Source organism: Carya illinoinensis, chromosome 5, assembly GCF_018687715.1.
Source record: "Carya illinoinensis cultivar Pawnee chromosome 5, C.illinoinensisPawnee_v1, whole genome shotgun sequence".
Classification (NCBI taxonomy): Eukaryota; Viridiplantae; Streptophyta; class Magnoliopsida; order Fagales; family Juglandaceae; genus Carya; species Carya illinoinensis.
In genome coordinates, this window is record NC_056756.1 from 14,863,318 (window position 1) to 15,007,496 (window position 144,179).

The 144,179-nt window shown below is 35.4% G+C and overlaps 8 protein-coding genes and 1 pseudogene across 12 annotated transcripts; 5 read left to right on the plus strand and 4 right to left on the minus strand.

The window, feature by feature from the left end:
- The first annotated feature begins 2,334 nt into the window (after nt 1-2,334).
- On the plus strand, nt 2,335-6,971 carry LOC122311659 (probable WRKY transcription factor 4). The gene is made up of 4 exons (XM_043126290.1): nt 2,335-3,012; nt 4,494-5,215; nt 5,317-5,475; nt 6,354-6,971. The coding sequence occupies exons 1-4, from the start codon at nt 2,554-2,556 to the stop codon at nt 6,631-6,633; spliced, it is 1,620 nt and encodes a 539-aa protein (XP_042982224.1). The 5' UTR covers nt 2,335-2,553; the 3' UTR covers nt 6,634-6,971.
- A 1,846-nt stretch (nt 6,972-8,817) lies between these two features.
- Nucleotides 8,818-14,594, minus strand: LOC122311661. 4 transcript variants are annotated; one of them, XM_043126291.1, is made up of 11 exons: nt 14,335-14,591; nt 13,258-13,406; nt 12,320-12,720; nt 11,888-11,971; nt 11,485-11,799; nt 11,018-11,153; nt 10,745-10,907; nt 10,352-10,480; nt 10,041-10,235; nt 9,707-9,829; nt 8,818-9,206 (listed from the first exon to the last, which is right to left on the minus strand). In XM_043126291.1, exons 3-11 carry the CDS (start codon nt 12,600-12,602, stop codon nt 9,093-9,095), a joined length of 1,542 nt encoding a protein of 513 aa, XP_042982225.1. In that variant the 5' UTR covers nt 12,603-12,720; nt 13,258-13,406; nt 14,335-14,591; the 3' UTR covers nt 8,818-9,092. The 4 variants fall into 4 exon arrangements, with proteins under 4 accessions (XP_042982225.1, XP_042982226.1, XP_042982227.1 ...); XM_043126292.1 differs by having other exon boundaries at nt 13,258-13,418; XM_043126293.1 differs by lacking the exon at nt 14,335-14,591 and adding an exon at nt 13,624-13,764.
- A 10,710-nt stretch (nt 14,595-25,304) lies between these two features.
- LOC122310118 lies at nt 25,305-26,564 on the minus strand (annotated as a pseudogene).
- Nucleotides 26,565-35,036: 8,472 nt separating this feature from the next.
- Nucleotides 35,037-42,527, plus strand: LOC122311662 (probable protein S-acyltransferase 22). Its single transcript, XM_043126296.1, has 9 exons — nt 35,037-35,683; nt 35,789-35,902; nt 37,554-37,955; nt 38,273-38,341; nt 38,432-38,503; nt 39,145-39,273; nt 39,482-39,562; nt 39,812-40,000; nt 41,309-42,527. The coding sequence occupies exons 1-9, from the start codon at nt 35,642-35,644 to the stop codon at nt 42,083-42,085; spliced, it is 1,875 nt and encodes a 624-aa protein (XP_042982230.1). The 5' UTR covers nt 35,037-35,641; the 3' UTR covers nt 42,086-42,527.
- Nucleotides 42,528-46,147: 3,620 nt separating this feature from the next.
- LOC122311665 lies at nt 46,148-47,561 on the minus strand. Its single transcript, XM_043126299.1, has one exon. It carries the CDS (start codon nt 47,341-47,343, stop codon nt 46,315-46,317), a length of 1,029 nt encoding a protein of 342 aa, XP_042982233.1. The 5' UTR covers nt 47,344-47,561; the 3' UTR covers nt 46,148-46,314.
- A 15,018-nt stretch (nt 47,562-62,579) lies between these two features.
- Nucleotides 62,580-63,143, plus strand: LOC122310120. The gene has a single exon (XM_043124004.1). The coding sequence runs from the start codon at nt 62,580-62,582 to the stop codon at nt 63,141-63,143; it is 564 nt and encodes a 187-aa protein (XP_042979938.1).
- A 9,307-nt stretch (nt 63,144-72,450) lies between these two features.
- Nucleotides 72,451-74,369, plus strand: LOC122308934. 2 transcript variants are annotated; one of them, XM_043122212.1, is made up of 2 exons: nt 72,451-72,658; nt 72,771-74,369. In XM_043122212.1, the coding sequence occupies exon 2, from the start codon at nt 72,944-72,946 to the stop codon at nt 73,868-73,870; it is 927 nt and encodes a 308-aa protein (XP_042978146.1). In that variant the 5' UTR covers nt 72,451-72,658; nt 72,771-72,943; the 3' UTR covers nt 73,871-74,369. The 2 variants fall into 2 exon arrangements, with proteins under 2 accessions (XP_042978146.1, XP_042978147.1); XM_043122213.1 differs by having other exon boundaries at nt 72,453-72,658; nt 73,126-74,369.
- A 19,836-nt stretch (nt 74,370-94,205) lies between these two features.
- On the plus strand, nt 94,206-105,304 carry LOC122310778 (LL-diaminopimelate aminotransferase, chloroplastic). The gene is made up of 10 exons (XM_043124914.1): nt 94,206-94,648; nt 94,904-94,983; nt 95,255-95,322; nt 101,035-101,151; nt 101,652-101,714; nt 102,447-102,551; nt 102,992-103,042; nt 103,938-104,258; nt 104,353-104,559; nt 104,780-105,304. The coding sequence occupies exons 1-10, from the start codon at nt 94,569-94,571 to the stop codon at nt 105,071-105,073; spliced, it is 1,386 nt and encodes a 461-aa protein (XP_042980848.1). The 5' UTR covers nt 94,206-94,568; the 3' UTR covers nt 105,074-105,304.
- A 9,636-nt stretch (nt 105,305-114,940) lies between these two features.
- On the minus strand, nt 114,941-119,079 carry LOC122311249 (protein argonaute 7). Its single transcript, XM_043125719.1, has 3 exons — nt 118,463-119,079; nt 116,729-117,965; nt 114,941-116,588 (listed from the first exon to the last, which is right to left on the minus strand). The coding sequence occupies exons 1-3, from the start codon at nt 118,800-118,802 to the stop codon at nt 115,130-115,132; spliced, it is 3,036 nt and encodes a 1,011-aa protein (XP_042981653.1). The 5' UTR covers nt 118,803-119,079; the 3' UTR covers nt 114,941-115,129.
- Between the last annotated feature and the right edge of the window lie 25,100 nt (nt 119,080-144,179).

Sequence of the window (144,179 nt, forward strand, 5' to 3'; positions counted from 1 at the left end):
CATAAATCAAATAACAAAATCAAATAATAACAAAATTTATAAAACGTCGTTGTTGAGCATTTAACTAATTCACATAAAGCTTTTAACTAATTAAAAGCAAGCTTTAATCCTGATTAATGTTAGTTGATATCACATTCTATGTTATTTACTTAATGCCTGCTGATTAATTAATTTTTGCTGCTGCCAATATTGTCCAAATTAAAACATTTATATTATCCACGTCATGTGTCACAGTTATTTATGACTAGTTTGGACGCTATAGTATTTTTAGATATTTTAATTTTAAATATCGTTTAAATACAAAATATTTTTTAATTTTAATTTTTCATCTAATTATGATCTAAACACAAAACTCAATACAATTTTTTTAAATTTTTAAACAAAATAAAAAAGATAATACAACATTTTTAAATTTTAAAATAAAAATAATATCAAAAAATTAGATTTAAGTAGTTTTTTTAATTTTAAAAATTTTATATTTAATTTTTTCTCTCTCATTTTTTAAAATTTAATAAAATATTTTAATTCAAATTATTTCATTATTATTAATAAATTATTTTATTATTAATCACAGATATTATAAAATATTTTAAGTGAGTCTTGTACAAATTAGAAAATTTATATTATATAATTGTTGACATTATATTCCACAAAAAAAGTTTTATTCTTCTTGGTTTTTTTAACGGAATTAATGTGCCATTATAGTAATTCCCGCCAATGTCAGTTAAGGAATATAATGTTCCAAAATGGATAGAGATTCGAACGAATGATAAGAGTAAAGAAGAAAATAAATTATTGTTAAATTTTTTAAATATAAATAAAAATATATACCCCATGCATTGCATTAATGTGGGCCCACGTGCTCAGCACAAACCCTATGCAGTATGCAGGAGGGCAGCTTCAAGTCAGACGGGTAGATCATCGTTATATGACCACTTATGCTCATTATTTCTTCACTGATTTTGGAAAACCATCACAGCCCTCGATTTCCCACTTTTGTCCTTCCACTACTTTCCAACTTTCCATCCATTATTATACATTTAGGTCTAGTTCGATAGGATAGTGTTTTGAAAATATTATTATTTTTATCTATTTTTTAATATTGTATATTATTATTTATTATTATCATGTATATAATATCTGTAATCACCTCACTGTTCAAACACAACTATAATATTTATTCATGATTTCATTAATTTAAATTATTTTTGTTTTTATAATAAGTAATGTTACACACTATATTTTTTTAAAGTTTATTCATATTAAATTAATTAAAATCTCCTATTCATTGTTCATATATTAAATATTTAATAAAAGAAAAATAATAATAAAATTAAATAAGTGTACATAATGTGTGGAAGTTATGTGAATAGTAAAAAGTTTTTTTCTTATTTTATATATCATTTATAAAACTTATTTATTTTAGTGGATGACTCTGGAATTTTGACAAGGATAGTCGGTTCCATATGACAAGGATTCATTCCCACGATTAAAAATTTATTAATGGAAGACCCATTTTTTAAATTGAATTTTTGTTTCTGTATTTTTTAATTTTAATATTTTATTATATAAAAATAATATTTATAATTTTAAGATAAGAAAATTTCGCACACTTATTATATCACCCTATTACTTAAGTTATTGATAATAATACATGCATGATGCATTGCAATTAATACAACTAAATAAAATTTTAAGATTTACATTTTGTTATTTTAGACAGTTTGGATTAAAAAATATTCTTATTTTATCTTATTATTATAAAATTTTTAATTTTTTATATAAAATATAACAAATAATTCAAAATTTTTTTAATTTTAATTCAACTTTTTAAAATAATAATAATTTAAAAAATATTTTAATAATATTTTATTTAATTTTTATCTAAAATCATCTTATTTAATTTTACTATCCAAATAAACTCTTAACACGTGGGCCACACGCAGCGATATAGACTTTTATGTCTCTTGAAATCACGAACTAGTTCCACAATAACTTAGATTTTTTTTTTGTAATATCATAGATACGAGGGTGGTTTTGTCAGTTGTCACCATCAATACACTATTTTTTCCAAAAAAATAAAAACAAACTCTAGATTTCAATATAATTTTTCTTAAAAAAAATATATTTATTATTTACATTTCAAATAAGTAATTTTAAAATTTACATTAAAAAAATTATTATTTTAATAATAAATTTTTATATTTAAAAAAATAAATTATCTAGCGTTATTCGAAGTAGTTAAAAAAGAGAGGGACGTTTGGAGGGACTTAAAAGGTAAAATACTCATTTCACGATTGCATGATTTGCCTCGATAGACAGTTAGCTTTAGCTTTGTCCAAACGAAGACAAATGAAACAGAAAGAAGTGAATTAAAAAAAAGAAAAAAAATAAAAAGGAAAGAAGAGTGAGGAAAGAAAGAAAGAAATGGTGAAAAGGGGTTTTTTGGGCTGAATTTCAGATCCGCAGAGGCAGAAAACGAAAACAGATGCAAAACAAACCTTACAGACAAACAACAAATCAGATTTTCACCTTTTCCTTTTCCTGAAATCAATGGCTGATAACCAACACCCGGCGCCGCCACTCCCCCCGTCAATTTCGTCACCACCGCCCTCTTCATCCCTTCCTTCACGCCCTACCATCACTCTCCCACCCCGTTCCTCCATGGAAACGATCTTCAATGCTGCTGGTGGCGGGCTGGCCGGGCTTGGCTTCAGTCCGGGACCCATGACCCTCGTCTCTAGCTTCTTCTCCGACAACGACGAGTGCAGGTCCTTCTCTCAGCTGCTTGCTGGCGCCATGGCTTCCCCCGCGGCTATTCCCTCACAACTCCATCGCCAGAGCTTCCCAGCGCCGGATGAATTAAATTCCACTGGCCGAGATGACGATTTTCGGTTCAAGCAGAATCGGCCTCCGGGTTTGGCGATTGCTCAGCCACAGTTTTTTACGGTTCCGCCGGGGATGAGCCCCGCCAGCTTGCTGGATTCGCCGGGGCTGTTCTCACCGGGTCAGGTAATTCTCAGTGCTTTTTACATGTTCTGTGGCACTTGTACGTTTCATAAACATACTTGTTTTGGTTTTGTAGAACATTTTCTTATACGTTTCTCGATGTTCTGTTTTGTTGTCGAGAGACAAAAACTTTGACAAGTTAAATTTCATTTGTTTCCGTAGAGACTGGAGATATATCTGGAACCTTGGGAAATGGTTCAAAATTTGTTACTTTAGTGGGATCTTGTGAAATGATTCGAGTTCTGTGATGACCGATTCTTTCATCCTACCTTCAAATGCGTTTTAAATGTGACAGCTCCTTAAGACATCCAGGTTGTTGGCAACAAAAATGTGATTGAATAGTTCAGATGATCTATTGTTTTGTTGGTTACAAGCTTACTATGAATACCCAAATTGCGTATGTTGCTAGTTTTTTCTTGATTTTAGGCTGAGACTTTGAGGAAGATAATCTCGCTTGCACGTTAATACTTCGTAAGAAAATTTTGATGCACTTAATTTATTTTAATTAATCTGCCCCGGGGCAGAATGGTGACGGAGGATGCATGTGCTAATACTTGATATCTTCTCTCCTTGTTTATATTTTAAGGAAGTCATTTCAACTCCCAATCATATAGCATGTACCATGATGTTGAGTATCTAAATGATGGTACTTGTTAAAAAAAAGTGTCTAAATTATATTGAGGTTTAAAGATTAGAGATAGGAGTGCCCGAGATTTGAGCTTCCAGCTTAATGGTTACTGAATCCCATACAGGATTCCCATCCAATCTACTATTTTGATCTTGAGAGCTGGAGTACTGCTGTGCTTGTGAGGATTATGCTTTCTAAGGATTAAAGTCTCTTCTTGTGAATGATCTATGCCCAACCTCTTACCAAGCCGAGGCACTTAATAGAAATAAATATTTATGACTTGGATTAATGCTGCTTGAACAAGGATAACTCCTTTTTCTGGTTAGATTTTTCTTGTGATGAAGCTGAATCCTTTAACCTAGGAAGTCCTATACAGATATAGGATATAGGTATGAAACAATATGGACATGACCGTATGAAACAATATGGGAGGAATATTTTGATTGTTAATACATAAAATATTTATATGCCTATATTATGCTAATTTTGGTTTCAAAGATAAATAAATGAACATCCAACTAATGTTATAACATAATTGTATAAATCACCAGATCTCTTGCTCTGCATTTGCATCACTTTTTCTTCCTTGAGAAATTTCAATTTTTAGCCCCCAAACTTAACCACCCCAGATCCATGCTGTACCAAAGTCTCATCCCATGTTGTAGCTGTGAAAACAAGTTAATCTTCTTATATGTATATGATACACATCTATGTCAGATTAAAGATGAGTGTGGCGGTCATGACATGCTTCCGAGATTGCACACTGTGTTCTCTCATCATCCATGCTATATAACTGTTTAACTTTCAAATCCATATTGTGTTGGCTTCTTATTGTTGTGATGCATGAAACATGTAGGGGTCCTTTGGAATGACACACCAGCAGGCTCTGGCCCAGGTCACAGCTCAGGCTGCACAAGCCCATTCCCATTTGCATGTCCAAACCGATCATCCATCTTCATTATCAACAGCACCTACTACATCATCAACACAGCTTTCAACCTTTATCACCAATACAACTGCACATCAGCAGGGCCCCTCAATACCAGACTCTGGTGTCGCAGTGAATGAATCGTCTGATTTCTCCCATTCTGAACTGAGATCCCAACCTTCTTCATTTGCTGCTGATAAACCTGCTGAGGATGGCTACAACTGGCGGAAATATGGGCAGAAGCAGGTGAAAGGTAGTGAATTTCCTCGTAGTTACTACAAATGCTCACATCCTAATTGTCCTGTCAAGAAAAAGGTTGAGCGCTCTCTTGATGGCCAAGTAACTGAAATAATTTACAAGGGCCAGCACAACCATCAACGGCCCCAAAACAATAAGCGTGCAAAGGACACTGGAAATCCCAGTGGAAATTCAACTATTCAGGGGAATCCTGTCTTAGCCTCTCAAGTTCAAAGTGGAACTTTAAACAAATTGAAAGAAGGTATAGCTCCTTGTTCAACGTCAAAGAAGGACCAGGAATCTAGCCAAGCTACACCTGAACACTTATCTGGGACAAGTGACAGCGAGGAAGTGGGTGATGCTGAAACTGGAGTAGATGAAAAGGATGAAGATGAACCCGACCCAAAGAGACGGTAGCTTTTTTGTATTATCTCAATATTGATCTGCTCATGACTAAGGGGTGATTATTTGTTTGTTTGTTTTGGTTTCTAACAGATCTCTTTCTGTTGTGCAGAAGTACAGAGCTCAAGGTTTCAGAGCCAGCTTCTTCACATAGGACTGTTACGGAGCCTAGAATCATTGTGCAGACAACTAGTGAAGTGGATCTTTTAGATGATGGGTATAGATGGCGAAAATATGGACAGAAGGTTGTCAAAGGAAATCCCTATCCAAGGTAACTACTGCTTTTCCTATCTCTTGATCCAATTCACTAATGTGTTTAAGAGTTTATTTATTAATCTTTATTTTATAAGTAATTTATTTATTAATCTACACAACTTATTTTTAACTAATCAAAACTATGTCCACGGAATTATCTCTGACAGAAGTCCAGTGTTTGATAATTCTAAGAATTTTTTTTTTTGGCATACCATTTACTGAAAGAGGTTGGTAATATAGATGTTCTTATAAAAATTATAAATGAGAAGGCGGGTTTAACTTATTCAAACTTTCATTTAAATCCTCAACTCCCTGAGACTTAAGAATCCACTTGAGAAAGTGGCTGGGTGATACGTGGTATCACCAACTCCATTATGCATTCAAGAGGTGAGTAAAATTTCATTAGGCGCATTTAGTTGTTGAATTGCTACTGCTAGCAGTGTTAAGTCTTCAGTTAAAGTAGAAGGCAGCAGCTTTTAAAATCCTGGGAGCTTCATTCTTAGTGTCCTCAATCAATTGTATACATTCTGCATTCAGAAAGAAGCCACAGATAAAAAAGGTGTAGGGTTTATCCTTGGTTGTCACTAATATAGGTCTATGATCAATTCTTCCAAGTAGTGGAAGTAAGATTCATTCTGTCTTTGGACCATGTATTTATATAGCTGTGCCTTTCTTTTCATCAACTCTTATCATTCCTCTCTTTAACACCTCCATCAGCTCTATCATAGTTTGCCGGACTACAACCGTCATGACCACCTTCATGCTTGTTTTATGTCTATCGGTGTGATGTCTCTCTCTCTCTCTATTTATTTTTTAACTGCTAAAGGGTATTTATTCCTGGCCCATTTGAGGTGAGTCCCATGATAACTGATGCATCTTTTTTCTGATCTGCAGGAGCTATTACAAATGCACAACCCCAGGATGTAATGTCCGTAAGCACGTCGAGAGGGCTTCAACAGATCCAAAAGCTGTCATTACAACATATGAGGGCAAACATAATCATAACGTACCAACTGCTAAAACTAGCAGCCATAACACAGCAAACAGCATAGCATCACAGCGAAAACCAGACAATGTGGAAGTCAAGAAGCATGCCGTAACTAGCAAGATGGGTCTGAAGAATGATCAACAGCCGATAGCACGATTACGTTTGAAAGAAGAGCAGATAACATAGTTTCTGCGTTGTGAATGTGAAGAGCAGTGGGTGACAGATAGCATGAAATTTTTCCATTACCAGGCAAACGTTGCAAGTTAACTTTCATTAGATCTGTTTCTACGCTTGAGGCCATGGTTTAGATGAAGGCCCTCCTATCCAAACAACCATATACAAAAGAATGGAACTAGGAAAGAAGACGGAGAAGTAAGTTCAAGACAAAACTTGCTTAGATGAATACGGTAACTCTTGTTGTATGTAAACTAGTGTAAGAAGCAATATCTTGTTGAAATTCTAACTTTCTGTGCATTCTTTTGTACATGGAAATACAAGTAATTTTATTCTATATTGTTGCTCAACTGTTGCATTTTTTTCTCTGGCAGCTCAACTGTTGCATTTATTACTGTTATTGTTGCTTAAGGATTTTTTCCTTAATTTTAAGAATTTATTATTGGCTTTTATACTCAAACTGATTTTTTCGCTTTGTCAAAAGTTTGTAGTAAGAGTGCTGCTAGAGTCATCGAAAGACTTCTCCCAAATATCAACCGAATTAGTGTATTTTTTTTTTTTTGTGATTTTTGATTTATTTTTTTATATTTTTAAATAAATTCACAACATCACTAAAAAAAAATTACTTAATCACTAAGTATAAAAAGAAAAAAAAATCAATTCGGGACACTTTTGGGTTTCGAATTCAGGACCCAAATCATTTTCCTTGTAGTAATTTAGTAAATGACAAATGTCAACCCTTTGTTACTGCTGAGAATCATTCCTTCTCTAATCTTTTCGAGCAATTCTCTCCAATTGTTTGGGTATTGGAAGAAAAAGGCCATTGTTTCATTAATGGTTTTTGAAGTTTTAAATGAACATCCCATAGCATGGGGCCTGACAGGTGAACCTAACCCAGTGGTTGCAAGCATTAATAAATGTAGATACATGTTGTATGGTGTGTCATCAAAAAACGTTCACGAAGTGAACTCCACATGAGGAGAATCTAAATAATTCCCATATTCTAAGTAGATTGAATCCCTAAGCTGACATCAATAACTATGCCCACATGGTCTTTAATGAACCATTTTTACTTATTCAAAAAGCCGACTTGCATGGCTTAACAAGTCCTCATTCGGATAACATTACTCTAGGAACTAGGAAGAGCTCGTTTTTTTTTCTCTCCAAGTAAAATCAGTCAGAATTTCGTTCTATTCACTAAGCAGAGCTGCAGAGGGGGTTTGGAGCTTTGGCTCCACCCACCTCCCCCCTCGCCGGCCACTATCTCTATTTAGGCCTATATTTTCCAATTTTTTTTTAGCCAATAACATCGAAATATGCTGATCTACTGCTTATCGATGATCTCGAACTGACATGCGTCTCTCCAATAACATATACAGATGCTGATATACATGGTAGCAGAAGAAATCCGCTCATACATGCGACGTGTGCGCCTCAGGCGCGGCTTAAATCAGCACGCTGCTGCACCTTGGCGAGGCTTCTACCACCACGCGTGACATTTTTTGGTCCAGCAGCATCGGATCTTCTAAATTCAACTGCACTTTTCTCTCCTCATGTGGCGTCTGGCATGCACGCGCCACCATCTCCAGTGATAGTCCCTCGTCAGTGATTCGACATAGTTCCTAGTTGCTATCTTATGTTTGTGTTTTTCCTAATCAATGATTAAGTGAAAAGTGGATGTGATAGTTTCTTTCAACCAGTCTAGACCAATAAGTTGCAACACACAACCCTTTACTGAGGCTTCTAGTTCTAGCTGCAGTTATATAGTTTGTTTATCAAATTATATTAAAACCATCACCAAACAGTATTTTTTATGAAAAATGGATGGGAGCCAATTTTTCAGCTTCAAAATGCACTTTTTCTTTTTCATTTTCTTGTTGTAACAAGTTGATTTTGATAAAATTGTAGAGACTCTCAACCTATTAAAACTTATATCTTGTAATAATTAATTAATCTATGAAAATTTTTACTTTGCTGAGGAAAAAATAAAAAAAAAAGGCCTCTTTCAGATCATCTTCCAATAAATATACTAACGAAGAATAACAAAAATAGATATTTTTATATCATTATTAGATAAAATAATGTTAAATATATTTTTAGATTATCCAAAATTTACGTAGTTTTTAAATAAAAAATATAATTTATTATTAAAAATTAAATTTTTTTTATTTAAATCTTAAATTTATAATCTTTTAAAAAAGAGTACAACAAATTTCATTATCGGCGGTAAGATCAACTCAATTTTTGCATCCGAAAAATTGGATTTTCTTCCATTTTACACCCACACACTCTCTCTCTCTCGCTTTCATTTAAATCGGGCATGCTCATCTAACTTTTGCGGAAGATGCCTCTTGACTATTTTGGTGCCGGAGTGATTTCGCTATAATTGCATCGGAAGATGCCTCTTGACTATTTTGGTGCCGGAGTTATTTCGCTATAAATGCATCACCCTGCAGGTGTGCCGGTCCACATCAATCATCTTTCAGAACTACAATGGTAGGTATTTGGCCACGATTCACGAAATCAATCTTGTTCAAGCGCACGCAGCACAGGACTTGCTCTGGCAGTTCTTCTGGTTTTTGTGCCTGCCATCAGCATTTAATAGAAAAACTCAGTTATTATTTTGAAGAGAAATTCACTTCAACATGTATGTATGCCGTATCAATAACAGAGAAATGATTCGCAAAACATTTTAATATTTTTTTTATAAAAATAAATAAATTTGATATTAAAAAATTAAAAAAAAAAATTTATATCAAAATGATTATTATTATTTTTTATATAAAGAACTTGTATTAAAAGTGTCTATTTAAAACTTGTATATAATATTATTATAAATAATAACATTTTTCTTTTCGTTAATTTAAAATAAGATATAATTCTATATAATATCATATTAAAATAAGATATAATTCTATTTAAAATAAGATATAATATCATGTAGATATAGTTCTCTACATTTTATTTAATTAATTAAATATTATGCATGTTAAACCTACTTATTATATGTTATAGCAGAAATAGTATGTCCATTGATGTTCTACCAATAGGGTTATTTTGTTCAATGATATGGTAAGTGGTATACCTGGATTGTTAAACCCAGATCAAGTATGCCATACTGCAAACGATCTCGGAATGATTCTAATCCTTTCCTGGATATATAGCTGAATCGATGGATATCCAGGTCAATTTCTAAGTAATTGGTTCCCTGGATAATAAAAAGTCATATGGGAAAAGTTAGTTTAATGCCATGTCAAGAGGTCGATGGCCGTATCTCATAAGAACAGTCCGTTGAAAGTTGAAAAGCATCGGCACAGGTTAGGCCACCCCACTTCACTATTTTATATAATCTTCTTTCTCCATCAATTTATCAAGTATTTAATATTGTCTGGAAAATTAATGAAAATAATCTTCTTTACCTTGAAGAAATTGTGTTGAGGGCGTGACAGTACTGGCTTATCATTATAAGCATGCAAAAGCTTCCTTTCGGTAGAACTCAATTGGAGGTCCTCTGGATTAACCATCCCAGCCAAAATTTTTAGCCTTTCCCTGAAAGGAACCATGGACTCCTTCGTAAACCCTTTAACCTTTTCCATCTCATCCTCGATGAATCTCTGAGGATCAAAACCAATTGCACAAGGTTGAATGAAAATGAAGTTGTAGTATTTGATGTTGTATTCACCAGAACCATACATTATGGAGACAATAAAAGATAAAGGGGCAATAATACCTTGATACTGTCCTGAAAACGAGGAGAGATATCTTTGTCAAAATGATCGGATACTTTGAAATATAACACGAGGCTCATGCCTTCCCCATCGCACTCACCAAGGAACATGGTAGCAGGATAAGTGGGCAGCTGGAACAACAGCAGAACCGATTCATCATAAACAATTTAGATCTGCCAAGTGACAATTTCTAGAGCAGTATATGCAAGGAAAATCTAACATTTCATCTAAGGTATCTTTGTGACTTTTCTTGCTCCGCTGCTGTGGATGGCAAGCATGGCCAATGTCATTGTTGGTGGAACAAAACAAACTAGAGAACAATATAGTTGATAAAGACCCTCTCCAGCAGAGGAATATAAATTAAGCATACAGCAAGCTATTGAGAGAGAGGGAACCTGTATATTGACAATCAGCAATGAAGGCACTTTCTCGTGTGCTTTGGCAGAAGGCAATTCAAGGTGTTGAGCAATATGATTTATCTTTCGAGGGCAGACAAATAAATCAACTCCGATTGGTACATATGGGCTGCACTCTGGAGCAGGGAACTTCTGTTTATCTCTGCACAACAGAGGGTTGATATTTAAACCTTCAAGCCTTCGATTTTCATAAATCAAATCACCAAATGCTAGTGGTGTATCACAGTGGACAGAAGCAATTCATTGACATGCCTGAAGTAATTCTCGCCACGGAGTTTAAAGACAGAAGGTGAAACAGCAGACCAGCATCCCGCAGTCAGCTTCTCTCCTGGTGAACATGGAATCTGCAGTCCGGCTCTGGGATGATACAAATATTTCTCAGATGCACCTGACAATCCATTTTATATGTTTAGTGTTGTATTAGTGACCAGTCCATACATATAAATACTAACCATCTATATATTCAACAAACAAGACTTCCAAATACATTTTCTCACTTCTATATATACAAATTTACCAAAATATATTTGAAGGTCGAGAAATATCTTCAAAATCTAACGTCAAATGGGGAGTAAATTACTTCAAAAACAACTCCGACATGACATAGTACAAATATATAACACAGGAAATGACATCTGCAATAGTTCTGAAATCTAACAAATATGTCAACTTTCAAGAAAAACTGGATTATGTGAACTCTAAAAGCTATATGTACTTACGATATTCAGTCTTTTCATTGCCATCGACAGATTTCCTCTTATAAGAATACATAATAACTGCAGCTTGCTTTCTTTGAGGTGGAGGGGAACTTGACATAGGTTGACTCTTGTCATTCACAATGACTGGAGGAAGCAAACCAGGTAAGCAAGACTTCAAGTTGTTTTCTTGTGTTTTCTCCAAAGGGTTATGAATACCTCCATCTATTTTGAGGTAGCTACCATAAAATTCCTCATATTTACACCCAGTGTCTACAAAGCAGGAGGCACTTTCATACTGCAGCAATTGAGTTGCATTACCTACCGTAGGAATACAATCTGGCAGCCAAAAACATCAACATTAATTAACAAGTACTACTACAACGATAAAAAAATACTTTGTTCTGATGAAATGCAGATTTATTACCTCCATGTACGCTGCTAAAGTCATCATCAGAATCAGATTCTAGAATACTAACCGAGTCAAACCAGGCTTCTTCTTGGCATATTCCTGCAATTTTTTGGTTGTTTGTGGTCAGCAATGGAAGGCATTTGTGTCCACCACAAGTATAAGGGGTAGCCCCAACAAGTTCCAAACCAACTTAGAATTACCATAAAAATGATGTAATTTAACTTTACAAGAAAGAGAGAGAAATATCATACAATTCCTGTTGTAAAGAGAAAAATCTATTTGTTTCTGTCCTTCCTGCTTAAACCAACTCCAAGTACCTCCTTACTAAAGTTTACATTGGTTTAGGTACCCTTTTGTGGTATCTTATGTTTCTTTTCTTTTCTTTTCTTTTCTTTTCATTTTTAATGTTGTACCTAATTACCCGAATAAGAGAGGGAAAGAAGATACCATTTGCATCAAGTTGACTGTGGCTCCATTGGAGCTGGGTGAGATGAAACGTCATATTAGAAACTTCAGATCTCTTGCGGGTGGTGGCAGAACCCTTCTCAAAATCTAGATGAACAAATTCACTGACACCCAAGTCTCTTGTGCAAATTCCAGCATCGTCAATCCCTTGCAAAGGTAGATCAGGAAAGCAAGCGCAGATCTTTCCACGGCCTTTACCACATCTGGGAAAGTACTTCCTCCGGGTATTAGCTCTTCTATTTGTTTTGGAGCCACAGCCACCCATTGTGACAACTATCTTGCTGAATAGGAAAAATCACCCCGTTTACGAATTTCTGCCTCGATTATTTCATACAAGGTGTTAACTTCACAGATAGATCAGGTACATTTGATATTAACATCGTCTGAAAAAACAAAAACAAAAAGTTTCTGTCATGCATTCCAGTGATAGAATCACAAGAATAAGTGAATCATAAACAAAGAAATGCAGGAGATTTGGCCAATTCTATATCCAAGCAAGCGTCATCTTCAGAATTCTCAAAAACTGATAAAGCATGGAAAATATCAAACATGCATATCTGAAGCGTGAATGAAGATGGCAGAAATAGTGAAATAGCAAAAGATTAATAAGTTCCTTGCTCTCTTTTACTATAGAAGATAAGGAATAGGCATGGATGTTTCATGCGACGAAATATATTTTCGAACAGTTTACACACTTTTGACATTCCATTGAAGGATTGCAGACTGCACAGCTGAAACTCTATGCAAGGTAAACCTTGATCTACACAAGCTCGGAATTTGCACAAGGGAAGCAAAATGGCCAACATATGAAGTAAGATTTCCCATATCTTAGACCTTTATAGTTTTCCATTAACCAAAACCACTCCATTTTGTTTTTCTTATAATAAATTAACTTCCCTATTCTTAAATCAAGCACATACCTTCAACAAATTCCAAAGAGAGCCGTTTGACTTTCTAGTTGGCTTCCGGGCACAAGAGTTTACAGTTTGGATGAATTTGAAATTCTAGGATGAGTATCACATCGATGCCCCTCTCGATCACGTGGTCCTACTCCGATAGAGAAGAAAACCTGAAAGCCAAACTAGAAAATTAAATTTAAATTTAGTGTAATCATTGTCAAATGAAACTTCATGAATGACGAGATCATTTCAAAACCATCAGCATTTGAATGCAAAATTCTGACCGAAAACAATATGAATACCAGCTAACATATCAGGAAGCATATGCAAACAGAGTTTTTCAGAAATTAACATCAAGTGTTTGCAAGAAAGAGAACGAAAAGATACCGGAAAAACAAATTGGAGGAATGACTGCCATAGTCTCCCCATCATGTAAAATAACAAAGAGACAAATAGAACCTGCTAATTGAAGAACCAAGTTTACATGTATCCAAAATATGACCAAATACATGATGTGTAAATATAGTTGAATATATAAATAGATACATATCATGTATATGTATATTAGTGAGCAGACTTTGAACTTTTGCCATTATGTTGTAAGGCGAAAGTTGCAATGTACGAGAAAACATAAAAATAATAAACATTAAATGCATGTCATGTGAAAATCAAAGTAACAAAAGGAATCCACCAATGGGATATTACATTGGGAACATACATTATTCGTATAATAAATACTTGCACCAATAAGAGATGAAAATTATGAGAAGCGAGAAATCCTGTAATTAATCTAGAATTGGTTTTTAACGTGAAAAATGATAGATAGATCAGAAACAACAAAAAATGTCAAAGTTTTCATCACTGTGGTGGAACACGAATTATCAGCCAACGCTGAGAAATAATGCAACTAAGAACAGCAAGAACTCAGGATGAAATGCAACGATAAAAACCAGGCCAGTTACATATGGTAAACAAAAGAAAAGGACGGGGTTAAAGCTCATGAGTAAGCAACCAAAGTGTGAAATGCCAAGAATCAATATACCATAGATCAAACAGACAGAGAGAGAGAGAGAGAGAGAGAGAGAGAGAGAGAGAGACCTGAAGATAAGAAAGCAGGAAATATATAATTCCGGCTTGAATGGACGGAGAATCGTCTTCGTTCCAGGAGCGGAACTCCGATACCTCCCGATCAGTATCTAATATTCCTTTGTATTTTATACATCTATCTGGAAGTCCAAAGAGCAACAACGTACAACAGCTGTGACCTCCAGATAGAAAAGGAAGAGACACACACAATGTCCGTTGTATTCGGATCCTATTCCCAACTAATTCCCCGCCGCTTTTAAAATATAATCTCCGAAAGTCCAACGTCGGTATTTTGTTTTGCTCCCTTTGTTTTTGGTGACGTGAGCTATATAGTTCGCGTCCAAATCACACATTCAGACACACAACACGCATCCATTTATATTCACACACTATTCTTTTTATTATTTTTTTAATTTTTTTCTTATTAAATGTGTAATATATACATAATTAATAGAAGAATTTAATTATTTTAATAAGAATAAAACTAAATAAATTTTAAAAAAAATTAAAAATAAAAAAAAAATTAAAAATTATGTGGTATGTGGTGTAAGGACTTATAAATAGCAAAAATGATATATTGTTAGCTCTTTCCCCACCGCCCTCCCCGCTTCCTCTTCCTTTCCCCTTCTGTTCACCCACCTTCGTATCAGCCCTGATTTTAGTGAACCTTTTATTTTATTTTTCATATTCTTCTCTTAATTAAGAATTAAGATAATCTACTTTTGCCCAAAATTTATTTTTTCAGATAATTTGAAGGGCTTGATGATTCAGAATTGCAGAGAATTAAATATGATATATATGCATGGTAGTCATAATATATTTAGGTACCATTACCAAGTTATCTAAAACTTATAGCTCATATGACTATCTTGACGTGATAACATTATGTAGTATCGCGGAGTTTATTAAAAATAAAAAATATATTCCAAATACAAGAACGTTAAAAAAAAAAAAAAAAAAAACTCTAAGTTCCCTCTATCATTTTTGTGTTTGTGTTTTACATTTTTTTTAATAAACCATGTGGCATAACATGATGGTGCAACGTCAAGAGGGTCATTTGAGTAGTAAGTTTTAGATGGTCAAATAACATTATTCATATATTTATGAAGTATTTACTATTTAATACTAGATTTTTGGAGTCTATGCTGTCTATTTTGCACCAAAACTATAAAAAGGATCATGGTCTGAATTTATAAATACGTACTTATGGAGAATATTTGGAGTACACTAAAGTCTCATATGTCTTAAAGAGTTATAAAAACTAAGATAAGATAATTTGTGTATCGATTTGGTCTCATATAACAAATGTAAAGCAATAAGATTAACAGGTATAAAAACATAGTTTTAGAATTAAGTCTATATATCAGTGATATATCATATATGAAGTTTTAACAGAGTTATTAATATCTTGCAAATTAATATTATAAATGAAAAAATCTTTACAACGCCCCAACGCCCCAACACCCCAACACCCCACCTTTTTTTTAATTTTTATTATTTTATCTTTTATCAAATATTTAATATATAAATAATGAATAAAATAATTAAATTAATTTAAAAAGAATAAATTCAAAAAAAAATTAAAAAAAGGTGGAGTATTGAAGTGTTGGAAGGTTGTGTAGCAAAACCCTTTATAATATATTCTCTCTCTTGAAGGTTTAAGATTTGAACACTGGGGAGGCAAGGATTTATAAGATTATATGAGATATTTATAAGATTAGAAAAAAGAAAAATATACAAATGCGGCAATTACATATTTTTGATTAAGGTGATGTTTGGATAGTAAGTTGAGATGATAGTTGAAAGTTGAATAAAATATTATTAAAATATTAGTTTTTAATATTATTAATGTTTTGAGAGTTAAAAAGTTGAATTATTTAATATATAATGTGTGAAAATTTGAAAGAACTATAATAATAAGATGAGATGGAATAAAATATATATGTTAGTATTTTGTAGAGCATATATGCATTAAAACCTCTCCCTTCTCTCTAAACAACCACCAAAGTTCTCAGCTAGAGGGGGTGGGAGCTTCGGCTCCCTCCCTCCTCCCTCCATCTCCCTGCCTCCCTCCCCCTCCCCCTTCTGATTTTGCATTTTTGTTTTTAGGCCAAATAAGGGAGAATCGTAGATTTGGAAGAATTCGGCGATCACTGACCAACACGCGCCCCTCTATGGCATTGCCCAACTACCGACCTTCAAAACCACCGAATACGGTGCCAAACGGAGCGGAGAGTGGCCCGCACAAGCAGGTTAAAGTTTCCCAGTGTTCCGGCGCGTGGCTCTTACGCGACACCGAGAATCCATCTGCCGATGTCACCAGCGGCGTTTTTGGGGCCTGTGGCCAGGGACTTCCAAGATCTGCCGTTGGTTCTCTCCTAGCGTGGCACGTGTTCTACATGCGCTACAGTACCTACTGGTTACACTGATTTTGCGTGTACAATATTTCTATTGTAGTTTATTTTATGTCTTGTCTTTTCTTTTCAAAAATAAAAATTCAAAAAAATAGTACCTTTGGACTTTAGTCCGAATGGAGTGGTCCCCCCTCCACTTGGCGGTGCTTGGTAGGGTTGGTGTCCTATATCCCGCTTAGTCAGATATGAGGATTTGGTAACTCTATCATGGATAGAGTTGTGTTGTCTTTTAAACTTAGGTCTTTAGAGGTTAGTCGTTTGGACTAGACCATGTCAACCATGTTAATGTGTTGAGAAGCTATTAATGTTTGTAATTGACTTGTTGTTTAAATTAAAGTTATATGTTCTCTTTAATAAATGGATGTGATCTATTATTAAAAAAAAAAAACATACATCAAAATTCCAAGTTCTTAGATATCATGCTTCAGAAAAAGAGAAAAAAAAAAAAAGAGTTTTTGAGATTAGGAGATGGCACAAAAGCAAACATATACATGAAGCGCAGAAGATCAGCATCATGGCAGTGTAGCAAGTGAAAATTTTGGGGTCTTTGTGCGCGTCAGTGTGCGACAGTTTGCAGACACTGACTCTTTCTAAAGGAGCCATTTGGTATCTTTCCAAGAAATATTAAGCAAAAAGCAATCTTCATTAGCTGGCATGAGTTTATTAAACCGCATTTGTCTTAGTTTGTGGCGCCCTTTATGGATTAGAAACTTTCCCATTCATTCCCCCTTTGCCAACTTTTAAATAAAAAGAATTGTATTTACATGCTTATTTATTCACGGACTTAACACATGATTGATATGAAAGTTTTTCACATCATTTAGTATAATAATACTCTTTTATCTGCCATGTTTTCATATCTCCATGAACATAAGATAACACTTTGCATGATTGAAGGCTGAAAATGTAACTCAAAATAAGACAAATTAAATTTTCCACCCATCAAAATGTTTTAGCATGAAAAGCATGGTCAGTATTTATAAAGAAAACTGATATATATATATATATATACAAAAAGATTACGTAAAAATTAACTTACAAATTGATATAGTTTTATGTGATCTATTAGATTTACTTCTCAATAAAAATAACTTTACAATCTGATGTACCACATCAAACTATATCAGTTTGTGAGTTTATTTTTATGTAATCCTTTTGTATCTAAAATATTTTCTTTCATAAAAGGGATGTACACTAAAATATAAAAAACTATAGGCAAAATATAACATTAAATAGCATTGATGCAATGCACCCAAAGTGGGGGTCCTTGGAATGGGATGCTTACCCCCACCATATGTACTGAAAACAATGATTAATTAAGGAGTTTAGGCCGTGATTAAAAAATCCGTGTGCTTGAAGTGGTTGGGACCCTGAGGGAGAACTGGAGAAGGTTGATTTTGGTCGAGCTTTGTCGCTATCACACCTACCTCTTGAAAGACAATCAAATCATGAAGAGTTCTCTCGTGTTTCATAACAACTAGATTAGGTAAATCAAACTGACTTGAGTTCAATCAAACAATCGGGTCAAGAAAAAGAAACCAACCAAATATTTGAGAAGGATGTGCATCTGATTGCAACTTTTCAACATGATTATTCATTAATTAAGAAATTATATTATCAAGTTGGTGTCTGGAGTAGACCGAATAAAATGCGTAGATGATATAATTTAAATTAAAAGATAAATCTTAAAATTTGAATATTGTAAATCAAACTTATTATTTAAATAACGTGAGTGATATACTTTACACACAAGCTTGAAATTTGATAATAGAATAACTCAACAACCATTTTATTTTATTTTTCATTACAATTGGTATTTCATTGATTGGTTTAGACCTTTTCAACATACTTAATTAGGTGCAAACACACTAAGGGAGTGGAGTACATCTAAGAAAGTCTAACTAAACCAAAAATCAGGCAGAGAATCTAAAAATATTTCTTTAATCATCTTCTTTTTGCAACAAGTTATCAGGGTTATAGACCAAAGATAACTTGGCTTTTCCCGAATTTAATATGTTTTTTTTTTTAAAATAAAAAATAAAGAAAGTGGAGGGTCATGATATTAGAACTCGTTGCATGCTTGCAACAATATTGTCGCTTAAACGTGATTAGGAATCACAAAGCGAGCCAAAACCAAACACGACTGGACACATTGTTTTATGGTTACCCTAATTATTGTGTTTTGGCACACAACGACAAGAACACTACCATATATATATATATATATATATATATAGTTCGGCATGCACCCATTGGAGCTCACATACACTACAACCACTTTTGTTCAAAATGTTAAAATAATAGGGGCAGTAGACTGTAGAGTGATTGTTATGCTATGCATTGTTAGGGCAAATAGGCCTAAACTTGTTTAGGAAGTGAGGCATTTCGTCTCAAATCTTTTTATAATTTTTTTCATAAATATCACTCAAATACAAATATTTTTTAACATCAAATTTTCAATACCTTTATTTAATCATTACAAATTTTTCAAGCTTCCAAACAAAATATTAAAAAACAATACAACTTTTTCAAATTTTAAAAATAATTTATAATATTTTTATTCAATTTTTTCTCTTTAATTTTCTAAAAATCTAATTAAGCATCTTAACTTAAACAATTTTACTACTACTCGCAAATCATTTCACTGATATTTATAAAATTCTTATCTCATCTCATTACCCAAACATTCTCTTATTGTAAGGAGTTGTGGCCATTGAGTGTGAGTGAGATAATTAGTGCTCTACCCTTGCACTCTTATAGGAGTATTTAGCTTGAGCGTGAACTTTGTTCAAAAGATAACACAACTTAAGAGTGCTAAGTCTAAAGTTTGGCTAGAATTTCAAGTTTTGGCTATGGGGTTAAATTTTGGCTAGGTGAATCAACATTGGACTAGCCATCTTAAAGCCAAAATAGTAATATAATATTATACATTTTAATAATATTTTATAATTTTTTTATATTTTACAAATACACTCCATATATTAAATAATAAATATAATGCATATAAATCAAAACCAAAAAGAGAAAAAATATATATATATATATATATAATAATTATCTCCTTACTCATTTTTTCCTACATATTACAACTTTATAATATGAATGCAGTACTACTTCATGCATGACAACTTTCATTTGAGCTAATGAAACCCTATAAATAATAAGGAAAAATCAAGGGTCCGAGCACTAGATCATACATAAAATGCACATCATCCAACTTCTTCTTCTTTAGTTCGAATTCTACACATCTTCGGTATATGAAATAGAACAACATATACTCTTTGGTATATGAAACAGAACAACCACCATTGCCAATAGAAATAGACTCTACAGACACAACCACCCTTGCCACAGTCCCCATTACAATATGTATTCTTCTCCAGCTCAACAGCCAAAACAATTGAATCTCTTTAGCCATTCTGATCCAAAACAGGCCAAATGATCACCTGAGATTGAATTTTCTTTTTCAATTCATCAATATATTCTCCAGATACATACTCCATTGAAGACATTGATGACTTATCACCTGTGAATGAGACCAACTGGTCAAGGCTATTCACTCTTTCTAGTAATTCCTTGTTCTCTGAATACTGAAAATAACCAGATAATTAAGCTTGATAAGTTGGACTCAACTTACTAAAAAGATTAGCAGCATCTTCAAACAAAGGAAAATAAAGCTGCTAAAGATTGTGATGAATTGAAAATAAATTAACTTATGTAGAAATGCTAGAGAATATTGAGTGGTGCTTTCTCAGAAACCTTATGCAGGAAGCTAATATTGAGCCTACGAGTTTCTAAATAAGAAGCCAATAATATTCATGTTTATATTGGTGCTATGTACTTCAAGTTGAATGAAGTCTAGCTTGTAATATTTGTAATATTGAATGAAAAGTCTAGCTTGCTGCTCTGTACTTCTAGTTTCGTTTAAAGAGATCGCAAAAACAAAAAAGCATTAGAAAAACCTCCACATAATTCTATTAATTCACAAGTGCACATGGAGTACTTGAAGTGGAGGAATGAATCTATCTTACTGCACTGAAGATTAAATAGAGCAACATCATATAAAATGTAAAGAAGTACAAGTTGAGCATATCAAATGTAAAGAAGTACAAGTGGACCAAAACAATACTCCTTTCTCCACAAACTTTAGTCCCTAAAACTCATTGATTCCTCGTTTCAAAACAAGAAAGGGGAAAAAAATAACTGGTAAATACCTAGCTAAGCACCTGTTGTTTCGCCTCCACTACCCTCCCAAACTCCAAAAGTGTATTATGCATTGCAAAACAATAACAAAAGTTCAACAAAGAAAATTGCCACCAAAGCTTCGTGCATATAATCAAGGTTGAAAAAATAACTCCATCAAGCTCGTTTCCATTGATCTCAAATCCAAATTATACACTAAAATAAAAAAGACAAATTTATCTGGAAATGAGGCCTAAGATTTCTACAACTGATTCCATCATAGAATCCATCAACTCAACTAAACTTGTATCGTGCAAAATCTTAAACCCAATAAACGTTAATTTGATAAATCTCGAATAATCTAAATTAAAATTACTCATCATAACTCAAGAAATCAGAGGTGCTAATTTGCAAGGAAATATAGAGCATCTTGATCAGTTTGAATTTAATGTGCGTATCCGAGAAGGGAAAATGGAAGAGCAACTACGTACCAAGAGAGGAAGGATGGATTTGGCAGAGCTCAGTCGTGTCACTAGGGTTTTCTGAGAGAAGCCACTGCGGGAGTTGCAGAACCACCATGACAACTCCGTTTAATCGCTTATTGAAGAGAAACATGAGAGAAATGAGAGTACATCAAAATTGGATCAAAAAATGAGAGAAGAGGGAGAGGAGAAACTCATAGCAAAATGAACAGAGAAGAGGATCTGAAAGAGACTTACCAGTTGGCCCGAAAGAAGATGGGGAAGAAGACGATCGATGAAGATGCAGAATGATGAATGAGGAAGCTTGCGGGTTGAAGAAGAGCAAGGGAGAGAAGAGCGCGAGGTTGCTTACGGCTTGAAGAAAGAGAAAAGAACAAGAGAAAGAGCTGGTGGGGGATTGATGAAATAATAAAATATCCTTATCCAGAGCAAACAGTGGCTCGCTATGTATGGTGAGAGACTAAGAGCATCCTCATTCGGTTCCCCATCCCCCCGTTTCCCTATTATTTGTTGAAAGTTTTAGGATTTTCTCTAAAACCCTCCCTCCATCCGATTCCCTAAAATGGGTTTCTAATTTTAGGGATGTACAGGAAATCTCCATCTTTGGGGACCTACTGTACATCCCCAAATCCCATTTCCCCATCCTGTTTCGCGTTCATCCCTCCCGACGGTTGGTGCTCCCGATTTTGCCTCTCCTGCTAGGAAATCGGTACAACTTTCTTCTCATTTTTCGGTTTAATTTCTTGCGTGTTTCTTGATGATGAAAGTGGAAATGCTTTGTGCGAAATGTTTGATCGGTGTGAAAACTCATAGGGTTTTCTTGTGGCTATTTCCCTGGGTTATCCATTTGGTTGATGTGAAAATTTATGGAAGGGTTGATTTCGTTTTTTCCTGAGTTACCCGTGTGGTAGCTGTGAAAATAGACGATGGTTTCCTTTGATTTCTTCCTGAGCAACCCGTTTGGTTGCTGTGAAAATTATACGATGGTTTCCTTTGATTTTTTCCTGAGCAATCCGTTTGGTTGCTGTGAAATTTGCTACGGTTTGGTTGCATTTTTTCTTGAGTAACCCGTTTGGTTGCTGGGAAATGAGATGAGTTTGGCTTGTGTTTTGATGAATGGTGCCCCTGTTTGGTTGGTGTGAATTTCAGAAAATTCTTGCTGCCCTGTTTTTCCTTCTGTGATTGTTTGGGAACCCCGAAAATTCTCCATGATGTTTCTGTCATATTTTCCTTTGGCTATTGTTTGGTTGCTGCGAAAATGTATATAGAGGAAATGTGATGATTATCTAGCTCACATGTATTGTTTGGTGGGCCAGAATAGATTATTGTTATTTTGAATCTTTGGTGATCCAAGTTTGGTTTTCAGTTGCTGTGAACATCTTTGCTTGAGAGAACTTGGGATCTACATTTTTTTCCATATCTTTTTCCTTCAAAGCATGCTTCTTGGGCTGCTGTTTCTTGGTCTTTCATATCCAATGTTGAATTTGCCCCTGAATGTTGTGATCTCTCTTCTAAATTCTGTTTTCATTATGCAATTTAAAATCATAGGGAATTGATGGATTTTTATTGGTGCTCCAATAACATGCTGCTATTAAAATGTTGCTCTTGGTCCTTTAACATGCTGTATTCGGCCCCTTAATTTTAGTCTCTTGCTCTTGTTTGTTATTATTTCCTTGTGTTTGGAAAATACATTTTTTGGGCTTTCGGACTCCTATTTTTTAATATAATTAGAGAGTGGAATTTCTCTCCACATAACTCTATATTATGGAAGGTATTAATAGCCCAACATGCTAATAACTTTATGCTTGAATTATGATGGAATATTGCAACTGTCCTTGGAATAAAATAGTTTGCTCATTTTGATATTTGGTGTTGGGTCATTTGCAGTGTTGCGTATCTATCAGGGGAGAGGGTTTATATTAGGTTGTGATGATGGTGTTATAGTGCGGGTTATGTCAGAAGTGTGTATGGGGCCCCATCGATATGGCGGGGTAATTCTCACCCGAATTGCCATATTGCAGTTTGTGGTACTTTCCACAAAAGGCAATCGGGGTTCGGGTGAGATTTTGCAGCCATTCGAATGTTGGGCTCCTTGCTTACACATGGTGTCAATATTTACACCATTCTGAGCCTTTTTAATTATTTATATATTCGATATGGATGTAGAACCGGATGAGGATGCTCATATTTAGGATTATTTTGTTTTGCATGTTGTTTGGTATTATTGATTAATTGAGTTATATTATGTGTAAACTAAACCACAAGGCTGTGATGATGACAACTGTTTGTGGGGATATGGGAAATTTAATGGTCATTTCCCCGATGGCTAGGTAATCAGGACGGCCAATAAGTATTGGCAACCGGTTGTTTTGGCCATCAATGAGTTGCCAACTTTCCAAGATCATACCAAACGGTTTCTGAGCCATCCACCCAGACTAACACCCCAAACTTTCCGAAACTAGTTTCTAACATTTTCAATGCGTTTTTAGCAATGGATTCACAAGACTCTGGACATATGTACTTCACAAACCTCCTAAGTCAAGATCCTCAACTCGAGCCCACTTATGGTGGGCAATGTGGAGCATCTCCAGTGACCCTTGATGACTCTCCACCTCAACTCCCTAACGACCCTATCGGTGTTAGGAAATCAGTGAGGGGTGCGAACTTCACCCCCGAGGAAGACAAGTTACTTGTCTCCGCATGGCTAAATTGTAGCCTTGATGCCGTCCAGGGAACAGATCAAAAAGACTCACAGCTTTGGGAAAAAATATTTGAGTACTTTCAACAATTTAAAGAAACCACAAATGAGCGGACAATAAAGTCTTTAATTCACCGGTGGTCAGTGATCCAAAAGGCCACAAACAAATTTTGTGCGAAACTAGCCCAAGTTGAAGGGTTAAATCAAAGTGGCATGACCGAGCAAGATAAGGTAACATTATCAAATCCCAATGTCCTTTACTCAAACAATTTCTGTTTACAATTATTGATTTAACATTTGTTTATTTTTCTCTTACAAGTTTGACAAAGCGAAGGTTATGTACCAATCGCTAGAGAAATGCTCATTCCAGTTCGAGCATTGTTGGCAGCTGTTGAAGGACCAACCTAAGTGGATTTGGCGCTCGACAAAGGAGGATCCAAAGAGAAGGAAGATGATGTCCCCATCCCCGACCCCAACTCGATGTTCTGGAGCTACAGTTGATTCCGTTTTTGATCTCGAGGCGGACCATGTGATGGAGAATGAAGTTATGGAGCCCGACCGACCAATTGGAAGGAAAGCTGAGAAAGGAAAACGAAAGGCCCAAGGCCAGCAAGCAGAGGAGAACTTCCAACTCAGGAAGATGAAATATACTCTGTTGGAGGAGTCACGCGCTCAGGAGAAATAGTTTTTTCGTCTTAAAGCCGAAACGATGGCGTATGACAAGGAGATGGAGGACAGAAAATTACGTCAAGAGGACGAACGGCTGCGGTTGGAGGCTGAGAAAGTGGAGCTCGCGAAGAAGGAATCAGATCAGCGCATTATGATGATGGATGTGAGTGTCATGCCAGAATTGCAGCGGCAGTTTTTCCAGCAACTCCAGAGGGAGGTCATGGCGAGACGCAGTCGGTCCGACGATTTGGATTGATTATTTTGTATTTGATTTCTTATTTTATGTTTGACACAATTATATATGTGTAAAAATACATGTAATTAATCTTTTTTGTATTTATATAAATTTTTTATGGGAAGTATGATGATGGTTGTGCAATTAATGACTCAACGACATTTTCAGAAACAAACTCGATTACCATTAATATAGAGGAATTTTGATAACAACTGCAACGAAATACAAATGTAAATCCGATTAACTTAAACATAGGAGCCCAATTACCATTAATAAAATAATAAAAGGTAAAGCAACCCTTACTAATGTTGTGAATGTAAAAGCCATTGATGTTCAATTAGATCTTCTTGAAGCTGATGATGTGCCGAGCTGTCTCTAATATCATGATGACGCTGGATGAAGTCTGTAAGCTCAGTTGTATGATTGCGCGACAATTCGGGGAGATTATCATCAAGTTGATCATATTCAATGTTCAGACACTCACTATCATCACGCTCGTCTTCAATTATCATATTATGTAGAATAACACATGTTTTCATTATATTCGTTAGTTCCTTCACTTTAAACATTCGGGAAGGTCCACGAATGATAGCAAATCATTGTTGAAGTACCCCGAATGCACACTCGACATCTTTCCTTGCGGATTCTTGTGCTTTCACAAAATTTTTCTTCTTATTTCCACGTGGTGATGGAATCGTCTTCACAAAAGTTCGCCACTTGGGATAAATACCGTCCGCAAGGTAATAGGCCATAGTATAGTCGTTGCCATTGATAGTGTAATTGACTGGAGGAGCACGCCCTTGGGCAAGTTCCGTAAAAATAAAAGATCTCTCTAGCACATTAATATCGTTATGTGAACCGGGCATACCAAAAAAGGCATGCCATATCCAGAGATCATATGAAGCAACTGCTTCTAAAATAATAGTTGGTTCATGGATGTGGCCAGAGTACATACCTTTCTAAGCTGCGGGACAATTTTTCCACTTCCAATGCATGCAATCAATGCTTCACAGCATTCCTGGGAATCCTCGTTGTTCACCAACTGCAAGCAATCGGGCTATATCATTAGCAGTTGGAGACCTTAGATATTCTTCTGAGAAAACAGTTACTACTGTCTCAGAAAATTTTTTTAGGCTCTCCATTGCGGCGCTTTCACCAATACGTATGTATTCATCCATAAAATCTCCTGTAACCCCATACGCCAGCATTCTAAGTGCTGCGGTGACTTTTTGCATACAAGATAAACCAAGTCGGTCGGCATTATCTTTTCTCTGGACGAAGTACGGGTCGTTAGACTCTACTTCATTTAGAATACGAAGAAATAGGGGACGACTCATCCGAAATCTCCTTCGAAATAGATTCGAGGGATATACTGGATTTTCAGCAAAGTAATCACGAAATAGACTCTCGTGTCCCTGAACATGATCACGTCGAATAAACTTACGACGTTGACTATTGCCACGTCGCCTCGATGACTGACCATCCGCCTCTATGTTTTGAACATCGCTCTCATCTTCAGATGATATGTATGTCAATAATTTGCGAAAGAAAGTACGAGCCATATGATGAAAGGAGTAGGAGATGAAAGGATGCAATAGAAGTTTGGTTTGTATAGAGGAAATGAGGCTTGAGTTTGCATATTTATAGAGGAATTACTGCTATCGTCTGACATAGGAGTAAAAATGTTACCGTTTGAGAGAAGACAAAAAAAGTTACCGTTGCAGAAAAAACAAAAAATATTACCGTTGGAGAAAAAACAAAAAATATTACCGTTTGTAGTTAAGACAGAAAATATTACCGTTGAATAAAAGTTGCTGAAATATTACCGTTGCATCCAATTAAAAAATTTTATCATCAATACGTGACTTTCAGTTTTTCATTAGAGATATTGAGTCCGGATCTAATTAAATTTGTCATCACGTTAGAAAATGCACTAATTAATAAAAACATTTTATTTTATTCCTACGAATTTCAATTTAAAAAAAAATACTGTATTGGATAGTCTTAATCTCCAATAAATATTTAGTAGAAAGTGATATTTTAAAAAGTTGATAATAAGACAAAACAGTTAGTAGTTAAGATTGTAAATGGAAGAGAGAGAAAAAAGTAATAAAAAAAGAATAGAGAAATATTATTTAAAAGAATAGAGATAGGGATGGGGAATGAGATGTAGGAGGTTTTTAGAAGATAAACAAATTTTAAGGATAAATTTGAGGAAATGAGTATTTGAGTTAAATTATAGGGATGAGGAAGTAAAACCGGATGGGGATGCTCTAAAGACTTTACTGTAATTGAAGTCTGAAACTTTTGTTATATACCCAATTCGATGTAGGGGCAAAATATCCACAAGAGTCTAAATTTTAGACTTGCATTAGGCAATGGCCAATGCTCTAATATAAGACATCAAAACCCAAATTAGGGAATAGATAAATCATATAAAAAACTACAAGGGATCATTGGTAAATATGGCACATTGAAGTAGGGTCAATGGCTTCAACACCAACAGGCAATAGAAAAAACGAAAAAAAAAAAAAAAAAAAAGACAACCAAGCCTGGAAGACAGGAAAATTTAAAGCACAGCAGCCTCATTGATGGCAAGCATTAAAACAACCATGTTCTTCAAATTTATAACTGGTGACATGTCGGATTGGAAGCTGGGAGTCCCATTTCAAATTAATTGGGATCTGCAATTACTGATACAAATCTTTCATATTCCTCGGTGCATTGAGGAAGTTTGACATCCCAAACACCTCAGTTAAATGCTACGTTGACCCAAATATAAGCCTGCCAACAAATATAAAATAGTCCAAAATAATGGAGGAGATTGTTCGACCAGGCCCAGCCCAAATATATGACTTCCATCTGCTGGATCACTCCGGGCCCATGTATTGTTTTGCTAGGCCACGAGTCCCAGCTCCTGATCCCCCAACCATATCGAGGCCCATCTTCAGAGTATTTTCTTCCTCCTCTACTTGGACTGAAGCCTAGCTGCCCATGTATTGGACCAAATTCTTTGTTTCAATTTTCAAATGCCTGTCTTGGAAGGCCAGCTAATTGCCACGAGAGCTGTTACAGTTATAAAAAAAAATTATATAAATTAATTTCATAAATTAATATAATTTTATAAAATTTTTTAGATCTATTTTATAATAAAAATAATTTTATAATTTCACGTATTATATCAAGTTACATCAGTTTTAAATTTATTTTTGTTTAATCCTTTTCTAACTAAAATATTTTTCAATTCTCAATGGTATTAAAAAAAAAAAAAAGTTAAAAAAGAAATGATGGGACCGTGGGAGTGGGAGGGACTTTAGGTATAATTAAATGCATCACATGTTTGTCTAAAGTAGCATAATGAATGACACCCACCCTCATCCCTTTTTACTTCCCATCAATAAAAGGTCGAAGGATGACCCTAGGCCTTTAATTCCTCATGGCCCCCACTCCTTATGATAGATAGATAGATAGAGAGAGACACCATGTAGTCTATACGATTCTAATTTGTAATGTAACAAACATGTCCACCGTTGAGAAGATTTGTTCGGTCCTACCTGTATTTTTATATTTTTTTGAGTAATACTATGTACCATATCCATTATAAATAAGATACTTTTGAGTAATATTACGTACCATATAAAGATTATATAGTACGTAGAAATCTTGAATATTTTTTTGAGTAATACTTTTTACCATATTCATCATTTAATGATGATGTAGTACGTAAAAATTTTGAATATTTTTTTCGAGTCATTCTACGTACCATATTCATTATAAATAAGATACTTTCAAGTAATACTACGTACCATATAATGATGATGTAATACGTAGAATTGTCAAAATTTATGGTATTTCAAATCTTTTTTTATCTATCTCTACAAATATGGATAAGGATTCTTAAACTGGACCCATGACTCTACAACTTTACACTATAATTGGTGGGTAATAAGTTGAGTGGGTTTATGAGTCATGACAAATCCAAGTTTTGATCCCACTCTTGTTGGATGTGAAACAAAAAAAGGTTCGTTTCTTTATTTAATCAACTTTGGAGGCTCAACAAATGACAAAGCTGAGTTCATGAGTTGAAGGGACAATAAAAAATTCACAAACAAAGCCACAAAACCACACTTTCGAGGCAATTGCATGCTTATAAGTATTCATCAGACCGGACAGTGCTTAATGTTTGCTTATTATACTGCTATTTAAAGGTGAGACCTGAAATTCGGGGGAAATTGGATTCCCCCCATCATGTTGTGTAGAAAATCTAATTTTCTTTAATATAATACACACACATCTCTGTATATTTAAGCAAATTGGACATTTCAAGAAAAACTGTTTTTTTTTTTTTTTTTTTTTTTGGGGGGAATGGAGTACAGAATAAGAGATTATCCTCTTTTATTTCATTAAATTATCCTATCAAGATATCATTTTTTAACTTTTTTTCATTGAATTTAAAAATCTTTTTTTACTTATTGATTAAAAAAATATTGGTATATTTATATTTTTTTAAAAAACATTTAAATATGTTTAAAAAATATTTTAAATAAAAAGTGAAAAAGAGAAAGAAAAGTACACTTTGGGGGCACACCTAGTGGGCAAAATTGAGGAGCTTGATTGACTCATGCATATATGTATTTTCTCAGCATTCATATGATAATTGGTGCACAAATTACTCACCTAAAATTGAGGCCCCAAGTGCCTAACCTCTCTCTTGCTTCTTCTTACCCAGCAAATTCCCATCTAGATCAATTGAGATATTGACATTAAATGTGCATGCCGACGTGGATCCCACGCCATCGAAAAATTATATAATAAGATTCACATTATCTGTTATGTCACTCTCTCCTGATAATTTAATTTGATTCAAAATTTAAAAATTATATTCATTTATTAAAGAGAATCTGGACTCCCAAATTCTTCATAGAAAATCAACTTGCCTGGTTAAAAGTAATTTTGTGGATGAAAAGGTCACAAAAAGTTGCTTAGTTAGGTGGTGTGAGCTAACTTGTAGAGTGGGAAAACATCTTTTTAAGATTCTTATTAATCCTATAATTCGCTTTATTCTGTGCCTCCTCCCCCCCATTTAACAACACCAACATTTTGTGAGAAAGGCTTGGGACAAAATTAGGAAACATTGGGCCAAACACAAGTGAAATCCAACTAAAAACATAAATGTGACGTGAATTGTCCCTGTTTTTGCTCCCAACGAAAGCAACTGCATCTTAAATTTGTAATGATTTTGGTCCTATTTACCGTTTTGGTTAAAACCATTTCCTTCCTTGTATTATTTCTTATTTCTGGGTCCACCTTATCCCATCTACATACGTGTGAACCGGAGGTTGGTTACCTCAGCGCTACATCGACAAACATGTACAGAGAAATGGCGTCTATACGCTTTTTCTTGCTTTGAATTTTCTCACTCGATCGATGTTTACATGAAAAAAGAAAATAAAGACAGGAAAATGAATTATTAGCGTCGCAAATAAACATTTATAAATTCACATGATTTTATATAATAAATTGAATAAAATTTATAATAAAATTATTATCATATTAAATTATATTAATTTATAAAAAAATTTATGGGATATCTTTAAATATTTCTCTTTATATAAACCTGATAGGGACAGGACCACGAAAATGGGTCACGGGTAGGAATATGATGCCGCCAAAGAGGTGTAAAGACGAAGAAAAAGCTGGGGGGTGAGGAGTGTTCAAACTTCACGGGCCAGATCTCCATATCCATGACTATGTATGGAGAGATGATGTGTTGTGTAGGTAGACTCTCTGACCTATATACAAATGCAACACAAGTCTGTCCAAATTACATAACAACATAAATCACGTTTTGTTCAAAGTTCAAACCTCATGCGAATTAAACAATTGATCGTTTTATTAATTTCATCATCATCCCCCTCATCTCTCTAGGAAACTCACCCATCCTCTTTATTTATTTATTTATTTATTCTGTTTTCTTCTCTCGTGTTCCTACATGCAATCATGATATTCCTCCTCTATTTAATTGATTAATATTTTTTATTGAAAAAAAAAAACAAGAATTTTGTAAGCAATGACATGCACGTTTGACCGTGACTTTATCTTTAAAGTTTAACACTTCTCTTAAAATTATATAATGTAAGTCATTACATAGTGGGATTTTATGGACTTTTTTTATGATTTAAAACCACAAAAAGTTTGCATTAATATCGGCACTTAGGATCTACCCAATACTGCAACTGTTTCTTAGGGAGCGTGGATGATATTTTGATATTTAAAAAAAAAAAAAAAAAAAAACCTTTTATGAAATGTAAGTAATATTTTGAGGATAATGTATTTTTCTCAAATTTTTATGAAGAGATTGATTGCCGTACTATCACTTTTGCATATTTTTTATACACTTTATTGATATAATTAACCAAATCAATTATTCAGCATTTCTTCTACCATTCCGTTTGGTCTATTTAGCATTTTTTTAAAATTTTAAATACCCGATAAATATTAAAAATCTCATTAGAATTTAGATGTGTTTATATTTATAGATTTTTTTATATCTTTTTTTTTAGTGTAACTGAATGAATATGTTATTTAATAGTTGAAGGTGAAATATTTATCAATCTTGATTATTCTCAAAATAGGTGAAAATATATATTTCTTTCATTTCCATTGGTCTGAAATTTGTTACAACGCTTTTAATCAGTTTAATTCAAGATTTTCATCATATATAGTGCATCTGTCAATAGTTATTAAAACAGCTCCATCATTTGATTCTTAATAATTTAGGGATATGATTACAATTTTAAAATATTATTAAATTAAATATTTTTTTTTTTACAATTTGAAGAAAGATAATGAATTTCTCTATATAAAATATTATCTATAAATACTGTAAATTTCGATATTTAAGTTTGATTTGGATAATGAGTTAAGATAAGATAAAAATTGAAAGTTGAATAAAATATTATTAAAATATAATTTTTTAATATTATTTTTATTTTAAATTTTGAAAATTTAGATTATTTATTGTATTTTATTTAAAAATTTAAAAAAATTATAATAATAAAATAAAATGAGATAAAATTATTTTACTTAAAAAAATCGGGGTTTAATATATTGGATATAGTATACAGTTTATTCCTATTTATTTTAAAATCAGTAAAAATACTTCGATAAAAATTATATAAATAATTATAGGATGAAAACTTTCCCAATTTTTTATTTTTTATTTTTTTATTTCAAAGGAAGACAAAGGTTCAAAATAGCTTCAAATGGAACAGAAAAATATAAAGTGGTACAACAGAATGTGCGTTGGTTATGACCGTCGGATTGGATCATGAAACCTAACAACAGTACCGTCCTTTGGAGATCGACGGTTGTACGATGATATGGGGTCAACGTAATAAGAAAATAGGTGGGGTTGGCATGCGTGATAAAATAGGAGCAGGAGCATTTGAATCCATTAATTACTGTGAAGAAACGACACGGAGAGAGCTCCAAAATATTAATAAATGCAATTCAACCACCTGCCAGACCTCTATTCATTAATTAATGGATAATGTCAGAGTTCCTATTAAATATACACACGAATATAAATAAATTTTATTTATTTATTTTTAATATTTTTTAAACATCTTCAATTATTAAAAATATTTAAAATTTTATTATTAGTCATTTTGTTTAATTATTAAAAATATAAAAAGTATAAAAAATAAAATAAACAAATTTGATAAACATATTTAATAATCTTACTATTTTTTTAAAAACTAATTTAAGTACCATCTCAATTATATATATATTTTTATATATATTTTAATTTCATTTTATCATTTTATAAGTTAGACAAAGTAAAATATGATGTTATTATAAAATTAGTTAAGTGTTTTTTCTTCAATTCTTTTTATAATTTGCAAAAAATAGAGTAGACACTCGTATTTGTTTGGATTCGAAAAGTATTTCATTTCATTTAATTATTATAATTTTTTTAAAATTTTACATAAAATATAATAAATAATTTATTATTTTCAAATCTTAAAATAATAATAATATTCAAAAATAATATTTTATTTAACTTTAATCTTTCATATAAAACCATCTCATCTAATTTTTGAATCTAAACCAGCCCTCAATAACGTTAAATTTAATATGTGAATAATGTAGACTCAAACACTAAATACAATAGAATCTACTTATTGGATCTAGAAAATTATTAAAAAAACACCCACAAGTTCTTAAATTAAGAAAATATTTAGCTTTGCTACAAAGTTTATTATTCAAGTGTTATCATTTTCTTCTTAAAAATATATTTAACTGAATTTCTATTCTCATACACTCTTGTAATCTCCAAAATTGCGGATCTCCAGGAGAATCTCTGCTAGAAAATAAACACTAGAGTCCAGTTTCTTTCTGACAAGAAAATGCTAAAATGCAGGTTCACAAGGTTTCAGAAACCCTATACGGTCCCTACACTACACACACCAGACACCATGGATAGCCAACTCACCACTTCGTTATGTCACTCTCTCTGAGCAATTTGTTAAAGAGGGGGGTCGGGGACCCCACATTGCCAACAGGTCAGATGGCTCGAGAGCCTCTTTTGCTGGCCATTTACCTATTGGAATTTGGGTTTTACTTGAGGAATTTCTTCCCACCATGGATTTTAGCTTTAGGAAAATGATCAACTATGTGTATGGCAACTTTGTTTATGAGCTATTTCTTCGTATTTTAAACATGGCTATGTTAGACATTGTGACCTCAATATACTGAGTTTCGACCAAAAAAAACAAGAGAAAAGATGTATCATTTTGCTTTTAGTCGGACGAGGCAACACCTTTTTGACTTTTAATATAATTGTATCTTAAAATTTCTTCTAAGAAATAATTAATCAATTCATGGTCTTTCGCTTTGATGCCAAGTTAGTACCCACTAATACATATTCTAAATCATGTTTACCTCTGTCTTACTGCACAAATTTCAGTACATAAAAGTGCAAACAAGGGGAGAAGACTCACTGAAAATAAAGGTTTATCCTTGCTAGATGTCTTTTTAAGCAAGTCTCCGAGGACCCATTTTCTTTTTCCCTTCTCAACCAGATGAAAGAGTGATTTCGCCCAAAAGTGAGTGCTATGCATTTCATACATAAAAAAGGTATGGAGCTCGTTTAGATTTAGATAATATTTTATCTCATCTTATCATTTTAATTTTATTTTAAATTTTTATATAAAATATAATAAATAATTTAATTTTTTTTTTAAATCTCAATTCAATATTTTTAAATATTAAAAATAATAATATTATGATATTTTATTTAATTTTAAATTTTTTTTTCTTATCTTAATCAATTATCCAAACCGTATTAAAAAGTAAGAAATTAAACCAATATCAACCTATTTAATGGGACATATAGGCATAGAGCCTGAGCCCGATGACCAGGCATCAGCCACCCCAACCTTTAATTGAAAGAGCATCTATTTCCCACAGAACAACATTTTTTTTCCCAATGGTGAGAGAAATATTTGCTAAATTTTAATATTAAGGTAATTTTAGATGATTTGAATTGATAAATAAATAGTTTTTGTGAATTTCATTAATACATGTATGAATATAAATAAGTTAGTGTATGTATATCATTAATACACGTGACTCATCAATTATTGTTTTGAGATAGTTTAAGATGATTTATCTTCCAAACATAACCTTAAAAAAAATCTGGTTTTTTTGTCCAAAACTTTCGAAGGGAATTTCAGATTGAACAGCAGGCTTATCAGGTAATGATAGATACAGGAGCTCAAATGGAAAAACGGCAGTATGGCTGAGGGGTCGTAATTCGCAAAGTTAGAATTGCCATGTATGGTTCCTCACTGTTTTTTTTTCTTTCCATTGGCTAAGTGCCAACCGTGTTATTCCTTTCTACATTAAGAATTTAAGACAGTTCAGTTATATTTTAAATCGTAAAGCGTAACCTCCTCTAATACCAAGGATAAGTACAAGCGTATACACACAGAGACGAGAGAGAGAGAGACAGAGCAAAGGGTTTGAAAAAGCTTTTAAAGGAAGGGTTGTTGGCAAATGGCAATGACAAAAGGAGAACCAAACAACTGTCTGTTGCACTGGCCTGTGTGACACATGATTTGCCCATGGAAAAAGGTAACGCTAGAAACAAGGAAAAAGTAAAAGGAGGCTTGCAAGGGTGTAATTATAGGCATGAAAAGAAAACCAGGGTCTCTCTCTCTCTTGCATCCACAGATCTCTGCCCAAGTAAAAAGTTTGCAAGAACCAACAAAAACCCAAACCAAGCGAATTTTTTCTCCCCTCCCATGGCCTGAGGCTATGATTGAGTGAACCAGACAAAGTTTCCTCACTGTCCCATTCCCCCCTTCACACCCACTACTACCCCATACCAGTTATGTCTCTAAGCTCAAGCTTCTCTATTTTGATGCCTTTTCTCCTACATTTTTATCTCTGATTACGGCCCTCGCCCCCAACATCGTTTGATCAGTTTCCACAGTGAATCATTGATCTTCATCTTTACTGGAAAATGGGGGAAGTGAAAGAAAATAAGTAAAAAGCCAAACAAGAAAGGGAGAAACCCAGGTCCTTCTTTTTCTTGCATTATTTTTCTCGTCCGCTGTCTGCTGAGTGTAAAATGAGGAAGCATGGATGGCAACTTCCCTACCACCCTCTCCAGGTTTGATTTAAAAATTTTAACTTTTTTCCTATGTGAGTGGTGGGAGTGTTTTTTCCCTTTCGTTCAGAATTTTGATTTCAGTGTGCTTATTTTATATTTGCGAAGGTGGTAGCTGTTGCTGTGTTTTTGGCATTGGGGTTTGCTTTCTATGTGTTCTTTGCTCCTTTTGTTGGGAAGAAACTGTTGCAGTATATTGTGATGGGTCTCTACACGCCTCTTGTAAGCCATTTTATCTATATCCCTGCCTTTAATGTGTTATTCTTTTTTACACTTTTGGATGGTTGAAAAAAATGAGATCTGTGATTCATCTGCTTGTTAGCTTCTCACTCATGTATTTGTTTATCAAGGAGATTATTCTTTCTCCCAGCTCGGTTTCTTTTCCTTTCTAATTTTGTTCCCAGTGTAGTCTTTGTCCAATCTCTCCGTTCATACTCTAAAGTATGTATCTTGCTCGACTTCTATTTGATCAGAGTAAATATCTTGCTCGACTTTTACCATTGTACCGTACCTTTGAGGAGCTAGTACATAATCTCAAATTTGATCAAATAGAGGAATAGAACTCTAACTCGAGCATAATTTTGAGTTCGTTCTGTTACGTCTTATTGTATTCTTGATGCGAGAACCTATAGAATGGAGCGGAACGTATTCACTTACAAACATTTTGAGGTAGAATCGTAAACATGCTCAAATATTTAACAATTCATGATATTTTTATTGCATTAATATTTCATTTAGAAGTAGAATTCTCGTTATTCTGTGTTTTTTTTTTCCGAAATCCCCTTTCAAATCCCAATTAACATTCCAGATGTTATTGTTGTAATCCGAGTGGTAAAATTCGAAAAATAAACCACATTATGCCTAGTGAATGCCATATGGAAGCTAAAAAGCTTTTATTCAGGAAACATAAGATTATATGATAATTTTTTTTTTTTTTTGATAAGTAAAACGGTAGTATTAATAATAATAGGTATAGCCCAAGTACACAAGATGGTATACAAGAGATAAGACCTATCTTATATGATAAGTAAGCCGTCAAACAACCTTTCATAATTGAGTAATGCTACATACATTCATTTTTGCGTACTCCCTGCGCACTCCACTGATATGATTGGTTGGATTAATTTTTTTTTAATACAAAACCAATCATATCACTGGAGTGCACAAAGGAGTCCGCAAAAATGACTGCATATAGAATTTTCCTTCATAATTATACAGATACTTGCCAGAGGTTTCCAATTGTAATTGACTTATAGGATGAACTGCAGCTTCAAACAACCACATGTCCCAGCAATTAAACGTACAACGAGTTGTCATTATAGCAATTTGGTCCAGTCTATTCCTACAAATTGTTGATACTAACAAATAATTTATCAACTTCTAATATCACAGAGCCTAGAACTGTACAATTTGGCTCACAATTCGGGTAGCAAGGCAATTCTTTGAACTCATGTGTCTCTATCTTATGCATGTTTCTTTTTTTGTTCAAGGTGGTACGTGTTTTTCATGAAATATTATGGGAAGTCAAGTGAGTTTTATCCTTTTGAGTGGTTTTGAAGTGGTAGTAGATATACCTACTGATAGGTGGTTTACCGGACACAAGTAAAAATAGCAAGTAAATGCATTAATATTCAATAACAGAAAGTTAGGTAACTCCAAGTGGTGCTGAATTCTGAAGTGCATTTGTTGGATATCATGTTGTATATGCTTGCTATTTCCAAGTACAAATATCCAGGGTTTAATCTTTCCACAAGTTGGACTAAATGTGAATCCGTGAGATAAGTGCTGTTGTAAGTAGTATTTTTTTTTCTTTTAGATCATTTGACACTCAATGCTCTCTCAAAGAAATTTCAGTGACATCTTTAATTTTTAGATCACATGTGTCTTCGGCCTATATATTTGGTGTGCGGCAGCCGATCCTGCAGACCCTGGGGTTTTTAAGTCCAAAAAATACCTAAATATCCGAGACCATGAAAAGCATTCAAGACCAAGGGATTCTAAAGTAGGTGGTGAATCAACTTCTTCCATAGTTGATGCTAATGCTGCAACAGATGGGGGAAAACCTCTGGATAAGGATGTGGTGGACAAAGATGCTACTTCAAAAGAGCATATTACTGAAATTGAGAAGAATGCATCCTCAAAGCATTCATCTTGTTTCTTATTGGCTTGCTTTCCCTGTGCTTTTATCTGCAACCGCTGCAGCTCGAGTGAGGAGTCTTCTGAACAACAAATGAGTGAAGAAGGCATGTTCTACTGCAGTTTGTGTGAAGTTGAGGTGAGTAGATGCATTTGAAGTGAGAAAAAGCTTAAAACTTCCATTCAAAAATATTTTTTAAACTAATCCATAATGAAAAAATGATAGTTATCATTTCAATGGCAAGACACATGCAAGTCGGCCATGCTATTTACAGATTCCACCATGTACATCTCTTGCTTTGAAAAGTGAAATGTTTTGCAATCATTCCACAGTAAACATGCCATCGAATGCAAGTTGATTGTATACATCTGATAATTTCTTTTAAGATTTACTGTTGGAATTTTCCTTTGATACTTGATGAATTTCATGAGATTCAAATTGTTTTTTGGATGTAGGTTTTCAAGTACAGTAAGCACTGTCGAGTTTGTGATAAATGTGTTGACCGCTTTGATCATCATTGCAGGGTATAAAAAGTCTTGAATTGTTAAAATTTTTCTCCCTTGTTCTTTGATAATTCTCCTAATTCCTCTTATTTTTAATCTTGTTTTTTGTAGTGGCTTAACAACTGTATAGGCAGAAAGAACTATCGACAATTTTTCACCCTAATGGTTACCTCTCTTCTCTTGGTAAGCATGAGCTTCCATGCATTTTCTTTTAACCCTATTGAACCTTTACCAACCACTTTGGATTATTTCCACAGCTCATCAAGGTCCAAGAATGCTCTTAGCCTCGCTTCTGGCCTTGTGCAAGCATCCCTTATCCTCACTAATTTTTTTGAGTAAAAACTTTTAGGGGCAAAACCCTATATTTATCAAGGAAACCAGGCATCAAGGGGCCATCCTCACTATTGTAAAGCTCTGAGTAATATGAAATGTTTTCGGTCAACATCCTGACATGCTATATTGCCTATCTGGTTTTATCAACCTTTCATGGAAGAAATTTAGAACTCCATTTGTATTGAAAAGACCAATAAACAGTGAACATTTCTTTTCATTCCTAGAATTCATCACTCACTCAGCTAAGTGCTTGTTGCCAAAGCTGCTTAGCTTCCATAAATATTTAGTCTTTGTATCAATCGTTGTGTTCTTGAACCATCTTATGCCATCTCTTTCACCCTTCCTGAATTTGCTATTACAATTCCCTCAAGCTATGTGCCAGGACCTGAAGATCACCCCAGAGTAAGCATTTTATTTTCATGTCATTTTCATTTTAATTGATTATTGACAGGTATATACATGGTTTGTCCACCTTGGGCTTGAGATTGCAGCTTATTTTACAATGGACGACTGGAATCCTTGTGCTTATCTGCTGTTTTCTTGAGAGGAAGCGGTTCTCTGCAGATATCTCTGCCAAGTTGGGGAGCAGTTTCTCTTTGGTGCCTTTTGTTATTGTAGTGGTGAGTGCTCTGCTAACTTTCTATATATATTTTAGCAATTTATCTTTCTATTACAGTTTTTGTCTACTTGTCCCTTTTGGTACTCCATTTTTATTTTTTATTTTTGTGGACTCAAATGAGTGATTGGGACAAGAAAATTCGTTGATGGCTTGTTTCTATAGATGGTTGTTTCTGTCCTCAAATTAACTCTTAAGTTAACTTTTCGCAGGCAGTCTGCACCATTTTGGCCATGATCGCTACATTACCACTTGCTCAGCTTTTCTTCTTTCACATCCTGCTCATAAAGAAGGTACAATTGCAACCTGTCTTACACATCATTATGAGATATACAGTTTCAACACTAGCCCTATCTTACTTTATTGGGGCTTGAGAAATCCATTTATCGACTAGCGTTTATTCTTATTTACTTGTTTTAGTCATGCATTTGATTGTTGTACATGAATCAAACAGTCTCTTTTTCATTTGGCATCTCACTCCCTTGGGCAGTATCCACCAATTTGGAAGTTAAATCGGTTAATTTAATTCCTGCATTGGACAGGGAATCACCACATATGATTACATCATAGCTCTGAGGGAGCAGGAGCAAGAGCAACAAGGAGTTGGAGTTCAGCAGAGTCCTCAAATGTCTCCTGCCAGCTCACTTACTGGATTAAGCAGTGCAAGCTCCTTTACAACTTTCCACCGTGGCGCATGGTGCACACCTCCGCGCCTATTTCTTGAAGACCAGGTAATTTTGACCGATCTTTGGTTTTTTGGAGATAGTAGTTCATTGGAGATAACTCTTTGCTTCTCTAGTTTGGTGTATCTGATGTACAACCCTGGTATACTTGGATAGTGCCTTTTCAATCATTAATAAAATTAATCTTACTCATAAAAGGGTAGTTACTTGGAGAGTGTGCCTAATAGATTAGCAGCACTGCCCTGGCAATTGGCTTTTCATCTCCCAAATGATGAATCTGTCCTGTTCGTGCATATATTTGTATTTCTTTCATATCTGATTGCCTTGGTAATGTCGCTAATGGGAACAAGAATGTGAGAAGGCAGTCTGGGTTGCTTACAATTTATCTCACCAGCTAAAATGTAGCATACTAGAACTTCTTGGGTGGTATATTGCCTATAATTATACATCAACATTCTTTGTGTATGCCTCGGGGATTAAATAATTTATATGCATCTATGAAGCAAGTACTACGAAATCCCTAGATTATCGGTGTTGGATAAAGCTCAGACACAGTTGGATCCATGTCTGGCAAGTAAAGTTTTTTTTTTTTTGAATGTGGACTCGCTGTTGACTTTGTTGAAGTTTGTGTAATGGAATTATGCTGGGGTGGAAGGATGTTTTTTGTCATTATACATGGCTACGTTGATGCCTGTTTATTTGTGCTCTAAATGTCATTTTGTGAGTATGAATGTATATCGTTACCATATATTATTTTATTTAAATTACCTTATTTCTTATTTATTTTTTTAAATCTAACGATATTCTAGAACAGATCTTGAAATGCATATTTATTATTTAATTAATTCATGCAGCTGTTGTATTGTGATCTAGTTTTCAGAATAATTGTATTTTCATATCTGTAGCTTATCTTATCTGGTACCATGCTGCCTAGATGCACATTTCTGTAGCATTTGAATGAACCTGTGTCTGTTAGAAATTTGGAATGCTCTTTTCCCAAATCGGTAAATTTGTATGGCGCCATTTTTTTTTTTTTTCATTTGAAGAGTGGGAATCTTAAGGGGCTTTATGTAGAAAGTTGTAATGGAATGAACTGCACCACCCTTCGGATTATGGGTCAAAGTTGTCAGAATGCTGAGTTATATATGATTTCCGAAGTCACTTTAATCTTCTAGTTGTGGGTTATGCATTATGCACTTTGTTAGCTGTCATCTTTTGGGCACTGCGTAAGTATATGCAGTGCTTTAACTGGGAACACACTGGTGATCTTGTGACTTTTGGGAAATTTATTATCTGGTCACACAAATCATATGGTTCTGTTTGTCAATGCTGCCATTATTTCTATATATTTTGCAGTTCGACGTTGTTCCTCCAGAAACTGGATCTGTGAGTTCGTTGGGGAAAAAGATGGTGGGAGAGGAACCAATGAAGAAAAAAAACCCTGGGGCTGTAAAGATCAGTCCTTGGACATTAGCACGATTAAATGGAGAAGAGGTTTCAAAGGCAGCTGCTGAGGCAAGAAAAAAATCCAAAATCTTGCAGCCTGTACTCAGACGGGATGCCCCTTTTGGACTAGAACCTGAAAGTAGCTTTGGCAGCAGTGGCCGTCGAATGGTCCCACGGCCTGAGAGTAATAGAAAGCGAGCAAATAAGCGGGTGCGCCTCCCAGCTGACTTACCCCATGGGCCCCTGCCAACAGTTTCTGTTAAAGCAGTTGAGAAAGGTTTCAATGAGACATCGACTAGTCTGGCCCCTCTTCAGCTTGAAGCACGCAGTGCTTTCCAAACAAGCAGAGCAATGTCAAGCTCGGCTGGGATAGTTTCTTCTTCTCCTGAGAGTAGTTTAGACTCACCTGACATTCATCCATTCCGTTCTTCATCGGGAGCTGAAGAGGTGAGGCGGCTCACAGGTCTGCCTACCATTGGTGCAGTTGCTCAGGGGGTAATCCCGCTGTCAAGGTCTACCAGTGATGGTTATGAAGCTTCTGGTGGGGAAGATAGTGACCGAGTTCCTTCCAGAATTGTGCAGAGGTCAACAAACTGGAGTAACCTTCTCTTCGGCTCTGGTCATGATGAGAGGGTTATTAAAATGAATGCTTCATCTTCTACCCAGGCTTACAATAGAAAGCTTTGACCAATTATGAATTTATGAAGTTCCAATCATTTTGATTCCTTGAAGGGGAATAGTTCAACATTCTTTCATTTATTGGCCAAGGTGTTTCAAGCTCCAAGTGACGGACTGCTTTGCCAAAGTGAATTGGTAATGTGCTTTGAGATCTCCGAATCAGGGCGCTTCATGGGGAGGACATCGATGAGGCTGTACAGAAATATTAAAATTTGAGTTCTACCAAGATGAATATGCTTTGTATTTTGCTTGAGCTTCATTGCTTTGTCTGGTGGGTTTCAGGGATTGACAACATCGTGAGTTTGCTGTATACTGCTTGCGGTACTCCATTTGTCATCCTTGTGTGGTTTTTGTTAGAAATCAATTCCTCTTGGATGGCTTTTGTTCAACTTTTTACTGTTACTAACAATTCTCTTGACAGACTAAAAAATTTCGTGTTTACATTGTCATATATCTCGATCTCTTCGCGCTTTCTGCAATTGCTTATCTTTTCAGGCTGCAATCAAAGTCTGCTTGTTTTAAATGTCGTAGAGTCTGTGTAATCTCTGGATCTGTTATCAATGATGAATCACTTCATATGCATGTATATACAGACATGCATAGAATCATGTCAAGTCACCGCATATTGGCAAAACAGATCTCCAACATCTCCTATCGTGAATGCAACATAAAAGCAAGTTAGAAACCAAGAGTATGGTAGAAAAGTAGGGCTACCCGGTTATTCATAATCAAAGCCTGTTGGAGAAAAGCCTGGATCCGGAAAGAGGTTGTGGACTTGGAGAAAAGCCTGCAAATCTCTTAGAACTTTTAAGACTAACCTGGAACCAAACAACTATTCTACCATTGAGTAATGCTAGGTATAAACTTTAAATAAACAAGTTGTATATAAGTTTTTCGTAAAAAAGTGGATCTCACTAATAAATAATAGTTTTTCTTCTACTTTTTTTTAGGTGGGGTCTACTTTTTTACAAGGACTTGTACAGGATTTGTCTATTTGGTGCTTTTACAAATTATTTCTTGTAATAATATTCTTGATTTTAGCATTTTCACACTTCTAATAGTCTAATAAGGTTTTGGTTTTCCTGTTCATGCAATTTTGAATGGAGAGTTTAGTAGCTTTCTTTTTTCCCTGCCTGAATGTGCATGATGAGAACACATTCTAGACAGCTTATTTTGTAGGGTTTCTCACGAGTAAAAGACCTCATTTCTATGCATTTTAGCCTCATCATAAAGTCGACGCATTTCCCGGCGCTCTGTAATTTTCTCTCATATTTCTCCAAATGAACTCATTTTTCTCTACTATCATATGATTTATTTTTCAGTCAGCCACGCACTCGAACCATTTACTTTGCCTCTTCTATGCATTACATTTGGCCCCATTTCAAGACAACTTATTCAAGGCAGATTTATTTCACTTTGTGTAATGCAATTCGGTCATTCATATTTAACTTGCTTGTGAAGACCTGTAGTGCTTTACAATCTGATATACTACGTCAAGTCATATCAATTTATATATTTATTTTTACAAGATCCCTGTATAGATCAAACTTTTCTCTTTCAAGAACTCTGTTTTGTTTCAAGGACGAAAAATATCGATAGGCCATAAGACACAGCTCACTCATCAGTATTCAAACGAGTTCAAAGATGCCAAAAACAAAAACAAAAACAAAAAACAAAAATAAAAACTAAAACAAAGGACGAGTAAAACTAGAAAATGGGAAACTCAACAAGACTGCTTTGTGGTGGTAAGATGTATTAAACTGATGCTGTTTCCTAGCATGGTTATTTTCAAATTTCAACCAGGTTGTAAAAGGGCATCATAACCCTGTTGAATTTTTAGCCTGGTGACACCAAAATCAATATCTAAACAGGATATGGAAGGCTCAGGTTGCGTTTAGGCATTGAGTTGATCGTAGATATTCTTCTGTAAATGGTAAAAAAAAAAAAAAAAGTAAAAAAAAGTAATAAAATATTAAATAATAATAAATAGTAATATAAAATAATAAAATATAAATAATAAATAATAATAAAATAATAAATAATAATAAAATATGCTGAGAATACTCACACATGTGACAACTTCTCATGTCCAATATCCAGTACCTAATTTGTCTGAAATAACAATTTTGTGTCCATTCTCGAAAACTAAAATGAAACTCCAAATCTTGTCTAATGGGATAATATAATAGTCATCCATCATGATGAGAGTATTGTTATCGGATTATACATATGTAAATGATATTTTTGATAAATGTAAGATGAATTGATATTAGCTATTCCATTCACATAAATCTCCATATTAGAATAACTATTTTTTTATTATATAATAATAAAATAATATAAGATGAATTTAATTTTAATTATTCTATTCACATCAAATAATTACATTAGATTATTTATTTATTCATTATATAGTAATAAAATAATATTAACTTAAAAAAATATTTAATTTAGATATTTTTAAATTTATTTAATTTTTTAATTAATTTAACTCATAAATTAAAGCTGCAAGACGAAATTAAACCTACTAGGATATATTTATGCGAGAGAAAAGATAGACAGCTATAATAGATTAATAAAATAAGAATTTGATGATTTTACAGTTGTAATCATTTAATATTTTCTTTTCAATTATTATAGATAAAAGTTATAAAATTTGTGGTTGCGTAATTCGATATCGGCGATTTTGAGGTCTGATAAGTACAAAGTGACTTTAATTTTAAATTTGTATATTCGATGAGACTGGCCTGAGGCGCCCATAGATGAAATTGATTTCAAACCTTTATTTTCTTTTTTTTTTAATGTTGAAAGGTGACCTTATGGATCATGCTCTCCAACACCAGAGGTGAAGCTCGATTAAGTAGTCCACATCATTGCTTACTCTGAACTGCAACATCCTTCCTTTCATTATATACTAAAAAGATCGAAAATCCAACACGTCTCTGAAGACAGGAGAGATCTTCTCGAATTCTCTACTCAATCCGACGGTCTAATTTATAGAGAGAGATAAATATAATAAATAGATATTACGGATCCAAAGGGGAGAAAACTATGAATTTACATCTGTTGCATTCCAAACTTCACACACGCGCTCTGCAAATTGCAAGAAAGGATGTCCCAACTGCACCTTTTTCGAAAAGGAATTGTACACGTCATTTTATTTTATATATTTTAATATTATTTTTTATTTTATTTTTATTAAATTAATTAAATTATTTTATTTATCATTCATATATTATATATTTATTATAAAAAAATAAAAAAATAAAAATAAATATAATATATAAAGTGTAAAGATATTAAATAAAATTTTCCTTCCTGTAGACGTAACATCTTATCACAAACTCAGTGCTGATCTGCAGGCCTCAACGGGAGCTGAATAATAAACGTTCAGAAATGTTAGGACAATGTTGCTGAAGCAGGGCCATTTCAGTGCAGTTCAGGAGGCCTTTTATCTTGGGTTGTCAGTTCTGTCACATTATTTCAGCAAGTAGTTAAGTGAACACTTGAGCTAGTTCCACTCACCCCTTTGTATACCCACAAAATAAACTGCAAGCTGATTTTGATATAGTATCATAAAATCTGATAGATTTAATTTATAATAAAAATAATTTTATAATATAATGTATCAAATCAAATTCTACCAATTTGTATATTTACTTTTGTGTAATCTATAACTAAAATACTTTCCTTTATGATATTATATAGGCTAATACAGGATTACGAAATTCGAAAGACCATCAATGCACACGAGTCAATCAAAGCCTTCTTTTCAGAGGATCCCAATGTCCTTACTCCTCAGAAGCATGTAATCAGTAAATTTAATACTGCTACTAAATGGATGAGTGCTTATTGACACTGAGATATCGCGATTATTACTATACTGAATTGGAACAAAGTCATTCAATATTATACCTGATCTTGCTTTAAATAAGTATCATGAATGATAATGCGAGCACAATAAGATCCAACACAAATCCCACTTTTATCGGGAACATGAGAATTAAAACAAACCATAATGCTTAACAAAACAGAACCGCACTGTTGTCGATCAAAAACAACAAGACCAAATTCAGAATTGAGATATCATCTAAGGGTATTCATTCATTCACATGGAAAGCTTCACATACTACAAACCAGAAACGAATGTAGCAAGGAAAAGACAGCCCAAAAGAGAAAAAGTAATTGAAATAAAAGTTTGGAGCATCCATTACAGTGGTCACTAGCCTCATCCTAAATCAACTTATCACAACTGAAACTATATGAGGGACCTTCCCATCATCAGAGGGCAAGCTAACATACTCCCTAGCAAACTCCTCAGCAATCTCGATGGCTAGCTCCCCATGAATTGCCTTGCAATACATATACAACACCGTGTTCGCTGCGGCATTGTAAAGCAGAAGTAGCATAAGCAAAGTGGAGGTCACCACAATCTGCACAACAAACCCCCAACTTTTCCACCCTTCACTTGCTCCATCCGATCCGACCGCCGAAACCGCACCCGTCCAAACCACAACCCCCGCAAAAGTTCCAAAAAACAACAACAACGACAGCGCCACCCCTCTCATACCCTTGATCAAACTCGCACTCCGCCTCAGCGGCTCGAAACCCCAGCTAGATTCTACCACCACAACCACATATGCGAGGGTCCAATTCACTTGCAAATATACAAATACCATAGCCAAAAGAAGCAACACAACCCCGTAAAGCGTTACAAAATAAGGTGAAGAATACTCGACGTCAATCCCAAACAGCTCGATTACTCTCGTAACGAGGAACAAGAAAAGCCCAAAAGCAATGGCAAACAGAGAGAGAATGACCTGGGAAATTATGAGAGTCGCCAAGAGGGGAAAGAAAGAAGTGAAAATTGATTTGATGGCGGAGACAAACTTGACGGGTCGGCCATAGAAGCCGTGGAAGACGCTGAAGGTGATAGAGCCGACGGCGAAGAGAGAGAAGGCGCAGACGAAGAGGGAGTAGAGGAGAGAGAGGATAAGGGTGTTGGAGGAGATGGGTGGTTTCTGTTGATGATAGTGGTCATGGAAATTAAAAGGGGGAGATCTGAGGAGGACTTGGGAGTTGTTAGGCGTTGGATCGGCAAGGAGTTGTATAAGCGTCGGGTAGACAACGAGGGAGAAGGAGAGAGGGAGGAGAAAGAGGACAGAGAGGGCGAGGAAGTGACGAGAGTGGGCATTGAGGATGCGCTTCGATTCAGAGAGAACGGTGCAGATGCCCAGACGCGGTGCTGGTCCTGCTGGCGTTGCCATGCTGGAATCGAATTAATTGTCCAAGTGTCAAAAATTAGCGAGCTTGGAGATGAATGAAAAAGCGTGATGATGGAGGAGGAAGAAGAAGCAGACGGAGGAGGCGGAGGCGGCGGGATTCTTTTGTAGTTTGCTTTCTTTCTTCTCGAGAAAGGTAGATTGGATTGATTTCAGTGATCAGCTTGTTAAGTTGTGATGGGGGAAATGGCCTGTCTCTCGGATAAAATAAAAGAAAAGAAAAAGAAGACCGACAAGCAAAGACACAGACAACGACAGCCTCGTTTCCGTCACTCAACCCGGTATGCTGAGTATATTCTGGTTGATTTATGAATAAAAATTATATAATTTATAATTAATAATAAATAATTTATAAGTGTAGTAAATATATGAATGTAGTACAATACATTCTATATTCAATGGATGACTATTATAATTTTTATTTATTCATATATTCCTATTTCTCATGTTTATGTATCATCTTAATTTATAATTTATCATTTTTTCAAGGTCATGCATCTATTTTAAATCATGTATTTTCTCATGTCTATAAAAGGGAATTTTAAGGAACATTTGTGGTAAGACACAACAAAAAAGTTAGGAGAAATAATATTGAGTTCATGAAGAACTAATTTCATATAGTGTGATCCCTCAATTCTTTTGTTACTATTCTTTAGTTTTACAAAACGTTATTAGTAAGAGACTCTATCCAACCGTTGTGTTCTTTTGATATTTGCATAATATTTCTTAAACCACGGTAAGTTTCTATTCTATAAATATTGATATTTGCTTATTACAATATAAATCATTTTATAAAATTTTGATATGATCTATATAATATTATACAATATAATATTATCATATCAATGCGATAAATATTCTTATCTTTTATATGTTAGTTTGATTTTAAATATTTTTTTTTCATTCAATACTCTAGTAATAAAAGAAATGAATTTTCTCTTAGTTATCTTGCCTGCATTTAGGGTTTGTTTGGTTACTTGGCTGCACTCAGTGCGGTTCATCTTCTCAATCCCGTTCAAAATTGAGTTTTCGTAACTGACACAGTTTTCCATCTCTCTCATGGAGCCCACATAGCTGAGGTCATGTTTATTACTTTGAGTTCATCTTGTTTATTACTTTGCTATAGTTTATTATTTTTGTCAATACACGTTATTTTTTTTGTCTTTTGCGCCTGTAGCCTTTATGAATGGAAGGTGAACATATGATTTAATGGTGGGATCCATTCATTTTTTATAATTTATTATAAATATATCTAAATTCATTTTAATATCTAAACACACTTAAACTCATTTCAAATAAATTTCATAAAACTCATTCAACCATCTCAACTTACTACTATTTATAAAAAACTCAACTCAACTCAACTTAACTCAATATCCAAATACAGTCTTACTTTCAGATAAAAAAAACTGTCCCAGAAAGGTCCTTCACCAAAAGGTGAAACTTACGAACCGTCTGAGAATTTGAGAGTTCCCAAACTCTTGACAGTTCCAATTTATGAGTTTTATGGTAATTGGCAGAACTACTTAACAGCCTCTAGCATTTCATTTTTCTTTGTACTGCCCAAACATTGGTGAGGTTTGAGTCTTTTCATGATCACTTCTGCATTCACATTACTCATTTTTCATGTTAAAACAATTGAGTCCAAAGTCATAATAATAACAGCAACCTCATTATCTTTCATAGAGGGCTCAACTCAAGCTCTTCTTTTCCAACTAGATAAACTTTTGGATCCACTCTTAGCAATTCTTTTATCACTAGTAGAGTTAGAGGGAACGCTAACCTGGATATGAAGGACTTCTTGGGAACTTCCACATTAGGATCTTGAATTTTCTTATCGACTATCAATTTCATCCTTGCAATCATGGGTTGATTATTATCCATTACTTCCATTTGGGAGATGCTGTTGAGTACTGTGGAATTTGGTCCACACCACTCGAGTGGAGGTATTGGCCGTTCGAGTGAATTCAGACAGATTCGAACGCTCAATGTTAGCTCGACAATGAGCTCGAGCAGGAAGTCTTTCGCTCGAGCGAATTCAGGCAGAGTTGAACGCTCGATGTCAGCTCGACAGTGAACTCAAGCATATGCGGGAAGGAAGTTCGCTCGACACGCCGCTCGAGCGAACATGCATTTTTAGGATTTTTCAGCCGTTTAACTATATATATGATGTTTACATCATATGGCCGTACGAAAGAGAACACAGTGGACGTACTGTGTTGAAATCCATCATTGTAGTGTGATATTCCTCAATAATAAAATCCTTTGCAGCTCCCGTGGACGTAGACAATTTGCTGAACCACGTAAATCTTGTGTCGTGTATGATTGTTTTATTTTTCTCGTTCCATATTGTTTTTCAATTCATTGTCATCGTTTTTCACAACAATTGGTATCAAGAATCAGGGTTCAGGTATGAGGAAAAACGATGGCTGGAGATGAATTGAAGCCATCGAGGATCGAGAAGTTTGATAGCACGAATTTCGAATACTGGAGGATGCAGATAGAGGACTACCTTTATGGGAAGAAACTTCATCTTTCACTATTGGGAAAGCAACCGAAAAAGATGGATGATGCTAATTGGAACCTGTTGGATCGACAGGTTCTGGGAGTTATTCGATTAACCCTGTCGAGATCCGTTGCACACAACGTCATCAAGGAGAAGACGACTGCGGATCTCATGGCGGATTTGTCAGGTATGTATGAAAATTCGTCAGCGAATAACAAGGTACATTTGATGAAAAAGTTATTCAATTTGAAGATGGCAGATGGTATGTCTGTTGCACAACATCTGAATGATTTTAATACTATCACAAATCAATTGTCGTCTGTTGAAATTGAATTTGATGATGAGATACGTGCACTGATCCTATTGACTTCACTGCAAGCCATGAGAATGGCTATTAGTAATTCTGCTGGTAAATCTAAATTGAAATATGATGATATTCGTGATTTGATTTTGGCTGAGGAGGTGTGCAGGAAAGATTCAGGCGAGACCTCGGGTTTGAGTTCAACTCTAAATGTTGATTCTTGAAGGAGATCACACGACATGAACTCAAACAGAGGAAGATCAAAATCAAAGTACAGGGGCAAGAGCAAGTCGAGGCCTGGTCAGCAAGCAATTTGCTAGAATTGTGGCAAAACTGGCCACATAAAGAAGAATTGTAAAACCCTAAGAAAATCAAGAATGATAGTGTTAATGTGGTAACTGAAGAAGTACAGGATGCACTATTGCTTGCAGTTCATAGTCCAGTTGATGACTGGATATTGGATTCAGGGGCTTCCTTCCATACATCTTCCCATCGGGAGCTAATGCGGAACTATGTTGCAGGTGATTTTGGAAAAGTGTATTTGGCTGATGGAGAGGCTTTGAATGTAGTGGGAATGGGAGACATTGACATTGCATTCCCTTGCAAGAACAAATGGACCTTGCAAAAGGTCAGGCACATTCCTGAGTTGAAAAAGAACCTCATTTCTCTTGGGCAGCTCAATGAGTGTGGTCATTCAGTGATGTTCTCAGATAGCACCTGGAAGGTCACAAAAGGAGCATTGGTACTGGCTCAGGGTAAGAAAACTGGTACACTATATATGACTACTGGTTTGATTGACACTATTGCTACTACCGTTTAGAGAGCACAGCAGATTTGTGGCATTGCAGGTTTGGCCATATGAGTCAGAAGGGTATGAAAGAACTTTTGTCTAGAGGCAAGCTACCAGAACTGAAGTCAGTTGATCTCAGTATGTGTGAGAGTTGTGTTATGGGGAAACAAAAGAAGGTCAGCTTCTTGAAAAGTGGTAGGATGCCTAAGACAGGAAGACTTGATCTTGTGCACACAGATGTGTGGAGTCCTTCCCCAGTGGCATCTCTTAAAGGTTATCACTACTATGTCACGTTCATTGATGATCATAGTAGGAAGGTATGGGTTTATTTTTTGAAGCATAAATCTGATGTATTTAATGTGTTCAAAATTTGCAAAGCCATGGTTGAGACAGAGACAACCTTGAAACTGAAATGTTTGAGGTCTGACAATGGTGATGAGTATGTTGATGGCGGGTTCAAGGAGTATCAACTTTGGGTATCAAAATGGAGAAGACCATTCCAGGGACACCACAGCAAAATGGAGTTGCTGAGCGTATGAACAGAACCATTAATGAGCGTGCTAGAAGCATGAGGTTGCAAGCTAGACTAACACCCACTTTCTGGGCAGATGCAGTCAACACTACCGTTTATTTGATAAACATAGGGGTGTCAAATCGTGTTAACGGGTCGTGTTCGTGTCGTGTCGAGACATGTGTATTACAGCTAATGAGTCAACCCGAACACGACCCGTTAAGGATTTCATGTCAAAATTCTAAACCCTAACACGACCCATTAAGATAACGGGTTGACACGACACGACCCGTTAATGGATTTTAAGAAAATGTTAACACGACACGACACGACACGTTATGACCCGTTTAACCCGTATAGACACGAACACGACCCATTAACCCGTTTAACCTGATTAATTTTATATAAATATTAAAATCACAGTGTCTCTAAAAAAATATAAAGTTAACTATAACTACAAATTACAATCCAAATAATAAATATATCAAAATTAAAGTCCCAACAAAATAACAAACTAATAGTGCTGCAGTGCATAATTAGAACACTTATAGTCCTACACAAGTCCAACTATTCTTGTTACATTACAATTGAATTAAATTTAAGGTTGAAAACTTGAAAAAGGAAAAAAAAAAAAACAATTTAAGCTTAACGGGTCAAAACGGGTTAACCCGTTAGTGACCCGTTAAGCAATCGTATCTTAACGGGTCAACCAGTTTTGACCCGAACCCGATAAGACTAAACCTGAACCCGCTTTTATCGTGTTGTGTTCGTGTTGGGTTAACGGGTCGTGTCACAAATTGCCACCCCTAGATAAACAAAGGGCCATCAGTTCCACTGGATTGTGGATTGCCTGAGGAGGTTTGGAGCGGGAAAGAGGTCAAATTTTCTCACCTTAAAACTTTTGGTTGTCTTTCTTATGTGCTTATTGATTCTGATGCTCATAGTAAACTTGATGCTAAGTCAAAGAAATACTATTTCATTGGCTATGGAGACGAGGCATTTGGCTATCGTTTCTGGGATGATCAGGGTCGGAAAATCATAAGAAGCATGAATGTGATCTTCAATGAGAAAATTATGTACAAGGATAAGTCTAGTACAACTTCTGTAGTAGCTCCTCAGGAGTCCGAATTTGTAAGATTGGATGACCTACCAGAGGTCACAGTGCAGTGTAGAGATGTGAGTGACGGAGAGAGTGGGTCCAGTGCACCCATTCCTATTATTCCGCAGGCAGTTTAAGAACCGTCCACTCCTACAGTTGCAGTTCGCAGGTCAATTAGGACTATACGTCCTCCACAGTGTTTCTCACCTACTTTGAATTACATTCTGTTGACAGATGGTGGAGAACCGTAGAGTTACGAAGAAACCTTACAAGATGAAAATTCTAGCAAGTGGGAGCTGGCCATGAAAGATGAGATGGATTCCCTAACAGGGAATCAAACATGGGAGTTGACAGAATTTCCATCAGGGAAGAAGGCATTACACAACAAGTGGGTGTACCGAGTGAAAACTAAGCATGATGGCAGTAAGAGGCACAAGGCTAGACTTGTTGTAAAAGGCTTTTAGCAAAAGCAGGGTATTGATTACTCTGAGATCTTTTCTCCTGTGGTAAAGATCACAACCATCAGGATGGTACTAGCTATGGTTGCTATTGAAGATTTATTTCTTGAGCAGTTAGATGTGAAAACAGCTTTTCTTCATGGAAACCTTGAAGAAGACATCAACATGCACTGGCCTGAGGTGTTTGTGGTACAAGGAAAGGAAGGTTCAGTTTGCAGATTGAAGAAAAGCTTGTATGGCCTGAAGCAAGCTCCTAGACAGTGGTACAAGAAATTTGATAACTTCATGCACAGTGCAAGGTACATTAGATGTCAGGCAGATCATTGTTGCTATGTCAGGCACTTTGACAATTCTTATATTATTCTGCTGTTGTATGTGGATGACATGCTTATTGCAAGAGCTAGTATTGATGAGATCAACAATCTGAAGAAGCAGATGTCAGAGTACTTTGCAATGAAGGATTTGGGAGCTGCAAAACAAATCCTTGGCATAAGAATTGTCAGAGATAGAGTCAGAGGTACGTTGAGACTCTCACAGGCTGAGTATGTGAAAAAGGTACTCAGCAGGTTCAATATGGACAAAGCCAAACCAGTTGGCACACCCTTGGGCAGTCACTTCAGACTCAGCAAGAATCAGTCACCTGAGTCAGAGGAGGAACAAGATTACATGAGTAAAGTTCCTTATGCCTCAGCTATTGGTTCACTTATGTATGCTATGGTTTGCACAAGACCGGATATTGCCCATGCAATGGGAGTTATGAGTAGATACATGAGTAACCCAGGAAAGCAATATTGGGAAGGAGTGAAATGGATTTTGAGGAACCTAAAGGGTTCCTCAGAAACCTGTTTGTGTTTCTCTGGAGAGAGCTTGGAGGTGCAGGGCTATGTTGATGCTGATCTAACTGGAGATATTGATAGCAGAAAGAGTAACACGGGCTTTGTTTATACAATTGGTGGTACTGCAGTGTCATGGGGTTTTAATCTACAGAAAACAGTTTCTTTGTCCGCTACAGAAGCTGAGTATAATGCAGTGTCAGAGGCTGCAAAGGAAATGGTATGGCTACAGGGCTTCTTGGAGGAATTGGGTAAGAAGAATCAGAAAGGCACTCTCTACAGTGATAGTCAGAGTGCCATATTCCTTGCCAAGAATCCAGCATTTCATTCCAGGACCAAGCACATTCAGATCATGTAACAGCCCGCTAGAAATTCAATTGTGGAATTTCTATTGACTTTAGGAATCTTGTGAAGACTCCTACAGTGATAGTCAGAGTGCCATATTCCTTGCCAAGAATCCAGAATTTCATTCCAAGACCAAGCACATTCAGATTGTGTAACAGCCCGCTAGAAATTCAATTGTGGAATTTCTATTGACTTTAGAAATCTCGTGAAGACTCTATAAGTTTTCACGAATCCATTAATCATATAGGTTTTAGTCTAACTATATAGTTTGTATTATTACTCATTATGATATCAGAAGTGTGTTTTTGATTATTGGAGATAGTTATAAGTGTCTAAACATATTATGGTTTGTGCCATTAGACTCGGTGGGTTTTTAAGATCTTATGGCGCAATAACTCTTTTTCATATTTTCGGATGAAACGTCTGTTCTGTAGATATTATTGGATAAAAATATCTTGAACTAATTTTTGTGGATATTATTGGATAAAAATATCTTAAACGAATTTTGTGAATATTATTAGATAAAAATATTTTAAACTAATTTCGTGGATATTATTGGGTAAAAATATCTTGAGTTGATTTTTGTAGATATTATTGGATAAGAGAGTCCTACACTTAACTCTCACTCCGGGTATGAGAGACCTACACTTAACTCTCACTCCGGGTAAGAGAGACTTACACTCAACTCTCACTCCAGTCTCATCTCTTCCATATCTCATCCATAAGTATCTCTAGCCACCCCCCCACGAAATTATCTTCATTTACACTTTCCATTAAAAGAATATCAAACACTCTCTCTCAAACAGCTTTTAGGTGTTCTTTTGCACGCCCATTTCAAAACTTTTGTATGCATTTTATCATAAAATCTCCTTCATATAAGTTATTCTTTTTTGAGTCTAGTTTACGTAAATATCTTATTTGTCCCATTTGAAAATCATTTGGTCAGTCAAATATTGTGTAAATTATAGAAAGGTAATTCTGGGAGATAAACTGGAGAATATGTTATAGTTTGAAATTTTTAACCAAGCTAATGGATAGATATTGGTTCGAAATTTTTATGGAGTATTGTTAACATGTGTATATGATTATGGGTTGAGGATTTTTGCATGATTAAAGGTTTTGATGAAAGATTTTCTTAGATTTAGAAACTTAGAAACTGGAAGAGGAAAAACAGTTTCTATTTTGAGAAAGTTTAACTCTTTGGTGGTCTAAACCTATTCCAATGACTTTGATAATTTTATTGGAGGATCCTTAGCATCTTATATACATGTTATATTATTATTTTGAAGATATTTGATGTTAGTTTCAAAAATATAAAATTTTATACAAAGAGATATTCAGATAAGCCAAAGTGTGGATGTTCTTGGCTAAATTTATGTTTTGGTTAATTTTTAACCATGTGATATTGAATTATGAGCTTATATATGTTTTAGGACATCTTTTTAAACCATGTGATAGTTTGGTTTGAAGATCACGTCTTTATAAGTCATAGATCAAAATGTTAATCAAAACAAGTTAGAAACAAAAATCAATGGAAATAGTATATGAGAATTTCGGTCCTATGGAGTTTTTAATAGTTGTGATTAGTTTTAAATTTTTCTAAATTGATATTTGAGTTGAGGATAAAATTTACATGAGGCATGTAAATTTTGGTGACTTTTGGAATTAGTATGCAGAATCCTTAAGTTATGAGTAAAATGGTCATTTTCCTACATATAGAGAGTAAAATGAAAATTTTACTCTTTAAGTTAGTATTTTCCATATTTCAAATTATTAGTGATTTAGTGCTAACTTTTAGAATCACTAATTACAATTTTTCGTGATCGCGCTTGAGATTTTATAAGAAACGTGGAGATCGAGATATGTTAGCTTTTAACTTACTAGCAGTCTACTGTGTATGTGTGCTAAGTAAAGGAACTATAGTGTAGTATGTGTGTTATCATATACGTCTATGGGAAGTAAATCTACATGTCCTTAGGAAATGCACCAAATATTAAGTTTGAAATTTTAGTCGTCATTAGACTTGGATTTTTTAAAGGTATGAACGGTAGTATGTGGTTTTAATACGTGTACTCGTGTGTTTTAAGAAGGGACAAATGACTCATGGTAGAATACCTCGGAATCCTAAGGGAGATAACAATCAAGACAATCATAATTTCCCGGTGGATGAAAGATTAGCTGAGGTAGTAAGTTTGCTAACCAACGTGCTTAGATATCAACAACTACGGCAAGTGCACATACCCATTAGAGTGTATGCTGTCACTTAGAGAGACGTAGATGCTGGCGCCCCAGGAACTGCAGGAGTTTGCATCGTCACTGGTATTTTACTAGGACCTATGTGTGGTTAAACGTAGTTAAGGTTAATTTGATTACAATTGATGGTAGTATTGTATTATTATTATTTTGAAATAGATCAAGTCATTAGGGTTGATAAATTGTACACTATTTGATTCAAACGAGTCCCTATTTCTAGTAATTGTGGTAGTGTTTGAGAATTCAGCTTGGAAGCTGAATTGTTACCCTAGTAGTAAGAGTAACAATTCTCATTAGAAATATTATTGTTCATACCAATGTAGATATAGAATACCTTTTAGTAATATGAGAAAGGATATTTAGGATTGATGAATGGTATTTCATATATTTGGAGAATTGTTTTGATTCTGAGAATACGATAGAAATTATGTTTGGAAGAGTAATTTGATTAGGAGAAGCTTTAACCTTAGTAGGATTCATTTATGATTATAGTATTACCACGCCGCCAGTAAATGATTTCTGACAAAGCACTATCTTTATGGATACATAGATCGATATTCTTTTGGAGACTATTATATGGGGAGTAAAATCTTGATCTTGAGGATTTATGTAAACATTAGGAACAAATCATTTAAAGTTAGAATAAGTGATAGTTCATGATGGATAGAAGAGTTATGACAATCATAAGAGAGAAAGTCTCAAGTTTAAGTTATTAACTGGTCAGTTATCGAAGTACTACCTAGGAAGAGGACTGATTGTTGCGATTATAAAGAAGTAAGTTAGTCCTAGACCGGTTAAACTCCTTGATATTTTTATTAACTTGAAGATTACCGAGAGTTTGGATATGCATGATTAAATGCATATTTATATGAGTAATTGGATCATGTCAGATATATGAAAATCTCTGAAAGATATAAAATGCCTAAAACTTCTAATCTAAATACATCCAGGAATATGTATTCTATGAAGTTTAAAAAAAAATCCTCATATGATCTAAAAAATCCTTATAGTTTGTATTTATATGATCTTAAATACAATTAGTATTTCAGATTCATATTACGATTTTGTAAGAAATGTGCATTATTATAAGGAGAGATAAAATAGAGCATATAGAACATCTACCAGAAGATAGAAACACAAATATGAATATTTGTGAAGTATTATTATCTCGAAGCAAAATTACAGAAATTTGAGACTCTTCGCCTCAATCTTTAAACTTTCTTGCTCTTCAAAAATCTGCATGTCTTTCCTATTTAAAGGAGTAGCCACTTGAAAAGAAGATTTAAGCAAGAAGAAACAAAAAATGATTCTTCTCTCTCTTTTCCGTTAGTGGAAAGAGAGGAGAAGTGGGTCGTACTGGCCCCAAGGAGGAATATTCTAACAGAAAGGTGGCTTGTACGGTGTGGAGTCAGGCGGTGAGTGGAGGTTTTTTTGTCAGTTATTGGCAGAAGGGGGCGGAGCTGGGTGTTTTGGTGTGAGTTTTCGTCAAGAGAAGGCTCAGGGAAGTGCAGACAGACTAGAGGCTGGAGGTGACGATGGATAATTTGGAGGCAGAATGGGAGAAGCTTACGCTTACAGAGGAAGAAAAGATTAATGTTGATCTGGATAATGATACTCCTGAGGAACTGAAGAGTAAAGGAGAAAGGAGTTAGTTGGTAGGATATGGCTTGAGAGGAGAATAAGTTCCAGAGTAGTTGAAGCTACAATGGCAAAGTTTTGGATTCTCAGCAAAGTTCCAAAGTTTGTAGAGGTAGGTAAGAATACTTTTGTTATCACCTTTGCAAATCATGCAGACAAACAGAAAGTCTGGGGAGGCAAACCATGGTTGTTTGATAATCAGGTGATGGTGCTTAAAGAGTACGATGGATTGAATCCATCGATGAAAATGTGCTTTGATCATGAGGTGCTATGGGTGCATATGTACAATCTGCCCCTAGCTATGATGACACAAAAGAAGGGAGAGCAGGTGGGGAATACGGTGGGAAAGGTAAGAGATGTCGATGTTCAAGGCGATGGGAGTGGTTGGGGGAGTTACTTGAGGGTCAAAATCGAACTAGATTTAACAAGACCATTGGCGAGGGGCAGAACAGTTTCTGTCCAAGGAAAAAGCCTGTGGATATCATTCAGGTATGAGAAGCTACCTTTCCTTTGTTTCTCTTGTGGTAGAATCCTTCATGGAACTAATGGTTGTCCAGGGAAGATAGATATGAGTGAAGGCGGTAGTGAGACTAAGGAGCAATTTGGGGCCTGGTTAAGAGTAAGTTCAGTTGGAAAAAAATGGAGAGGTCCAAAAGCAAAGGGAGAAGTCAGAAGAGAAAGTTCTTGGAGAAGAGATGGAGGAGAAGAAGTAGAATCTAGTCATGAAGGAGGAAAGGCACTTCTGAGAGATATAGAAACAAGAGAGCAAGAGGAGAGTCAAGAGACAGTGGGGAGTGAAGAAAAAGTAAGTGGAGGGGAAGAAGAACTTATAGTAAGGGGAGGGATGGAGTTTGGCTTAAAAGAAGTTGATGTACGGGTAGATGAGGAAGAAGGGGTGGAGGGGGAGGAGATTAGTGCTCCTAATGAAGAGTTAGAAGTTGAAGGGGAGGGAGAGGTACTTAAGGATTTGGTCAAGGGAAGGAAAACATGGAAAAGAATGGCTCGATTTATGGGAAACAAGAGTAGTTTGCCATCACCATCAGAGCCTCTAAAAAGGTCAGTGGAAGGAGTGCAGGTTGGGATAAAAGAAGTGAAGAATTTAAAGAAACAAAGGAGACAATTAGAAGTGAAGGAACCTATTGCACAGGTAGAATTGGCGGTGGCTGTTAAGCAGCCCCACCAAGTATTATGAAACTACTAAGTTGGAACTGCTGAGGGCTTGGCAACCCTCGGATAGTTCAAGACCTCTGCTCCTTAGTAGAGGAAAAGCTGCCAAGTGTGGTCTTTGTAATGGAAACTAAGGTACAGACAAGCAAGTTGGAAGGAATCAGAAAAAGGATGAGAATGGAAGGGTGTTTTGGGGTGGAATTGAATAGGAGAGGGGGTGGTCTGGCTTTGTTTTGGAGAAATGAAGGTATGGTGAAGATTTTGAACTTCACTCAGAGGCATATTAGTGCATGGATTTGTGATAATTAGGGGCGACACTTATGGCTTCTAACAGGCTTCTATGGCCATCCTGAGGCTAGTAAGAGGCAAGAGGCTTGGCAACTACTATCATCCATTAAACCTGACAGCAACAAAGGGTGGTGTGTTATGGGAGACTTTAATGAGATCCTTACACATGATGAGAAGGTGGGCGGCAGGCCTAGAGGAGACTATTTAATGAACAACTTCAGAAATGCTTTGGAGGAGGGAGGATGATCTGATCTAGGATGGGAAGGGGACAAGTATACTTGGAGCAATAGACATGATGATGAGACTTTTATAAAGGAAATGTTGGATAGGGTGGTGGCCAATCAGGCTTGAATTGAAGCTCAAAAAGAGATTAAGGTGGAAGTTCTAGTGGCTAGGAGGTCTGACCATAGGCCTCTTCTGCTAACTTTTTCTCAATCCACCTTTTTTCAGGTTTACAAAAATTTCAAATATGAGGCTTGGTGGGCTATTGAAACAGATTGTGAGAAGATTATTAAGGAAGGGTGGCAACAAATAAGAAGTGGAGGAGGACCAGTTGGGAAACTACAAGGCTTGATCAATAGATGTATTGGTTTTCTGAAAAAATGGAGTAGAGGTCTAAGGAGAAATAAGGCCCCAGAAATCCATCAAAAAACTGAGCTTCTAAAGCTCTTACAGAGAGAGGAAGGGAGCCACAATGTAAAGGAAATTCAAAGCCTTCAGAAAGAATTGGAATGCTTGCTTGAACAAGAGGATTTGAAGTGGAGGCAGAGATCTAAAAGAAACTGGTATAAGCATGGGGATAGGAACACCAAATTTTTCCATGCTTGTGCTAGTCAGAGGAAGAGGAAAAACATGATTAATCAGATTATTAATGAGCAAGGGAACAAAGTGACTAATATGGAGGAGATTGAAGGGGCTTTCAATGGATGTTTCAAGGAACTGTTTCAGTCGACCAACCCAACTCAGGAGGAGCTTACTGAGTGTTTAAAGGCAGTAGAGCCAAGAGTAACTGAAGAAATGAATGAAATGCTATCAAAAAAATTTACAAGACCAGAAATAGAAGAAGCTATTAAACATATGGGGCCTTTAAATCCCCTGGACCAGATGGACTAGGAGCTAGCTTCTACCAAAATCATTGGATGGTAGTGGGGGATAATGTTAGTGAAGCAGTACTAGCTGTTTTGAATAGTGGGGAAATGGAAGAATGGATGAATTACACTCACATAGCTCTTATCCCTAAAGTTAAAAACCCTTCAAAAGTGAGTGAATACAGGCCTATTAGCCTGTGTAATGTAGTGTACAAGATAGTTTCAAAAGCTATTGCTAACAGATTCAAGAAGGTATTGGAAGTGATTATTTCTCCCAATCAAAGTGCATTCATCCCAGGTAGACTGATTTCTAACAACATAATGATTGCCTATGATGCCCTCCATGCTATGAAGACTAGACATAAGGGAGAGGTGGGGTCAATGGCTGTTAAGTTGGATATGTCCAAGGCATATGATCGTATTGAATGGAATTTCCTCAAGACAATCATGAAACAGTTGGGATTTTGTGAAAAATGGATTAGGTTAATCATGTGATGTGTTTCTTCTGTCTCTTATTAAGTGCTTTTAAATGGTAGACCTGGGAGGAGTTTTTGTCCAGCAAGGGGTTTAAGGCAAGGGGATCCTATATCCCCTTACTTGTTTATTGTCTGTGCAGAAGGGTTAAGCTCCTTGCTTAATTTTTCTGATGCAAGGGGTTTGACAAAAGGGGTGACAATGGCAAGAGGGGGGACTAGGATCAATCACCTGCTCTTTGCAGATGATTATGTCCTTTTTGGAAGGGCCAAGTGTGAGGAATGGAAGAAGCTTATGGACTTGCTAAAAGTCTATGAGAGGGCCTCAGGGCAATTTTTGAATAAAGAGAAAACTTCTATTTTCTTTAGTTCAAACGCGAAGGCTATGGATAGAGACTGTATTATGAGGGAGGGTGTATCAGTGGCTTGTGGCAGCTATGAGAAATACCTTGGCCTCCCATCTCTAGTGGGGAGATCAAGATACAATACCTTCTCAGTTATAAAAGACAGAATTTGGAAAAAAATCAGTAGCTGGCAGAACAGGTTCTTGTCCCAAGCAGGAAGAGAAATAATGATTAAAGCAGTTTTGCAAGCAGTACCCACGTATACCATGAGTGTATTCAAGCTACCTAAGAACTTATGTTCAGAAATCAATGGTATGCTGTCAAGATTGTGGTGGGGAAGTGTTAAGGGTGAGAAGAAAATTCAGTGCCAAAGTTGGGATAGAGTGGGAACACAAAAGCTGAAGGGAGGGATGGGATTCAGAGATTTGGACAGTTTTAACTCAGCTTTACTAGCAAAGCAAGCTTGGAGGTTTTTACAAAAGCCAAACTCTCTTGTTTCTTCTATTTTCAGAGAGAAGTACCTAAAGTCTAAGCACCTGTTGGAAGCCAAGTTGGGATCAAATCCTTCTTTAATCTGGAGGAGTATATGGGGCTCACTGAATTTACTGAAGGAGGGACTGAGATGGAGGGTAGGGAATGGCAAGGATATTGGTGTGTGGGGCTTTAAGTGGCTTAACTCCCCATCTTTCTTTAAGGTTCAATCTCCAGTCAATCATCTGGATAGCAAGGCAAAGGTGTGTGAGTTGCTGAAGCAGGATGGGAAAGAATGGAATGAGGAGTTAGTGAGGAAGGTGTTTGTTAAAGAGGAAGCTGATTAGATCATAAGCATCCCTTTAAGTAAACTTGGCTCGAGGGATAAGCTAATTTGGGGCCCTTCTAATAGAGGTCTCTTCTCTGTTAGAAGTGCTTACTTTGTGGAACAAGAAAGAAAAAGAGCTTTAAAGGGGGAAACCTCTAGGGAGCTTAAAAAAGATTTGAACATCTGGAGTCTACAAGTGCCAGGAGGTTACAAAGCTTTTCTCTAGAAATTGGGCAATGAGGTGCTTGCAACAAAGGTGAATTTGCTCAAGAGGAAGGTGACAGAGGATGCTTTATGTCCAATATGTGGCACTGAGGAGGAAACTACCATGCATGCTATGTGGCAATGTCCTGCTGCCAGGGATGTGTGGACAGGTTCAATTCGAGTAGTGCAGAAGTGGTCCAGTGCAGAAGACAACTTTCTGGTTCTATGGGAGAAGTTTATGGATAAACTGTCTGAAAAAGAGCTAGAATTAGTGGCTGTATTGATGAGGCTTCTGTGGCTTAGAAGAAATTCTTTTATATTTGAAAAGAAGTTCAAAGATCCTAATTCTGTAGTTTGCACAACTAGAGCAGTTATTGAGGACTTTCAAGAAGCTCGAACACATGAAGTAAAGATAACAAGTGCAGCTAATATGGGAAGTGGCAGTCAGAGATGGATAAAGCCTATACAGGGGTTCATTAAAGCAAACTGGGATGCCTCTACAAATACAAGAAATCTGGGACTAGGAATTGTCTTGAGGGATGAGGTTGGGGAAGTTCTGGCTTGTGCTTGCTTTAAAAAGCCACCAGTTTCGGATTCAAGCTTAGCTGAAACTATGGCATTATGGCAGGCTGTTGAACTGAGCCATGAGTTGGGTTTCAATAGAGTCATCCTTGAAGGAGATGCTTAAGTGGTGATATCTGCTGTTAACAGTGTGGATGAGGATCTATCTTCTGGTGGGCATATAGTAGAGGATGTCAAAGCTGTGTTAAGAGAAAGAAGATCATGGAAGATTCAGTTTACAAGAAGAGAAGGAAATGAAGTTGCACATTTGTTAGCAAAAAAAGCTTTATTAGTTGAGCAGGACCAGATTTGGATTGATGAGTGTCCAGACTTTATTTCTTTACAAGTTTGTAAGGAGTCATATTGTACTGGTGATTCTTAGTTGTGATGAATATACGAGGTTCCTTTCAAAAAAAGAAAAAGCAAGAATTTTAAATCTCTGTTCTCTTGCTTTAGTGCTTCTATCTTCATGTTGGATTCTAGAAGAAGTCGCTGAAGGATAGAAATATTCTCGTGAAGTTTGTCAACCCCACCAGTCCTGGATTGTAGTCGCTGAGAATATGCGACAATGGTTGATGAGTATCGGGTACCGAGACTCACAAGCTCGTAGATAATTTCATTATCTAACTTATTAGTCAGATCATTATTGGATTGCATTATAGCACCTACGGAAGAAGCAGAAACAACTGGTTAATGAGGTGCAGAATACCTCATATATTGGTAATGAGAAGATTGCTGAGCCATTGCAAAGTGAGAAAGCAGAAAGAGATTGCAGAGTAAGAATGCAGACTAATTTCAGAAAAGTGAAGAAGATGAGATGTGAGAGAAGATGAACTGAATAATTCTTTTATAGAGAAAATTATAACGAATCATCTCTCGTGAAGCATTTCTCTACAAGAGACAAGAGCGATGTAATATCATAGCTATGCGGCACCTGACAGCTACAGAAGAGCAATGTAGTATCATAGCTGCGACGCCTGATAACTACAGAAGAGCAAATAGTGTCATAGCTATGCGGCGCCTGACAGCTATAGAAAACTTGTAAAAATCCTACGGATCAGAATTGTCTGGTCTAAAACAGAGAGCCACCGCTTTTGTTAAAGGTTAACGTCTTAATTTTGATGAATTCTCTACTAACTATGGTATTTACAGTAACACTTAAAATATATCGCCTACGATTTTCTAAAGAAGAGTTTTGGAAAATTATTTACTTGAAGTTTTAGGTTTGGAGAGTATGTCGTTAGAACTTGACCAACCTTGTGATAAGAAGTATAATATAATTGTTGATTAAACTAAGAGAGTTAAGGAATGACATAATCTCAAAGGCAAATATATAAGGGATAGACAGCAGGTTGGTAAGCAACACCTCTTCATTAAATTGCTATTTCTTATTTATTTCGATTTCGAAGACGAAATCTTTTTTTTTTAAATGGGAGATTGTAACAGCCCGCTAAAAATTCAATTGTGGAATTTCTATTGACTTTAGGAATCTCGTGAAGACTCTATAAGTTTTCACGAATCCATTAATCATATAGGTTTTAGCCTAACTATATAGTTTGTGTTATTACTCATTATGATATCAGAAGTGTGTTTTTGATTATTGGAGATAGTTATAAGTGTCTCAGTATATTATGGTTTGTGCCATTAGACTCGGTGGGTTATTTAAAGTCTTATGGCGCAATAACTATTTTTCATATTTTCGGATGAAACGTCTGTTCAAAACTGTAGATATTATTGGATAAAAATATCTTGAACTAATTTTTGTGGATATTATTGGATAAAAATATCTTAAACTAATTTTGTGGATACTATTAGATAAAAATATTTTAAGCTAATTTCGTGGATATTATTGGGTAAAAATATCTTGAGTTGATTTTTGTAAATATTATTGGATAAGAGAGTCCTACACTTAACTCTCATTCTGGGTAGGAGAGACCTACACTCAACTCTCACTCCGGGTAAGAGAGACTTACACTCAACTCTCACTCCAGCCTTATCTCTTCCATATCTCATCCATAAGTATCTCCAGCCACCCCCTACGAAATTATCTTCATTTACACTTTCCATTGAAAGAATATCAAACACTCTCTCTCGGATAGCTTTTAGGTATTCTTTTGCACGCCCATTTTGAAGCTTTTGTATGTATTTTATCATAAAGTCTCATTCATATAAGTTGTTCATTTTTTAGTCTAATTTACGTGAATATCTTATTTGTCCCATTTGAAGATCATTTGATCAGTCAAATATTATGTAAATTATAGAAAAGTCATTCTGGGAGATAAACTGGAGAATATGTTATAGTTTGGAGTTTTTGACAAAGCTAATGGATAGATATTGGTCAGAAATTTTTATGGAGTATTGTTAACATGTGTATATGATTATTGGTTGAGGATTTTTTCATGATTAAAGGTTTTGATGAAAGATTTTCTTAGATTTAGAAACTTAGAAACTGGAAGAGGAAAAACAGTTTCTGTTTTGAGAAAGTTTAACTCTTTGGTGGTCTAAACCTATTCCAATGACTTTGATAATTTTATTGGAGGATCCTAAGCATCTTATATACATGTTATATTATTATTTTGAAGATATTTGATGTTAGTTTCAAAGATATGAAATTTTATGCAAAAAAATATTCAGATAAGCCAAAGTGTGAATGTTCTTGGCTAAATTTATGTTTTGGTTAATTTTTAACCATGTGATCTTGAATTATGAGCTTATATATATTTTAGGACATCTTTTTAAACCATGTGATGGTTTGGTTTGAAGATCACATCTTTATAAGTTATAGATCAAAAGGTTAATCAAAACAAGTTAGAAACAAAAATCAATGGGAATAGCATATGGGAATTTCGGTCCTATGGAGTTTTTAATAGTTGTGATTAGTTTTAAATTTTTCTAAATTGATATTTGAGTTGAGGATAAAATTTACATGAGGCATGTAAATTTTGGTGACTTTTGGAGTTAGTATGCAAAATCCTTAATTTATGGGTAAAACGGTCATTTTCCTACATGTAGAGAGTAAAATGGAAATTTTACTCTTTAAGTTAGTATTTTTCATATTTCAAATTTTTAGTGATTTAGTGCTAACTTTTAGAATCACTAATTACAGTTCCTCGTGATCGCGCTTGAGGTTTTATAAAAAATGTGAAGATCGAGGTAAGTTAGCTTTTAACTTACTAGCAGTCTACTGTGTATGTGTGCTAAGTAAAGGAACTATAGTGTATGTATATGTGTTATCATATATGTCATGTCATACCAAGTTATCACGTAATAGTCTGTTATACAAAATTTATTCTGTCATCAGTTTTTATCTGTTACATAATATATTCTGTCATGTATTGCTGTACATTACAAGTACGTCATGTTAAGTATGACATCTATTCCATGTATGTCAAGTTATGTAATATTCACTGTTACAAGTATGTTATGTTAAATATGTTGTCTATTATATGTTATGTCATGTTACGAAATGTTTCTATCTAAAGTTAGTCATGTATTTCAAGTTATGTTCAAGTCACGTTATATTACGTCAGGACTTCTGTTCTTTTATATTTCAGTCACGTTTCATCTTGAGTTACATTCAGTTTCGTCGGGTCCACAACAACTGTGGCACACGAAGTATAGGGTCATACCAATTGTGATGCATACACTACGTGAGACACAGCAATTGTGACGGGTAGAATATATGGGGCCACAACAAATGTGGAGTATGTATTTAACTGCATTGTGACGCGTAGAATACATGGGGCCACAACAACTGTGGAGTATGTATTTAACTGCATTGTGATGTGTAGAATACATGGGGCCACAACAACTATGGAGTATGTATTTACACGTAGAATATATGGGGCCACAACAACTGTAAAATATGTATTTTTCATGTTAAGTCAAGTTTCAGAGCAAGTTCATGATAAGTCAAGTTTCAAATCAAGTTCATGTCAAGTCAAGTTCAGTTTACGTTTCAATTTAAGTTATGTCAATTATGTTATGTTATACGTCAAGTTATGCTTTAATTACTTATGAATTTGATTATACTTTCATGTCTTTACTGTCATCCATGCATCATTAGCCTGTGTGGAAGTTTTTTTTTGTTAACTTACTGAGATTTGTAATCAAATCTCACTTTGGTAGTCCCAACTACCATTCCCCCTGAATGGTAGATCTTGTTACAGGACCTGAAGGAGAATCAGGAGCTGACCAACTAGACACAGTTGACTAAGCGACGGTGCGACATCAATGTTAATATAGTAGTTAACGTAAATTACTACTTGTACGATAGAGTTGCATCTCCAGTACTTTTTGAATCATAAGCATTTTGGACTAGTGTCATGATCTTAGTTGTTCAATGGGTCTTTATATATGAAGTATATTTTAAGCATTTGAGATATTTTCAATTTGGTGTATAGTATTGCTAAAGAAAAAATTTATCCACTGCGAATATTGCATAATGTTTGATGCATGTTAGGAACATTGCATCTTATATGTCATGAACAGGGGCAGGTAACCTTGTGTTGCATGTCTCGACGCTTCAAATGTCCGTCCAATCCCAAATGGAATTGGGGGCGTCACAGATCAGGTATCACTTCATACGATCATTGTTAGATGACGGACAGTTGTTACTTGAGAAGATTTGTAGAAGCAAAAACGCTGCTGATATGTTGACAAAGGGTGTTACACTTGAGAAACTGAAGTTGTGCGCAATTTCAGTTGGTCTTCTAGCATGAAGACAGGTGCAATGAGTTGCAAAGGTGGAGGATATCATGTTTAAGGAAGACGACGATGCAGCGAGTGTACCAGTCTCCAAGTGAGAGAATTGTTGAGTACTGTGGAGGATGGTCCACACCGCTCTAGCAGAGGCATTGACCGCTCGAGCGAATTCAGACAGATTCGAACGCTCGATGTTAGCTTGACAATGTGCTCGAGCATGAAGTCTTTCGCTCGAGCGAAGACATTGGCCGCTCGAGCGAATTCAGACAGATTCGAACGCTCGATGTTAGCTCGACAATGTGCTCGAGCATGAAGTCTTTCGCTCGAGCGAAGGCATTGGCCGCTCGAGCGAAGGCATTGGCCGCTCGAGCGAATTTAGACAGAATTAAATGCTCGATATCAACTCGACAGTGAGCTCGAGCAGATGCGAGAAGGAAGTTCGCTCGACGCGTGCTCGACACACCGCTCGAGCGAACATGCATTTTTAGGGTTTTTCAACCGTTTAACTATATATATAATGTTTACATCATATGGTCGTACGAAAGAGAACACAGTGGATGTACTGTGTTGAGATCCATCATTATAGTGTGATATTCCTCAATAATAAAATCCTATGCAGCTCCCATGAACGTAGGCAATTTGCCGAACCACGTAAATCTTGTGTCGTGTGTGATTGTTTTATTTTTCTCGTTCCATATTATTTTTTAATTCATTGTCATCGTTTTTCACAACAGATGCGACTAGAACCTTACACATTTGAATCAAATACAACAGATTCCTAGTCCACTTTGCTTTGACATGCACAATTTGAATTGTTACCAAAGCCATCATCTAATAGCTGATCACTCCCTGAAGTTAAGGGATTTAGCTAAGAATCCCTCCAAAATTTCGTTGCCTGTGACGTCTTTCCTTTTTGGGTTGGTTCAATGAAACCTTCGTCGGAATGCTTCCACTGGTTAACTTTTAATAATGCCCTTGGAGCTTCTTCATCCTTCTTCTTTTGTGAACCTTTTAGAGTGGATTGATTGCTGGCCCTCAACGAGTTTCCATACTGAGCTTGGGAACCTTTAACTACACTTTTGCCTAATACCATTTTGGAGCATCTTCTAGTAATGTGTTTGATCATACCACAGTGATAACAAAAGTTTGGTAACCTCTCATATTTGAAAGGACCCGACCTCTGGCAAGGGATTTAGTAATATCAACAAGCACTTCTACATGTAAAAACTTACCTAGTTTGTGCTACTGCCATCTATATCAACCATAAGAACCTCCCCTACTAACTTCCCTAGTCTCTCCCTCGTGCTATAATTCTTACCTACAAGAGGCATGCCATGGCATTGGATCCAGAAAGGTTCAAATTCAACAAAATCAAATTGCGTATCCTTCATAGAAGACTCTCCTTCACATTTTTTCAAACAAACCAATGACTTATCAAAGGACTATGGACGTATTGAGAAGTCCCACACGGTTTAGGAACAAACTCATCATGGGCTTTATAGGGAGTTACCATACTCCTCTTATTAGGCCTTTTAAGGAGAGAAATTGGTATTTCTATAAAATGTCCTTGCATGATCCTCCTCTTATTCTTATCTTCATGGAATTCAATCAGGAACTTATTCCTTCCTTGAAGATTGTCTTGCCTTCAGGTTGCCATATTTTAGTGAAAGTCGTTCTGAAAGCACATTTGTTTTATCTCCTTATCTGCAATCACGTAAGCCATAATACATTTCTTACTTTTAGCAGTCGACCACAAAATGTCTTTTTCACCAACATTAATTTCATGTCGTTCCTCTTCCATTAATTTAAGCCCCACACAGAGCTTAGAGATTTCATTCTCCATCCTCTTAATCTCTTCTAACATTCTGCTTAAGAGATAACATTCTTAGTCTACTAGGAAACCAAGAGAGAAAAAACCCCACCTTCATGAAATTGAAAGAAGGACTCCGACATTTACAATTTTAGTGCACAAGCAACTTAAATGATTTGATAATTACTTATTCTTTATTATTTGTTTGATAATTGATATAGATTAAAAAAGAAATAGTGGATAAAAAGTAACTTTGAATTAGGTCATTCACTATTATTTAATATTTTATTATTATTTTTATATTAATTTTCACTACAATTTACTATTATTTTTTTACTACTATTTATAAATTATTTGAGGTCACCTCAATATCCAAACGAACCCTTAATCACACATTTTTTATATAATTAAAGAGAATGGTTTTACATATATTATTAAATGTAAAGGCATTTTAGTGTTTTTTTTTTTCCCTTTTTCTTTATTTTCCTTTCTCTTGACTACTGCAATCACGTAGTTACATGAAATTTATGATTCCGATGAACATGGAGATTAAGGAGATATTTGCGTAATGAGATGGGATAAAAATTCTGTAAATAATAGTGAAATTATTTATGAATAATAGTGAAATAGTTTGAGTTAAAAAATTAGAGATAAAAAGTTGAATAAAAATATTATCTAGTTTTAATATATATTTTTAATATAATTTTTATTTTAAAATTTGAAAAAAATGTATTTTTTTTTTTTTTTGTTTCATTTGAAAGTTTAGGAAATTGTAATAAGTATGTAATAATTAGATGAAAATGTTAAAGATTTGAAATTAAAAAATAATTATGTTTAAATGATATTTGACATAAAAATTATAAAAAAATTTGATATGAGATGAGATCGTCTCACTTCTCAAATAAGCCATAACTTTTAGGTGCTTGAATTGAATCATAATTTGCACTAAACTATTCTTTTTGTCTCCGGTTAATTTTTCTAATAGGAGATTGACAAATACACATAATTTTTAAAATGTGATTTTATTGTAAATCAAATATTGTCGTTTCATATAAAATATGTCTTCTTCCCTAATTTGTAAATGGAAAAACTCATTCAGTAAATAAATAAAAGAACTCATATATATGCCAATAAGCCACGTAAACAGTAACAAGACAATGCTATTCCTTTAGTTCTTAACAAATTGTGCGTATTCATGATCCTAAAACCTCACCGCTGTTAAGAATTCATATTACAATTTTTTTTTTCAATTTTCAGGTAAAATATAATAAAAAACTTAACTTTTTCAGATATTAAAATAATAATAATATTAAAAAATAATATTATAATAATATTTTATTTAATTTTTAATTTTTATTTAAAATTATTTTATCTTATCTCACTATTCAAACGTATCTATAGTTTGACATTATTTTCCCTTAATGGCAAAAGAAATATCTCAATATTAAATCACCAAATCTAATCATTTATTTTAAAAATATAAGGATACGCAAGAAATATTTTTTACAATTTTATTCATATATATTTTTAAAAGTGAAGTGATTGGATAGAAGAATGTTACTCTTCATTTTTTTTTTTTTTTAATTCTTCTATGGACAATTGGCATGCGTAGCCGCGGTGCAATCTGCGTGCCACGTCAGCCTTCTTTTTTTTTTTTTTTTAATAACTAGATTTTGAAATGAGAAAATACGGAAAGATGAAAACAATATAGGCAGACGGAGCTGCTCTACATCTTCGTGGAGCTCCTCTTCATGCGTAACAGAGCTTCTCTTCGTGCCGAGCTTCCCTTCGTGGGTTGGCAAAAATTGATCTGTTTACCATGGATTTTTCTATAGATCGGCGAAGATTTTTTACATCTGGGTCCACAACCTTCACTTTCTATCCTCCCCCTTCGTTTTTGTCCTCCCCCTGTATCTGGGTTCATAACTCATGGCGTGGTACTTGTTAATCTATTTAGTCAAAACAAGAAACCCAGATTGAATTTTCTCCTACAAAAGCTTTCTTGCTTCCTGACTATGTGTGACCTTACTTTGGCTGTTACTCGTTAGGGGCTATGGCTACCTTATGATCTCAATTATGAAGTTTTTTCTGAATCTCAAAGTTTCATTTTCTTTGTCTCGGTTATCTTTCAGGATAACTATTTCTTATTCTTCTCTGAAAACCCAATTGAATCAACAAACTATTTCTCATAAGACTTTCTTTAAGTCCAATAACAAAGACTTTCTCACATCCCGCTTATGCAAAAACAAAAATTTCAAAGAAGCCATTGACATTCTCTGCAAACAAAAGCGCTTAAGGGAAGCAGTGTAGTTGCTTGACCAGATTGATTGACCCTCTGTTTCGGTCTACTTAAACCTCATTCAGCTTTGTCTTCAGCATCGTGCTCTTGAAGAGGGTAAAAAGGTCCAGGCTCATACCAAAGCCTCTAGGTTCGTGCCTAGGGTCTATATTTGTAATCATTTTTTAGATATGTATGTGAAATGTGAGAGGATGGAAACACGAATGAGCATAATCAGGAGTGAGATGGAAAAGATTTGAAAAAGAAAAAAAAAAGGAGGAGAAGAGAATTCAAAGAAAGGGAAAACGAATGGAAAGATGGAGAAGAAGAAACGAAGGGAAATGTTTTGGAAAAGGAAAACGAAAGAGAGGAGGAAGTCGAAAACAAATGAAACGAACTGTTTCAGTTTTACATGTGGGCACCGACTACAAGGCACTTTCTCCATCTGAGTGCAACAAGTATTTTTGTTTTCTTATCATTTCATTATATAATATTAAATGATTGAACATCATTTATTGTGTTTTATTTATAAGTCTATTATTTAATGATAAGCCTGCAAATTTTGGAAAGACTATAATAAAAATAATAATAAGTAGTTTTCTTAAAAAAAATTGAATGATAAATATTTAATTTATTTTTATTATTGTTAAAAAAACAAGTCACCGACTCACCGACATCTCCTGCCAGAACCCAAAGCCACCCCACAGGCCCTTACTCTCGACTTCCTCACACAAATCATACCGATTTTCCCCTCCTTTAACACCCCTTGACGCATTCACTACCCCGGCCCGACCATACCTTCCCATGTGAACTGCTCTCCATGATCATCACCGCGAACCCACATGTTCAGGTATTGTACCGTTATCGATTGCGTAATACTTACTTTCTTTAACTGGTTTTGCCTTCTCAGATCTTATTCGCATTGTATGTACTTTTCCTGCATCCTTGATTTTCGGTTACAGAGCCACATCTAGCTCTGTTTTGTGTTCCTGGAAGTTGTTGAGTTTGTAAAGAATAAATTGATGAAAATAGATTGGATCATTTGAAAAAAGACGGATCCGAAGAGACCCATTTGCAAAAATTGGAGTTCGGATCCTCTGATAACGTCACTGTGCATAATTCCCAGTTTCGTTCAATGAATGCCTTAGACATCTTAAGAGAATCAGTTAAGATTCTCCGCTACAATCTGTCGGGGTTTATGATGATTACTGCATTGCTCATTTGCCCCGTAGCTGCCGTTTTTCTACCCAATGTGTTAGCAAATCATTCGATTGTGAAGAGACTGATTATTGAGCTTTTGTTGGTGGCCAAGTCCAGTGGACTGCCTCTCACGCCTCTTGTGAAACAGTCATGCCAGCATTTCGCCGAGATGGTTGTTTCATCAGCAATGCGCTTCCCCTTGTACATCACGATGTCGTTGTTATCAAAAGCTGCAGTGGTTTATTTGGTAGATTGTAGTTATTCGAGGAAAAAGTTCTCTGTGTCTAAATTTTACATGATCATTGCCAAGATTTGGACGCGGCTAGTTTCGACCTATGCGTGGGTCTGCATTTTGGTCGTTAGCTGTGTCACATTGTTCTGTGTTATACTTGTTGCCCTGTGCAATGCATTTGCTGTAATTGGGTTGTCTCCGGATATGATAGTCTATGCTGCAGTAATGGCAGGGCTAGTTTTCTCGGTCATTTTTGCCAATGCAATCATTATTTGCAACATTGCTATTGTAATTTCAGTATTGGAGGATGTTTCAGGACATCATGCAATGCTGCGGTCCAGTGTGTTGATTAAGGGCCAGACTCAAGTGGGTCTTCTGATATTTCTAGGATCCACTATTGGGATGGCTTTTATTGAGGGTTTGTTTGAGCATAGAGTGAAGACACTGAGCTATGGAGATGGGTCTTCAAGGATATGGGAAGGGCCTCTTTTGGTGGTCATGTATTCGTTTGTGTTGCTAATTGATTCTATGATGAGTGCGGTTTTCTACTTCAGTTGTATATCTTCCAATGTAGAAGCTGACACACTAGAAACAATGGCTATTTCTGCTGAAAGGATGGGCATTGAATGATATTACCTTGTAAATATGATATATCAGTTAAGAGTTTTATTTTGAATGTCATGAAAATTGGAGCACCCAGAGATAATTGTGATCTTGATGGCTGATGCCATGCACTTTATCACCGTTAATGAGGATCAGTATGATGGCATGGAAGTGTATCTTCACAAGCAAATTTGTAGCAGGTGGTAGCCACAAATGGCTCATGATTCTTGGATGGATATTTGACTTGAGTACATAAAGTTGCTTCCTGCTGATCACAAGGATGGGGATTGAACGAAGGTCGAAGGTACCAAAGGCTCTGTATTGCTACATCGTTGGAGGTATATTATGTTAGGAAAATCTTTGGAAATTACAATCTTTATTACTTTTAATGTATAATGCATATATTTCTGTCATTATACATCATACAGAGTAATCTTCAAAATCATTTTAAGCTGTGTCTCTTTGTTTTTCTTTTAACGTGGATTGATGTGGTTCGTCAAATTATAAAATTAGTTTTGTTATAAAATAGATCTAACAGATTAGATGAAATCATGTCAGTTTGTGGAATTATTTGTATAATTCATTTGTAGATATAGCAGTACTCATCCATGAATGTGGCATGATCCTTAGATTCTTGGACCAGATGATCATATATATATATATATATATATAGAGAGAGAGAGAGAGAGAGAGATGATTTTGGATGTGGGGAACAGCTTTTCTAGCACTTTTGACTGTTACATGCCATGAACACTTAGCTCTTTCTTTGGACAAATCTCAAATTTGTAATGAGAAGAAATTAGTGAAATTGCATGCTAAATAGGGCAGTGATCGAGTTGAGTTGAGCTAGTATTTGGCTTGCCGAGTTGGACTCGACTTAAAATACTCGAACTCGAGTCCGAAGTCGAGATTTTTATTTATTATTTGTTCAAACTCAATTCGATAAGTTAAACTCTCAACTCGAACTCGAGCTCAAGCTTGTCCATAAACGAACTTTAGCTCGGCTCAAATTTTTTATGTTTTATTTTTAATTTTTGAATAAGATTTAATAATTAATAAATTAGATAAATAAAAAATAAAATATCTAATATTAAATTTGTACAACTAACAAGTAGAATCTTTATTAAATTATATTATTTTAAAAATTTATAAATAATTAATAACAATATATTATATACCTACATATATTATTAATACATACACATAATAGAATAACATATATCAATTTCATATGGTTCCCACATACGAATATGAAATTATTAAATCTTATCGACTAATTATTATATAAATTATAAAATATAGTTATGAAATATATTTAATATATAGACATAACTAATTAAGTTACATATTATATATTTAATTCTAAAAGTATAGATATAGGTGTATGTATGTATATATTTATCAATATATAAATAAACTTTAATCGAGCCTTAATAAGGTTTAGTCTAGTCGAGTTTTGTCAAGTATGTGTTATTTACTAATCAAGTAGGTATTTACTTTCACGAGCGAGTTTTTTTATTTTACAAATTGAGTTTGATTCAATTTAACTAGATGAGTATTAAGCAAACTATCGAATAAACTGATCCATTTACGACCATAAGGCTAAACATGTTGGCACGAGCTCATCTAGACGAGCCGAACAGGGTACAACATACAGCGCCCATCATTGCAAGCCCAAGCTTTGGTGGTCAACGTGATTGAAGTAAGTTCGCTCGCTCGTTTGGTGTACCGACCCAAACTTGGTTCGGCCCAGTTTTGCACTCACCCTGGTATTAGCTTCAGTAAAATATTCAGGAGGCTAAAGCCTAAAATGTTGCCATAATTGTTAAAATGGGTGTGCATCGGTTTATCTAAAGATAAATCCTACTATTATAAAAAAAAAATTTATAAAAAAAATTTATAATTGATATATATATTAAGTTAAATATATATTTTTTTAATGAAATTAATTTTACAATCTAACATATCACGACAAATTACGTTAATTTATATAATTAGTTAATTACTTTTATAAGATCTTTTTGTAGTTAGAGTATTTCTATCTAAAAGTTAGGAAATTTTACACTTAGCTACCGTTGGACGATGAATATATTTATTTTTGTTTTCCAGCTATCTAATAAATTAATACTTTAGTTATCACTTTGACTCCTTTCTTCTCTAATTCATCTTCTTCTAGTCTCATAATTATAATTGTAGTTCTAATTAGCTAATGAAATATAATTATAATTATAATTCAATAATCTACTTTTTTTAATACAAATTTACAACCTATTGTTTTGTAATTATATTTATTATATGCAACATAAAATTTATAATGTCTTACATTTCTTAAGCATAATAGTACTGAAGCATTTAATCCACTTCTAGTTAGTGGTTTTATAGCAACATGTACCAATCCAATATATATGAAATAATATTTTTATTCCATATGATGTTTAATAGCATCTTTTGTTAATAATTCTATTGATTCATAATTAGTATTTAAACTAATAGTTTTTTCTATAATTTTAATTGAATAATTAGTAAGAAATGATAATTTTGAAGAAAAAGTGGATTGTTTATAAATTTAATTTTTTTTGGAATATTAGGAATTGTTCAGTCTTGCAAATTTCTTTCTATATTTAATATAGTATAATCTTCTAATTGATGTTATCAGTTCTATAGGTACACTAGCAGATGATTTGGATGAATCATATCTGAATAAAGAATTCATTAAGACAAAAATTTTAAATAAGGATTTCTTATATTCAAAGAAAATAAATATATCAATATCTTGAGGAAATACCACCAAAACCATCCTTAGAACTTCCTAGCATAAACAGACTAATCAACTAATTTTTCATAGCTTACTAATACAAGATTCTCAGTATATTTTATTTTCTTTTTTATAGTCTGTCATAGTTAAAAACTTATATTAGTGAACTTTTACTTTTTAAAAAATAAAATAAAGTAAGGATACTCAAATGATTATGTATTCTTTTAAGCTCATTTCTTAAGAAATTGCAATGATCATTCATATCATCTATAGCCACTTGTCTACTTAAATAAACTAAATATTTATTAATTATTGCTTTTTTGTCTTGTTTTAATAATTATTACAAAAATTTTATGTGCAATCACTTTTGCGTACTCTTTTGTGCACTCAAGGAAAATAAGTATATCAAAATATTGAGGGAACACCACTCGAACCACCCTTAGAGTTTCCTAACATAAACGGGCTAATCAATGAATTTTTTTTGGCTTACTAATACAAAATTCTCAATATATTTCATTTTCTTTTTTATAGTATGTCATTGTTAAAAACCTGTATCAGTGAACTTTTACTTTTTTTAAAAAAAAAAAAAAAAAAAAAAGTAAGGATACTCAAATGATTTTGTATTCTTTTAAGCTCATCTCTTAAGAAATTGCAATGATCATTCATATCATCTATAGCCCCTTGTCTACTTAAATAAACTAAATATTTATTAATCATTGCTTCTTTGTCTTGTTTCAGTAATTATTGCAAAAATTTTACGTGCAGTCACTTTTACATACTCTTTTGTGCACTCAAGTGATGTGATTGATTGTGTATTAAAAAAAATTAATACAATCAATCATATCAGTGGAGTGCATAGAGAGTATGCAAAAGTGACTGTATGTAACATTACTCTAAAGATCACGATAACCAATGTCATAAACAAAAAAAAATATTCCATATAGAAAAAAATAACAACAATATGAAACAACATATAATATAACAATATCAATAGCCAATGACTCTGACACAAATATAGTAAACCAGGAATATAATGTGTAATAATATATAGTTTAATAGAAATAATAGATGGTATAACTGGCCATATGCATGAAATAATAAAAATGAAAGATGGAAGTCATAATTGATAAACTTGATTTCATTAAAAATATAATACTTATGAGGATATTAATTCTTATCATGATTGGAGGCAAAAGACATGAAAGAAATTTTACACAAATAAATTATTATTCTTCTCAACTTTTACAAAAATGGAACGAGATTATATTTAAGAGAAATATTGTGAGTACTTAGAAGAAATACAAGCTAATATACATTTCTTCACATGAGGAAACAATTATAATAATTTATATTTGCAAATTATGAGTAAACAATTAGAAAGAATTGAGACCCAATTATCTCCCATTAATCTTACTATTAAGTGGCAAGAAAAAATTCTTTATTTGTTTCCCTGGAAATTCCATCTCATTTAAAGACTATTTTTTCTAAAAGCAAAAATGATTTACTAGAACAAATCTCTAGTAAATTAGATAATTAAATATTATTAATCATGCCTCTACTTCAAAACAACCTCATATTAATATATTAAGTAAGATAGACTCGCCTATTTTATCTGATTATGAAACTAATAATATTGCAAAACCAGTTTAAAAATATAGGTTTACAAATAAATAAGACTAGAAGAGATTATATTAATGAATATTATGCTAGAAATTCTCAACATCATGTATCCATTACTCACAATTGGTAACCGTGGCCAACCCCATTGGAGATGCAATTTGAGGAAAGAGAACATATAATAAGATCTATTTTTTCACCAAATGTATTATATGAATGGAACATAGATGGATTATCTGAATATGAAATATTAAATCATTTTCAAAAAATTATTATACTTGCTAATTTTTATAAAGGAAATGGAAAGATAGATCATCATGTGGCTCATATTATTATTACATATTTTACTAGTTAACTAAAAGGCTATTGAGGTCATTATCTTTTAAGTGAACAAAAAAATAGAATATTAAACCAATATAAACATGATGAAATAATATAAATAATCAAAATAGAAGATGGCTAACCATTAGAAGATGTTGTTAACACTTTGATATTCATATTAACTAAACATTTTGTTAGTGATCCTATTCAATTTTAAAAAAAATAAAATAACTACTGATTTATTAATTAATTTAAGATGGTCTCAATTATCCAGTTTTCGTTTGTATAAAACTGTATTTTTAACTAAAATTATGATAAGAAATGATTGCCAATAACCATACTGAAAGAAAAAGTTCATAGCCAAACTTTCTTATTACTTAACTCAAAAGGTACGAGAATTTTTAGTAAAATCATATGGTACTTTTGATTTTATTAATCTTATATATGATGATATTATAACTACTACTAATAGAACTAGTTTTAACTATCTATAATTATTTAAGATTAAAAAATCAAATGGATAAAAAAAGAAATTTGCTAAGAAAGAACTGTGTATCTTTTATGAACAATTTGGTTATGCTCTATTATTGCCTTATTCTATAAGATATAAAAAGGGAAAAAGAATTTATAAGAATTATTCTAACAAAAAACCAAAATATAAAACATCTTACAAAAAGATAAAAAATAAACAAATCTATAGTAAACCAATAAGAGGAACAAAGAAGTATAATAATAAAAAAATTGTTTGTTATAAATGTGGAAAAACTAGACACTACAAGTCAAATTTTAGAGTCAAACAAAACATTAATGAATTAAATATACCTGAGACTTTAAAAGAAAATTTATTAAATATCTGTATAGCACCCATCAAGTGAAGAATAGGAAGATTCTTTGGAAGAAATTTATCATTAAAAGAATCATCATTTTAGAACAATATTTGATAGTGAATCAGAAGAAAATAATGCTTGTGTTTGTTATTGTCTCTTTCAAAATAATTTTTTTTTTTTGTAACAAAACCATTAATGTTATTTTAAAACCATTATCTTAGAATTAGTTGATAAAATTAATGATCCACAAGGAAAAAAAAAAAGATTATTTAGTAAAATTAAAATATACTTTTGATACAAAAACCAATCATACTATTTCAACATCAGTACCTTCTAGTTTTTCAAAAATAGTAAGTAGATTTAAAACTGAAAAATAAAAAATTACACTATAAGACTTACAATAAGAGATTAATGAAATAAAATAAGAGATTAAAAATATGAGAACATATGATTCTAATTAGATGTTTCAAATGAACAATTATTATAAAAAATTATATTATTTAAAATAGATAAGAATATTAATACCCTAATAAATAGTGACGAGAATGCTCAACAATAATTATTAAAGATAAGACAAATAATTTTATTAACATCCTTGACAGAATTTTCTTTTACAACAATTGTCGTCTAGACATATAATTGGAATCCCAAGTCAAGAAGGAGCAGATTTAAATTATAACCAAGAATGATTAATACATTCCAAATATTTTGAAAAAAAAAAGAAACATTATCCCAAGCCAATGGAACAAAATTAAATATAAATTATAAATTATCTAATGCACATATATGTTATAATAGAATTTTCTTTAAAATGACATTTATTTTAATAAAAACTATTAATACCAAAGTAATATTGAGGAATCTATTTCTTACTTTACTATATTCTTTTTCTGTAATAGAATAATAGATTTCTACAAAAATACTTGGATAAGCAATTCAATTAAAATTCTTACTTCCTCCTGTTTCAAAAGAAATGAATTCCCTAAAGAAGTCTCATTAACTAAATAAATTAACTTTTAACAAACGAAAAGATTTAAAAAAAGAAAAATAAATAAATTTCTTAAAATAAAAATTAAAATACAAAAGAATTGAAGAATAATTTAAAAATTTATTATTAATCTAAAAATTTAATAATTTTAAAACTATAGTTGAAAAAAAAGTATGTTCGAACTTTCCAAATGCTATTTAGAGTAGAAAACAATATATAGTTGAATTACCTTATGAAAAATAACTTTCTGAAAAAAAATATTCCTACCAAAAAGCTAGACCAATTCAAATAAACAATAAATTATTGAAATTTTGTAAAAAAAAGAAATTAATGATTTATTAACAAAATGAGTAATAGAGAAAAGTAAATCACCGTGGAGTTGTGTTGTTTTTTACGTTAAAAAATATATAGAATTAGAATGAGGAGTTCCTTGATTAGTAATCAACTATAAAACATTAAATAAAGTATTATAATGGATTACGTATCCAATTTCTAATAAAAAAGATTTACTATCTCGCATTTATAATACTATATTTTCAAAATTTGATATGAAGAGTAGATTTTGGCAAACCCAAATTGCTAAAAAAGATTGGTTTAAAATAACATTCATAGTCTCATTCAGACATTATGAATGAAAGAATGGGACTATGAATGAAATGTTACGCTATTTGGATTAAAAAATACTCATAGTGAATTTTAAAATATTATGAATGAAATGTATACTCATTTCACTTACTTTTCAATAGTTTATATAGATGATATATTAATTTTTTCAACTTTTGAGCAACCGGAAACATTTAAATACCTTTGTTCAAATTATTAAACAAAATGGATTAGTTATTCATCACAAAAAATAAAATTATTCTAGAATAAAATTAGATTCCTTGGATATGATATCCATCTAGGAACTATTACCTCAATCTATAGAGTAATAAAATTTGTTGATAAATTTTCTGATGAAATAAAAGATAAGCAAGAATTACAAAGACTCTTTTGCCGCATTAATTATAATGCAGATTTTTATCAATCTCTGAGTCTATTATGTAAACTATTATTCAAAAGATCAAAAAAGAATCTATCTCCATGGACGGAAAAATATACAAATATTATAAAACAAATTTAAGTCTCACGTTAAGAAATTACCATGCTTAAGAATCCAACTCCTTATATTTTTGAAATCGTTGAAACTGATGGGTCTAATCTTGGTTATAGAGGAATTATGAAGCAAAAGTTATCAACTAAATTTGAACAGATTATTTGATTCCATTTAGGATATTGGAATCTAATCCAAAAGAATTATAGTACTATTAAAAAATAAATTTTAGCTATTGTGTTATGCATTCTTAAATTTCAAGATGATTTATTAAATCAAAAGTTTTTGCTAAGAATAGATTGCAAATTGGCCAATAAAGTTTTGATAAAAGATATGAAAAACCTAACTGCTAAATAAATATTTGCTAAATGACAAGTTATATTAATTATTATTTATTTTGAGATTAAACATATTAAAGGAGAATCTAATTCTCTTTTTAATTTTCTATCACGAAAATTCTTACAAAAAAATGATGCCATCCTTAAAATCAAAAAATAAAGTCTAAATCCTCATATGCTAATCCACCATCTCCTTATCATTCATGTGACGCCCCCAAATCCTCACGCCCGAACACGGGGAAATCGAGACGTCCGGATGGTGACAACCCGGACCTCCATCCTAACGACGTGTGCCAAGTGTGTGCAAGAGCGACAAAGTGCACAAGACAAACGCAGCGAGAAGCAAGTCAATAATTAAGTACCAGAATTTTTCTTAATATAATACAAACTGTTTAAAACATACTTAAATAAAATATTACAAGAAACACAAATACAAGTTTGAAAACAGATAAAAAGCACAGCATCAGCAACCCGGCGGAGCCGCATCCTCGGGCTCAGCCTCCTCCTCCTCTTCCTCGAACTCTGCACCAAAAGCTACGGAACCAAGAAAGGTTCCGCAGGTAAGTATGACCCAAACACTACCAGATGAAAATACATACAACCCAAACAACAAGAAAACAAGATCAAACAAACACACGCCCCGCTACACATATATTTTAACACGCACGCCAAAACCCAAAAGGCCCACCAACCTCCATAAAGCCACACCTCGCCATTATTCCAGATAATAGCCCAAACCACCATTTTTCCCAGAAAATGGATCATAACTGAAAAACCATACCACAACCCGCTCCGTATGCACCATGATCTCCCCTAGGGATCATCCGCACACCCTGGCTCAGTGCCACACCGTAGAGAACGGCTACGCGTGCGACACCTAAACGAGCGATGCCCAGACTCGTGCCATGCACGTACCGGGCCGGGCCATCCTCTAGCCCTCGCCAGCGAAGGGCCACGGGATCGGTGAATAGAGCGATGCCTGGACTCGTGCTCAGCACGTACCGGGCCAGACCCATCCTCTAATTTCCGCTCCCGGAGTCAGTGAGTAGAGCGATGCCTGGACTCGTGCTCAGCACGTACCGGGCCAGACCCATCCTCTAATACTACTCCGTCATCGCGCAGGGCCACAGAATCGGTGAATAGAGCGATGCCTGGACTCGTGCTCAGCACGTACCGGGCCAGACCCATCCTCTAGTACCGAACTCGTCAGCACCCAGACGACTACTCAGGGGATGTCACTCAGTATTGACCGCTCCCGAGTGACCAGAGGAGCTCCACCGTGATAATAACCCATCACGGCTTGGGCTCGTGAGACACACGCACCCAAACGCCAAAACGCCGATAAACATGATGCACATGCACGCGATATGCAACGCACACAAATAAAATGCAACGCACGCCACACGGCAAAATCAAACAACCAAACACAACCAACCAAACAAACACTCCGTCCTCAATCCATCCGACCCCCGAAACTCCTCGGACTCGGTCCGGAATCAACAACCAACAACAATCGATAAAATATATAATTAAATAAATAAATCAATTGAATGAGCAATATATATTAAAATCTGAAAATAGGGTTTGGAAAATACTTACAGCGCTATACGGTATTTTTAGAAAGCTCGCGGCGTTGCTAACGGCGGAAAAACAGCAACGTCACAGTGAAAATTCACTGTGGCCGTGGGTCTGAAAAACCCACTTTTGAACGGGGACAAACTAGGACACGAGATTGATAGGGAATGGTCTAGAGGTGGTTGTGAAGCTAATGGAAGCGACGGACGGCCGTGGGTGGCGGCGGAATGGCCGGAAATGGCCGAAAATGGCAAATCGGAAAACAAGCTCGTGGGAGCTGCTCCGGTGGTGGATGGAGGCCGGAAATGGGTGGGTTAGGACGGCAAGAGGTCGGTGATGAAGTGGTGAAGAAATGGTGGCCGGAGGTGGAGCGACGGCGGCGGATCGGAGTGAAATCCATGCGCCCTTTGGAAGCTTTTTCCGGCCAAATGGCCGGCCGGTTGGGGGTGGTTTTCGGTGGGGAGGTGCACCAGAGGGAGGGGAAGAAAATGGGACCGGTGGGAGGTCGGGAGGTGGTCGGACGGCGCTGGGCCGGAGGAGAGAGAGAGACGACGCGGGAGAGGGAGGGAAGAGAGAGAGAGCACGGGGGGGCCGATCGGGGAGAGAGAAAGGGAGGGAAAAAAAAAAGAAAAGAAAAAAAAAGAAAGAAGAAGAAAGAAAAAAAGGAAAAAGAAAAAGAAAAAAGAGAGGAAAAAGGGAAAAGATGTAGGGAAAAGATGAGGTCCAAACCTCATTCCGGAAAGCAAAACTAACCCGCCAAAAAGATTAAAAACCACAAAACAACTAAATAAAACACAACACCAAATAAAATAAATTAATTTAAAAACCAACTTTAAAAAATGCAAATAAATTAAAATAAATAGCTAATATATTAATTAAAATAAAAACAATTATTTCAGCGAAAATACACTCAAAAACGGGTCATCACATCCTCCCCTCCTTAAAAAACAATTTCGTCCTCGAAATTGCAAGATCACCACCAACTTAAACCAAGCCACACAAACGCACATGAACCAACTGAGACCAAGATTAAAATACATACCTTCATCATTCAAACAAATATGGATACTGCTCCCTCATGTCTGCCACTCGCTCCCAAGAGAAGTCTTGTGCTAACGGATCTCCCCAAGCCACTTTAACCAACGGTATCGTCTTGGACCTCAATTGTTGCTCCTTCCAATCCAAAATCTGCGACGGAACAACTTCATAAGTGAGATCCGGTTGCAACTGAATACTTGCTGGGTCGACGAAGCGTGGCTCTTGCTGTCCAAAGCTTTTCTTCAGGGATGATACGTGGAAGACATCATGAACATCCCCAAAATAATCTGGCAAAGCAACTCTGTAGGCGACGGACCCTACTCTCTCCAGAATCTGAAAAGGGCCGACATACCTTGGATCTAGCTTCCTCTTTTTACCAAAACGCTTGACACCTCTCATGGGAGAGACTTTAAGATAAACCCAATCACCAACTTCAAATGACAATTCTCTCCTCCTGGTATCAGCGTAGCTTTTCTGGCGACTCTGAGCTGCCGCCATTTTATCTCTGATGATCCGGACTTGGTTTTGCATCTCTTGAATTATTTCGGGTCCAATCACCCTACTCTCCCCAACTTCATCCCAACACAAGGGCGACCTGCATTTTCTCCCATAAAGAGCTTCGTAGGGAGCCATCTGAATGGTCGCATGGAAGCTGTTATTGTAGGCAAACTCAATAGCGGCAAATGATTTTCCCAACTCCCTTGGAATTCCATGACACACGCTCGCAGCATGTCTTCCAAAGTCTGAATGGTGCGTTCTGACTGGCCGTCTGTCTGCGGGTGATAGGCAGTACTGAACTTCAATTTAGTACCCAAAGCTGCCTGTAAACTCTTCCAGAACTGCGATGTGAACCTCGGGTCCCGATCCGACACTATACTCTTTGGTATGCCGTGTAGCCGCACTATCTCCTTGACATACAAACGGGTTAACTTACCCAAAGAGTCGGTGTTATTAACAGGCAGAAAATGAGCACTCTTCGTTAATCGGTCCACAATCACCCAAACAGAATTCTTCCCACTAGGCGTTCTCGGCAAACCCACAACAAAGTCCATCGTGATGTCATCCCATTTCCACTCAGGAATAGGGAGGGGTTGGAGCACACCTGCAGGTCTCTGATGTTCGGCCTTTACCTGTCGGCATGTGTGGCATTTTTCAACATGTAAGGCGATGTCCTTCTTCATTCCATCCCACCAGTAATTCTTCTTCAAGTCCCGATACATTTTTGTACTGCCTGGATGAACAGAATAAGGGGCCGCATGAGCCTCCGCCATGATCCGCTCTTTGAAATCTGAGTCCTTTGGAATCACTCTGCGATCTCGGAACCGTAAAATCCCATCACTATCCAAGCTATAGTGCAACGGCCCTCGAGACTTTCGAACTCTTTTCCTGATGTTCAGCAGCTTCGAATCCTTTCTTTGGAGAGCTTTCAATTCTTCAAAATCGGTTACCCGAATATCAAGAACTGATGATAAAATCTCCACTTGCTGCGAACTCTCTAGTAGGAGCCTTCTCATCCCACAAAGTAACGAATCCACTTCCGACGGCTCTGCTTCGTCTTCCAAATGTGACTTCCGGCTCAAAGCATCAGCAACTATATTAGCCTTTCCTGGATGGTACTTGATCTCACACTGATAGTCACTGATTAGCTCCAGCCACCGCCTTTGCCTCATATTCAAATTTTTCTGGGAAAACAAATGCTTCAAACTCTTATGATCAGTAAATACCTCACAAGCTTCCCCATACAAGAAATGCCGCCAGATCTTGAGTGCAAAAACAATCGCAGCCAATTCTAGATCGTGCGTCGGGTAATTCTTTTCATGGTCCTTAAGCTGACGAGATGCATAGGCTACAACCCGTCCTTCCTGCATAAGGACACAACCCAACCCAAACTTGGACGCATCGCTGAAGACTATGAAAGGCTTATGCGGTTCAGGGAGTGCTAACACTGGTGCCGTCGTCAACCTGTTCTTTAATTCCTGGAAGCTTCTCTCACATTTATCTGACCATACAAATTCTGTATTCTTCCGAGTCAAGGCTGTGAGAGGTCCGGATAGGCGAGCAAAACCTTCTACAAATCTTCGATAATAACCGGCGAGCCCCAAGAAACTCCTGATCTCCCGTACTGTAGTCGGGCGTGGCCATGACAAAATGGCTTCTATTTTACTAGGATCAACTGCCACCCCGCCCCTGGAAATTACATGCCCGAGAAATTTAACTTCTTCCAACCAGAACTCACACTTGCTAAGCTTGGCATAAAGCCGGTGTTCTCTCAATCTTTCAAGTACCAGACTAAGATGATACACATGCTCTTCAACATCTCGAGAATAAATCAGTATATCATCAATAAATACCACCACAAAAGAATCCAGATAAGGTTGGAACACCCGATTCATTAAATCCATGAAAGCAGCAGGAGCATTAGCTAGCCCAAACGGCATCACCTTAAATTCATAGTGTCCATACCTCGACCTGAAGGCAGTTTTAGGCACATCCTGCTCTCTGATTCTCAGCTGGTAGTATCCCGACCTCAGATCAATTTTAGAGAACACGGCTGCTCCCTGAAGCTGGTCAAATAAATCATCTATCCGCGGGAGAGGATATTTATTTTTGATGGTCACCTTGTTCAACTCCCGATAGTCAATGCACATACGAAGAGTTCCATCTTTCTTTTTAACAAATAAAACTGGGGCACCCCACGGCGACGTACTAGGCTGAATAAATCCCTTCTCTACTAATTCTTGCAACTGAGTCTTCAACTCTTTCAATTCAGCCGGTGCCATGCGGTAAGGAGCCTTATGCACAGGAGCCGCTCCAGGTTCCAAATCTATAACAAACTTCATCTCTCGCATGGGGGGTAGTCCGGGCAAATCATCCACAAACACATCGGGGAACTCTTCCACAACTGGAATGTCTGCCAAGGACTTCTTCTCAGACGGCGTGGATACCATCTGGACCAAGAATGCATCCGCTCCCCATGCAATTTCTCTTCTTGCCTGTATCGCCGATATAATCATCGGTTTTTCTTTCAATTTACTCCCCGCGAATTCCAGACAATCACCATCCGGAAGCTGAAAGCTAACTATCCGACTTCTGCAATTAATAGTCGCAGAATATCGGTATAGCCAATCCATCCCGAGGATGATATCAAAACCCAACAGCTTGAACACTACCAGATCAGCATCCAAAAACCTTCCCTCAAAATTTAACGGGCATCCCAAAGCAACTTTGGAACACCACACCCTCTCACCATCGGGTAGGGCCACTACCATAGCATTCGGCAACGGTTCCGTGACCAAGTTACACACCCGAGCAAACGTGGAAGACACAAACGATTGTGAAGCACCGGAATCAAACAAAGTACAAGCATAAAACTCATACAAACGAACTCTTCCTGAACCAAACACACAACCCATGAAATCCAAAAAAACAAAGAAAGAGCCAAATGCACCAAAAATTAAATCCAACTTAAAATTAATTTAATCCATACCTGTGATTACTCCAGCATCATGGGTCGCTGGTGCCTCATCATCTACCTCTCCGGGTGTGACAGCATAAACCCGGGCTTGCACTGGTTGTCTCGGGTTGGTTCTTCCACCGCGCCTACCTGCACGGTTCCCTTGAACCATTCTTGGACATTCTCGGGAAAAGTGGCCCGGCTGGCCACAAGTAAAACATCGAGCTCCACCAGAAGAGCACTCGCCCGCATGAGCTCTATTGCAAATTTCACATATAGGTACACGTCCTCCCATGCGAACACTTGAGGATGCTTGCGATCGAATCCCGGACCGCTGAACAAACTTCTGGGGCGAACCCGAGCTACTTCCTTCACCAGAAAAACTCCGCCTCTTTTGTCCTGGAGGGGAGCCCATACCCAGATTATTTTCCCGCTCTATAAGGGTGGCCACATCCACTAACTCCTGAAAAGTGGATATCCGGTGGCTGACCACCAAACGGCGTATATCAGGGCGTAGTCCCTCCTGGAAACGCTCTGCTCGCAACTCCTCAGTGGCAACAAGATGAGGAGCGAATTGCTCAAGTTCTATGAACCTCCGGGCGTATTGTTCCACTGTTGCGCCCCCTTGGATCAAATTAGAGAATTCTCTTGCCTTTTTTTTTCTTACCGAGGCGGGAAAGAAGCGGTCATTGAACTCCTTCTTGAAACGCTGCCAGGTCACTGCAGCGAAAGATCCCAACTCAGCTTCCAGCATCACCCTCCTGGTATCCCACCAATCAGAGGCGATACCCTGTAAAAGATAGCTGGCGTAGAGTACTTGCTGAGCTTCAGTACATCCACACACCTCAAAGGTTTTCTCCAGGTCTCTGATCCATCTTCCAGCCTGAAGAGGATCCTCATTTCCAGTGAAGTGTGGAGTCCGATGCGCTAGGAAGCGCTCATAGGTGCATCCGGCTTGCACCATGCTACTTGACCCGCCCGGATACATCCAAGGCCCTCCCTGATATGGCCAAGGACCTCCTGGTTGTGGCCAATACACTCCCTGTGGCGGACAAGGCCCTCCGGGTGGTGGACAAGGCCCTCCTTGTGGTGGCCAAGGACCTCCTTGTGGTGGCCAAGGCCCTGCCTGTTGTGGCCTAATATTCTGTTGCATAAACTCCGTCATCTGCCTTATTGCCTCGGCTATGGAGTCACCTCTGGAGGTATTGTCCTGCGGTTCCTGAGTATTTTTCCTTGGTCTTCCTGGTCTTCCCATTTCCTGTCACAACACCTCACTTGACCCTCCTTTAAGAAAACAGATAAAACCATCACAAAACCAACATAAACAAAAACAACACAACACATCAAGAAACAAAAGAAACCGACATGTTAAAACATAACTAAATAAATAAAAACAAGCAAACCAGCTCAAACAAATAAACAAAGGAAACAACTATACTTAACATAATTTTTAAAACACAACTTTAAAACATTCTGGTACTACCTACGGGACATGTGGTTTTACCCAGAGCCAAACCGCTCTGATACCACCTGTGACGCCCCCAAATCCCCACGCCCGAACACGGGGAAATCGAGACGTCCGGATGGTGACAACCCGGACCGCCATCCTAACGACGTGTGCCAAGTGTGTGCAAGAGCGACAAAGTGCACAAGACAAACGCAGCGAGAAGCAAGTCAATAATTAAGTACCAGAATTTTTCTTAATGTAATACAAACTGTTTAAAACATACTTAAATAAAATATTACAAGAAACACAAATACAAGTTTGAAAACAGATAAAAAGCACAGCATCAGCAATCCGGCGGAGCCGCATCCTCGGGCTCAGCCTCCTCCTCCTCTTCCTCGAACTCTGCACCAAAAGCTACGGAACCAAGAAAGGTTCCGCAGGTAAGTATGACCCAAACACTACCAGATGAAAATACATACAACCCAAACAACAAGAAAACAAGATCAAACAAACACACGCCCCGCTACACATATATTTTAACACGCACGCCAAAACCCAAAAGGCCCACCAACCTCCATAAAGCCACACCTCGCCATTATTCCAGATAATGGCCCAAACCACCATTTTTCCCAGAAAATGGATCATAACTGAAAAACCATACCACAACCCGCTCCGTATGCACCATGATCTCCCCTAGGGATCATCCGCACACCCTGGCTCAGTGCCACACCGTAGAGAACGGCTACGCGTGCGACACCTAAACGAGCGATGCCCAGACTCGTGCCATGCACGTACCGGGCCGGGCCATCCTCTAGCCCTCGCCAGCGAAGGGCCACGGGATCGGTGAATAGAGCGATGCCTGGACTCGTGCTCAGCACGTACCGGGCCAGACCCATCCTCTAATTTCCGCTCCCGGAGTCAGTGAGTAGAGCGATGCCTGGACTCGTGCTCAGCACGTACCGGGCCAGACCCATCCTCTAATACTACTCCGTCATCGCGCAGGGCCTCAGAATCGGTGAATAGAGCGATGCCTGAACTCGTGCTCAGCACGTACCGGGCCAGACCCATCCTCTAGTACCGAACTCGTCAGCACCCAGACGACTACTCAGGGGATGTCACTCAGTATTGACCGCTCCCGAGTGACCAGAGGAGCTCCACCGTGATAATAACCCATCACGACTTGGGCTCGTGAGACACACGCACCCAAACGCCAAAACGCCGATAAACATGATGCACATGCACGCGATATGCAACGCACACAAATAAAATGCAACGCACGCCACACGGCAAAATCAAACAACCAAACACAACCAACCAAACAAACACTCCGTCCTCAATCCATCCGACCCCCGAAACTCCTCGGACTCGGTCCGGAATCAACAACCAACAACAATCGATAAAATATATAATTAAATAAATAAATCAATTGAATGAGCAATATATATTAAAATCTGAAAATAGGGTTTGAAAAATACTTATAGCGCTATACGGTATTTTTAGAAAGCTCGCGGCGTTGCTAACGGCGGAAAAACAGCAACGTCACAGTGAAAATTCACTGTGGCCGTGGGTCCGAAAAACCCACTTTTGAACGGGGACAAACTAGGACACGAGATTGATAGGGAATGGTCTAGAGGTGGTTGTGAAGCTAATGGAAGCGACGGACGGCCGTGGGTGGCGGCGGAATGGCCGGAAATGGCCGAAAATGGCAAATCGGAAAACAAGCTCGTGGGAGCTGCTCCGGTGGTCGATGGAGGCCGGAAATGGGTGGGTTAGGACGGCAAGAGGTCGGTGATGAAGTGATGAAGAAATGGTGGCCGGAGGTGGAGCGACGGCGGCGGATCGGAGTGAAATCCGTGCGCCCTTTGGAAGCTTTTTCCGGCCAAATGGCCGGCCGGTTGGGGGTGGTTTTCGGTGGGGAGGTGCACCGGAGGGAGGGGAAGAAAATGGGACCGGTGGGAGGTCGGGAGGTGGCCGGAAGGCGCTGGGCCGGAGGAGAGAGAGAGACGACGCGGGAGAGGGAGGGAAGAGAGAGAGAGCACGGGGGGGCCGATCGGGGAGAGAGAAAGGGAGGGAAAAAAAAAGAAAAGAAAAAAAAAAGAAAGAAGAAGAAAGAAAAAAAGGAAAAAGAAAAAAAAAGGAAAAAGAAAAAAGAGAGGAAAAAGGGAAAAGATGTAGGGAAAAGATGAGGTCCAAACCTCATTCCGGAAAGCAAAACTAACCCGCCAAAAAGATTAAAAACCACAAAACAACTAAATAAAACACAACACCAAATAAAATAAATTAATTTAAAAACCAACTTTAAAAAACGCAAATAAATTAAAATAAATAGCTAATATATTAATTAAAATAAAAATAATTATTTCAGCGAAAATACACTCAAAAACGGGTCATCACAATTCACATTGTCCTTATGCAACTCTACAACCATATACGATATTGAAAACATTACTACAACCAATTAGGCCATCTTACAACTTATTCTCATAATTAGCCTTTCCAAAATACCAACATATTCAATAGCTATTTCCCCTTTTCCTTTTACTCATTTCCATATTATAATCATCAATTATTATCAAAACCTTTTGCGTCTTCTGTCATTATTAAGCTCCACTGGCACAATCTTTTCTATTGAGGTTGAAATACAGCATCTATCTTATTCCTAAAAATTAGTCAATCTTTTTCTCTTACCAAATTGGTATTATGTCTCACAAAATATTAAGACAATCAAATATTTTTATGAGTTCATATTAATATAAACAGATTCAATTATTCTTTTGGAAATCTCTTTTTCCTTTCAAATTCAACCTATTCTACCTGTATCTTTGATTATTGCATTTTATAAAGTTATTATTAAACAAGTTCTCAATTTAGAACAATGGAAGAAAAAATCCTTATTTGACAAGGAAATTTTCTATTTAGTAATCTGATCATATAATGCCAATTCCGTTGCTCGTAATGTTATGTTCAACAAATTTTTCATGTAATGCCCATTTCTTAAAGAAATAGTGAGAATATAATATTTTAATAAAAAAATAATACCTAATCCAATGTAGAGGTGCATTTTAATAGGTTAGTTAGTCAAATCAGAAAAGTTAATTTTTTTACTTAAATTTGGATAGATTTTTACATAATCTAATATTAATGCTCTATTCACTCTCGTGATTTGCTTTGGAGTTTGATTTTCTGTTTTTTGCTAGTCCAGGGTATACACTGCGTGTGCTCTTACGTCTTATTTGTTTTTAAGCATTATCTCATTCCATCATATTTATTTTAAATTCACATATAAAATATAATAAATATTTCAATTTTTTTAAATCTTAAAACAAAAATAATATTAAAAAATTATATTTTAACAAAATTTTATTCAAATTTTAACTTTTATCTCATCTCATCTGTATAATCAAATGAAACTTAAAAGCCTATGCTATCTTAAATTTGTCTAATGTGTGAAAAAATTGATCTACATTACAACAGCCAATTATAAGTTATCTAAATTATAAGATAATATGTAAGTAAATGGTAACTTAATTGTCCATTTTTTTAAGGATGGTGCTACAGGCACAGTTGGTGGCTCCCCACCGTTAGGCAAAAATTTTTTTTGTTTTTTTTTTTTCAAATCATTTTTTAATAGTTTTAAACGTTTAAAAAAAATATAAAAAAATTATAATAATATTAAAAAAAATTTCTTAATCATTAAGGAAAAGAAAAAATTAAAAAAAAAATTTGGGCCAACGGTGGACTCCAACGAGAGCCACCAGCGGTGACCTTAGTATTTTCCTTTTTTTTAATGTTATTTTTACTCTCAGGCCAAACGGTAATATTTTTACTTGACGTCTTTTCACATATTTGTAGGTTTTTATATATTTTAATTTTTTTTATAAATATTATAGATTTTTATTTTTACGTTGTTGGGTATAAGCATCAACCTGATTTTGTACATATTTTTATGTTTTGTATTTGAAAATAAAGTTAATTTAGGTTGTTGGACAGATTTTACATATCTTGATATATATATATATATATAAGTTGTTGATTTATGAAAATGAAGATAAAAAAAAGTATGTAACAAAATAAATAAATAATATTGTTCTTATTTAAAAAGTATAAAAAATTGGTTATTACTACATAAATTAAGATGCCTAATCTAATATTGGTTTCAATCTTTGAAGGGAGAGTTGAAAATCAAAAGGGGACACTTTAGCTAAACTTTATCTAAACCAATGATAATACTGTTACAAGTTGGTATAAACTAAAAATGATAAAAACTGTTTTGTTTCTAAAATTTTGAAATATTTGTTTTTTTGAAAAAGAGAAATAATAGTTACAATCGTGAGTGCGTAAGTATTGTATAATTATTTTAAAAAAATTGAATAAACAAGAGACTCCGGACCTGCATGATAGAAAATTAATTTTTTAATAATAGACTGTAATCTTTTTCAAAATAATTACACGGTACTTATATACTCTACCACTATATATAATATTATTTTTTTTAAAAAATATAGAAACTACATATACAAAATGCAGATTGAGTTTCGAGTTGATGTTAGTAGATGAATTGTTTTGACACTTAAAATATTTCGAAATTTTATAAATTATAGTGAAATGATTGTAAATAGTAATAAAATATTTTCAATTCAATTTCAAATGCCTTATTAGGGCTTGAGAAAAAAGATAAAAAAAAGTTGAATAAAAAATTAAAAAATTATTTTAACATAATTTGTTTATATTATTTTTATTTTAGAATTAAAAAAATTATAATAACTTTTGTATTTTGTTTTAAAATTTTTTAAAACAATAATAATTAAATAAAAAAATAAAGATTTGAAATATTTTAAAATAAAGCTGGGGAGTTTTTGGAAATCATTTCATGACCAAAGCCTTAAAAAAAAAAAAAAAAAAAAAAAAAAAAAACCCTAGAACCCTAAAACCCTAAACCAGCGCACGCCGCACGCCGCATGCCCCTTCCCCACTTTGAAAAAATCCCGTCAGCTTCCCCTGTGTGAGCTGAAGCCATTGAAACCCAAGCCTCATCAACCCAGTGCAAACGGCCGGTGAATGGTCCTGCAGAAGAAGAGAAATCAAAAGATTCCCCCATTTTCGATCTTAAGTCTGATATACAGTGTTAGGCTGCGACTGCTAGGGCTTAGAAGCTTCGCTTTCAAGGAAGCTTACGTTTGACTGGATGCTAGGGTTTAATAAGGCCTTCATTTGCTAAAAAGGTTTCTTTTTCCTCAAAAAAGACATCGCCATCCCTTTACTTGAGCTGAAAATGTCTCTACTGCAACACCTCTCCACTACAATTTCTTCATCTTCCTCTGCTTTCTTGGCCCATTCCAACTTTAATTCCAGGTACCATTTTGTTTTTTGCTGTTGGTTACTTAGAATGTTCCAAAAAAATAATCATACGCACCCAAAGTTGTAAACTTCTATTTCCCATAATGAATCACCTGATCACATTTGTTCTTTTCGGGTTTCTCAGTTCTCTCAGCAACTAAACAGAACCTTTTTTCTTTAAATATATATATATATATATATATATACACGTGTTCTGTCTCTTTTGCAAAGGATCAGATTGACTGAACTTTTATGGTTTGTACGCTGCAGGACTAAGAACGTTTCGCTTCAGGCGAAAAGAAACAGCATTTTTAAATGCGTTGCTGCGGTGCCGAAAGAATCTCAGACTGGTACGATTTTTTATCTCCTCCATGTCAATTCTAATTTTGGGTATTGTCTTCGTTTTTTTCTTTAATTTTGTGTTTGTGATATCTGGGGCCAATGTTGTTGCTGGAATTGTGAATTATTGGACACGGAAAATTTGTGCCCTGTCATACAAAATTGCCACCTTAGTGAAAAATCGATTTAAACTAAAACGGAATTAGAAGCATCTCTTCTTACCATGCCCGTTCTGGATATTTGATATTTAATAATGCTGAATATGTTCTGTCTCTTTTGAAGCTTACAAGACAAATGTCTCTCGCAATGGAAACTTGGCCAAACTTCAAGCGGGTTACCTTTTTCCAGAGGTATATAATGGATGTGCGCCTATTTTCTATTATTATAATTTTACCATTGCTAAAAAAACTTCATTAACTCGACTGTGATTGACCTTATGGTACATGATTTCTTTTCTGGTAGAACCATAGAATTATATTATCAGCTTCTTAACTCATTTCTTCTTGGATTTTAGTTCATCTAAGATTTAACTACTTTTTGGAGCTTTCAAATGTTTCTAGTCTTTGATGATATTCTCCTATGGGTGATTTGATGGTTTTGGGTATACTTTGTGTGTGCCAGCTCGTTTGGATAATGGGATGAGATGAGATGAGTTGAGATGGTTTGTAAATAGTAGTGAGATTATTGAGTTGAGATGAGATGGTTTTTGAAATTTTTTTGTATTTGGATTAGGAAGTGAGATGAGATGAGATGAGTTGAGATGGTTTGTGAATAGTAATGAGTTTGTTGAGTTGAGATGAAATAAGATGGTTTTTAAAAATTGTGTGTTTGGATTAGGAAGTGAGATGAGATGGTTTGAGATTAGGAAGTGATTTTAAAATAAGTGTTTGGATAAAAGAGTGTCTCTCATCTCTGAAACCAAACAACTTAAGCCCTCCTTTTTCCATTTCTTAGTGTTAAAGCTTGTGAGAGGAATGAGCATGCCAACCGTATGAGGAATTGTCACAAAGGAAAAATAGAGACAAGTGGAAACGAAAATGTTCCTCTTCATTCCATGAAATGTTTACACAGTGTAGATTCCTTTTTATAGAAACAATTCTGTCAATAGGAAATGTAGCTTCAAATGAAATAATGACATCTGTACAAGAAACGGTTACAATAAATATTCTAGAATTCTCAGACTTATTCGTGCTTGCTGGAAGAATTATTTCCTTCTTGTTGTGTTGGCGCTATAGCCTTAATACCCGCCCGCGAGTCAAGCGGCATAGTTGTGATGTTGAGGTGTGACCGTAGTGCTTGAAATTTGGCTGTAGAGAGTGGTTTGGTGAAAATATCTGCGAGTTGATCCTTGGTGGAGATAAAGGATACTTGGAGTGTTTTGGCATCAACCCTTTCCCTTACAAAATGATAGTCTAGCTCCCCGTGTTTGGTTCTAGAGTGAAACATAGGGTTAGCTGCTAGATATGTGGCGCCAAAGTTGTCACACCATAGGAGAGGTGGATTTTTGAGAAAAATTCCAAGTTCCTGGAGTAAGGACTACAGCCATAGAATCTCACAAGTTGTGTTGGCTACGGACTTGTATTCGGCCTCAGTAGAGGACCGGGCTAGTGTTGGCTGCTTTTTCGACCCCCATGACACAAGATGGGTTCCAAAGTAAACACAAAATCCACCAGTGGATCGGCGGTCATCAAGGCAACCAGCCCAGTCAACATCACATAAGGCAGAGATGTTGGGAGTGGAGGAGGATTGAAAGTGAAGACCATGAGACTTAGTGTGATTGAGGTAACGTAAAATACGTTTCACAGCTTGCCAGTGGGGTTGGCGTGGACAGTGCATGTATGGGCACACCCGATTGACAGCAAATGAGATGTCAGGGCATGTAAAAGCAAGGTACTGTAAGCTGCCTACTACACTCCTATACAGAAAAGGGTCCTCAAAAGTGTTGCCATCCAAGGCATTAAGTTTGACAGAGGACGACATCGGGGTACACACAGACTTGGAATTGTGCATGTTTGTCTTGACAAGGAGATCATGAGTGTATTTGGACTGAGATAGAGTGACACTAGAAGAGACACGACTCACTTCTATACCCAAAAAATAGTGTAATTCTCCCAAGTGTTTGACAGGAAAGTGTAAACCAAGAGACCGAATGAATTCAAAAATCAAGACATTATTAGAACCGGTTACCATGATATCATCAACATAAATCAACAAATATAAGCAATCGGTGGAAGTTTTGAAAATAAACAGAGAAGAATCTGACCGAGAAGCTCGAAAACCAAATGAAATCAATTTATCACTTAATTTGGCAAACCAAGCCCTAGGGGCTTGTTTTAAACCGTAAAGGGATTTCTGAAGCTTACAAACATGATGGGGATGATCTAGATGAACGAAACTAGGCGATTGTTGCATGAACACAGCTTCTTCGAGGGTCTCCATGGAGAAAAGCATTTTGGACGTCCAATTGATAAAGTGCCCAGTGAGAGGTGACGGCAAGAGACAGTAGAAGGCATATGGTGACAGTTTGATAACGGGACTAAACGTTTCTGAATAGTCTAAACCGGGTTGTTGATGGAAACCCTTGGCCACAAGACGAGCCTTGCAGCGCTCAAGGGAGCCATCAGACCTTCGCTTTGTTTTGAGAACCCACTTCGAGCCTAGAACATTGTAGTGGGGGGAGAAGGGGAGGAGGGGACAAGGTCCCATGTACTGTTTTGCAACAGGGCCTGAAATTCCTGATGCATGGCAGATCGCCAATCAGGGTATTTTGAGGCTTCGGTAAATGAGCTAGGTTCTTTTGGGATTGAAGGAAGCTGTGTGGATGAAGAAGCCGAAGACATAGTGAGAGAAAGAGTGGGTTGTGGCGGCCATGGAATGGTGCCATCAAAGCGAGTGCGAGGACATTGAATGTTGGATTTGGACCTTGTGACCATGGGATGAGTGGGTTGAGGAAGAAGAGGTTCAGACGATTCCGGAGAGAGAATAGACGTAGACAATGACTCAGGTGATGGGTTGAGCTAAGAAGGAGCGGCGGGGTGAGAAGCTGGAGACGATGCCCTAGACTGTGAGGAAGAGGAAGGAGAGATCGGGATTGTGGGAGTGCTGAGCTGAGCTGAGCTGTTGGGCTTACGGGTTCAGAGATGGGTGTGGAAGGAGTGGACTGTATTTGGGCCGAGAGTGTTGGGGGCCTTGGTGATGATTGTGAGGACAATGGGCCAAGTGGAGATGTTGAGTTAGAGGGCTTAGCAAAAGGAAATTGTTCCTCAAAGAATTGAATGTCCCAAGATATATACCTACGGCCGGATTCCACATGAAGGCAAATATAGCCTTTGTGATCTGGGCTGTAGCCCAGAAAAACACAAGGTTTTGTTTGATAGTCCAATTTATGTCTATTATAGGGCTGCAGATTGGGCCAGTATAAAGATTCAAAAACCCGAAGGAATGAATAGTCTGGAATCTGGCCCATAAGAAGTTCAAGAGGAGAGCGGTTGGCAAAAATGGGTGTAGGCATACGATTAATGAGAAAGGTGGTGGTGAGAAAAGCTTTGGCCCAATACATTTGAGGCATTGACGCATAGGATAACAAAGAAAGACCCGTCTCAATGATGTGTCGATGACGACGTTCCACGGTGCCATTTTGAGGATGGGAATAGGGGCAAGTGACCCTATGTGTAATGCCTAAGTTTTGGAAAATGGTTTTGAGAGGGCGAAATTCACCACCCCAATCGGTTTGAATGGAAAGAATTTTGGTGGAGAAAATATTTTGTTCGTATTGAACAAAAGCAAGCACAATTGGAGACACATTGGATTTAGATTGTAGGGTAAACAACCATATATATTTGGTATGATCATCAACAATGGAAAGATAATATTGACAACCAGTGGAAGATAAAACAGGGGACGGGCCCCATACACAAGAAAAAGTAAATTAAAAGGCTTCGGTGATTGGGTTGGAGATGATGGATGCGTAAGGGTGTGAGCCTTGGCTTGGACACATGCCGAGCAGTCAGGAAGTCCATTATTGGAATTTGGAAGATTGAAACGGGAGATAGTTAAGGCAGTGATCCGTGGAGAAGTATGACCGAAGCGAAGGTGCCATAGGTGAGAGGCGTTGCGTGAGGTGACGAAGGCTTGAGGAGGTGATGATGAAGTAGGAGAAATGGACGTAGTGGAGGATGGCAGAACGTACAAGTTGTTCTCAACGGGACCCTGAAGTAGCACTGCCTGAGTACGAGCATCCTTCACAACAAAGAAATCATAATGAAATTCAAAGTATGGTTGTCTTGACAAAATTGTCGGACCGAAAGCAAATTTTTACATAAAGAAGGAACATGAAGGAGATGAGTTAAGAGACAGTTGCCAGTGGGAGAGCTGAGTTGGGCTGAGCCAATATTTTGTATGGGCAAGGAGGAGCCATCGCCGATGCTGATCTAATCGGAGCCCTTATAAGTAGATGAGCCAAGGTTCATATTCATGTACTTAGGAGTGAAGTGGTGTGTGGCCGCTGTGTCAGGGAACCACAGGTTTGTGGATGTAGCGGGTGGGAACACTATAACGTTGGCAGCCAAGGAAGGGGGTGCTGGTGCCTGAAATGAGTGATCAAAGCGATGATAACAGTTTATCGCTAAATGACCAGGTTTATTGCACATCTGATAGGTGGGACGAGGAGAAAAATTCTGGTTGGGTGGAGCTGAGTTACGAGAACCATGCTAACCCCCACGATGGGAGCCGCGACCACGACGTCCCCCTCGATTAGAAAAGAAGCCTCCACGGGAAGAAGAATGGGAGGAATTTGGTGAGCGAAAGCCTGTAAAAGTTGCAGATAGGGAGGTTCCGGAGAGAAGAGTTTGGGTTTGATGGGAGAGACGGGATTCATGATTGAGAAGATAGCTGTAGAGTTGTGGGAGAGGTATAGATTCGGGTCTGGTAGTGAGCGAGGTAACTAGTGATTCATAATCAGTTCCTAATCCGGCAAGGAGGTAAATGGTGAGCTCAAGATCGGAAATGGGATGACCTGTTGCGCCAAGAGAAGAGGCAAGATTTTTGGCCTTGTTAAAATACTCAGGCATGGATTCAGACCCTTTCTTTAATGTGGCCAGTTGATATTTGGTATGCATGATGTGAGTGGAAGATTGAGAAGAAAAAAGATTTTGAAGGGTGGTCCATACTTCGCGAGAAGTAGAACAGTCAAGAACTTGGGTAAGGAGGGATTCAGAGATGGAGGAAGTGAGAGCCGAAATAACGAGTTGGTCCTGAATAAGCCATTGGGAGTGAGCCGGATTGGGTTTCTTGTTGATAGTAGCTAGAGGAGGAGGAATACTACCATCGACATAGCCGTAAAATTGGTGGCCTTTGAGAAATGGAACTATCTGAAGTTTCCAGAGTAGGTAGTTTTCGAGAGTAAGTTTAAGAGTAACAGAGTGGGAGACAGCGGTGGTGATGGATGGGGGAACGGTGGGGAGAGAGGATGAATCGGGGTTTGTCATGGTTGAGCAGACGTGGGTCTTTAGGCTCTTGATACCATGTTAAAGCTTGTGAGAGGAATGAGAATGCCAACCGTATGAGGAATTGTCACAAAGGAAAAACAGAGACAAGTGGAAACGAAAATGTTCCTCTTCATTCCATGAAATGTTTACACAGTGTAGATTCCTTTTTATAGACACAATTCTGTCAATAGGAAATGTAGCTTCAAATGAAATAATGACATCTGTACAAGAAACGGTTACAACAAATATTCTAGAATTCTCAGACTTATTCGTGCTTGCTGGAAGAATTATTTCCTTCTTGTTGTGCAGGCTCTATAGCCTTAATACTTAGTAACTTTGTCGCTTATAAAAAGTGCATAAAGCTGGGACTTCGGAGTACATTGTCTTGTCAGTTTGTGGTATTTTCGCCCAAAGTCCTAGTGATATGATCTCTCTCTCTCTCTCTCTCTCTCTCTCTCTCTCTCTCCTCCCCCACCTCCCGTCCTCAGCCAACCCACAGAAGACATCTGTTTCATTATTTGTATTTTGAGCAGTGTTTTAGTAATCTTATTTTTGTCATATAATTCTTGTGAATAGATAGGCAGGAGGAGGGCTGCACACCTGCTGAAGTACCCTGACGCTCAAGTGATAAGCCTTGGAATTGGTGATACTACTGAGCCTATTCCAGAAGTTATAACTTCTGCAATGAGAAAGGTACGGCTTCTTTACCCCTCTTGTAAACTGTTTCATTTGTTTTTTTTGTGCTCCTGGTTTTATTCTGCACATCTCTCCTGGTGGTGTTCTCTGTTTTTATGCTTCCTTATGCTTTTTTCTCTTTCAAAATATTTCTATAACTGAACTTAGCAAATGGAATCACAAACAAAGGAAAAAGAAGAAGAAAAATAACAACAATGAAGGCAATTTGGAAACTTGGGCGAGGGGTGATTTATGAAGCTTAACTCTCTCCCTATTGATTGCCGACTCAAAAATTAAAATTAAGGTTATAGTGTACAACTTATAGAATGCTTACTTAAATGCTGGCCCAAACAACATTTTTAGGATTTCTTTTTGCTTGACATAATTGAAACCATTCCATGGTCATGTTATTGTACGTCTTTATGAAATTTTGCACAATTTTACCTCTTATCTGATTTACGATTAAGTAGAATCCTTGCTTTGCTGGCTATTGAATCAAATTGTTTTCACTTTGACAGAGATCACAGGAATTATCAACACTAGAGGGTTACAGTGGTTATGGAGCTGAGCAGGGTGAAAAGGTATGGGGAATTCTTGATTTGTGATTGGCTGTTTCATGGAGTTGAACTTCATTGCTAATTTTCTATACTTCTATTACAATATATGCTCCCTTCATACTTAAAAAAATAAAAAATAAAATTATGCGCCCATCATGGAAGGTAAAGAACTAACTCTTATGATTCAATTGTTTTTGTTTGATAAGTAACTCTTATGATTCAAAATTATGAGCTGAAGATGGAGATTCGTCCTTTCATGTTCGTATCTAGTCTGAAATGACTCAAAGTATATATGGTCGCTATGTGGAACCTCGGCACCACTTCTAGAATCAAGCATATAGATTTAAATGTAAACTCATGTTGTTTCTTTAGAAAGTAATTGTAAATGGTTACACAACCATTTTATATGGTTAGACATTTTTTGTGCTTCTTATTGTTAATCTATTCACAATACATCAATAACCAAATATGTTTTTGTGAACATGCTACAAAAGTACTTTTCGGTTGCCATTCACCAAGTCTTAGAATTCATGCTGATTTAAGGTATGGCCAAGTTTTACTTATCAAAAAAGGTATGGCTGAAGTTTCTACTCTGGCTGTAACCCTCTAGGTTCATATTGATCTGATCAAACACAGAATTGACACACAACTTAAAGTGGATTACTTGAAGTTTCATATGAGACAATTGAAATTTATAACTCCTTTTGATGACAAACTTCATGATAGCTGAAGACTAACACTGTTGCTTATCTATAGTCTTTGAGAGCTGCAATTGCTTCAACCTTTTATACCAACCTTGGAATAGAGGACAACGATATATTTGTTTCAGATGGTGCGAAATGTGATATATCCCGCCTTCAGGTTTGTTTAGTTTTACACATTGGTTTTGAATTCCTTGCATTGATCTTTGCCTCTGTTTATATTTGTTTGCTTGTACTAACCCCTAGGGGTTGGCTCAAGTGGTAAAGGCCTTGGGCTTGGGGGTATGCTCTCCGCAGGTCTACGATTCAAATCCCCTTGGGCGCAAACAATCTCTAGGGGCCATCATATTGGATGAGTTTTCCCTTAAATTAGTGCACTTGTGGGAAACTCCTTGGAGGGCCTATGCACTCTCGTGATTAATTGGGACGCTGTTCCTAAACACCCGGTGCCAAATAAAAAAAAAAAAAAAATTGTTTCTTGTACTGATGATGGCTTTTGTTTACCAGCAAAGTATTCCATAATTAGCTTTTTTTCAATTGTAACAACTTTTTTTTTAATTGTAGCACTATTTAAATTTGCTTTCTTTCTACTCTTGGCAGGTTGTTTTTGGGGCTGATGTTACAATGGCAGTGCAAGACCCGTCATACCCTGTAATTTATTCTTTTACAAGATAACAATAAAATTTATTCTCCAGTTGACTTGTCTTCCATTTTTTCTCTTTTAATTATCTATTTTTATTGTGATATATATTAAGTGAAAATGTTGAGTTGGTCTTACCAGTATTCATTTTGTCAATTTCTTTAAGATTTTATTTATTGGTAGTATTTTTTTATTCAGCTTAATTTTGCATGAATTACCTGCCAAAGGCCTACGTGGATCAACTGTAGTATTTATTTTGAACACCCCCATGCAATATCTTATACCGAAAGTGGTAGAGGTGCATTTGAGAGACACTTAATTGGTTCACTGTGGAAATTAATGTTTTTTGGATGAGCAATAATAATTATCTAGAAATGAATAAAACCAGATTCACTTGGGAAGTCACCTATAAGAAAAAGGTGGTTACTAGGGAAGTCGCCTATAAAAAGGGGTTTAGTTGGGAAGTTATTTTATTAAGTAACACAAGGTTTCTACCTAGTAATTTACTTACAGTCCCAGTCCCCAGAAAAAACCATAGATCTGACTTCTGTTTTTGTTTATTAGGGCTACCTTTCAATTTTGATATTTAACTTGGGCTGTTGGTTAGGTGGTCTTGCCACTTAGATGCAAACCATGAAGGATTGTACGCTTGTTTGAGCATGTCACTTCATAATATCAAGCATATTGACCATCTACCTTGCTTTTTCATCATTGTGGAAAACAATGTTTTTAATCGATGGTGCCGTCTGTTAGATAAGCTGTTAGTAATGTGGCATGGAAAATGTCTTCATAGGGATAAAACTTCTTTTGTAATAAAAAAACATTGTTCAGAAGAATAGGCAAACCTCGATAAAACTTTTAAAGGTTTAAGGATCAATTCCTAACAAGAGATGGGTTAAAGTGCAGGCTTATGTGGACTCAAGTGTTATTATGGGCCAGACTGGACAGTTTCAGAAGGATGTACAAAAGTTTGAGAGCATTGAATATATGAAGTGTACTCCAGAGAATGGTTTCTTTCCTGATCTGTCAGGTGTTGCTCGAACAGATATCATATTTTTCTGTTCACCGAACAATCCTACTGGTGCTGCTGCAACCAGGGAGCAACTGACCCAGCTGGTAAAGTTTGCCAAGGACAATGGTTCAATCATAGTATATGATTCTGCTTATGCCATGTACATGTCAGAGGACAACCCCCGTTCCATCTTTGAAATTCCTGGAGCTAAAGAGGTAACTTTAGTTATGATAATTCATTTTTTAGTTTTTTCTACTTTCAATGCAGCAGACATTTATTTCCATTAATTCATAACTATGCACATTGTAGGTTGCAATCGAGACATCATCATTTAGCAAGTACGCAGGGTTCACTGGAGTTCGTCTAGGTTGGACAGTAGTTCCAAAGGAACTGCTATTTTCCGATGGATTTCCTGTAGCCAAGGACTTCAGCCGCATTGTTTGTACTTGTTTTAATGGTGCATCCAACATTGCCCAAGCTGGGGGTCTAGCTTGCCTTTCACCCGAAGGTTTTAAGGTCTGCTTTTCTGTTCTCATTCTTGTGATTCTTTACTAACCCAAAAAAAAAAAAAAAAAAAAAATGCAATATTTGTCATCATAAATCCTGTTATTTTTGTTCAATTATAGATTTTTTTTAATTAATTATTTCATCTTTCATGTTCTTCTTCTCTAGCCATATGGCTGTATAAAAGCCTGAAATACTTGTGTAACAAGATGCTAATTTATACGATTTGCAGGCAATGCATGAGGTGATCGGTTTCTACAAAGAAAATACTGACATAATAGTAGAGACATTTAATTCGCTTGGTTTTAATGTGTATGGAGGAAAGAATGCACCATATGTGTGGGTTCACTTCCCTGGCCGAAGTTCGTGGGATGTATTCAGTGAGATTCTGGAGAAAACTCACGTTGTTACAACCCCTGGCAGTGGTTTCGGACCTGCTGGCGAAGGGTTTGTCAGGGTTAGTGCATTTGGTCACAGGAGCAATATTTTGGAAGCTTGTAAAAGATTCAAGCAGTTATACAAATGAAACTAGATTCATCTAGTTTCTACCGGAACTTTTCTTTGGAGCAGAAATGGACACATCTGTTCCCACCATCATTTGCTTCTATTTCGGCAATTCTTAGACCCAAGCAAGTTTAGCATTTGTGATGCTTGTTAGTAGGTTGCACCATCTATTTCATCAAATGTAGAAATCGAGTGTACTTTGTGATCTCTACTTTATTTTATCATCATAAATTTGAAGCAAATGTTCCAATAATCCTCCATCCTGGAAAGGTCCAAGGCTAGTGCAGTTCCAGCATAAGAAATTTGTCTAGGCAAATGTAGCAGATCCCGTCCAGAGCCAGAAAACACCTTGAGACAAGGAAAAAGGAAGCAAACTCCAATTAAAAAAAGAAAAGAAAAGAAGAGAATTGGATCGAACTCCAATCAAGAAGCTCAAGCTCAAAGCATGGAGCTAATTGCTTTACATCACAGTGCCACCATGAATCTAGCTACCAGCCTAAAGAAAATAGAAGTGATGTCAACGTATGCAAATTTTGTACTTGGAAGAGACTGAAAAGATCACAGGGGATGGTACCAAAACAGAAAGAGAGAGGAAAAAAAAAAAAAAAAAAAAGTCCAAAAGCCTATGGGGGGAATCAGAGGTACGATTTTCATTTTTTTTCCAGCTGTTTCTTCAGTGGTAGGCCTGATTTTGGCCATGATTCCCATCGTTCCATATTTATTCCTTTATTTACTACTTCACAAGAGGAACATCGATTAGAAAGTTAAAAAAGAAAAAAAAAAAAAAAAGGTTAATGGAGATGGGACCAAAGTCACCAAACAGATCACAATCGAAACCCCATTGGTTGTTTGTACAATTGTACTATGTTCTCTGTTGTTATATTACTACCGGCCCCGGCCTTGCCATTTCCAGTCCCATCCTCCAATTTTCTTTTTCTTTACTGTCATGTATGAAAATAATAGTTTCAATACCAAACCATACACATTCTAATTTCAATCCTAACCCTTTTTTTTTTTTAATGAGAAATTTTTGGTTGACAAAGAGATGACATGGAAAAGAGGAGAAGAAGACAATCTATTTTCTTCTGAGAAAGGACAAACCAAACAGAATTTTAAGCACCTGCAAAGAAAACACATTAATTACTTTGGGTTAAACTCCGTTTTAATTGCAACGTAGACGCCATGGTTACTGTGCCAAAAAGTTGTTGGGATGGGACAGCACAGGAACAGCAGCCAAAACCCTAGGAAAGGGCTTGTTGAAATGGTTGGTTGGTTTTGATTGCTGGGGAATGGCGACGTAACGAGGCCGTATATCATCGGTCTATGACCGACTGACACCGGGAACCACCTCTATGTAGTGTCACTAGTTTTGTAGTCTCATTACGCTGCCTTGATTCTCGTGTCCAATGTATTCACACATCACTTTATTTATTATCTATTTAGAGGATTACTTTTTACACTTGGCAGATATAGTCAGCGTGCAATCGGTTGTAAAAAAGTAAATTAATTCAGAACCTATATGAAAAAAAATTATTTTTTTAATTTTTTTTATTCATGTAGGTCCCCCTGAATATAAAAAAAAATTTTATAATTTTTTTTATTCATTCCGTACAGCCGACTGCACACCGATTGCATTTACCGACTGTATGTAGCAAAGCCCATCTATTTATGTAGCTTTTATCATTTTTAAAAAAAATGTGATTTTAATTTATACGAGAATAAGGTTTTTTTTTTCCTGCTCTGCTACAGGTACTAGGGTTGGGTACTTCAAAAATACTATTTGCACACGGCTTGGGGTACCCGCTGCGTACACAAGTCCACGTGGCACGTTTAATGAAACGGTGCGTCGCGTGACGTTGAACCTTCCCTCAATTTTTTCGTCACCTGACCTCCTCATCCGTCACCTGACCTCCAAACACCACCTTACTGATCCCATCCGAAGGCTAAGACCATTTTCCACAAAAACAAATAAACTCAGCTTCTAAAATCAGCAACATAAGATTCCCTGAACGGAAGAAACGAAAGGAAACATGAGAATCGTTACCTGGTAGGGCTGTAAATGAACCAGTCTGTTCGATAACTCACTCGGTTAAACTCGAATCGAACTCGACTCGTGAAAAAAAAAGCTCGTTCGTTAAAGCAGATGCTGGCTCGATTTGTAAATGACACATACTCGACAAAACTCAACTCGACTCGACTAAGGCTCGTTTAGGCTCGCTCGTTTATGCTCGAGTCGACTCGTTAACTCGACTCGATTAAAACTCATTCATATATTAATAAATATATACATACACCTATGCATGTATATATGTATTAGCTAATAATATAAGCATACCACTTTTATAATTAAATATATAATATGTATTCTAATTACGTATGTCTATATAGTAAATATACTTCATTGGTATATTTTATAATTTGTATAATAATTAGTTGATAAAATTTAATAATTTCATATACTAGTATGTGGAAACCATATATGAAATAGATATATTCTATCATATTAAGTATATGTATTAATAATATATGTAGGCATATAATATATTGTTATTTTGGATAAATATCAACTAGTTAGATATTAATTATTTATAAATTTTTTAAAATTTTATAATTTAATAGATGTTCTACTTGTTAATTGTATAAATTTAATATTAATTTTGATTTATTTATTTATTTAATTTATTAATTATTAAATCTTATTAAAAAAAATAATTCAAGTTCGAGCCCGAGCTCGAGCTCGACTCGACTCGAACTCGTTTGTGGGACGAACTCGAGCTCGAGCTCGAGTTGAGATTTCAACTTATCGAGTCGAGCTCGAACAAAGAATTAAAAAAAATCTCGAGCTCGGGCTCGAGCTCGAGCTTGAGTATTTTGAGTCGAGCTCGAGTTCGGCAAGCCAAAGTTCGGCTCGACTCGGCTCGATTACAGCCCTATTACCTGGTGAGAGCGCACGACAGAGCCAAGAGCCGGTGAATCGGTGGGAGGGTTCTCGGACCAAGTGAGCAGATCTGCGGTGGATGTGTGTGGTTTCCTCACCGGAGTGCTCCTCTCCATTCTTGGCTTCTTATCCCCTTCGTTCTTCTGCTTTCACCAACAGCAACAACCACTTGCCCGAATTAGAAAGTAATGCAAACCCAACAGTCACAGAGAGAGAGAGAGAGAGAGAGAGAGAGAGAGAGAGAGAGAGAGAGAGAGAGAGAGAGAGAGAGAGAGAGAGAGAGAGAGAGAGAGAGAGAGAGAGAGAGAGAGAGAGAGAGAGAGATGGAAATAGGAACAGGGAAGGTGGGGGGATTTGTCTTTCACTCTTTCTCCTCGTCCCCAAGACCCTCTAATAAAAGCACTGTGCTCTCGCTCGCTCTCAGTTCAGACAGAGAAATGGGGTCGCTGTGAAATGACGAAGTACCCCCCGATCTGGAACTTTCTCTACTTTGTTTTCTCTTTCCTTTTTTTATTTTTTATTTTTTTCTTTTGCTTTGCTTTTACACCCTCTTTGATTGCTTTCGTTTCTGAAAGGAGAAATGGAGTACATTGGAGGTTCTGGGTTTCTCAAAAGAGAAATGGAGTATATCGGAGGTTCTGGCGCTCCTAAAACAAAAACGAATTCCACTTCTAAGTTTTTTTTTCTTTTGCTTTGCTTTTACACCCTCTTTGATTGCTTCCGTTTCTGAAAAGAGAAATGGAGTACATCGGAGGTTCTGAGTTTCTGAAAAGAGAAATGGAGTATATCGGAGGTTCTGGCGCTTCTAAAATGAAAACGAATTCTGCTTCTCTCTCTCTCTCTCTTTTTTTTTTTTTTTTTTTTTTTAATATATTGGCTGACGTCAGCCGATATATGCCACGTCAGCCGATTCCGCAAAGGGTACGCATCGCCGGGTGCCTGTAGCAGTGTTGTTCATTATAACACGTGGACGAACGTATGCGAGAGGTCCCAATCCCGTGTGCAAGTAGACTTTTTATTTTTATTTTGATGGACGAGATGAAATGAAATAAGTTAAAATAAAAATTAAAAACTGAATAAAATATTATTTTTAATATTATATTTATTTTAAAATTTAAAAAAATTGAATTATTTATTTTATTATGTAATTTTTTAAAAAAATTATAATAATTAAATAAGATGAGATGAAGTAAATTGAGAAGAGTTATAAAAACAAACGAGACCAGATAGAAGGTTAAAGAAATTTTATAAAAATAAATTTATAAATGATATGTTATGTTTATTTGAACTTGCACTTCTATCTTAAACTAGTTACTTCTTTCTCTTGATAACTAATACTTCTTGGCCTCATTTGGATCACTACCACTAACCTTAATGCCAATCTGTTTCATCTGTCAACTCCAATCAAGAGGACAAGCAATGCCATTGATTCTCTAAAGACAGGCCAAGGTATGTGGTCCTCTAATCCCAATACCATTCATAATTCTTTCATAGAACATTTTAAGAGCATTTTCACAACCTCAAATCCAAACCGCCCAGACAACTTGGAGCATCTTTCTCCCTCCAAAATTACTCAGCTAGAGAATGCCTTCTTAACTTCAATTCTAGATGCTTTTGAGATTATAAAAAAAAAAAAAAAAGCCATTCAAGATACTCCATCTAACAAGGCTCCTGACTCGGATGGGTTTACAGGTCTTTTTTACAAATTCTACTGAGAAGTAGTTCAAAGTGATATGATAGAAGTAATCCGGAACTTTTTCCAAAATGGCCATCTTCTCAAAAATACCCACATAGCCTTGATACCTATAACTCAAATTTCTAAATTTTGTGCACCAATTTAGACCTATTAGTCTGGCAAATATATGCTAAACAATCATTTCCAAGATCTACGCTAACCGCCTCAAGGGCCAAGGCTACTCTCCCATCTATCATCTCCTCCTTCCAAATTGCTTTTGTCTGGGGGATGTATTGTTCAAGAAAATACCATAAAAGCTTAGGAAATCTTCTTCTACATGAAAAGGAAAAAAGAAAGAAAAAAAAAAAAAACTGATGGCCATTAAAATTGACATTGAAAAGACATTTGATTCCATGGAGTGGCCTTTCATTTTTACTACCTTAAAATGTCTTGGTTTTAGTCAAATATGGATCAACTGGATAACTCAATGCATTTCTACTGTCTCTTACTTTATCTTCATTAATGGCTCACCTCATGGATTTATCAAACCTTCAAGAGGTTTAAGGCAATGAAATCCCCCATTTCTCTTTCTTTTCATCTTGGGGAGTGAAGTCCTATCCAGATTGATCATCAGGGATATCAATGCAAAACTCTTTGAAGGAATCAGAATTAATAGAGAGGGACCTACAATATCTCACTTGCTATTTGCGGATGATTTGATTATATTTAGCAAAGCCACTCCCCAATCAGCACTGTCCATACTTAGTTGTCTCAATAGCTACTCCAAATGGTTTGGCCAAAAAATTCATAGCAACAAATCCATCATCCAATTTAGTGCCAATACCAGTTCCCACATTGCATCCTCCATAACCTCCATCCTCCCCTTCAAATCAACCATCTCATCAATCAAACATCTTAGTCTCACTCTCACATTTGGAAGATCCAAAAGTACCATGTTTGTTGAAATAATTGGGAAAATCCAGACTAGACTAAGTGGTTGGAGTTCGAAACTACTCTCAAACGCTGGCCGCACCACATTGATAAAATCAGTTACTAGTTCAATTCTATCCTACACCATGTCTTCTCTAAGTCTTCCTAAATTTGTTTGTAGGAAAATAGACTCATATCAAGAACTTTTGGTGGGGTTTTCATCCTAATAAGAAATCAAACTTCACTCCAAAAGTATGACAGTCCATCTGCCAACCAAAATCCAAAGGAGGCTTGGGAACAAGGCTCTACCTATTGATTTCAACTCAGCCCTTATCCCAAAGGTTGGATGGAACCTCACTACAAAGAAACCAAGTTTATGCCACAAATTCCTTTCCTCAAAATACTTGAAAGCATCATCCTTCTTGGAATTCATACTAAAAACATTTGACTCTTGATTTTGGAAATGTGTACTAAATGCTAAACCTCTCATTGAAGCCAACTTTTGCTATTAGATTGTCATGGCTTCAAAACAAAAGTTTGGACAAACCCTTGGATACCCTCTTTGCAGTCCTTCAGGCCAACTGTCAGAGATAATTCCATTCCACTAGACCCTACGTTAATTGTCTCAACCTTAATGCTAGAGCAACCTCGTAGATAGAATGATATTCTTCTTGTTACTTTATTCCAACTTAAAAGTGTCTGCAAAATTTTAAAAATTCACTTATCTCAAGTAGTTCACTCCTACATGACAGACAAACCAATTTGGACCAGTCATCATTTGGGAACTTTTTTAATAAAGTCAGGTTATGACTACATCATTTCACAGCAAAATTCCCCAGTTGTCAATAAATCTTCTTTCTCAAAATTAGATTGAAAAAAGCTTTGGAAAATCAAGATTCTGGAAGATTATTTCTAACATTCTTCCAACAAATTCTAGGCTAAAATGTCTCCTGTCATTCTCAGAAATGACACACTTTGCCCTTTACCCCATATGGAAGAGGAAACTACTAACCACTCATTCTTTAGGTGTGCTCACTCAAAAAATCTTTGGAGACTTTCTCCATGGCCTCTAAACATCTCTTCTTTGGCTGCACAACCTATCTAAAAGTGGTTAAAAATGATCTTGGATCCTTCCAATCTACTAAATTCTAACAGGGAGATGTCCCATAGTTTCTAGTTATTTTCTATCATTGCGATGGATTCGTTATGGTTTCTTAGAAATCAGATCACTCACAAACACTCCTACCAACCCCCCATCCCCTTCACACATTCATGATCAAGATCTTCAAAAAGCATAAGCTCATGTGGAACACAAAGACTAAAAAAAATTCATATTACTTGCATGGATCCCTCCCCCAATAGGTTGATACTCACTATCTCATGATGTAGCTGTCAGAACCAATGGGTCAACTATAGCCACAATCTTTAGAATAAATTCAAGAGATATCAGTTTTATAGTTACTCGACAGATAGACTCAATCAATCCTATTTTTGGAAAAGCCATGGTGACAAAATTGGAAATTGAGGAAGATATATTATTGTTGAAGGTGACAACCTATCGGCATCTAACTGATATTATTGTTGAAGGTGACAACCAAGTTGTTACAAATGCTATAATCAATCCTTCATCATCTCCTAACTGGTCCATCTTCAATATCCTCACAAATATTTCAAACTTATTGAAGGCATTCCAAAGTTAGTCTACTCAGAAAATTCATTGGCACCAAAATTGATGGGTGCATAATTTAGTGCAATAGGCCACAACTAACAATGTGTTTGACTGCATAGTCCTTATTAAAATACCACAATGTATATTAGACTTCCACAATGGAAAAAATCCTTCTAGCTCTACTATAGTCTCTTGAATCTAGACAGTAAAAGTGCCTCTATTTTCCTTATATATATATATATATATAAAATGATGATGCTTGCTTAGGAAAAAAAAAACTAGTACTTCTCTTATTAAAATAATTTATGTGATTTGATTCGAAAAGGATTGGTCCATATACTTAAAAGGTTATTTAATTGGAAAACACTAGTGTCACATAAATTTTGTACCGAAATTCTTTACCCAAAAAGTTTTTAATTTTTTTACTTAATAACTAAGTAAGTGTTTTTAAATGAATGTGATTTTTTTAAAAATATTTAAATAATTTTAAAAAATGATGAAAGAAAAGTTGAAAAAAAAGAGAAATTAATAGATCGGTAGGAGATTTCAGTGGAAGTCTTCTGTGGATATAGCAAGATCTTATTTAATTATGTCTAACAGAGAAACTATATATATAGTGATTATTTTAATATTTAATTTTTTCGCCTTAAAAAGGTTAGGGATAAATTATAAAGAGGAATGTTAGGGGTAATTTCTAAATATATAAATTTTGTGTAAACTTTTTATTAAAAAAAATAGATCTTACAAAAAAACAAGTGAGTTTTTTTTTTTTTAATAGTAGAATCTATTTTTTATACGAAAACCTGCAAAACTTATACATCTTAAACATGTAATATCGACTCACGAGAGAGAAAAAGAAAAGAAAAGAAAACGAGGTAGGTCATCTTTCGCACGTTCCAAATAGCACGTACACTTTTGTGTGCGACAGGGTGAGTTCCTTATTGTGGCTCCTACCACTTGCTGTGCTGTAGAAGGCCACGTTTATTTTCCAGTCTGTCTGTCCCTTCCCATGGCCGTGCAGGTACTTAAAAGTCGTATCTGACGCATAGGGAGAAAAGGGTGAGAGGTTAGTGTTAATAAAGAACCATGGGGAGAGATGGAGAGAGAGAAAGCGAGAAAAGGCTGAAGAGACAAAAGGGGAAGTCGAAAGTCAGACTTCACTGGCTTTACTTCGAATCCTATCTTTTCTTGGTTCTTGGATTGTTCCTTTCTCCCTCTCGTTTCTCCTCTCTCTCTCTCTCTCTCTCTCTCTCATCACATACTGTAATATATTCTTTGTTCAATTGGGGCTGGCACTGCTCTGGCCTTGGGGCAGTGATCCAGTTGGTGTAGTACCATGCAGTCCCTGTGGGGACCCCCAAGAATGGCTTTTAACTTTTTGTATTCAATCTCTTTTGCGTCTTCTGTTGCTCTGTACAACTCTGCTATACTTTTAATGGTGTTGCATGCATGGATCATACGTTTTCTAAACTGATATATATATATATATATATATATGTGTGCGCGCGCGCGCGCTCTGGTACTGTAGGTATTTAAAATGTAATAGGTGGCTATCTAGCTCTCTCCCTCCCTCGCTCTGTCATCCTCAGAAACCATCTTAACACTTCCATTTAATTGCCCCCTACATCCTAAATATTATCCCTCCCCATCACTTTCTTCATTATTTTACGTGGATCCTTCTCCTCTCTACTTCCTCCTTTATCTGTGAATGACAGATTAAAGTTTTTTTTTTTTTTCATTTTTTGGGAAAACAAAAGTTTATGCTTGATGACCTGTTGATCCTTATTCCCTTGTTCAATGCCGATCACAAAAAAAGTACCGATTCCATAGAGTTATGAGGGAAGAGATGTCTTCCTCGTCAGTCGGTCAAGTTAGCATCCAAGGTGGAGACATCCTCCATGAAAACATTGAAAATCAACTGAGACTAGGGATGGTACTACACCTTGCACATGAATCTGTTGTAGTCGTTGTTTTATATATAAAAAACATCTGAAAATATACACTTACATGAAAATACATTATTTTATTACGTGTCACTATTTGATTGGCAGATTTGTAAATTATAATCTGCTTTTGGTTTTGGCTAAATAATCCTTAATGTATAATCTTTTCTATATTGACCTACCAAGGATGTGTCCATAGACTTTGAGGGTAAAGGAGCAGTCTGGCCCTTAAAAGTTATTATTATTAATTTTTTTATGATCATGTCATTAAGGCTACTTATATCCCCTTTATTGCACTTTGGGTGGGTAGAATATGTGTTTTTTGTTATCCTTGACCGGATTTGGTCTCACATTCCGAATGATCTTCCATTAATCTAGCCCGACCCTTGGGCTCATATTATAAAGCCAAGTCATTGAATTGCATGGACGGCAATCGATATGATCGATGTTGTTGGCAATGGTGACAATGTGTACAACCTTTGTAGGTATCCAACACAACCAATTCGGGTCCAAATCTGCTACTATCACTCTACTTAACCAAAACGTAATGTTTCTGTTACCATTTGGGTCGGTTTTAAGTTTTAACTTTAGGCTCTCTGAGGCGTTTGTGCGCTCTCACATGTTCAGCTAGTCAAAAGCATGTCACATTCTTTGATATTTCTTTTACGAGGAAATGATCATGTAATCATTCACAACAATATTAAAAACTTCAAAATCTGTATCGGCAAGAGAGATTCTTGCAAACTGTAACTTTCTCGATAAAGATGATCAGAATGTTTTCCTACAGTTTGCATAATCAAGAGGGCCGCACATGACACGTACATTTCTTGAATCGAGTCTTCTTAGCCTACATCTCTGAGGAATCCAAAGTGTATATAGGTCATATGTAGTTAGAATTCTGAATGCAATTGCAGCAAGAAAAATCAGCAGTAAAACATGAGTTTCTTAACATTTTCACTAAGTTTCGGTAGAGGGGTTGCTTTAGGGGGGGCAGCTCGGGAGAGTGTTGGAGAGCTTCTCATGTAAGCTGAGGGCTCTGCGCGGTCAAGGTAAAGCCTGCCTCTGTATGCAGCGAGGTGGGCATAGTAAGCCGGAGGCACCAAAGAAACTGGCTTGGTGCATCTCACAAATGTGTAGCAGAGATTGTAAACGAGCTTCTGTAGTTCGTCAGAAGTGAACTGGCTTTCATCCCACAAGACATGGTAGTGGGTTGGCCTGCTTGTTCCTTTCACCCCCCAGTGACTACAAAGATAGAAATCAAATTCCCTCGGATGAGTAATCACAGTGTCAACCACTGTCCCTGGAGGAATATTTTCATCGGAAAACGGTGTTTGTGTGGAAGATGGATCATTTTCGAAGGGAAACAACCTTGTGTGATGCCTCTTCTGGACTACAGCAAAAGTGATGAGAGGTTTATAATCAGGGAATCTAGAACATGCCCCTCTAATTGCTTGCAGCTCCTCTTGGAGCACTTTATAAAATTGGGTTTCACTAACCCCATCTCTGAAGAAAATTATTCTCTTGGGGAGTTTGTTTACTTCCTGGTAAAAATCCTCAAGCAATTCCCCAACCATTGCACCAAGATCTTGGATGATTTCTTGTCGATGTGTTTGGGACCTCATTCTTGAAACATACTTGTTTGCTGCCGGCCAATTCATGCTGCCAACCACGGCCGCAACGGATGGGCTGAAATCATCAAGCGGGTGAGGGTGTGTCACATCAGCACCCATAAAAATCACTGGCTCATCAGACTGGAGTAGACGTGGGATTTGAGAGTGTAATGAATTGTATAAGGCAACCGTGCATCCGCCAACTTTGGCATTGATCTTGAGTGCCAAATTTGCCAGAAATTGAGAACTCAACTTGCTGAGATTCGGATATAAGCAGCACTGGCTGACAACCCCTATGCTTGTCTCTGCAATTCGCTTCAAATCTGCATAACCTTTGTGTCTTTTCTCCATTACACAAATAAGCAGCTGTAGATTGTTTAATGCCGCTCGGTGCGTTTTCTTGAGTTTAGACTCCAAAAGAGAGACATTGTTAAGAACTTGGGTTGATTCAAATTGAGGGCGAACTATCGTGTTTTTGTTGAGAAAGATGCCTAGTTGTTCACACCTCTGTGATAATTGGTTTATGAATTTTGGAATGTAGGACTTCTGATCGGAGGTGCCACCGAAACTTATCAGTGCCCACCTTTCAATTTGAGCTCCTTCAAAAACGTGGCTATCTAAAAGGTTCCACTGTCGGTCATGGCGGGAGGGAGTAAGATCTCTCACATGGCCACCATCACCAAGCTTTAACTTGGGAGGTTGTAGAATTCTTCCATTTAATCGTGTCATTTCTCCTGATACGTGGAGTTTGAATTCTCTTCCTTGGATCCCACTATCAAGATAGAAAAATATTTAACTAACAAACCAATTCATAGCCAAAACAAGAAAGTTCTAATAGCAGCAGAAAAACTTGGGAAAGAATCAACTTTCAAGTGATTAAAGACACAATTCATTCCCTAGTTTAACTTGTACCTTTTTGGCCCAACAGGTCCTCTCATGACTCCGTCTATAATGGCTTTTCGCTCTCTTGGTCGTTGGCAACCCATCTTAAGTATTCTTGCAGTTTGATCATCAGAAAGCTTCCCGAGAAACTTCTGACCTTCACAGATCATACAAAGCTCCATAGGAAGATAACATGGTTTACTCCGACTAATTTGCAAGCACGGCAAGTTTCTGAACTGTATATCATAATTATAATGCTCCTTGAAGTAAGTCACCAGCCTTAGGTTCTTCCCATCCCTGTCTGCAAACCAAAGATTTTCAGTAGCTTCATCTGTTAAGCCATAGACCCGGTATCTCTGAACACTTTCTCTGTGGCAAACAAAGACCCTAATGTTCTTCAATGCCTTCTCCACTTCCTTCTTCTCTTCACCAGTTAAACCCCTAGTCTTCCTTTGAGAAAGGTCCCGAAGAAATTCTAGACGCTTCTGCAAGTAGGGGATTACTCCAATGCTCTCATGGAAAGCAGTCACAGAGAAATCTACATTGAGTGCAAGCCCTTGTTGGGTTGGGCGAAGACTCTGAAAGAACCCTCTCAATCCAACAGCTCCACCCCCAATGTCTTTAGTTCCTCCCATATAATTCGAATACAGTGATCTCCCAACAGAAATACACTTCTCAGTCGGGCTTTCCCTTAAAATAACATCCAAAGCATGGAGATAATCTTGAGGAAGAGGGACCCAATCGTCTCCCTCCTTGCTTAGGTAACTACTTAGCTCCTTTCCATCAAATTTTGATACAAGTTTGATGTTTATCCGAAATAGTTTAAGCTTTTGATGCTTATCTAGCAAGTCATTGAATTCTCTATTTGGCAAAGTAGTCTTGTTAGTGGGGATTGGGAGACTTACATAGAATTCAAGCCTATCATTTTGGAACTCAACAGAGCTGTAAAGGTTCTTTCGACCATCATAGGCCGGAAAAGCACCAGAAAGCATAACTGGATTCTCCATGACCAGTTTTTGTTTGATCATTCGGGCAACCTCTTTCGAGGGATTAGGTGAGATTTCAACATTGTAATGAAAAATTCTTTGTGATGAATCAAATCGGACAAGAAAATGGTTGGCGAGGAGAGAGATAACTGGCCCTTCTATGCCGCCAGAATCTGGTCTCCTTGCAGCCACTAGTGATTGAGGTTGCCTTGCACCTATGACACCTCTTCCACTATCTCCTTTACGGGGTAAGCTTTTTGGCCTTTGGAGTCCCTCCGGAGCTGATTAGATAAGGAGAGAAAAAGATGAGTTAGACTGATTCAACTCCACTAACCAGAAAATTCAGATATTTTGAGGCTAAGTCGGCTATAGATTGTTAAGTACCTAAAACTACAAAAGAGAAACGTCACCATACAGGAGATTTCAAAATCAGAAATCAGCAGGACAAATATTTTTAGCAACTATCGTATATATCAATTGTAGATGCTCAACTACTATTATTGTCATATTTTGATCAGAAAGAGCAGAGATAAGAATGAACCAAAAGAAAACAAAAATAAGAGAGAATAAAGAGTAAAACAGCTCCTGTTGCTCAATTCTCAGCCTTCTCTATTGATTAGAATCTCATTGATACGCTGTGTAAGCAGAGTGCATATCCTCGAAAGAATCTTTAACCCCTAACCAGACTTGTGTTTTCAAAGAAGAAGCCCGCAAATAAAGGGGGGTGGGGGTGGGGGAGGGAACATAACAAATAAAAGAAGAGGGTTTTGATATTTACCCGGTGAAATTGCGACATTTTGGACCTGGGTATCTGAGGAGGCGGCAAGAGGAGGGTTATTCAGCTTGCATGAAGGTTTGTGGAGATGGGTTTTTGTCCTGAAGCCATGGTTTTGAGGGAGAGGAGGTAAAGTTAGCTGAAATGGCATTTGAGTGGGTAGAGGAAGCAGAGCTGGGTAGTATCTCTGATGCTGGTTCTGGTTGCAGAACCCATACTGATTTGAGTACTGTAGTAGCTGATGCTGATAGTGATACTGATGCTTGTGAGGATTGGCTGTGTCCCTGAAACTTCTCGTTTTGGTGCATTTCTTGTTAGCATTGGACTCTTCTGTCTGTTCCATCACTTACTTGAAAGGAAAACAAGAGTGATAGAGAAAAAGCAAAGGGGGGTAATGGACATGAGATTGAGAGAGAGAGAGAGGTTCTGATTTTGATATCAGTGGAAACTAGGAACTGGGAAATGAGAAAGGTGTCTCAGCAAACTGTACTTACAGCGAGAAACTTTGGGTTTTAGTTGCTAAGGTCTCTGTGTCCAGCACTAGTTCTGTATGAATGAGGGAACGCCTGGATATATTGCTTTATAAAGAACATTAATGAAGGCGTACTGTCTATTTGGAGTTGTGAAATATTTTGCTTTAAGAGTTTGTTAGGGCTTTAAAAAAAAAAACACACCCTTTTGACTACCTGTCAAACGTATAAGGTTATCACATATGTATTTTTTTTCCCTTCCAAATGTTTGTCAAGTCAAATGAGGAGGGAAATAAATAAAGGTACTGCTATTGCTATAGAAAATTATATGAATTGTGCTGATAGCGATGGGACCTTCAACTCCTACCTTACTAATATCTTAAGCATAATAATCCTGCTTATCCTTTTTGTCATTGACATTGTCTCATTCTAATTTTCTACTGTGGTCAAATGACTCTAATTCAAGCCTTTTTTTATCTCTGCAGCATCATCGTATTCATTATCCTCATCTTCCCCCTTGCCTCGAAAGACCAAAAAAAAAAAAAAAAACCTTTTGAATATAGACAGATTTACATGAGTTACTTTGCAGACTTGAAGAAACAAAAGAAAGATCCGACAAATCTCACCATGTCAGCTGTACCAAGAATATATCCTCTATGTCTATATGTAAAAGAAAAACTTCATGTACAATCAACAAAGGTAGGTGGGCATGCAAGGGGTAATAGGAACATGATACATGCCTACCATTGTAGCATTCAACTTTGGGAAATTCACCATCACGAGGTTTCATTGATCATATCCCGGGGATGAGCTACTGGGAAATTTAATAATCCAAAACAAGCTTAAACAACCATGGCATTTCTGCTAAATTGCTTTATGTGCTGGAATGAGTATAATTATCTTCTAAAGTTTTTTGCAGCTTGTTTTCAAAGCCTACTTGATAAGGGTCTAACGAGCCTACCTAAAGCCCCTATATATGTACCCTTTGACCTGTGGTGGAAACTGTTAAGTGAAGTATGAGAATCTTCTATTCTGCCTATTTCCTTAGAGCCGCATAGCAGCACTGAGGCACCTTTACATAGACCCTTAAGATTTAGAACTGAGATTTCAGGTGATCAAAACCATCCTCCTCAAAAAGATATAGAAAAAACCTTTCCTTCTTGTCTATTTTAGCTATTTTTTTCTCTTCACAATTAGTTTAAACCACTGCTAGTCTGCTACTTTTTGCCTACCTTTTGCCGCATCTTTTGTCAACATGACTAGTGGAAGGAGATGAGAAGGGGCCATTGATGCACTTGGGAAGGTGGGTCTCTTGAATTTTTAAGGATAAACATTGTTGGAATGCGGTAATGGGACAATATGATTAGTGTGGAGCCTTAAGGATATTCAACTCCTTTTAAGATTTGGACCACATCATACCCACTAATGTCCAATGCTTTTGTTTTATGAATCATACAGCATATATTGATAAAAGACAGGGAAGATTAGTCAGCCCAAAACAGTTGCTGACTTTGTGACATGTGGCAGAACCGGATTCGCCGTGTGCCTCACTGTTGTTCTTATAATTACCGGCCAAGAGGAAAAGAAACTTACCCAACATATTGAAATTAGGCAGTTGTTAATTAGTCCTCACTGAATTAAGAGTGGAAAATCCTAGACTTCAATCACCAGCCAACCCACAAAAGTTGTGATGATGGCTTCCTCTCTTTTTATTTCCCACCCTTTCTCCCTTTACTTTCATCATTGTGACAAATGAAAAAGACCACATGTGCTTCCTTGCATTTCCCCCAAAAATACTTCTCTGTCCAAGAAAGGTTCCAAGATGACATAATTACAGATAAGAACCGTTTCCAGATAAAATTCACACACACACACACACATGTATATGTATATGCATATATGCATAAACATGCATTCATACATTCCAAAATTAAAACATCTAGTTCTACATATGTATATTTTAAGTGAGTTTGCCTCGAAAAAAGAAAGCATGGACGTTTATTTTATGTGCATACAATGTTCATTTTAGAAAAGAGTCATGTGGATTATATTCAGATCACTCGTTTTTCAATCATTTGATATAAAAAAACTCCGAGAAAATGGTGAATAAAATTGATTGAAAAATAATAATAATAATAAAAAAACATCAAAAGACCAGCAATCATCCTAGTAAAGAAGTTGAAACATAGACAAAATATGTTTTACAGAACCAATGTATTACTGCTGCCACATGGTGGTGTACCAGATTTTTTAGGGGCAAAGATAGTAGTGGAAATCGAGTGGATATGGTACTATCTCTATTAAGTGGGATTTGACAGTGCAATATTAATGATTCTAATTATAATGAAAGTCGTATAAGTAGCCTAAATATGCACATAAAAAACAAGCAGAATGATCATTTGGTCATCTCATCATCCGATGATGCAATAATGTCAAGAATTTTCGTATTTTCAATCTCCTCATTAATTTACAAGTAAAAACAATTCACTTCCAATATTCAATGTAAATCGACTCCAAAAATTGCTGGTAAATCCCGTCATGATGGGTTCTATCATCTATATATGTTTCTAATATCATTTAAGATATATATATATATATTATTTTTTTTTTGTTCTGATTAATTAATATTCTCAAGAGATCGACTGGCACTTAAGTTTATACATTAAGAACTTGAACAGCACAACCAATTTACAATTTTATAATAAAACAATATTTTCATAAAATTTAAACACATTAAATTAAAACAGAAGTTCAAAGTAATTTTAAAAAATTATTATTTTATTATGGTAGCATAAAAATTTTGTGTTCCTTATTTCTTATATGAAAAATATTTTAATTATATAAATAAATTCATAAAAATATAATTTGATATTCGTTTATAAACTCTATAACTATAAGTATTCTTTTTCTAATGCGTTATGACGTGGTTTGGTTAGTCTAAAATAAAATTAAAGTAAAGAGAAACTGATGACGTATGTAGCGTCAGCTGCTCATGCTTGCTTTGGTTACTTTTCAGTGATCTCCTTTGGCCCTTGAGCTTATTTTTATATATGAGGTTAAATATATTAAAAAACAATATTTTCTAATTCGATTATGATAAAGTTACCCGACAAGTACAAAGGACTGATTAAAGCGTACTATGCAAATAAATATTATATTTAGTTATTTATTTAAAAAAAAAAAAGGATGTGCGATGTAAATATATAAATATTTCTCATGCAATAGTGAATTTGACTCTTGTCTATTGCATATTGTTGTCTGATTAATTTTCTTAATAATATGTCCGACACAACACTTAACACGGACAAGGGTGTACTTATCTTTCCTTTGCAATCAAATGATACACATGCAGGAGCGGTCCAAACTTAAAAATAATGTATCCAATAATAAACATTAAAGGAGAAATGTTAATTAATTTATATACAAATTTCATACGATAAAATTAACAAATCGGTGTAATTTAATTCAATGCGTTAGATCTACTATATCTTGATGGATCGAGCAAATTAAGTTATATTGTAAAATTTTTATATAGACTAGATTAGGTTTGAATAGTGAGCTAGAAGGGTTGAAAGTTGTGAATAATAATAAAAAAGTAATGAAAAATAATAATAGAATATTGAATAGTAATATTAAATAATAATAAAAAGTAAATAAAAAATAATAATAAAATAATAAATAATAGTAAAGTATTCTAAAAATACCTAAGATATTCTTAATGCCCAAGAGCCTTTGTATAACGTGCCAAGGTAATCTTACTCATCAAAATTCATAAATTGAGTCCTCTTAACTTCTTCTATAATTTTAATAGCTTTCACGAAATCATTAATTATTTTAAAACAGAGAATTCTTAATTTGAGAAAACCTAAAAATAGGAGAAAATTAAAATTTAAAAATTCTATATACAGTTATTTAATTTTACATATTCCATTAATATGATAGGTTGCATCATTTTTTTTAACCTAAAAGTTATTCAGTACGTACTACTACCATACGTTAATCTTTGATGTTTCTGGGCTAATATTGCTATAAGGATTAGTACTCCTAATTAATCCTTGTCGGTGATGATCTCAATCATCCCATATATATTATATTGCATTAATATGAATCCCAGTTCCATTGTTGAATTGATTTAATCAGTATAGAAATAGTACTTAACTGCATCACTATCGCTTTGAATTCTTGATTAATGCAGAATTTGATTATGTTTTTCATTGCTTGTTTTAGTATAGAGACGTGAGGTATTGATGTTTCTAAATTATATATAGCCCCTCAGCTTCCCAATGGAACATAAACTACTCAAACTCGAGTTATTTCCTGCTATCACATTATACACCGGCCGTAAGCCTTCGTTTCACTCTTTCACAATGCCGTCGATTCTGAGATCATGTTTCTTAATTTGCACAAAACTAAATTCAATCCGTAATGGGATACTGATCGTGTATTTGATCATTTACAACACTATATATATATATATATTTATTTAATTTATATAATCGGAAATCCATGGGTTGATAGTACAGCATTTTATGTATAAAAAATGCTCACGACTCCATGAGTATCTGCAATAGGAACTTCAACATTAATATTAATCTGCATGCACTGAAATGTCGACTAACTAGATCAATCATATATCTGCATATATATTAAAGTTAATGGTGCGACTTTCTTTCTTTCTTTCTTTTTTGTCGTTTTTGACCAATGATTTATGGTTTGGCAGATCGAGAAGATCTTAGAAATAATCTAGAGCGTATCACCTGATATATTATATCTCGAATATTTTACAAAGATTTGTTCTAAAATCTTAAGATACCGGACATTAATGATGGCTTAGACCTAATTAATTAAATAATAAAAGAGATTAATGATGATTTACCTTGTGAATGCTAAACCATCACTTGACTAGTAGTACAACTTGATATACATTGCACTAGGCCGGCCTATATATGCATAGATATTAATGCATACAGGTACAGCACTTGACAACTTGAAAGATATCATGTTGAAGAATATAATCTGATTTTTGCTTGATCAACCCCGCGGTGTCGGCATTCTTACCAGCTTCGACAAAAGGGAAAAGAAGTGGGATTTTGTCGTGATAAGGTTGGCTCCTTCCTTCTGCTTGCAGCTTATAGGACATACAACCATATTGCATGTTCACTAGTATTTTTGCCCCTAACTCATAGATGTTTCTGACTTTGAAAATTGGTGTGGATCGATTAATGCGGGTAATATTAGTCGTAATTACATCACCAAGGCTTTCTTTTTTACCCTTTTTAGTTCAAACCAAAAGATTTTTTTATTAGGCCAGGGGAAAGATTATGCATGCATGGTTCATGTTCCATGGAAGTTCAGTCATCGAAGCATGCGAATAATCTTTTTTTTTTTTTAAAGAACTTTTCACCAAAAGCTGGTCCTGCATGTGGTTCTGTGAGAAGTCTGTACTGCAACAACAATGATCTCCAAGCTAAATATAATAACACAATTGATGGGATGTGAATTCTAAATCTAAATTGATCGGAAGGCGTACGTTATTAGGGTGTTAGACATTTCTTGCTCGATCCTGTTCTTTATAATTTTATGCAAGTAAAACTCACGTGTGCATGGATTTGATCATTTATTTGATTATGCAGAAATTAATTAAGACTAATTGAAAGTTGCAGGCCATAAGTGTTTGTTCTCTCGTATATTGATTCTTGAAGAAGAAGGAGAGGGGCTCCTTAGTTCTCGTCCTTAATTCCTAGCTATATTCTTCCCCTTGGTTCTTTCCAGTGTTTTCTATGTCGTAAAAGCTTCATGCAGACATATTAAACTACGAACAGAAATCCATACGTAACCTATAGCTATATTTCTTAATCATATCAGAAATCAGCGTAAATAAAGTAGCATATATACTACTGAAGTCCGTTTGATGCACTACACAAACAAAGAAAATCCAGCGTGCGATGCTATGGAGATGCAAAAGATTAGAGGATCATTAATCTTTCGTATAGGGCAGATAGGAGGAAGATTGAGAGGGCTCCGACCGAAGACTCAGTTAAGCACTTTCATGCTGAAAACTGAGGAAGAAGAAGAAGAATAAGAGCCTATTTCTATTGATTTTTGTGGGATCCCATTAACATGCACTGAAGGTTCAATATTTCCTCTGCTATCTCTAAAGGCAAACAATAACAAGTGGATCCCACATGCAGCATCAATAAACTGCAAATCTACCAGAAACATTTCAAAATCTCCCTTGTATTCTATATCTCCGAGCTCCACCCAGTGCTGCTACGGCAGCAGCCTTATTCCATCGTCTAGTCCAAACCCAGATTCCTGTCACTGTCTTCCTCCTGATCTTCTTCACATTTACTTCTCTGTATCTTTCTCAACATAGAGAATATTCTCTATTTTCTAAAATTCATTCTGTTTCTGTAACTTTTGTCTGATCGTTGAAATTTTGAAAAAGCTATTCTACAAACTGGTTGTCATGTTCATGTCATTGTCTCACATGCATACATCAAAGTGAGGAGATGCTATGCAGCAAGAGGAGGTTCAAGAGGGCCACTTCTACACGCAGCTAATGTCTTTGTAATTAATTCGGCTTTCTTGTTAAAAATACAATACGAATTAGAATCTCACTTTTAATGCTAGAGCAGAATTCAATGAAGCATGCGTTTTTTTTTTTTTTTTTTGCTTTTGACTTTGTCATTCTTTGTCATCTTCTATCAAGAAAGTCTAAAGAATTACAGTCAGTGAGTATCAATATCAACAAAACCGTGGGTTGGAGGGGGTAAGTGTTCTGTACTCATTCTTTTGAGTTTTTGGTTTTTGTCAGACCACCTATGATTAATGTTGTAGAAGCGAAACCTAAAAAGCCAAACTTTCAATCCACATTTTTCACTTGGGGGTTTTTGAAGAAAGAGAAAAGCAAAAGAACATCATCAGGAAAAGAGTATTAACGTGGCCTCGATTGACAACATAACCACCTTTTTATCCCAGCTTTGGTCTTTTTACCAATTTTCATACTATTAGAATCATCATTTTCTTTGAATTGTTGCACAAATTCTCTTTTAACTCATTGACGAGAGAGACTATCTTTTTGCCATCCCCCATCCTCCTGTTTCTGTTGTCGTGTTTTTTTTTTTAATCTATATTTGCTTATTATTATTTTTAAGTTCATAATTTCGAGATCGAAGATAATCCTCTATCATTATTTATTTCTTTATTTAAAAAAATATTACTCTTCACCCAAAGTAATTAATTCTAACACATCCTATTACACTCTTTATTAATGCGACTCATTTGAATTGATTTTATATTTAAAAATGTGACAAAAAGAATCAAATAAATCACATAAGCCAATTTGACTTATTTTGCGTGAAGAGCGGAACTGATATTCTTAATCAATGCTTGTACATATCAAATATTCGATCGCATAGCCTATATCAAGTATTCCTATATATCAAGTACTACTTAAGAGGACTTATATATTTTTTTTAACCAATTCACCTTAAAAAGCGTAAAAAAGTTTAATTTCATTATAGCTCACATAATTGGAGATTTTGCCATAAGATCTCGCCAATTTAACTCAATATTATTGTAATCAAATTTCCACAAGACTAATTAATCACATGTGAAAAGAGAAGCTCTAATATTCCACACCTCGATCGGGTCATATCATCTCAAACATCCCATCTTGTAAAAGGGGGAGGAAAAGAAGAAGAGAGGGATGAAGAGGCAGCATAATTTGAGGAGGCCAGTGAAAAGTTTTATTGTGAGGCAAAACCTAACATAAGAGACGAAGTCCTAAATTGCTCACGATATTCCTTCTTTGCAATTGTTATGTCACTACAAGAAAAATGACCTTTTACAGTGCTTATTTTTGTCACAAAAAGTGGTCAAAATTGCCGTTATCAGTATTTCTTGTCGATTTAGAATTCGTTGCACGTTTTTTGCCATTGTTTATTCACTTTTGCTCTAATGCAACAAATGTACAAAATTGCCATTGTAATTGATTGTAGAATCGAAAACGGCTGGGATGTTGAGTTGCTACGAAGTCTTGTGGGAGTTAGTAAAGCAGAAGAGATGTTGTCATTTTTGGCAAGCCGAAGAGAAGGTAAAGACGTGCTAGTATGGATGAAGAACATGGATGGTACATTCTCAACCAAGAGCACTTGGGACTGTGTGAGAATTTGAACACCAAAAATGCAATGATCCGAATGGGTGTGGCACAAACTTATACCTCGGAAGGCGTCGATCATGATGTGAAAGGCACTAAATGACTGCTTAAGTGTTAATGGTCCTATCAAAAGAGTGGGAATTAATATGGTGTCTAAGTGTGATTGATGTATGGAAGGAAGGTATGCGGATCTCAACCATTTGTTGTTTGCAAGTGATTTTGCACAGGAAATTTGGCGAACATGTGGGAGGTATTTCAGACTTGCTAATGTAAGCATCGTAATTGGAAAGAACACATCCAATACCGGTTTTGGAGGGCAAAATGCAACACACAAGTAGGCACGTTAATTGGAACTCTCCCAATTATTGTTAGTTGGAGACATTGGACGCGATGTTGCTTAGCTCGTATGGAAGCTCGTAGTGATTCGGTGGAGAAGGTTTGGACAAATATTAATTTTTGGCTCTCTTTCATTGCCCAAAGCTTGGCTAAAGTGGCTAAACTTACTAGAATCGATTGGTTGATACTTCAGAATTTAAACATCCCTATTGTGTTGCCAAGAAACAAATATACACAGTTGTGAAATGGACGAAACGTAGAGAGGGAAGGGTTAAATTGAACATGGACGGATGCAGTTTAGGTAACCCAGATTTAGCTGGTGCAGGTGAGGTGATAAGAGACTGTTCTGGCAAAATGATTCTACCATACTCTGTTTCTATGCCTCCAGTGTCCAATAATTATGCAGAGCTCTTGGGTGTGTTGGAAGGTATTAAACATTACAAGCGGATGGGTCTTACGAAAGTGGATATTGAAATGGACTCTATGGTTGTGATTAACTGGTTGCAGCAAGGTCAATGTAGACTATGGTACTTGGAGGACTACTGGGATGTAACTTTGCAAGGCCTTCAAGAGTTGAATTGTTCTATTTCTCACATTTTTAGGGAAGGTAATGCTCCCGCTGAGCTTCTGGCAAAACTGGAAGCGCAAGGTGCTAGTAATATTTGGACTAAAGGGAGTTGCCGCAGAAGCTTAGAGGATGGATTCTTTTGGACAAGCTCGGTTTACCTTATTTGCAAGTTTCTTAATTGTGCTTATATTTATTTTGTGAGTCTTGTTGATGGTATTTAATTGATTGGTGCTTTGTGATAAAGGTATTCCTTCGCCTTCGCTACAAATGAGGGTCCCATTAATAATTTGGAAGTGTCGTTCTTATTTATATATATATATATATAAATATATATATATATATATTATATATATAAAACAAATTGTTGTAAAAATCATTGCAATTGTGTATTTGGAATATCTCAAGCACATGACAGAATACCTCAAGTACAACTTATTAAGTTGCTCAACAAGTCTATCTAGCCTGAACAAATAATCTAGCAAGTCTCTAGCATCTCCTCATGGTGGTGAAGTGTAATACATAGAATAAACTAGAGTAACACTCAATATACTCATAATCTAGATATTTTTTCAAGAGAGAATAAAAATATAGAGAGATTCTGTACTTTTTAGAATTGTTAGAGAACCATATGAGGGGGGCTATATATAGCCCTCCTTGTGCATCACATATGGCTAGTCTTTTTAAGGCTAGCCTTTAATCCCTGCAATAAAGTGGCCATTGCCACTTTTATTTTCAAGCATGTAACGCAATGCATGACCATTAAGCCATGCGTTACATGTCATTACAGCATAGGAGGGGTTTGCCCATGTGGGCGCCCCCGTATCTTACATCTCCCATTTGAATACAGTGAGTATGACCCCAGGCTTATATCTCTCTAAAGTTCTTAATCTTATTCATACAAGCAAATAGGTTGTGTGAACACCAAGCACACCTGCAAAAAGAAAGGTGGGAGCACTATACCAAATTTCTTCCAAAGAAGACCAACATAACAATATTCCTAAAGTGTCTTGTCATGTCCTAGACTCATTCAATCGCATCAAATCAAGAATTTTCAAACCCTCTTGAGTTCAAAAAACTCAGAACAATGCTTGACTACCTTTAAGTCATTTTGATGTATTCACAACTTTAGTCGTTATCAATGTGTAGCGCCATAGTTCAACATTAGCAAACACCATCGAAAATACGATGTCAAATAGTCTTCCATTCGCCCTCATGTCATTTAACTTTAGTCGAACTGCTTTCCCAACAATGCCTCTTTAGATTGTATCAATCATGACTATAGACAGCCTACCAAAGTAGCATACATCACAACCTCTATCTTATGACACAATAAAAAATGACACTTAATAAATTATGAGACTCATACAATGAGAAAGAAATGAACCATTTACTCACTTACTCATTTAGTCAAATAAGCACATACAGTATGAAATACATGCTATGGTAGATTTCTCTTCCTCAAAGAGCATATATCTATATCAACACCGTATAGATTTTAGTCTAGGCACTCCTTAAGCGTCTAACCCGAGTCCCTTCATTTGCTAGCCTCTAAGGCGCCAAAAAGAATCTCGCATCTGACTAACCATAGGCTACATGAATTGTGGGTTACCTATGTATGGTCCTCTCAATACAATATACCTTATCTTAGCTCCCATTAAGGTGACATATCTTTATGCCAGCCAATTTATCCCCTTAGATAATTACTTAGGGACATAATGTCTCATCTGCACTCGCTACTCAAGCGCTAGAGGCGATTGTTCATGTGAGTGAACCGATCTAAACCTGTGACATACCTTGTGTGTATATCTGAAAACAATATGATAAAAACAAGAACTGAATAAAATCATATTACATTAATATCTCAAAGGAAAGTTTACATCTCAATGTCAACTGAACATAAATTAATTTTACAGTCTATGCAGTTATAAATTCCTAACATAAGCAACAAAAGCATATCTTGCTATAGGCTTTGTTAGGAGATTAGCAACCATGCGACTAGTAGAAAGATGTTTTAGAACCATTTTCTTTTATGCTACCATGTCTCGATGTAGTGATTTGACATCTATATGTTTGGTTCTTCTGTGATATTTTGATTATTTAGCATATGCGAGAGCTACTATGCTATTGCAGAATATTGTCATTGGATGTGTAGTATCCATGCCAATATCTAAATGCTCAAGGAACCTTCGTAAATAAACAACTTCTTGAACTACTGCTAAGCAAGCTATGTACTCTGCCTCTAAAGTGAATAAGGCTATATATGGTTGTTTCTTGCTACTCCATGTAATTGTGCTATTGTTGAGCAGAAAGACATACTCAGTGGTTGATTTTCATTTAAATCACTGCCCTAATCAGCATTGTTGTAACCTCTCAGCTACAAATTTGAACCCTAATAACACAACACATAGATCACAATTCCCTTGATATATCTCAGAATCCTCTTGACTACTTTCCAGTGAGCTAGTCCAGAGTTGGATTGGAATCTACTCACCAAGCCAACTATATAGCATATGTTTGACTGAGTACACATCATTGTGTACATCAGGCTGTGCACAGAATTAGCATAAGGGATACGAGCCATCTTTTCCATTTCAATTTGAGTCTTAAGACACATCTTTGGACAAGCTCTCATGTCTAATAATATGAGTGTCAATGGGTTTACATTCACTCATTTGGAAACGCTTGAGAACTTTCTTATGTAAATATGTTGGGACAAATATAGAAGTTTCTTTGATTGATCTTTGTAGATCTTAACTTCCAAAATGTATTTTGCCTCACCCATATCCTTCATCTCAAAATTGAAGGATAACCACTCTTTTGTGGTGACTATCAATCTTTTATCATTTCTAGGCAGTAGTATGTCGTCAACATACAATGACAACATAATGAAGCTCTTCTTGGACCTTTTGACATAATCACAATGGTTATACATGATCACTGTAAAACCCATTCGAGAGAATGGTTTAATGAAATCTGAGATACCATTGTTTAGATGATTGCTTTAGGCTAAATATAGATCATTTGATCTTGCACACCTTGCATTCTTGACCGTTGACCACGAAACTCGTGAATTGATCCATATAGATCTCTCCATCTAGTTTTCCATTGAGAAATGTTGTCTTAATGTCCATATGATAAAGTTTCAAATTCATGTATGCTACTATAGTTAGAATTAGGCGAATTGAGGCAAACCTCATCACTGGTGAAAAAGTTTCCTCATAGTCTATACCCTGTCGTTAGGTATCCTTTCGCCAATAAGCGAGCTCTATATCTTTCTATTGATTTATCCAACTTGCACTTCATCTTCAGAATCCATTTTTTTCCAATAGCCTTGACCCTTGATGGTAGATCTACTAGATCCTAGACCTAGGAAGTTTTTATAGACTCTATCTCATTATTTAGTACTTTCATCCACTCATCTTTAGTAGAAGATGAAAGAGCCTCATGAATTTTTCTAAGCTCATCGTCATTTTGAGAAGCTACTGTGAAAGCTTTCCTTTCAATCTAAAACGAAGAAGAGGAACACTTTCACACGTGCTTCTATACGGCTGAGGTTGTTGTGGTTGATTAACAAGTGGTGCGCTCCCACCTAGAGGTAAGTTACTCTCACAATTTGTAGGAGCTTGAGGAATTTCTTCCTCATTCTCAACTAAGCCCCTTGGAGCACCTTCCTCTCGATCAACAATCTCATGAACTTCCAAACTCTGACCAACCTCACCCATACTTGGAAACTTATCCTTTATAAAATGCGCTTCTCGTGACTCAATCTTAGTCACAGTTCTATCAGATTGTTCACCTATTAGAACATACCCTTTAGAGTTTTCTGAGTACCTTCTAAAAATATATTTCTTTCCTCTAGGGCCTAACTTCTCATATTTATGAGAAATATTATGAACAAAACCATTGAACCCCATGACTGAAAGTTACTCAAATTGAATTTTTCACCAGTCCATAATTCATATGGGGTGAGAGATACTGATTGAGAGGGCATTTGGTTAAAAATGTAGGTAGTAGTAAAAAATGCATCACCCTAAAATGAAATTCGTAGGTTTGCTTGTGCCATCATTGACCTAACCATCTCAAGCAGTGTTTGATTTTCCTTTTTGCCACACCATTTAGATGTGGCGTACTTGGCATCGTCAATTGTCTTTTGACTCCTTTTTCATGACATGACCTTTTAAATTGCTCAAAGAGATATTCACCTTTGCGGTTAGTCCTTAGAGCTTTTAAGTTTTTATCTAACTGATTCTCAACCATTTTAAGATATCACCTAAAACACTCAAATGCTTCAAACTTATGAGAAATTAAGTAGACATGACCATAACATGAAAAATCATCTATAAATGTGATGAAGTAGAAAACTCTGTGTCTTGCCCTCACACTCATTGGATTACAGATGTCTGAGTGGAATAATTGCAATGGAAAATATGCCCTAGTGCCTTTTTTAAACGATTTTTTCGTAGCTTTTCCTTTCAAACAATGTTCACATATGGGCAATGTGACTTTAGTGAGATAACCTATAAGGTATTCTCTAGCTGACCTAATCATTCTTTCTTACCCTATATGGCCAAGCCAAGCATATGATTTATATGAATCCATATTATCAGATGAAAAATGAAAAGTAATAGACTTATTCATACTTGAATAATCAAAATCCATCTGATAGAAAAGCACAATCACAAAAAACATTGCCCAAATATAAGGAAACACCATTGTTTTCAAATACAATCCAAAAACTAAGTCTTAATAAAGTAACTAAAGAAAGTAAGTTTTGTCGATCCACGGAACATATGGCACATTGCGGAGAAATAAAGTATGGCCGTTCTACAAGTCCAGCTTCTAGGTACCAAGTCCTAGCACCTCCACGCTAGCTTTATTACCTTGATATCACGACTCCCAGCTAAAATCCAACGATACTCCACAAAACCAACTCGATCTTGCTCTATGTGCTTGGTCGCTTTTGAATCTACAGTCAATAGAGGATAGGAATGAACAACCATCACATGGCTAATTATAAAAACAATGCGAGAATAGTCAGAGTGTACCTTCTTCATCTCAGTGCAGTCACGAGCGAAGTGATATTTCTTTCCGCAGTTTTAGCACTCTAACTTTGACTTGTTCTTCCCGTGCTTGCCTCTCTTGCTTTGCTGAGAAGTTCCTAACCATTTCTTCAATTGTCCAACAGCTACCCCTATCTTGAACTTCTTACACTTGGGCCTAGATGCATTGCATGAACCAGACTTAGCCATATAGGCTGAATGTTTGGGTTTAGCAGCCTCAAGATCCAAGTGACGCGACACATCATCGAAATCCTTTATGTTCTCATTGTGCGTCAGATTCTAGCTCATTGTCTCCAAGAATTTGGTAGCAAGTGTATAACTGCCTAGAATTGTTGCTCATTAGTCAAGTTGTTTCCTGCCGTCTTAAGTTCATAGATCATGGATGACATCGCCCTAAGATACTACTTTATTGTCTATTCAGAGCACATCTTATAGGAGGCAAACCTCATAGTTAATCCACGTAACCTTATGGTTGAAATTCCCCCAAACTTCATCTTTAATGCTTGTCACATCTTCTGGGCAATGTCATAGGTTTCGAACTCACACCAGAGATCATTGTGCATATTGCTTAACATGATAATGCGTGCACAATAGTTCTTTTTAGCCCATTCATTATAAGCTTTTTGATCTCTCTTGTGTTGGTTTGAGTTCCTTTTCTTGGGCTCATTAAGGGAGTGAGTTAAGGCTTTCAAGATCTCCTAATCATTTAAGGCATATTGGGTCTTGCGATGTCAAATATCATAGTTTTGTCTATCCAGCTTCTCTCACTTTTTTAAATTGGCAATTATACTCTTAGATGCCATTTTACTACAAAATGCATTAAAAGTGATATTACACACACATAAGAAATCTTCTGCGTCCATCCAAGTTAGAAAAAAAATAATACAGACACATCGCAGAATCGAAAATTCACTAGACTTCATAATCATTTCTTTCACCGCAATGTCTAATTATTAATTTTTAACCTAGTTTTTGCTCAAAAATTATATAGGAGATCAAATCCTCCTGAATCTCAATCATACTCCCACTATCTTAAGTAATCTTCTAATCCTAGTTACATGTAAAGATAGATCCCAGTAAAATGAGAGTAACATTTTAGGCCAATCTACAAGGATAACTACTAGACTACGGCAACGTGTTGGATTAGTCTATAAAGATAGTACTTTTAAGACCATTATAGTCCATTTTTCTTGTCCCATCAGTGCATTTACAGTTCTTTCTAAGGCTACCATAATCCTTTGGCTATACAGTGTATTTATAGATCTTACTAGGGTCATTGCAATTCTTTCAGCCTATCATTCACACTAACAATACATACTAACTAAGACTATTTAGTGGAAACTTTATATTTTATCACTAAAAAAAATGAAGGCTAATGTCAACATTCAAGTCTAACCTACATAATTAGTAAAATAAGCATATATCCACATGTTCATTTCACACATAACTGTAATCACATTTAATCTAAAATATTAAATAAAAAATCATATGGAATGTAACAATATGGAATAACATTAAAAAAAAAGAGCATTAATTAAATAAATAAATCATGCAATCTTTTTTAAAAATTAATATTTATAATAAATATATTTATAAGCCACACCTAAATAAAGAGAAATTTGCAACCCGGTGGTACACCAAGCTTAGTTTTTTGGGGTGGTCTTGATTTCAAAACTCAAGTGTGCCACTTTCATTATTTTATTTATAAAAAACAACTTTGGGTTTATAAATATTGAGCTACTAAAAATTAGCCTAACACTTTTTTGTTTCTTTTCAAGAAGAATGGGCCGAAGGACCCAAGACCATTTCAGATGACATAAGTCATCTCCAACCTCCATTAGGGCATTGTTTATATGAACAATACACACTGTAGCGCCACAAACACACATTAGCAACCGTTGACATCATCAAGACACGGTGTTCCTCCAACACCTGGTTGGCGTTGCACTACTAGCAGTGCACAATGCAGTGCTTGTAGCACAGCTATGGTGCATGCAACACCACCAACAGTGCGTGCAACATCGCCACGTTGAGTGTTGCACCTAGGTGGGCGAAGCACCACAATGGTGCAAGCTGCACCACTGTTGGCACTCACTGCTTTTAAAATATATACGAAACAAATAGGCTTTCTATAAACTGAAGCTAACTTAAATGCTCTGATACCAATGTATGAATGCACAACAAAATACCTTAAGCACAACTTATTGAATTATTCTGTAAGTCTATTTAGCCTGAACAAATAATCTTGCAAGCCTCAAGCGCCTCCTTTTAGTGGTGAAGTTTATTACGTAGAATAAATTAGAGTAATACTCAATACACCCACAAACTAGATACTTTCTCGAGAGAGAACAAAAATATAGAGAGATTATGTACTTGTTAGGATTGTCAGAAAACCATCTAAGGGGGCCATATATAGCCCTCCTGTGCATCACATATGACTGGCCTTAAAAGCTAACCTTTAATCCCTACAATAAAGTGGTTGTTGCCACTTTTATTCTCAAGCATAGCATAGGAGGGGGTTGCCCATGTGGGCACCCCTCCTTCTTGCACTTGGAATAGAACTTGAATAAGATTAAATACAGTGTTCACAGCAACCTTACATATATAATGCATTATAAAGCAAAATGAATATTGTGTTCTTAGTTGTACTAGTTGACTTGTCCTATTTTTAATTCTTTTTCATTTAAGAAATCAGTAAAGAAACAACCACCCAATCTTTACAAACATCATTTGGCGAGATTGGGGATGACAAGTTCAAAATGAAGAGCAACATAATCCTTTCTATATATAGATATAATTTGCACACCAAATTGGCTCCACAATAGTTAAAAGTCTTTATAAACTCTGCCCAACCACACCGGAGAGCGGTGGCACCCAACTATATTGTCTCACCCCATGACTCAACACCCTCACGAAGGCCCATTTTTATAGAGTATTATTAAGAGTATTACAATTCTAGCATTCAAATTATATCTAAAGCAATAAACTACATATAAGAAGAAAATCAACCACGCCAATCATATGATCAAGAATAGAAAATGATCTTGGGATTAAGGAAAAATTAGATATGATGCTCAAAATTTATGGAAAACCTCAAATAATAAGAAGAAAAGAAAATGAGGAATTTGGATAAATTGTATTCTTTTATCCTAGACTGAGGCCAGTCAGTGATACTAACTACTATGTATTAAATTTGAAAAATTAACTCCTATGTTATTAACAATGCATTTTTATCGTTAAAATTTGGAAGTTGCTACTATTTTGTACCATTGGACATGCCTCAAAGTGCATTTGCATAATTTATTTATTTATTTTCTTTTTTCTTTTGACATTTTTAAACATCTTTATACATTTGTAAACAAAATACACAAATTTACTAATAATCACTTCATTAACCATTAAGTACAAACAATAAAAATAGATGAACTGTCACACTAAGGGGGCAAACCCGGCATATTATCATTTTCCTTAAAATTTTTCCAATTTCCATTATACTCAATCTTTTTTCCTTCTAATCAAGCATGCTTAGAGCACTCTCATTATATTATGCATATGTAAAGGACATTTTTTATGAATGTAAGATGAATTTAGATATTGGTTATTCCATTTATATAAATCTTCACATTGGAATAACCATTTTTTCATTATATAACAATAAAATAATATAAGATGAATTTGACTTTAACTATTTATATCAAATTTTTACATTAGATTAATTAATTATTTATTATATAGTAATAAATAATTAATAAATTAAAAAATATTTAAAATTTTTAATTATTATTTTATTTTATTTTATCATATTTTACTATTTTACCTATTATATGTTAATTAGTAATCATATTCTAATTAAATTATAGATTAAAAAATAATAAAGATTTAAAAAACAGTAACTATCAAAGGAGAGAGAGACTTTAAAAATAATAAAATAAAGATTTGCTTGTGGAATAGTAACTATCAAATTTGATTTTATCTTTACATGTACTGTAGCTAAAAGTTAAGAATTTTGATTATAGATAATCCATTGCAAGTGGTTTTTATGTCTAATAGGTAAAAATGGGCTCTAGTTTTGGATATAGATAATCCAATGAGAGTGCTCTAAGTATTGAATATAATTAAAACAGAATACAACTAGTCTCAAGACTGATCTTTCCCACTATCAATATACAAAATACATTTAGGAAGATTATCTAAAGGTATACAACCAAAAACCAAGTTGGTTACTGCTCATTGAGCCATTGAGTGCACACATTGATTTTGGAATAAATGAATTTTGACTATTCTCCAATCCTTTTGTCGTTGAAAGTTTTACTTGAAGTCATTTATGATTGGAGTGATTTGCCAGTTGGTGTTGAATCCATGCCTTCAATGGTCGTTATGACAGTTTGTTCATTGCCCTCTAGTATTACTTGACTTTTTTAGAGATGAGTTGCTAATCGTGACACCAGAATGATGAGTTGCTAACTGTGACACCAGAATAGTTGTTGAAGCTTTGGCTATCATTGGGTTTTGGAATTGGATTTTTGAAGTCCATATTTTCAAAATCTTTCCTTTGTGATCATGACATACCATTGAGGCTATTGAGAAAGAATCTCCGCGTGCTGCATTGAAGGATCCATTGGTTTTGAGGGGGAGGTATCCAGATTTTCTTTTAGCTATTTTGTTTCCCTTCCCATGCTTATCTATAAGCTCAGAATGTATGATCCAACTGGTCTTGTGCTTTTTTTAGAAAGAAAACTATGTAATTGTGGACTATTCTATTCCTTTGCCTCCAAATAAAACTCAGTATGATAACTATAAATAATAAAAAATGATGTTTTTCTGAGTCATTTAATCCCAACTCTTTCCTTGGATTGAGAATCATTTGTATCCAGTGTTACTAGATGACTAACATAAGAGGGGGGTGAATTGAGTTGTATTTAAACATTAACAATTATAAATAAAAAACACACTATAAAATATAAACAAAATACGAAATAACAATAAATATAAAGAATAAGGGTAAGAGAAAAACAAGCTTAGTATGTTAATGAGGTTCGGCCCCACTGCCTACATTCTCGACTCAAACTACTTTTTGAGAATCTCCAAATTCACTATTCAATCTCCTTTAGGTGGAGATAGAAACCTATTACACCTTTAAACAACACTGTTATAAAGGATCCGTGTAGAACACCCTATACACTTGTAATCACCTTACACAAGGTAATTCAACTATTTCCTGTGTAAAACACTTTCTATACGCACAAGGCTTATACATACACTTTTACTGATACAAGAGTTGATAGTAGATAGGTTATCAGAAAACACTCCTCAATGAGTTAAATAAAAACAATACAGCGCAAACTATATCTTTCTAAAAATGAATAAGGGTTAAGGCTCAATACTTAGAGAAGAGAGATTGAAAAATTTGAATAAAAGTTGAAAAACTTGCAATGATATGCGTATGCTTTTGGTGTTGTGAATTTGAAACTCTCAAATGATCTATTTATAGGCATATGTGACTTCATATTCAAATTTAAAAAGATTCACATGTCAAAGACAACATCATTTACTTTTTCAAAAATTTCAAATAAAAGTATCTTATTTTTCAATTATCAAAGACAACATCATTAACTTTTCAAAAAATTCAAATAAAACTTTCTTCATTTTTAATTGTCAAAGACAACATCATTAACTTTTCAAAACTTTCAAATCTAATATTTTTATTTTTCGCATATGACAAAAGGGGTATTATTTTCTTTTCAAAATTTTTAAACAAAATCATACGCTTTTTACATAAGTTAAAAAAGCATCAATCATTTTTGAAAAGATTCAAATAAAGCATGCACATGTGAATGATGACAATCAATCATTTTTAATATTTTTAAAATTCAAACTTTTAATCATATCATGCACATTTGAAATATGACAATCAATCATCTTTCAAATTTTTAAATTTAATTTTAAAAATATTCATGTACATGTGAAAAATGTATTATAATGTTTTATGATAAAATATTAATTTTGAACCCCTATTCCTAATTTCAATTTTTTTTCAAGAGATGTATAAAATTACTCTATGAATTTTAATGTAAACTTGTTCCCTTCTTGTTCATACTTGGTTCCTTGATGTGTTTGACTTCATTGTAGAGACAACTTGAGTTTGAGACTGCTTTAATCTTTAAATTCGTTTGTTATCATCAAAATCTATATGTAGATATATAATTATACGAAGTTTGAAATCTTGGGTTTAACAATCCTCCTTTTTGATGATGACAAATACGTGGTAGAACCTGAAACATGTATTAATACTTAAGCCCCCCTGAGAATGTGCGTTAATTTTTCAAGTAAAAGTATAAATATAATTTCAAGCATATATAAAAAATTTAGCAATTCAAACAATGTTAATGTTCTACTCTAAAACTTCTCCCCTTTTTGACATTATTAAAAAGGATTCGCAGCAAATAAATGAATTGAAGAAAATTGTATATTAATAAAAACTATAGATAATCGAAAAATTGAAACCACCTATGACCCGGCAAGTGCTACAAAGCCTTGAGGCCTAATTCTATGAGTTTAGTGTGACTAAAGATTTAAAAAATTGCCTTATGTTGTTGACAAACGGGATTGAGAGCTCTGAGTTTCTATAAAAAAAATGATCATTTTCACCCGTTGGATATAAAAAAAATCACATTGCTCTCTTGACTTAGGTTCTATTTTTCCATAACGATAGTATGGCTGAGCAATTCTCTTCCCTTAATGTTCTAAACTTGAATCAAGAACTCTTTACGCATCAACCATCAATCTTGTCTCGTAAGACCATCAATACGATGATAGGAGCAGAGATTCATTTTTCTGATAGGACTGATTTAGAGATTGTTGCAGAATCAAGAATGCTCAGTACTCAATATGTTGTTACAACTATGTCTCAGAGGTTAATGGCGAGGGTGAGTGAGGTTGATCATCTTAACAACCAAATATTTGAGTTACGACATAAGCCTGCTAACAAGGATAGAGAGAATAAAAGGTTAAAGCAATAAAACAAGAAGTTGAAAAAATTTGTAGATTTGTATACTCATGATCTGCAACCACGAATAGAGGAGTTGGAACGAGAAAGAGTTCAGATACAAGATCAACATCGACAGATAACAACAGAGGTTCATTGTTTACGAGAAAAATAGAGACAACCTGCTGTCAATCTTGCTAGCTTAGCAAGAAAACTTTTGACAATATGTGTCCAACATATCTTGTATTTTTTGACTAAATAAGATTTGAAGAGATGATAGTTTGTCTAATTCATTATGTTGTCTTTATAAAATCAGTCTTAAAGTTCATCCAATTCACATCAAATCTTATTTTCATCTCTATAACTCATATGCATTCTTTCAACATTCTCACTTTAAACTTTCAATTCTTTTCTCAATGTCTCATTCTTCTAACATTTCTCTAAATCTATCTACGAGGTATTCTACACCTCAATCTCCTGTTCCTTTTGCAGTTGTCATTGGTGCCATGTTGTATCAAGAAAATAATAATTTGGCTAATACGTCATACTCCAATACTATCTACGACTTGGTGAGTCTCGAGACTCGCTACTCATCCTCTATAGTTGTTTTTTTCCTGCCATGAGGTTGAAAAGCTTAATGAACAAATTGTCGTACTCCAGTGAATTGTTCAAAAGTCTCACACAAGGGAATGAATCTTTCGACAGAAGAATAAATAGTTGAAGTCCTTATTAAATTCTTCATTCTGCTTGCCAGTTCTCATGGACAGGGATGACATAAAATTGTACTAAGAGAATGGGCGTATCAAACGTGAGGCTAAGAACCTCAAGTTTATGTAAAAGTATTTATAAAAAATTCTCTCTATACTTTTATTGACTCTGATCTATCTTTTAAGAGATATTCATAATATGCATCATACAAATTTCTCTTCGAATCATACATAGTCTATCTTCTGGCAAAATTTTTGTGAAAATACTTGTTAATTGATCGTGTGTGTTTGTGAATTCTAGTATTATATCGCCTTTCTGCACATGATATTGAAGAAAATGATATCTAATTTCAATATACTCAGTTATAGAATGTTGTATTGGGTTATTTGAAAGATTTATAACACTTGTATTATCACATTTGATTGGATTGTGATTATATGAGTTTAAAATTTTTAAGTTATTGTTTCATGTAAAGAACTTGAGTACAACAACTACCCCCAATAATATATTCTGACTCAACAGTAGATAATGAAATATAATTTTATTTTTTATTAAACCATGAAACTAGTGCATGACCTAAGAAATGTTTCACTAGTATTTTATCGATCAATTTTGCAACCAGCATAATCTGCATCTGTATAGCTGATTAAATCAAAAAATTTGTGCTTAGGATACCATAATCCTAGGTCAATTGTACCACTAAAATATCTAAAAATGCGCTTAACTGCAATCAAATAAGATTCTTTTATAGATGATTGAAAGCGTGCACATAAGCACACACTGAACATAATATGGTCCACTGGCTGTCAAATATAATAAGCTATCAATCATACCTCGATATACTTTCGAATCAATTGATTTACTGGTTTCATCTTTATCAAGTTTAGTGGATTGACTCATTGATGTTTCAATTTCCTTAGCACATTCCATCTCAAACTTTTTGAGTAATTCCTTAATATATTTTGACTGATTGATGAAAATTTCACTTTTTGCTTGCTTGATTTGCAATCTAAGGAAGAAGGTAAATTCTCCCATTATGCTTATTTCAAATTCTTCCTGTGTACACTTAGCAAAAACTTGGCATATATTTTCATTAGTAGTATCAAATATTATATCATCAATATAAATCTGGAATAAGAGAATACTATCATTTTCATGTTTAATGAAAATAGTTGTGTCAATTTTTCTTCTTGAAAAATCATTTTCAATCAAGAAACCATTGAGTCTCTCATACCAAACTCTAGGAGATTGCTTGAGTCCATATAATACTTTTATGAGTTTGAAAACATGATTTGGAAAAATATGATTTTGAAAATCTGGAGGTTGCTCAACATATACCTCTTCATTTATAAAACCATTTAAGAAAACAATTTTAACATCAATTTGAAAAAGTTTGAAAGATTTATAACAAGCATATGTAAGTTGCATTCGAATAGTTTCTAATCTTGCAATTGGTGCATATGTTTCATCATAATCAACTCATTCGTCTTAATTAAAATCTTGAACTACAAATCGAGTCTTATTTTTAGTAATGACTCAAGACTCATCTTTCTTGTTTCTAAAAATCCATTTTATTCCAATAATAGTATGATTTTTTGGTTTAGGAACAAGTATCCAAACACCATTTTTTTTTTAAATTGATTCAACTCTTCTTGCATAGCTAGAATTCAAGATTTATCGAGAAGTGTTTCATCAATATGTTTAGATTTATTTTGAGATAGAAAAGCAATATGATTACAAATTTTTCTAAGAGGTGATCGAATACTTACACCTCATGGAGGTTCTCACAGAATTTGTTTTACTGGATGATCTTTCACAAATTTCAACTGTTTAGTTGCATCTTGTATTAAATTTTGATGATCTTTCCTAATATCTCAATGTTAGACTTCCTCTATTGTGTTCTCTTTGTTAAGATTGAGATTTTTCGTATTATTTATATCTCATGTTTCTTTATCAACAGATTTTTTGAAAAGTAGAGAATTAGATTCATCAAATACTACATACATAGATTATTGTACAGTCAAAGTTTTTTTTATTAAATACTCTATAAACTTTACTATTAGTAGAATATCTGAGAAAGATATATTCGTCAAATTTTGCATCAAACTTGCTTAAATTATCTCTATCATTCAAAATAAAACATTTGCATCCAAATATATGAAAGTAATTAATATTTGACTTTTTCGCATTCCTAAGCTCATAGGAAGTTTTATTTAATTTAAACCTTAGTACTATTTATAACATAACATACAATACTTACCGCTTCGACCTAAAAATAATTAGGCAAGTTGTTCTCATTGAGTATTGTTCTTACCATCTCTTGAAGAGATCTATTTTTCCTCTCTACTACCCTATTTTGTTGAGGAGTTCGAGGAGCAGAAAAATTATGCACAAAATCATTTTCATCACAAAATGTTTCAATATTTTTATTAATAAATTCTTTTTCATTATCACTTTGGATACTTAAAATAATATATCCATTTTTATTCTGAATTCTCTTGCATAACTTGATTAAGACATTATGTGCCTCATTATTTTGAGTAAGAAAGATGACCCAAGTATATCAAGAGAAATCATCAACAATAACAAATGTATAATATTTTCCTCATAGACTTGCAACCCTTATTAGTCCAAAAAGATTTATGTGTATCAGTTGCAGTGGTTTAGTAATAGAAATACGTTTCTTGATTTTAAAAAAAGTTTTTGTTTGTTTACCAAATTAACATGCATTACAAATTTTGTTTTCCAGAAAATTTATCTTTGGTAAACCTCTCACAAGATCATTTTTTAAAAGTTTGGAAATAAGTTCCATGTTGGCATGACCTAATCTTCTATACTATAGCCAACTAGTTTCATTTTGAGTAGAAAAACAAATAGTAGCTTGTAAGGCAGTTTCTTTAAATTTGATTGTATAAACATTATTCTTTCTAAAAGTAATAAAACAAACATTACAATCATGATCATTCAAAATAATGCACTTATCAATTTTGAAAGTAATTGTAAATCTTTTATCACATAGTTGACTAATGCTCAAAAGATTATGATTTAAACTTTCAATAAGTAGAACATTTTCAATTATGAGAGAAGATTCATTATCAATTTTACCTACTCCCACGATCTTCCATTTTGAGTTGTCTCCAAATGTCACGTGTCCTTCTTCTTTAGATTTAAGATCAAAGAGCTTAGTTTAGTCTCCCGTAATGTGTCTTGAACATTTACTATTTAAAAACAATTTGTTTTTGTTTGTAGAGGATTTCATGCTATAAAAATAATTAAAATAATTTTTTTTTATATTCAAGTTCTTTGGGTTCTTCATTTATTAGTATTAGAAAAAATAAGATTTTTAACTACCCATATGACTCTAATAATCATTGTATGTTTTCTTCTCATAGGATAAGTATAATAATTATGACAATTTCTATTATAAAAATT

Excerpts from the sequence above, each read along its gene's own strand:
- LOC122308934 (XM_043122212.1), top strand. The coding sequence starts at position 72,944 with ATGAATGCCTTAGACATCTTAAGAGAATCAGTTAAGATTCTCCGCTAC.
- LOC122311249 (XM_043125719.1), bottom strand. The coding sequence starts at position 118,802 with ATGGAACAGACAGAAGAGTCCAATGCTAACAAGAAATGCACCAAAACG. Across the intron at positions 117,966-118,462 it reads AAATGTCGCAATTTCACCGG|CTCCGGAGGGACTCCAAAGG; the intron begins GTAAATATCAAA and ends TTATCTAATCAG. Across the intron at positions 116,589-116,728 it reads GGACCTGTTGGGCCAAAAAG|TGGGATCCAAGGAAGAGAAT; the intron begins GTACAAGTTAAA and ends CTATCTTGATAG.
- LOC122311659 (XM_043126290.1), top strand. The coding sequence starts at position 2,554 with ATGGCTGATAACCAACACCCGGCGCCGCCACTCCCCCCGTCAATTTCG. Across the intron at positions 5,216-5,316 it reads GAACCCGACCCAAAGAGACG|AAGTACAGAGCTCAAGGTTT; the intron begins GTAGCTTTTTTG and ends TCTGTTGTGCAG. Across the intron at positions 5,476-6,353 it reads AAAGGAAATCCCTATCCAAG|GAGCTATTACAAATGCACAA; the intron begins GTAACTACTGCT and ends TCTGATCTGCAG.
- LOC122311665 (XM_043126299.1), bottom strand. The coding sequence starts at position 47,343 with ATGGCAACGCCAGCAGGACCAGCACCGCGTCTGGGCATCTGCACCGTT.
- LOC122310778 (XM_043124914.1), top strand. The coding sequence starts at position 94,569 with ATGTCTCTACTGCAACACCTCTCCACTACAATTTCTTCATCTTCCTCT. Across the intron at positions 94,649-94,903 it reads CATTCCAACTTTAATTCCAG|GACTAAGAACGTTTCGCTTC; the intron begins GTACCATTTTGT and ends TGTACGCTGCAG. Across the intron at positions 101,152-101,651 it reads TAACTTCTGCAATGAGAAAG|AGATCACAGGAATTATCAAC; the intron begins GTACGGCTTCTT and ends TCACTTTGACAG.
- LOC122311662 (XM_043126296.1), top strand. The coding sequence starts at position 35,642 with ATGAGGAAGCATGGATGGCAACTTCCCTACCACCCTCTCCAG. Across the intron at positions 37,956-38,272 it reads GCAGTTTGTGTGAAGTTGAG|GTTTTCAAGTACAGTAAGCA; the intron begins GTGAGTAGATGC and ends TTTTGGATGTAG. Across the intron at positions 39,563-39,811 it reads ACATCCTGCTCATAAAGAAG|GGAATCACCACATATGATTA; the intron begins GTACAATTGCAA and ends TGCATTGGACAG.
- LOC122310120 (XM_043124004.1), top strand. The coding sequence starts at position 62,580 with ATGCATGCTATGTGGCAATGTCCTGCTGCCAGGGATGTGTGGACAGGT.
- LOC122311661 (XM_043126291.1), bottom strand. The coding sequence starts at position 12,602 with ATGGGTGGCTGTGGCTCCAAAACAAATAGAAGAGCTAATACCCGGAGG. Across the intron at positions 10,236-10,351 it reads GTTTTCAGGACAGTATCAAG|AGATTCATCGAGGATGAGAT; the intron begins GTATTATTGCCC and ends TTTGATCCTCAG. Across the intron at positions 9,207-9,706 it reads ATCTGGGTTTAACAATCCAG|GCACAAAAACCAGAAGAACT; the intron begins GTATACCACTTA and ends TGCTGATGGCAG.